The sequence below is a fragment of the Zosterops lateralis genome (genome assembly GCF_965231275.1).
Source record: "Zosterops lateralis genome assembly, chromosome: 21".
Classification (NCBI taxonomy): Eukaryota; Metazoa; Chordata; class Aves; order Passeriformes; family Zosteropidae; genus Zosterops; species Zosterops lateralis.
In genome coordinates, this window is record NC_139781.1 from 5,133,545 (window position 1) to 5,275,613 (window position 142,069).

The 142,069-nt window shown below is 44.5% G+C and overlaps 5 protein-coding genes across 13 annotated transcripts in view; 2 read left to right on the top strand and 3 right to left on the bottom strand.

Annotated features, from left to right (window-relative positions):
• Positions 1-19,228: 19,228 nt before the first annotated feature.
• LOC310917840 (leucine-rich repeat and calponin homology domain-containing protein 2-like) lies at positions 19,229-25,064 on the bottom strand. 2 transcript variants are annotated; one of them, XM_083876426.1, is made up of 5 exons: positions 24,762-25,064; positions 22,990-23,966; positions 22,325-22,421; positions 21,736-21,912; positions 19,229-20,862 (listed from the first exon to the last, which is right to left on the bottom strand). In XM_083876426.1, exons 2-5 carry the CDS (start codon positions 23,180-23,182, stop codon positions 20,823-20,825), a joined length of 507 nt encoding a protein of 168 aa, XP_083732552.1. In that variant the 5' UTR covers positions 23,183-23,966; positions 24,762-25,064; the 3' UTR covers positions 19,229-20,822. The 2 variants fall into 2 exon arrangements, with proteins under 2 accessions (XP_083732552.1, XP_083732553.1); XM_083876427.1 differs by having other exon boundaries at positions 22,705-23,966.
• A 1,577-nt stretch (positions 25,065-26,641) lies between these two features.
• On the bottom strand, positions 26,642-39,054 carry LOC310917727 (UAP56-interacting factor-like). 4 transcript variants are annotated; one of them, XM_083876226.1, is made up of 9 exons: positions 38,925-39,054; positions 36,404-36,547; positions 32,614-32,756; positions 31,192-31,316; positions 30,259-30,340; positions 29,785-29,825; positions 29,629-29,703; positions 28,580-28,691; positions 26,642-27,822 (listed from the first exon to the last, which is right to left on the bottom strand). In XM_083876226.1, the coding sequence occupies exons 1-9, from the start codon at positions 39,004-39,006 to the stop codon at positions 27,727-27,729; spliced, it is 900 nt and encodes a 299-aa protein (XP_083732352.1). In that variant the 5' UTR covers positions 39,007-39,054; the 3' UTR covers positions 26,642-27,726. The 4 variants fall into 4 exon arrangements, with proteins under 4 accessions (XP_083732352.1, XP_083732350.1, XP_083732351.1 ...); XM_083876224.1 differs by having other exon boundaries at positions 29,785-29,828; XM_083876225.1 differs by having other exon boundaries at positions 30,259-30,343.
• An 8,145-nt stretch (positions 39,055-47,199) lies between these two features.
• Positions 47,200-86,426, top strand: LOC310917820 (leucine-rich repeat and calponin homology domain-containing protein 2-like). Of its 5 annotated transcripts, none has more exons than XM_083876384.1 (21): positions 47,200-47,767; positions 59,346-59,490; positions 61,404-61,530; positions 62,349-62,454; positions 62,560-62,696; positions 62,953-63,086; positions 63,201-63,288; positions 63,582-63,693; positions 64,014-64,111; positions 64,227-64,294; positions 64,533-64,637; positions 69,771-69,839; positions 71,132-71,180; positions 72,338-72,454; positions 74,408-74,452; positions 74,848-74,898; positions 75,943-76,000; positions 76,623-76,735; positions 77,808-77,945; positions 78,241-78,318; positions 79,428-86,426. In XM_083876384.1, exons 1-21 carry the CDS (start codon positions 47,476-47,478, stop codon positions 79,545-79,547), a joined length of 2,250 nt encoding a protein of 749 aa, XP_083732510.1. In that variant the 5' UTR covers positions 47,200-47,475; the 3' UTR covers positions 79,548-86,426. The 5 variants fall into 5 exon arrangements, with proteins under 5 accessions (XP_083732510.1, XP_083732511.1, XP_083732512.1 ...); XM_083876387.1 differs by lacking the exon at positions 47,200-47,767 and adding an exon at positions 58,400-58,459; XM_083876385.1 differs by lacking the exon at positions 74,408-74,452.
• A 17,712-nt stretch (positions 86,427-104,138) lies between these two features.
• IL13RA2 (interleukin 13 receptor subunit alpha 2) lies at positions 104,139-117,355 on the top strand. The gene is made up of 9 exons (XM_083876319.1): positions 104,139-104,248; positions 107,291-107,442; positions 109,513-109,666; positions 110,365-110,485; positions 112,235-112,419; positions 113,808-113,968; positions 114,738-114,882; positions 115,504-115,606; positions 117,029-117,355. The coding sequence occupies exons 1-9, from the start codon at positions 104,170-104,172 to the stop codon at positions 117,069-117,071; spliced, it is 1,143 nt and encodes a 380-aa protein (XP_083732445.1). The 5' UTR covers positions 104,139-104,169; the 3' UTR covers positions 117,072-117,355.
• Positions 117,356-132,102: 14,747 nt separating this feature from the next.
• The window catches only part of HTR2C (5-hydroxytryptamine receptor 2C), a gene marked incomplete at both ends in the record, with an annotated part of 40,973 nt that continues 31,006 nt past the window's right edge, over positions 132,103-142,069 (bottom strand). Inside the window, one exon of the mRNA XM_083876538.1 lies at positions 132,103-132,935. Within this exon, the coding sequence (XP_083732664.1) occupies positions 132,103-132,935 (833 nt within the window). The remainder of the gene's footprint in view (positions 132,936-142,069) is intronic.

The window sequence follows — 142,069 nt, forward strand, 5'->3', positions numbered from 1 at the left end:
AGAGCCAAGGGATGCATTAAGTACAAAATATCTGAGGAATTTTCTTCCTCCTCCCTTGTCACTGCACCACCAAGGCATCCAACAAATGAAGGCCTTGCCTTTCTCAGCAATCCCTTACCTTTCCTAACCCTCCCCTCCTGCTTTCCCTTGCCTTGGGTTTCCAGCCTCCCCTGTCCCTTCTTCCCTTTTTCCTTTCGTGCACCTGCTTCCCTTGCCTGGCCTGGTCTACTCTTCCCATGCCCTGCCTCACCAACACCTCCCTTGCCTTGTTTCCCCTTCCCTTGCACACCTATCCCAGCTCCAGAGCCTTTACCCCAGCTCCAGAGCCTTTATTCCAGCCCCACAGTAATTCCAGCTCCACCCCACAAGCTTTGTTACACTGCCAGCTCTGCTGTTTCAGCTCCAGCTCTGCATTTTCCAATGTTCCAATTTTCAGGTGAAGCTACTCCAGGGTTGTCAGGGCAGGAATTAAGCAGCTGTTTCAGCCTTACCACCTTTATTTAATAGGCATTGTGTATCAAGTAAGAGAAAAAAAAAGTAATACAAATAAAGTAATGCCATAGTATAATACATTAATAGAATAACTACAACAATAAAATAACATGATAAGGTAGTACTAGTAGTAGGAAATAAAAGTATAACAAAGTAATAATAAAGTGAAAAGGTTTTGTTACCGTTATTTTTGGTATTACTTTAATCTCCGGAGCCCCGAGGGGACACATCCCACCCCCCTCACCCCGGAGCCTCCCGCCACCCCTGCGGGCCCCGCACCAGCCTCCGGCACCGCCGCCGCCAGGCGGAGCAGGCGGGCCAGGGCCGCTTCCCTCGGGGCACTCCGGGGACAGGGCCGGGCCCCACCGGCCCGGACAGCGCCCGCCCGAGGCCCCTCCGCGGGCTGAAGGGCGCCCCCGGACCAACAACCCCAACCGCCCACTGCACTGACAGCAGCGCCCGCCCGAGGCCCCTGTGCGGGCTGAGGGGCGCCCCAGGACCAACAACCCCCACCGCCCACTGCACTGACAGCAGCGCCCGCCGGGCACTGTATTTATAGCCCACGGCACAGCCAGCCCCGTCCCGCCCCGCCGGCCCAGCCAATCCCAGCCCGAGGAACAGCCCGGCCCCGCCCCCGAACCCCGCTGTCGCCGCTGTCCCCTCAGGCCCCGCTCACTCCCTGCCGCTCGCTCCTTCTCCCACAACTCGCGGCCGCGGCATGAACGGGAGTCCCCGCTGGCCCTTCCCGGGCCCGACAGCACCTGCCGGAGCTGCGGTGCTGCAGAAGCCGCAACGGCGGGAGCGGCGCCTCAAGAGAGCCCGGCTGAGGGGCGGGGCCGAGCGGGCAGGGCTGGGCGGGCACGCAGGCGGTTGAAAGGGCGGCTGTGATTGGACGGAGCGGAGAAAGGCGGGCCAGGATTGGCGGGGTCTCGGGCGGGTGGGCGGGGCTTGGGGCGTGACAGGGCCAGGCCGGGACTTTGGGCTGTGAGGGAGATGGGAGGAAAGGACGTTGGAAGTGATAAAATCTGTTCTGATCTCGGTAATAGAGCAAGTTTTGTATTGAAGTTCTGAATTTCTGCAGTGAAAAATTGTTCCCAAACCTCCTCTACCGGAACATATTACTCCCTTTTTACACGATACAACTCCCCCAAACAAATTCCAAATAAAAAGCAGAACGTATTCTACACGCGCTAATTTTGTAAATATATTGTCTGCAGTTAGTTATGATATATGATGGGTTTGTGTCATTCTTGGACTTTTTTTACACCTTTGACACGACTTATTGAAGACACTGATTTGTTTTGGGGGTTGGGTTTTTTGGGGTTTTTTTTTTCACAATGTAGAAATTATTCATTTGATAGCAGGCAACAGATTGCATTTTAAATTAGGAGCAAATAAAACATTGCAATCTTTCCTGAAAGAAGACTAAAGGAGTTGCCATGGAAATTATTCTAATTTGTCATCCACTGCAAACAACAAACATTTAATTTGTGATTTTTTTCGTTCTCTCTCTAGATCTGATTGGAATCTTGCAGAGATAGTCAGGAGCACTGCATTATGTTTTCACAGACTTCATGGATTTATTCTTTTTCTCATCATTTTAAAAAATAGAATAGCTAAATTTAGATTTGAACAGCTCTGAAGTTTGAGGTAGTTCACATCACATGCTGAACTTTTAGCTAAAATCCTTGTTTTATTAAAAGAGGAGTTTGTGCAGTGGTGGAAAAAGCAATACAGTTCCAGGAATACGGAGCTAATCTTCAGTTTTGTTGCCCTACCTTTTCATGCAACAGTAGAAATTTTAAGAAGTATATTGACATTAAAAAGTCAATCTCTGAACCTCTGTTTAAAAGATTTGCCCGTGCTTGAGAGCTCAAATTGTTGCCTGGAGCCACATTTCTTATTTGCACAACCTTCCATTATTCTGCTTACAAACAATTTACTCAAAAATAAAGTTTCATGACAACAGCCATGTTATAGAATATTTCCAATTAATTAATTGCAAATTACTTTTGTTTATTCACTATACTGTGATAGCACTGATCATTCCCACCTCTGCAACTCAGGGATTTCCAAAATACCCACTTTTTAAAGTGTACATTTCACATTCCAGTTGTGTTTTCTGGGGTAAAGTCAATTTTAGTTGACAGTTTGGGATTTATTTTTTTTAAGCAAAATCTAAATTTCCATTACTAGTTAAATAGAAAGTTAATATTGCCAGTAGAGAAGAGGAAATATTAGCAAGAAGGCATTTTGAGCATAGATTTTAATATAGATCAATTTCCTCCTCTGTTTGAGGCAATGAGAGGAATTGATTTTTAAATAAGGATATTTAAGATGGGAAGTTTTTCACCAGAAAACACAGCATGTGGCTGGAACAATAATTGCAATATTTGCCTTAAAGCCCAATTATAAAACTAATCCAAAACATCAGCATTTTATTTTGTTATTTTCATTAGAAACTTACTTCATTTTACTGAAATATATTTTTTAAAAAAAATCCATTATGACTTGTTCATTTCCACATTGAGTTTTTATATTTATTTGCATAATATTACCTATAGTAGCAACATAGATAACACTCCAGTATTATAAAATTGGACATTAAAGAAAAATATGGGCCTACAGCACTTTGATAAAGCATTAATTCAGCTTTGCTGCGGGTGGAGCTCATTAAAGTCTGTGATAGTGGCACACTAATGTTTGCAAAATGGCATTTATCAGCTGTAGGAACCTCTAGACCCTTGTTATTATAAAGAGCACTACCTATCCCAAGAAAACCTCTTTGAATTCAGTGAATTGTTTGTTTGAATAGGTATTTCTGCATCAGGTAACTCGTGTACAATGCTAGTAGTTTATTTACCTGTTCATTCTTTTCTTATGTATATGCAGTCTGAAAGCATTGAAATCCCTGGGTTATTTTCTTTAAAGTCATATTGATGGTTTAGCTTTTGAAAAACAGCAATTACATTGCACTACATTAAAAAAAAAAAGAAAAATCTACATTTTTGAAAAGACTTTTCTTTAAAATACAGTCTGCTGAAGTGTGATTTTAAAAACCTGGGCAGCTGGGATCTGCAATTTCAACAATAGCTGTAATTTTAATCGTAATTTGCAGAGTGTCTGAGGTAAAAAAACAAAGAAGTCCTACAAGTCTAAAGGACTTCAAGACAAAGAAAGCAATGCAAGTGCAACAACACCATTGCAAAAAATAAATTTGGACACAGCAGATGTCCAGGTATTGACATCAAAATCACTGCAGGTATGAAATGAAAACCAGCATTGAAAAGATTTTGGTCTCTAATCTGTCCATTCCTCCTATCTATAAAAAAAACCCAAAACAACAACAACAACAACAACAACAACAACAAAAAAAAAAAAAAAACCCAACCATCTAAAAAACAAAGCACAAAAAACCCCACGTATTTTCCTGCCTTTTTTTGTTATTCACCCTTTTTCACAAATTGGCTTTCTCAAATAATTAGCTGGGAGCTGTGACACATTAATTGGATGTACATGTGTACGTCCCCTGGCTAAGTGATGTACAAAAACAATGTAAGCAACAAAATTAGCTGGGGAGCAGAATGGTGCAAATATTCTGCAGTGTTGCAAATATTCAAAGTAAGAGTCTTTTTTCAATATATTACTCAGACTAACAATTAATTTTGTTCTTCCCATGCTAGGTGAGCTGCTTAAAAGTTCTTTAGCTGTGGGAGAGGTTTTGGGGAATAAGGAACTATGCCAGAACGAGAGTTCCACCTTTTGAATTAGTAAATGATGCTGTTTCACACCACAGTGACACAGACTCTGATGTTAAGAAGGCTGAAAATGACTCCTTTATTTTTGGGATGTGTCTCCCTTTTATACTATTTCACACAGACCAATTGGATTGGTGACACAAAGACAAACCTCTTCACTCCCATTGGTCAGAGCAGAGGGACAGCAAGGAGAAGTCCCTCCTGGGGAAAGGAATGAATAACAAAGTTACAGCTACAAAAACATTTCTCCTGTTTACAGAAAATTCCCTGGGAAAAGAATTTCAGAAAACCAAAACACCTCAGGCACAAAACCAGGGCTACAAGTAAAATCTTGGAATATTCACCCCAAAAATCAAGAGCCCACATTTCTCCAGAGCAGACTTTGAGTTGGCCTTGAATTGGTAATTGGAATAATTTAGACTGTTCTGGCCCTGGACATTCTCTTCTGTCCATGTGCTTTGTTGGATTGCTCAGTCCTCAGGCTTTGAGTATTTCAATAATTTGGTTTGCTCAGTGCTCAGTGCTGAGCCAGTGGGGCTTAACGAGGCCCTTCAAGTTATTCTGGCCCTTCAAATGAAGAGTGAAAGCAACAGACAGGGGCTGTTAAAAGTATGTTTTGCTTCTTCCCCTCTCATCTGAGCAGGACGGAAAAGTTTACCACTCGGCTTTTGATGTATTTACTGGCTTACACAAGATGCCCATTAGTGTTGATCAGAGGCACTTTTGTTCTGGTTTTGTTCGATTTCTTTTTGAAACGTTGTCCTTTACGAAGAGATAAACAGTCTGTAAATGTAAATCCATAGGGTTTTTTACAATTCTTGTATAAACAACTAAGGCTGCTCAAATCACTGAAGGCCATTAAAATTTAATGCTGTGTAAAGTTCAGTGATCAATGTATCCATTTAGTAAACATACCTTTTTGTACAAGCTTTTAGCCCTCATCTCCTATTAGCATTCAGGTGGAATCATTACTGAAGTGTTCTAAAAATATATTGTAAATGAAGCTTTTAAAGGCATCCTCTTTGCTTTTAAGTTTATACCCTCCAAATTAATAAAAGGTCTTCCATTATGTGATGTCATGTTTTGCAATGTTTGTTTATAAAATGTTTTTCTTTCCTTGTATTTTTATCTTTTGATACAGTTAAAAATAAGAATTGTTAAAGCTGCTTCTAAAATGGAAAGCTTTCTTTTGTTTGGCCACAGTATAAAGAGGACGCTTAGGAAGAACAACTCAAATCCTTTTATTGCTTACATATTCTTCAAATTTCCGTCTAATAAAGTTATTTTTTTTTGCCCAGCAGTATTTCCATTAGTTTTGTGTCTTGCTCCAGCTGGACCAATCTACTTTTATCCCCTGCTGTGATACCCATGGCCTTGTTAAGCCTTGCTACATGTACAGGCTTCAGCTTTCCTCCTAAAGAGATTATCAGGGTTTTCCAGGCTGATGGAGAGGTACCTTGAGATAGGTAGATATTTTCTTCAACAGAGAACTGTGCAATGATATTGGGGGTGGAAATAATATGTAACTGTCCATTTAAGTCTATATTAGCTCTTTTTTTTTTTTTTTTTAATTTAAATGGAAATAATATTTTTGCTCTAAGGTCAGCTTTTAAAAGGGGATTTTATGAGCAAGTCATTCCACTTTACTGGATTCTGCAGAGCTGAGGTGTGTCTTCCTTGCAGATTTGTTACTAAGAATGTAATTGTTTCAGAATTTGCTTGCCCATAGTTTTGGCACTAGTGAAACAAATGCTGTTCCAGCATCCTCCTGAGAACTTAAAATAAGTATCCATTACCTAGTGCTCCATGAGCTTCAGGAGTCCTCCTGCCATCCTGCACCCTACAGGACCGTGCACCACCCAGCAGTTGGGAATGAGCATCCTCTGTGGGGTGTGTGCTGCTGAGAACATCACTTCAGAATGATCTGTTGTGTTAGTAACACTTCCTTTAGTCTGTGCCCAGACTGCTGCAGGCACTCGTTTGTTCTTTCTTCTTCTCCATCTGATTTTTTTTGTTTTAGAGTTTCCTTCTGCTGAGATCTTGTATTCTCTCAGCTGGGTTTTGTTTAGCAGCTCAAAGTAACAGGGCCAGCAATGCCTGGAGTCACCTGAGAGCAAGATTTCTCCTTCTAAGCTTTAGAAATAAGCAGCACCCGTATTCTATCCATTCACTCTCTTACATTGTTTTCTAGATCAAAATCTCTGCGTCTAAAGGTCACTGAATTACTTGATGTGTGCATGTGCAGTTGTTTCCTCTCACCCTGCTGCTGCTGATATTCCTAAGTGGAGCACTCTTTCTTTGCTTGAATTTGAGAATAATCCACATCACAGCTTTTTCAACAAGACCAGAATTGGATTCCCTGAGATGCAGCTTCCCAGAGGCTGGGCCAGAATCCCTCATCCCATTCACCTGGTGTGGGTGTGTTCTGTCAGTGAGGAGTGTTGACCTGATCTTTTTCAGCCTTCTGATGTTTGCATTTTTGTAGTGGAGCTTCTTATGAATTTTCATGTCAACAAAAGTAATGTTTTGTAAACTGTTCTTCCTGTTTACATTCCTCTCTGGAGGAGGGACAATTGATAGACTTCTAGTTTGACCAGTGTGGTTGGAGAGGTGTCAATCTCATTTGTCCAATCCCTGGTCATTGTCCAGAATCTCTATAAATTGAGATCCAAAATAAACTGCATCTTTTTTTTTTTTGCCCTGACTACTGACTGTGTGCATGTCCTTCGTTTCATGTCCTCTAGCAACAGGAGAGTGTGTGAGGAATCTCATTCTCATCTGGCTCTGTTATTATCACCTCTCTCCCTGGGTCTTGCATCACAGACAGAACCTTGCACTTGCAGAAAAAAGCAGAATTTATCTTTTTCTAGAGTTAACTGATGTACAGGCCCACGCCTCCAAGAACCAGCTTTGTACAGAAGGCTGAGAACTTCCTTCTGAGGCATTTCATGCCTGAGGCTACTTTGTGCTTGGAAACAAGTGCCTGGAGAGCTGCTAAGCTGCACTTCTGGGGGAAGCAGCAAGGAGAGAGTGAGAACTCAAGGGAGATGTGAGATCTTGTCAAAATTCTATTTTTACATGTCATTCTCTGGTCAGAACATTGTTGCACCACCAGAGCACACCCTGTGAAGACTCCTGTGTGAGAGGTATGAACATGCTGAGACATTAACATTCAAAGTCAGCATTAGGATGGTTTTCAAAGAAAAACAATATTTTTTTCTATTATTATGCAAAATAACTCTAGCAAGTAGTAATTTGGATTTTGTTGGGTGTGCTGTTGCTCTGGAAGTAGCCAAAGGGATTTTGTGGTAGAAATGTTTTCTTCCAAGTCCTGTGTGTTGCTTTTAGGGCTGGTATGAGGACTGCCATTCATGATCTGTACGAGAACATTCATCATCAGCTCCAAATAAGTTTTGGCTGATTTTCTGGTTCATCTATCAAGAAAATATTAGGGTCATCAGTGTAGGGGGCTTAATATACTAGAAGTTTTCCAAGATGGATATAAGGGTCTCTATAAAATAAAAATGTAAGCACAAATGAATAGAGGTGCTCAGAACTTGATGAATTTTATCTGTTCTGTTACATTCAGTATCCAATTCTATAAGAACTCTCCTGAAAATTGCAATTAGACACTGGTCCATGAGCTGTTTATCCCAGGGTGGTTTTCAGTATTTTCTCTCAAAGTTTTTAATAGTATTTTATAGACTCAGGAACCTGTTAGTAGTTAGTTTGATTTGGTTTTACCTCGGTTTTAATTGAATTAATACTTTAAAAAAGTGACGTTTCTGTACACAGTTGAAACAGCAACCCATAAAGGAAATGGAAGGAAAATTCGAACAGTTTTATCCAGCTTATTATATCTGATAGTCCTTAGGATAATGTCGCTATTTTGGACACACAAAAGATGAGTCAGGCAGCAGAAAGTCAGGCAGGAAAAGCTCTGTTTTAATTTTCTGATTCCATTTTATATACACTTTGATCAGAAGGCAAAAGATTGGCTACAGAGGTTTCCACCTCATTGACCTCATTGGTGAACATCATCATCAATCATATTTTTCCTCCCAGAGGACAAATGTGTAAACAAAAGTAGATAAATTCTATATTTATACATAGTTTACATCAAGCTGAGTGAGAATCTCCACTGCAGGGATTCAAACACTCGAAAACAAGAAAATTTAGGGCAACAGGAGAGGACTGAATAAATAATAGTAGACTGAATCACTTTGTAAACTTCATTCAAGAAACTTTAAAATGATGAAATAAATCTCATTCTCTCAGAGCTGATGGTTTGTTTTTCCTTCTTGCCCTTGCAGAGGATGCAAGTCATTTGCTAAGTACAGCGGTAGAGTCATTCTGCAGATTACTTTACCCAAAACAAACAGGCTTTGTTCTTACCTTTCAAGTCTGCAATCTGGTAGGGTAGGTGTGCATGACAGATTCTTGATAAATAAATGCATAATAAAATGTGGCTAGACTTTATTTTTCCCCAATGTATTGTAATATCAAAAAGAGCTTGGCAGATACTTTACCTTTGCTGTGGCAGGCATGCACAAAATTATTCCTCATCCTTGCAAACGTAAAAGGAAAAAAAAAAAAAAAAACCAAAAACAAGAACAAAATCTCTTTGTTGCTGGCCAGGATTAAAACTGAAGCTTGCCTTTTGGTGGTGACGTGAAGAAAGGAATTAACTTTGATGATATGAATTCCATTGCCCAGCTATTCTACACATTTCATTCCCTCCAATTCTTTAACTGGTTGGAAAATCAAATGCAGGGAGGCAGGATTTGTTTGAAGCTTCCATAGCTCTCATTACTTTTTAGTGACCTTTCCCTCAAGAACTGCATCCCACTCTTTTTCTAACTTCTGCTTCTGTAATGGGGACTGTCACACACAGAAATATCCACACTGCTGTTTTCTTTAGAATTATGCATAATTAATTTTTAAAAAACTTACTTCAAGGACTGAACAGATTGTTAAAAACAGTAGAGGGTGAGATGGGAATTGCAAAGCCACTGGGTAAATTGGAGTGGAAACTATTGGGGGAGGAATTTATCCAGAAGAGAAAGGCAGGAGGGCAGGAAGGAGAAATGATGGTCAGGGAGGTGGTCAGATAATGGAGGGGGAAAATCACAGCAGAGCCTCTGCTGACACGACAGGTGCAGGAATGAGCAAATCTTTGGTGAGCAGCAGCCTTGACCAGGGTGAAGAACCAGGTGTCAATTAGCAGGGAAAGATTTTGTGATCTGTATGACTTACTGTGCTGTTAGTTCAATTCAGGTTACTTCACTTCTCTTTGTCCTTCATTTGAATTCCCCGTTTTACTCCCAGTTGCTCTTTAACCAGATGCTATTCTTTCTGATCGTGCTTTACCCCAACACTTTCACTGACTCAGCTAGAATCCCCTTGTTTGTACTGTTTTGGTTTGGTTTTTTAACTGTAAAAAAAGCCTGGTGCCATTTTCTTCATGATTTCACTTTGTAATATTCAGAGGGGGCCTTTCTTTCTTTCTACTGCAGAAATAATTTGTGTCCTTCCTGTAATAGTGAGAATAATTTGACTTTGTATAAATCAAAACAGGCCTATGATATAATAGAGGAATCCAGAAAATGCTGGTAGCAAATAGGAAAATCCAGAGTTTAAACTAGGAGTAGTTTTTTATTGTCAGTAGTGAAACCTTTAACTTTTCATAAATTAAAGACATCCTCTCTAATACAAGTGTCCTTTTCATAAGCAAATTACTGTGATGTGCAGTTAATCTATTAAATGGTTTGCTTTAGTTCAGAGACTTCATCCTTTATGGCAAATTATTTTTCTAAGAGACTAAAGCTACTTCATTAGCTTCCCAAAATATGAGGCAATTATTAATTAGATACATCTTTTTCTCCTTACCAATAAATAATCTAATGCACGTTTGGTTGCAGCAAAGTCTCAGCTATGCAGTAAAATCTTCCAGCCTTGATTTCAGAAATTAGTTTTCTGTCCAGAAAAGCATTCCCTGGAACTGCTGAGCAATTGTGACCTCTGCTGGAAGCCTTAAAGTGGCTTCTGATAGATAGGAAACCATTGGAAATCATCATTGCTGTTACTTTAGGCACTGATCTGCAGCGTGCTGAGCGCTGTACAGATGGATTAAAAGACTGCACACCTAGTCTGAGGAGTTTACAGGATAAATGGAAAAAGGAACATACAACATCAATTATATTAATTAAATCAAAGAGGCAGTGGCTCTTAAACTGCATGTGCTACCTTTGAAATAGTGTGAGATACTGATGAATATTCACCATGCTTATAGACATGGTTATAAGTATCCAAGTACTCCAAATTCTTAGTTTGAAACAATACTGTTATCATTATGTCTAAATACAACAGTGAAACAGGGCAAAAATTTTATTTAGGAAGAAATTTAGTATTGAGTTTCTGCTTGGGGGGAAAGAAAAAAAAGTGACATTCACACATTATGACAGAGGGAAGCTTTAGTGGAAATACAAAGAACTGTATGTTCATTGATCTGGGCTTGCCTTAAGCCACCATTGATGATTCCAGCCCAGAGTAAACCTCGAGGTGCTCACAACCCCAGTGCTGCAAGTGATGGCAGGCTGTGCATCAGCATGAAATGTACAATAAAACACACATTCCATTTGTATTCTTGGAAAGAGACGTTTACTTTTGACAATCTAGAGTGAAGAATGAACTGATTGTAGAGTTCTGAAAAATGCAAATGGATTTATGGCTTTTTTTAGAGTGGAGCATTTGGCATCCTGAACATATGGTTCATAAAGGCTTCAGCAACTGTTTAGTGTGGGTAAAAACAGGGCTGTGGGAATTCTAAAAAGCAATGCAGCAAGATCAGAGCTCTTGATGTCAGAAGGCCCTGAAGCCAAGGCTGTCTGGCTCTTCCCTGTGCATCCCTCCCTTCTGTGATGATCTGTACAATATGACTATCATTTTTTAAAATATCTTTATATATTGTGATTATAAATATATTAAAATATCTTTATATTGTGATTGTGTCAAAATAAGATTGTGTCCATAAGAATCCTTTAGGTGCAAGTTTCATGTAATGAAAAATTGACCTGTGTAGCCCTGGTTCTGTGCCTGAGGTGTTTTGGTTTTCTGAAATTCTTTTCCCAGGGAATTTTCTGTAAACAGGAGAAATGTTTTTGTAACTGTAACTTTGTTATTCATTCCTTTCCCCAGGAGGGACTTCTCCTTGCTGTCCCTCTGCTCTGACCAATGGGAGTGAAGGAGTTTGCCTTGTTGTCACCAATCAGACTGGTCTGTGTACAACAGTATATAAGGGAGACACATCCTAAAAACAAAGAAGTCATTTTCAACCTCCTGAAGTTCAAAGTCTGTGTCATTGTGGTGTAAAACAGTGTCTGACCTGCATGAAACTCGTTGGGAAACAGGATTAGTTTAGTACAAAGAGCAGGCCATTTACTGGATGCTCAAACCTGATTGTCACACTGGAAGGAACCAGTTTGCCATCCCAATTAAACCTTTAGGCATTCTTGAATAAATGGGAAAGCTTCCATTGCTTTTGGTCAAGGGATGAGCTTAACCTATAAGTAGCTTACAGTGTATAAATAGCTCTGGAAGAGAAGGGGAAAAGAGGCAGGGAAGAACTGAGAGATGGGATTTCTGTCCGCAGCAGGGAAAGAGCACCATGAACCCTCTGCCTGTTCCTTATCCTTCCGGGAGGGTGTTGTCATTTCTTAAAATTCCTGGAGAGGAAGAATATTCAGAGAAGACTTAAAAGATTATTTACTGAGGACAGAAACAAACTTTGAATGTTTCTCTTTTCCTCAAGAGAATAAGTCTTCAGGCAGTCCTTTTGATGAACTTAAATACAACTGAAATATAAATCAAATACCAAAATAACCACATTCTTTATTTCCTATGGATTTTAACTTCTTATACATCCCTATTTATTTCAATATGTCTGTTTAATCCTTCTTGGCTTTTGCAGGGACCTTGAAGGTGGTTTTTTGTCACAGATTAGTTATCAGGCTTCAACAATATGCTTTGAATTATTCCAGATCCTTTCAGTGCAGGTGCAGAGCATAAATCAGGTGATGAAACTGTGAATCAAGAGGAATATTAGATGGTATTCTTGTTTTTTTCTTTGCAAATTCTAGAATATTATTTTGTTTTTAAAATACTTAGATTTTCCTGGAAGAGTGCAGGGGAGAAGCAATATCCTTGAAGCCTTGGTGGAACAGCTGGAGCAGAATTCAGAGGAAAATAAGATATTTTTTCTTTGCTTTTAAACCAGGAAAAGTGTCAGTGTCTTACAGGGATGAAGACAAGGAATTTTATCCCTTTTGAGATTGCAATGAAGTACCAGCAACTAATAAAAAACAGCATGGCAAAAAGAACAATGTCATTTCAAAGCACATGTTAAGGTTCGAAATTCCATCAGCATTCTGCTAGGGAGTGAAGAGAACAGGATATTAGTCCTCATTTCCTCATTGCCAAACAGACAAGTGGAACGAGATTGGCCCAGAATGATGAGATACCTGAAATCATGTCAGGCTGCCTTTGGAGTTACTAGGGAGAAAAAAAGGTTCTAACTCAGTTTTTGGAGGAGCTCCTCTGTCCCTGAGCCTAATGTGACTTCATGGCCACCCAGAGACCATTTAACAGCTGTGCCTGAACTAGAGGGAATCTGACTCAAGCATCAGACAGAGAATATTCCTGGAGATTTCAAGGCAGGACAATACCCATATTTAATTGGGACTGTATAATAAAATAACTTTCAAAATTGCTTGAAAATTGACTAAAATGCTTGAAAATATGGGAAGTCATGTTCCTGCTAACTCCAGGGTGTAGAGTCCAAAAGAGGTCACAGGTTAGATTTGGCCACAAGCAATAAAAATAAGCTTGCAGATTAGCAACGGAAAATGTGATTATTCTCTAAAGATGCACTCTCAAACTGTGAACAGCTGTACTCATTTCAAATCTGAGAAACTGCAAAGTCTGTACAAAGTCTTTGTGAAGGCCTAAATATTCAAAGTATATATTGTGCACTATGGTAACGTTTTTGAAATGGTGGGAGTGAAATATTCCTAATTGGGAAAGCTTTTCCCAATATGAGAACAAGACAAATTATGAATGTCAGTAACACAACTGGTATTTAAATTCTAAGCAGGTGAGAATTCAAGGTGGAAGGAAATGCATTTCTCAGCTTGTGGGTGCCTGTCTTGAAGCTGAGTGTTGCAGGCAGGAAGTACAGACTTACCTAAGTAATATTTTATACATTTTATAGTGCCCCTAGTTCCCGTAGCCTCCTGATTACATTAGTATTCCAAGTCCGCTGCACTTCCTTTGAGGAGGAAGTGTAACTTTGGCAACTGCAGTTTCCCAGCTCCAAGCCTAAAAGGGAGTTCAAGTGAAAAACCTTTTCGTTTGTTGTGTTTTTGCTGCTGAAGCGCCAGCAGAGGGAGCTTAAGGAACAAATCCACTTCCCAGGGCTTGTTAATAATGCAGAGGTACATAAACAGATAAAGAAAAGTCTGCCATGGTAGCCTATTCCCTGTAGGAAATGGGAGGAAAAATAAAATCAGTAGCTCTTGAATGGAAAATTATAAAATCGGTAGGGAAAGGAAACTTTCCTAGTAAACAAAAATGCAATAAAATTAACATTTTAAAAAATAAAGTTTTAAGATCTATAAATCTCTGTCATATTTACAGAGAATAAATGGTATTGCTATGTTATTGACCTTTCATCCATACCCAAGAAATTTATTGTTTACTTTTGCTTTTTTTATCAATGCTCAGAATTTTAAAAAGCAGCATCTTGACTTTTTCCTTTACACACCATTGTCTTACAGGTGCTGTGACTTTAGGAAAAATAGTTGGGATAAATTTGCACTGCACTTTCTAACACAATAAAATAATGTCCAAGAAAACCCTGAGTCCTTTTATCTCTTTACCTTATCTCAGCAGGACAATCAAGTCAGTAGAAAGTAAGCAATAAACAAACAGGAAAATAAAGTCCATTTCTTCTTCAAGGAGCTACATCAGACACCTCAGTTGGCTTTTTCAACTTAAACAAGCTCCAGGATCACTTGACAGAGCAGTGACAGGGGAACTCTGGTTCCTGCTCAGCTCAGGAGCCCGGGGCACTCTGTTAGAATGTCAGCAGTACTTTATTTCAAGCGTATAAATTTTGCCTATGCTGGCATCTTTGAGGAACATAATTTTGGGAAACTATTTAAAGGTCTGGAGAAGACATGAAGAAGAATCACAAGTGTGTTCTCAGGTGTTTTTTTCTTTCCTTGTTTGGAAATACGTATATTTTCATGCTCAATCTTTATGGCACTACTAGTTATAGAAGGGTTGAGGTTTCAATGAAATTATATCAAAGATTTCCTAAGAATTGGTGGCCAGAAAGATTGGTTAGTATTGAATAAGAATTTTCTAAGAACAACTTTGCTGTTAGAGCCCAATATTGATTGTGTAGCTTGTGGCAGAGCGTCCACAGGGCACATTGTGAAATGATATCCTCTCACTTATTTTCTTTCACTTGTGGTGTATTAGAGACCAGCTGCTGAACCAAGTGCCAGTGATCTATAGACTTGCTGGATGTACAGTTGATTTCCAGCTACAAACACATTTATTTCACATCGCCACTTCTGAGTGCCAAGTTTGGGGGTGCTCTCCTCGAAAATGCAGGGCTCTCAAGTTATTATGCACACAGTTCTGATTTGCTTTTCATCTCCATAAATAAAACTGCTTTATGGCTTTGACGACAGGAAAGCAGACCCCTCAAGAAAAAAAATTCTGAGTTCCTTTCTTCTTGTTGTGGGTCAATACAGCACTTGGCTGCCTGCCTCTTTGCAGCCAAGCAATCAATCCCCGTCAGAAAAGACCCAGACCAATTTCACACTTGCTGTGTACTTCATAATTGGCCCAGTTCATTCCAGTGTCAAAATTATTTATTTTGCCATGATGATAATCTTTTTTCCAGTAGTCCTAAAGTGTCACCTTGTGGCTTGTACTGGTTATGGTTTTATGTCTTCAAGAGAAAACGTATCTAAGCATCAAATATAGAAAATCTCTACGTTTCTCTCCAGATATTGATAAAATTAATTTGGGGAGTCAAGATTATTTTATTTTAACATTATTGGGGTTTCCTTTTGAAACCACTGGTGATAGGTAAGAGGAAAAATCTACTAAGTAGATCATAATGTATTTGGAAGCTACTGATGGATTTTTCTGTGGTTAAATAGGAAGTTAAATGACTTTGGGATGTGTGAAAAAACAAAACATAACAAATCATTAGATCTTTTAAATGCTGACTGCTGAGTAATAAACCTAATTTTCACACTACAATGAAACAAACAGAAATGTTAATTTTGTGTGGAAAATGTATGTGTTCCCTGACTGTTTTGCTGGTGAGTAGGGCCAGAAACACAGACACCAACTTAAGGAACAGTGACATTTACTATGATGTAAAACTGCAAAGAATCACAAAAGGATAAGCTAAGCAAGGCACCTAACCGTGAGCAAAGAATTACAAAGGGATAAGCTGAGCAATGTTAATCATTGTTATGAGATAATGCCTACAGTGATTAAAAAAGATACATCACCCAATGAAGATACATCATCCAAGTCCAAGCGACATCAGCTGTTGGGAGAAGCTGTGACAGCCATGGACCGCGGCAGTTCCCAGAGCCTCCACCTTTGCAGGCCACAAGGCTCCCCCACTTTGCTGTGAGAGTGATCCAGCTTCTGGATCTGCTAAACAAACCACCTGACATCATTTCTAATTTCATTTTCCTACCAGCTTTCTTCTAAAGCCAGGCCAGGGCTCAAGGAGGATCCAAGGGAGTTGTCTTTGATCATACACCTAATTAAGCCAGAAGTGGCCTTATCCTGTTCCTAATACGGGAAGGTGAACACGTTTTGCCAATAAATAAACACATATAACAATACTTGGCTAATGAGCAGCTATTTATAAAACATTTAGTTGGAAGGTTCATCTAGAGGTCAGCTTTGGCTTGGGTTTATTGTTCAGGCCTTGGTACTTCACTGACCCAGAGCACACAGGATCTAAATCCATTTGCACAAAGGGCAGTGGAATTAATGCATAGACAAGATGATCTTTCTGAGACAAGAGTTGCTAATTAAAAAAATATTCCTGTTGTTTCGAGCTCATTTGTGTGTCATATTTTATACTCCATAACATGTCTCTAAAATAGATTTTTGAGTTATAAGCTGTGAATGAGCCAGCACAGACACCTACTTTAGTGATGACTTCCAATGCTTCTGAAGTACTGCTAAGGTAAATTAGATATCGATTTCTGACAAAATGGGAGATTTGTCTCATTGCTGAATTTTGAACCTTACATATTAAATAAGAATTTGATAGCTGATGCTAAAACTTACTGTTCTGTTTGATGTATCCAGGGTCCTAAACTGAAAGATGCCACTGCACAAATGCTCAGTCTAAAAACAAAGAAACAAAAACAACAATAGCAAACTGTTTCCCCAGTCAGCTCTGCTCTGCTGGAGCCTTGAGTGATGACTCTGAAGTGTTTCCTTTTTGCCAAATCATTTTCTTGGGGTGTCAGGTTCTTTCTGCTCCGAGCAGTGAATTAATGGCAGCTGTGACTGGCACTGTCTGTGTTCACACACACACACAGGTGGATTCCTCACTTGCTGACATTGTTCACTGAGAGCAACACATTGAATTCATTATTGCTGGAGATCTCTTATCTGCAAATTTCATGTGTTAAACCAGGCTTGCTGAGAAAGCAAGAGATATTTCAGAACCAAGAAGTTCAAGAAAACAATTGCTGACAGTTTAGCACAAAGAATTTAAAAATTAAATATGTAGGAAAAAAAAAATCTTTTTCTTCACCCTTTGGTATTTAACTTCTCTTTTAACATCAAAGTTATAAACCCTGTGTCAGAATATGTGATGAGATTCTGCTGAAAGTCACTAGCAATGGTATAACAATACTAAAATTATTTATGTCAAGCAATCTGAAGTTAAATGAGCTAGACCTTGGGTTCAAAGAGAAGATGAGGTTTTATGTAAATTAAAACAGATTTTTACTGGCCACTAATCAAGTGTTTACCTGTTTCCATTAAAACCACATTGAGTTTAATCAGTAAGCCTTCTAATGTATGAATTTCTCCCAAAATAAGGAGCATATTTGTCATGAATATTTAAATTGGATTTTAAGTCCATGAAAGTTTAATTTAAATAAAAAGTGAGGTGGTTTTGTCAGGGTTGGAAGTCAGCATCCTCAGATCCTATTCAAAAGTTGTAAACAAATTTTCAAATTAATGGTCTCCAAAGACTTCTTCTTAGCATTAGGGATTAAATGTCTTTAATTGCAAAAGGCTTAAATGTAACTACAGTTAATGGAATGCTATCTTTACATAAACATTAGGGTTTTGTTTCTGGTAACTAAAGAGAACTATTACTGAATAATTCAGAAATGGGCACAATACAGAGTATTATAAATGCAAAACATGTAGATATAACTGCACCTTATTCCAATCTCTGTGGAAAGAAGGGCCTGTGTATGTTGATTTCTATGAATTATATATTGTATGTAGACAAACAGAAGTGAAGCATTTCATGCTGTAAAGAGAAACCAGAATGCAAGGAAGCAGGGAGCTTCCTTGACAAATGATGAACAAGTAAATAATTTTATGTTCTCCAGCAATTCAGAGCACTGCCTGTCCTAATTTGTCCTGTCTTTTCACAGGAAGCGAGACAGACCATCAACAGCTCAACTTCCTGGGAGCAGTCGATGCTTTATGACCTTTGATGTTAATCCCTTAATAAAAGGAATTAACAGAACCCTGGTTCTGTTGAAGTTGATTCCACACTTATCATGGACTGGAATAAAGCCAGCCAGACACCCCTATCATTCCAAAACCAGAGCTACATTTTCTCTGACCTTCAAGGTTTATCTGAGCTAAGCCAGCAGCAATGGAGCTGTACTGGAGGTGTAATATTGCTCATGATGCTCTTTAAGCAAGGCCACCAGCCCACGTGAGGAGGGCTGTCAGCAGCCTGGTTATCACTGCTGTCACTGTCACAGGGGCTGGCAGGGCTGCTCACTCACTGAGCCAGCTCAGTGCTGCTGAAAGGTGAAGGGCTGGGTATAAATGATGCAAATGTTGGTGAATGGATGCACTGTGCTGTGATACTGCCTGTCACTCAGATTCACTGAGGGTAGGAAATGTTACTCCTTGCTGGAGGCGCTTGGTCTCAGCAGTTTGAGGGGATTCCTGTTGTGTAGAATGAATCCCAACAGACAAGATGGACTGCAAAGATGTTACCTGAGGAGAAAGGAGCAAACAGGGGCAGGGATAAATGTTGACAGGGGTCATTCACACTACATGCACGTGAGATCTGGAAAGCCATGGAACTGAAGGCAGAATGCCCTGAGGCTTTAATGTAACCAGGGTTTCACTTCTGATTCCTGATCTGCACATTTGCTACTTCCAAGTTCCTACATATACTCTCCCCTGCCTTGCCTTTCAGCAGTTTTGGTTTGATAAACAGCCTTGACATTATTTGTTAAACTGACTTCAGGTGCTTTGATCAAAACTTGGCTAAACAAGATGTAGAATATAGCCCCCTTTCTGTTAGCACTGTAAGATGTGTGATAATTGCCTTTATTCAGTGGTTATTTTACCTCACATTTTCACAGGTAATTCCTCTCCAAAAGAATTGTACCTGTGAGTCGTCATTGGCCAAAACTGAACAGATTTCCTCTACTGGCAAGAATGATGGTGTAAGAATCAGACAGGGAATGGCAATTGAGAGACAGGAATGTTTTTGTATTCCTACTCTTGAATATAGTCACAAGTCTCCAGCGTTTGACTTGGGTGTCTCCCACAAAAATAAACAATAAACATAGGTTCATTACTTTTTGCTTTAACAAGTAGTTCCCCAAAAAAATAGCATATATTTAAGAAACAGAATCTCAGGTTTTTTTCTCCATTTTTATTATTCCTTTTCAAAACAAACCAGAAACTACTGTGGAAAATAGTCCTTGTGTATCAGAGAACCCTAGCAAGTTGAAAGGCAGAGAAAAAGAACAGATTCAAAACTATTTTTAATCTTGAGAAAAGTAACAGTAGATTTCACAAAATGCTTCTTGTAAATGTTCCTTCCCCATCCCAGTGGTCGTAGTTTGTTTTTTCCTGCCTCACTGGAGTTGTGAGGCAAGTATGAGGTGTCTAATGCAGTCAGAACTTGCCATCTCGTGGCATGTTTGTGCATTACCACGGTTAAAATTCTTATTAAGGATTGTTACATTCAACAAAGCATAGATCAGCGTGTGCATGCCCTCATAAAGGTATCTAGTCTCGCCTCTCATTAGGTAGCAAAAACCCTAAAGGGGGCATGTATCCATTGGCGATTTATCAATCACAGCATCTTTAATGAGGCTCAAATGATGCATAAATGATGCCGGACCAGCCTGGTGGTCCCCCCCAATTCAGCGGCCCCGGGGGCTAAGCCAGGGTGGGGAACGGACTCACGGACACTTGGACTGATGGACAAATGGACCAACGAACACTCAGACTGATGGACAAATGGACCAGCGGACACTCGGATTAATGGACAAATGAAACAACGGACACTCAGATTAATGGACAAACGGCCCCGGCGCTCCGGCAGCACCGCGGAGGCACCAGCAGTGATGCTGCTGCCCTGCTCCCGCTGTTGCTCTTGCCCTTCCTCCTCCTCCTCCTCCTGTCCCTCTGCCAGGCTCTTTCTCCCCATCTCCGCTTCACCCTCCGCTCCCCGCCCGCCCCGGGCCATTCTGGCTGTGCCGCTGCCGGGCAGGCATCAGTGGAGCTGATGGCATCTGGAGCTGTCCCGCTGTCCCCGTGCTCCGCCTGGCTCACCGTGGGGGTCACACACGCTGCCGCCACTCCCGCGCCTCCCGAGGTCCCCGGGCCGGTCCCAGAGAGAGGAGGCCGGCCCGGGGCCATCCCTGGAGCCGAGCCCAGCGCTGACAGACGCGTCTCGCTCGCAGGGAAGGCAAAGGAGGCCCTGCAGGAGCAGCACGGGGTGAGTTCCCTGCCAGGGAGCGGTGTCTTCGGCAGCACCTGCTTGGGGACCACCGGGGAGTGGCGGGGCCAGAGGGCAGAGGAGTAAAAAACTATCTCTCTTAGCCAGCATAACAGACTACCTGTCCTAACTAATACAGCAAACCAGTTGTCCTAGCTAGCATAAAAACTACCTATCCTAACTACCATAACTAGTTCTCTTAGCTAGCCTAAAAAACTAGCTGTCCTAACTACCACAACAAACTAGTTGTCCTAACTAGCATAAAAACTACCTATCCTAACTAGCTCTCTTAGCCAGCATAAAAACCTGGCTGTTCTAACTACCATAACAGTCTTAGCTAGCAAAACAAACTAGCTGTGATAACTAGCATATCAAACTAGTTGTCCTAACTAGCATAAAAACTAGCTGTCTTAACTACCACATCAAACTAACTATCCTAACTACCATAACAAAAAGCTGTCTTTAGTGCTGTGTCTCCACTGCTCCCTCATCCGCTTTGCTGCAGTGATCAGAGGTGTCAGTCAGGCTGGAATGAGGCTCGGCTGATGATAAAAATGGATGCTGCAGAAAGAAAATAAAGAAATGAAGCATTATTTTCCAAACTCTAACTCCTTACAGGTCCCATTGCAATAGGACAAGGGGAATGGTTTTAAACTCAAGGGAGGGTCAGTAGACTCAGATAAGACAGAAGGAATTATTTTTTTTACAAGGAGAGTGGGGTGACACTGAGAGAAGTTGCCTAGAGATGTGGAAGGTCCCTCAGCCCTGCAATCATTCAAGGTGAGGTCAGGCAGGGCTCTGAGCAACCTGATCTGTTTGAAGATGGCCCTGCTCATTGTGGGGCAGCTGGTCCAGAGGACCTTGAAAGGCCCCTGCCAACCCAAACCAGGCCAGGATTCTGCTGGCTCTCCATTAGAAAAGCACCAAGGCTGCAGATTACAGGAGGGGGCATGACAAGAACCCCCCTCCCTTGCAGGGTCTGCCCTGCCCTCACCTGCAGCAGCCCCTGGGCAGAGCAGCACTGCTCCTTGCCCAGCACCAGGCTGTGCTGAGCAGTCCCACAGCAGAGCCAGCAGTGCCTGGGTTCCCACAGCTCTGGGATCCCCTTCTGCCCATCAGAGCACGAGCCTGGGGAAAAGCCAACACAGCTGCACCAGTTCCTTCACACACACCCCAGTTCTGAGCCCCAGGCTCCAGGGGCAGTGTCCTCCTGGGCACAGATGCTGCTCACAGATCACTTTTCTATGCCAACAATAAAACCCAAACCCTGAGGCAGTCACAGCTGCATCCAAACGAGCTTGCCCTGCCAGCCAGTTTCAGTGAGTCCTCTGGGAATCCCTTCCACCATGTGCACAAACATCCAGCAGCTCATCCCAGTGCAGAGCCACCCTGTGCTCACAGGCCTGTGCAAACACTTGGACATCTGCCTCTTACCATGGCCACAGTTTGCTTGAAGTAAGGAGGTTCTCCTTCCACCCGTGTTGTCCCACGATTCCAAAGGACCAGACGTTTACCTTGGGGCCATAAGGACAACTGCTCACAACTGCTGGGGCCATCCAGTGAGCAGTGCCCACCATGGAACTCCACTGATCCTGCAGAAGCCAAAACTGGCTGAGGACAAAAACAAACACTGTCAGAGTTAGCTGGAACTAAAAACCCAAGAAAAAGAACTCCCAGCTCTAAGTCTGAGAATGCACTACTGAATCCAGCTGCAAAAGTCCTTGGGGCTGTAGCCAAGGAAATGTGCAACTGGCTACTTAAAGATACCCTCGGGTTTCAGGCAGTGGTTTTTATTTATTCTCTTGAAGCTTTAGATTCTAACTCCCTCCCCTCTGGAAAGGACATCCACAAAGCAAAGCCCCTCTTGACACCCTCTGCTCTCCAGACCTCTCTGCACATTGCAGCTACTCTCAGCTGGCAGCAAGGTCTGGGCACTCCCACCAGCATCAGTTTTGGGGAACTGGCCATCACTGGGAAGCAGCCCCACATCCTGGGAACACTGTGCCTGAGCAAGGATACCTACCCCTGACAGTGCCATCCATTCCCAGAAGGATGCTGGAGCTTTTCAGATCTCTGTGGATCATATGGTTGGAGTGAAGGAAATCCAGGGCTTGCAGACACTGATACAGAACAAGAAACACGAGGGTAAAATTAACCACCAGAAGAAAAGACAGTTTACAATTTACAAAAAAGATGAAATGCAGGATGAGAAAAATGTTAGTGTTACTGTCCTAACCTGGGACTAAGATAAATTTGGCCTCAATAATGGCAGTCTCCACCAGCTGATGCATCAACATTTTTAGAGATTAAGACCAGGCTGTGTGTCCTGCTCTGAAAGATATCACTGCCCTCCAACAAAATACCTGGCCCCTGCTTGAGTAGGAGTCACTGACTTGAACTTACCCTTGGCCAACTGGCTCAACTTCAGCGTGTTTCTTGGCAGGCTCCCCCATGTTCAGTGTTCCCGAAAAGAAACAACAGGAAAAGTGCTCACTCAAAGATGGAAATCCCACCTTGCAGCAGAGCAAAAATGCAGCCGCACTCTCTGGAGCTCTGAGCCCCTTGGACTCAGGTGGGCAAGAGCAATAAAGTACTCTGTGACATTCAGCTGCAGAGGAACACTGAGTACAGCTGAGGCTCACACACTCCACACCCTGCTCTGGCAGACAAGGCAGAGAGCAGACATACTCAGCTGCATCAGGCACCTCTCTCCTCTTCCCTCTGCCTGCAGGGCTGTGCTGCTGTCAGAATGCTTAGCCCATGATGCCTCAACAGAAAGAGGTTCACTGTCCTCTTCCCAGACAGAGGGAGCTTCACTGTCCTCTTCCCAGAACGGTGGCACTTCACCATCCTCTTCCCAAACAGTGAGACAGACATTCATGATGCTCTTGCCACGCACAGAGATGTTGTCCCTCCTCTTCTCACGCCACTGGATGTTCCCTATCCTGGTCCCACACTGCTGGATGTTTGCCCTCCTCTTCCCACGCTGGGAGATCTTTGCTGTCCTCCTTCCTGCACCACAGGATGTTCCCACTCCTCATCCCACACCAGACATTCGCCATCCTCAATCCACACTGCTGGAGCTTTGCCATCATCTTCCAGAATGGCAGAAAATTCACCACCATCTTCAAGAACTGTGGGAAGTTCACTGTTGTCTCTGAGAACAGAGGGAAGTTCACTTTGTTCCTCCTCTCCAGCCTTCTTGTCTTTCTCCTCTTTAGCCTCCTCTTTGGAGACAGACCCTGATGCAGCTTCTGTGCTTTGTGGACAGATAGTAGAGTGAAGGACAAGGTGCTTTATCACATTTAAGGCCTTATTTATCCTCGGCTACACATCCAGCTGCACTAAGGAGAAATAACATTCTGGGGTGTTCAGAGTAACAGTGGGCTAAAGTAGACATTGCCACTTTTGGTTGTGAATTAGACACTCCACCAAGGCTAAAACCAGCACGCAATCTTCTCTCTGCAAAATCATTCTTGCAGCTGTTCAAAAGCTCTTCAACAGGAAAGGAGAAAACAACCAGGGATCCCTTAGCTTCTGCTGCTGCAAAGACACCGACAGGAACTTTCTGTCAGCCCACCAGGCTGGGGCTCAGCTGCAACACACTAAAGGTTCCTTTCCAATCACCAAAGGAGGAGCTTCTCGGTAGCCACGTGTGAGATGCCCTGCAACGGGAGAGGGAAAATTAACCAGATGCTGTCAGAAAAATAAACTGTCTGTGCTGGAAAATCCCATGCAACAAGGCAACCCCAAGAGAGAGCGTTCTGCTTTCACAATATCCCTACAGCAGTCCAACCATGAAAAGCGCTGCCGCAGACACGGGGACACCACACCGAGCATGGCAGCCCGCAGTGAGCTCGAACACACACACACAGCTCTGTGCCCTGTGCACACACACACAGCTCTGTGCCCCCGAACACAAACACACACACAGAGCCCCGGGCCCTTCCACACTCACACTCCCCCTGCGCTCTCGCACTCGCTCACACGGAGCCGCTCGCCCCCCACCTCCCAGGGCACCTCCGGCTCCCCGCTCCGCCCGCAGCGGGCTCGGCGTGCCCCGCTCACAGCCCGCACCGGCACAGGGACTCGGCCCCGCACTCCCGCCGCAGAACCGGCCCCCGAGCGCCCGGCGGGGCGGCCCCGACACGGCGGCCCCGCATCCTGCGCACCCCGTCCCGCTGCCCGCACCCAGAACCCCCAAACGCCGAGCCTCCCCCACTGCCCTCACACGCCGGGCTCCCCGCTCCTCACCCAGAGCCGCCGCTCCCGGGGCACCCGCCCGGCTGCACCCACGGCCCTCCCCGGCCACCGCCACCGGGGATCCCCCGCCGCATCCCCGCACCGGGGCCCCGCAGCCGCCACCGCCCGGCCCCGCCGGCTCCGCGCCCCCCGCCCTCGGCAGCGCCGGGCCCGCAGCGGCCCCGCGGCCCCGGCCCGGCCCTGCCAGGGCCCCTCACCGGCTTGCGTGGTGTCGCTCAGGTCGCAGCCGCTGCCGGGGAAGTCGCGCAGCTTCCTCCCGCTCAGGCACAGGATGCCCGAGCTGCCCGCCTCCTCCAGGGCCCGCTCCAGGCTGCGCACCGTGTGCGACTGCGGCAGAGCCGCCGCGCCCCAGTGCGGCCCGGACGAGAAGGACAGAGTCAGGTGCGCGGGGATGCCGAGCCCCGCCGCTCCGCTCCCGGCCGCCGGCCCGCTCCCGCCGCCGCTGCCGGTGCCGTTGTTGCCGCCGCCGCCCCCCTGCCCGGCCGCCATCTTGACCGGCCCCTCCACAACAACGGCCGCGGCCGCTGCGCAGGCGCCGCGGGGCCCGCAGGGGGCGCCAAGCGACGGGGCGGGGCTTCAAGGCGCCCCTCGGCCGCCACAACCAATCCGCGCCGGCGCCGGCGCCCGGGGGCGGGGCTTCCCCAGGGGGCGGGCGGCGCGGGGCCCGAGGGCTCGCGGGCCGCTAGGGGGCGCTGCCGGGGCTGAGGGGACCGGGAGCGGAACGGGACCGGAGCGGACACCGGGGAGATCCCGGGACCGGGAGCAGAAGAGGGATCGGGCAGTGGGATCGGGAGCCCGGGGCGGAGGGAACCGGAGCTCTCCTGCTCCAGGAGGACCGTCAGAGCCTCCGCGGCCTCCGCCCCGCAAACCGGCACCGCCACGGCCGGACACGGACTGAGGAACCCGCGGGCGGCAGCAGGAAAATCACCCAGGAATCGTCCGTGGCCCAACAAAGGGAAAACCAGCGAGCGGCTCGCCCTGGAAGGCCTGAAGGGACACTGACAAAAGCCCCACAGACACCAAGGCCCGCGGCTCAGATGCCAAAGGGCAATGGGGACACATAAATCACAGGCCATTGCAACATCCAGGACCCACTTACCTGAATACAATGATACAGAACTGCTGGGATACTGTGTGCATGGATAATTACCTCTCCTACCATGTCATCAGTCCTTCTTTCGTGCTGCATAGTTATCTGCCAAAAATTGCTCTGGAGTTGTGATGAGGAAATGCCAAAGAAAGCCTCACAGACCCACATTTAATGCAGTTGTCCTGTGGTTGATAAGCAGAATCTGCTTTTAAGCCCTGAACCTCCATGAACATCCTTGCATTCTTGAATTGCTTTGGGTTGACTTTTAGTTTCTTTTTGCATGCACATCATGCCTGATTTGGGGATCTAAAGGAAATTCCCTCTACACGGGGGATGGAGACACTGTCCCTCAGCCAGCAGCACCGTACTGACAGACACCTGAGCCGTTATTGATCACCACAGGACCAGACCTGAGATAGGATGTGGGTGATGTCTGGGGGAAATTCAGCACAACCAGAGCCTGCAGCAGTGAGCAGCTCCTCAAGAGTGAAGGGCTCAGTCCTGCAGCAGCCCTGTGGCATTTGGGATCTCCCTGTCCTGGCACACAGGCTGACTGCCCTCCCAGCAAAGAGCTCTGGGTGCAAAATGCAGCTCTGGGGGGACAGGGGGCCCACTGGCACCTGGAAATACTGTGGCTGTTGCTTCCTCTGCCCTTGGCTGTGCCTGCCTGTGGGGGCTGTGGGATCCAAGCTTGAAGATGAATATCTGCCAATAGGTCTGGCTGGGCCAGAGCTTCTGCTCTTGCCATGAAAAAAAAAAACAATCATTCCCTGGATTCACAACAAGAGATCATAGCAAAGATTTTACAAAATACCTACTGAAAACATCATACTGCTTTGGAGCCAGTTTTTAAAGCAGTAATCTGCCTGCAGGTGGGCACCAACAGGGACCAGTTTCTCCCAAAGCATCAGCCCATGCAGTGTCACACTGAGAAGCTGAACTTGCACCGAAGAGCTGTTGAAGGAAAGGAAATAACCAGAAGAGACATTTAACAAGTTAAGTTTTTTATTCAGTGCACTGGACTCATACATCACTGCTTTGTCAACTAACAACATTTCAAGCATTCCTATAAAACCAATGCCAAGTCCAGTCTCTTGTTGAAGATGCTCAGTGTAAAATGTAAAGCAGTCTATCAAATATTTCCTGTTATAAGTATAGCTTAGAGCCCAGTAACAGGCTGTGTCCAGTGCTGGCTTCCAGCAGTGGATGGAGAACAGAGCAGTTACTCAGGGTTGATGCAGGGCTTCATTAACAAATGTCTAAACCCAGCTCATTAACCTCTCAGCCAACGTTTATCACAGTGCTGCTGCTGGTTTGATTATGCTGCTTTGAGCATGGGTGGAGCTGCAACTACAAAAACCCTAATGCAGAACTACTCAGCACTGGAAAACATGGTCTGGGCTGGGGCAGCCTGTCTGTGCTCCGTGCTGAGGACAGTGACTCCAGCAGCACGGCACATCTCACACCATCCCTGCAGCAGCAGTCAGAACAGCACTGCAATCCACAGAGAAATGCAACCTGCTCAGGCCTGACTGTCAGGGCAAAGCAACAAGTTTTCAGGATGGAGAGGTCTTACACTGCAAACCTCTGGGCAGGGATGCCTGCAAGCACAAGTTGGGCAAATAGGTGGATGCTGGGGATTGTGGGCAGATGGAGCATCCCAGCTTCCCTCTGTCTCCCATGTGGGCAACACAGCATCCTCAAACCCTGTCCCACCCACTGGACAATGTAGGGAAGGCTCTGTGGTGCACCCTCCTACTATCAGCCATCACCCTGGTCAGCACAGGGTGCCCTGGCAGGGGGACAGGGCTGCTGCCAGCCCTACAGCTTCCCTGCAAGGCTCTCCCAGCAAATCCATCTCTGCTCACCCCCCTCCACCACCCTGCCCTGTGCTCCGGCCCAAACTCTCACCCTGCCTCATCCCTGCCCTCAATCACTCATTCACTCTGCGTGGAAGGAAGGAGACAGCACATTGCCAAATCAGCTATCTCAAAGGGAATCTAGCGACTTTTATTGAGCCCTAAGTCATGGACCTGGTCTGTGACAGGCAGCCCCATGAGGAGCACGCAGTCCTAAGGCATGGTGACCGTCCGTCCGGCGCTCCTGGCCGCTGTAAAGCGCCTCTTATTCCTCAGACCAGAGAACCTCTCATCCAGCGTCAGGCTGGTCTGCAGGGGAAAGTGAGAGCGAGTCAGTCCCTTGTCTCGTGGCAAAGCACAGCCAAACTCGTAGCGGGGAATTGATTAGAGCCCATCAGTCAGGCTGGTGTTTCACAGCTGGTTAGTCAATTAAACCACTCAGCACACAGAGACAGGGAGCTCGACAGACTGTGTGCGGCTGGAAAACCTCCAAGCAGCTCCCAGCCCCAAGACAACAGGGCGTCCTCGGCAAGAACAGGAGCAAGCAGATGGCATTTGAGCACAAGGCATCGGGGAAAACCAAACCGTCCAGACAAGAAACGCCGGCAATGAAGAAGGTGGAGTGGGATTTCTCAGCTGCCCCAGGGCTCTTGGACCATACTTCAGTGTAAAATGTGACACCAAGGAGGGCACCAAAGCAAAGAGCGAGCAAAGCCCAGAAGTGCCACGTGTCTCTGAGGAATGGGAAGCACTGACAGTGAAACAGTCCCCTCTGGCCAGGACTACTCATCAGCAGGACCTCCCTGCTCCAAGCAAGCACATGGACAGGCCAAGACAGGCCATCAGAATGGGGAAAACTGGGCTGAGTCTGTAGTTGCTGAACAGTCTTCTCAAGTGCCTTCAGTTTTGTGAGCAACCTGGCCAACACAGCTACGGGCCTTTCCTCCCAGGTTGTGTTAGATAAACCCAGCTGGCAGCCCCAGAAACCTGAGTGTGACGTTAAGAGCTCAGTGGCAGGGCTGCTGCAGGGAGCCGGGTGCCTCCTGTCCCGTCGACAATCCTCTACCTGGTTGGCCATGGCGCGGAAGTTGAATCTCAGCAGCACCCCCTTGGGCTGGGGCTTGGCCGCCCGGGCCGGGGGCCTCTGGCTTCGCAGGAATGGGCGACTGGATCCGGGCCTGGGGAGAGCACAGAGCTGCAGTCACTCTGCAGGCTAAGGCAGCTCACTTCCCATCCCCTGCAAACACCCACACACTCCACCCCTCCCGTGCCGTCTGACCCCGCAGCCAGGAGAGCAGCCGTGCAGGCAGAGCTCCTGTGGGCTCGGTATTTTCTGAGCCACAGAATTGCTGAGCTCTTCCTAAGGGAAACTTTTCAACAGTTTTCTTTTCCCCAAGACAACCTTGTGTAAACAATATTCCTTTCCCACAACAACAGGAGTTGTTTGCTATTTCTGTTACTGAGCCAATGGGAGAGGTGTCAGCCCTATGGACCAATAACATGGTTTTTTTAGTGCAGCATGTTATAAAAGGGCTGAATGAATTGTAAATAAAACCAACTGATTTCTATTGCCTCCTGACTGGAGTCAAGCACCTTTATTTCGTGTCCTATTGTGACAAGTTCCAGCAGCGGGGACTGTCACGCCCAGGCCACTGAGGGGTGCTCTCTGCACCCACAACATGCACGGTGCCCTCACCCACCCTTCTCTCTGCCCCCAGCTGGGTGTCAGGTCCCGCAGCTGCCTCTTTCCAGCCTCTGAGCTCCCCTTACACAGCGAGCACAAGGCATCCCTTTGGGGCACACTGTTTCTCCCAACACCCCAAAACCAGCACAACCAGCCTGCCACCTCTTCCCACAATGGTGCTTCCATTTCTCCTCACTCTGCATTACAAATGAGGGCGCGGTAATTACAGATTACCATGTAATTACAGGTAAATACTGGAGATTTTTATCTCCTTCTGATATGCTGGGAAAGGAACATCATTTGCTGACCATTTTGGGTTTGAACCCCATTCACTGCACTCTCATTACGGAAGTGAAGCTGTAATAATGCTAAAGGGATTTGCAATGGCTTTTGTAGGGCTCAAACCCTAACAAATCACCTCATTTACTTACGAGCTGGTCTGGCCCGCCTGGGGATTAAACACAGAAACCGTCAGAATTGCTCCAGGGATGGGTTTCACTTGCCACCTGCCGAGACAGGGAGATTTATCCAGCTTCAAGCGTGAAAGAGCACCTCGTATTTGCATTGTGCCTTTGTTCACCAATTACCTTCTCATCCTTGGTGGTTTCCCTTCTCCTCGAGAATCCATCTGCTGTAAAATATATGTAAAAACAATTACTTCAAAGAATTAACTCCCAGAAACAGATTCCTTTTCCAGGATTCTGTTTGGTGTATCTGAAGAGCTCCCTCCTTGCAAGCTGTCGAGAAATGTGCTAATTTGGTGTTTCCCACTGGCACAGTGATGTGTATGGGGCGGCTTTACCTTGCCCTGCTTGTGCTGCCCTATAAACTGCAAAGTTTATTTTTATCACCCTCCCAGGATTTGCTTCCAAGCTGCCAGAATACCAAGCTGCATTAACAATTGCCTGCAAATACTTTCCTACTAATACAAGCATCATTCAGGTCATCCACCTCTCTCCCCCAATTACTTTTGGAAGCAAAGCTACAACTGGGCAAAGGCTGGTAAAATGTAAACGGTAAAACTGCCAGCAGAGTGCAGAGGAAATGTCTCAAATACTGACCCCTCTCTGGAAAGGGGCTTTGTAGAACCACTGCTGCATCCGCTTCTGCTGGAACGCTGGTCTCCTGTTCAGCAGGAAAGGCCTGCTGGTAAAGGAGAGAGAGAAAGAGGTGAGGATGATACCAGGTCTCTCTAATGTATAATGCCAAAATACCTAACCCAAGCTGGTCTTTAAAAACAGTGTAAGAAGCAAATGAGGCTGTGTGTTACCCAGTTCAGCCCAACAGGTTTTTCTGCCAGCAAAGGATTTCAGAGGAACTTGATTTTCTGCTCAAATGAGGCAACAGTTTGTGTGTTCTCAGCTTTGCTCATTAAAAGCAAAAAAAAACATCGGAGGAAAATCATAGAAAAAAATCAGGTCAGAAGGGATCTCTCAATGTTATTCAGTCCCTGTTCTGCTCAGAGCAGAGGAAGGATTGCAAGGAGCTTCATTTTGAGCCCAGGGAACATAATGATCTTGATGAGACAGGCCCCGAGACAGTGCCCAGCACCTGGCACACTGCCCTCCCCACAGCTCCTGGGGCACAGTCTGCTCCTGCAGCCCTTCACTGGGACAGACTCCCTGTCCCAGCCCATCCCTTATGGCTGGAATCTGTATTTCCTGCCTGTAGGAAAATAAATGCTATTTTAGTAGCATTTAATACGCTTCAGAAGTGTTTCCCAAAGTGATAAAGTTTAATAAAAATACAAAAGTTACACTTTATGTGCTTCCTGAAACAAAATGATAAATTAATACTGGCCTTATTAACTATGAGGATGAGGCTTTTTTGTTTCCAGGCGCTTTCCTAACACACCCAGGGGTGTTTTTCTGGTGCTGCACAAGCACATGGCTGTAGCCACGCCCAGCTGGCACATATTGAGAGCAGAACCTCATGAGCTGCACAGGTAAAAACCACAAAAAAACAAAATAACCTGGAGTTACCATAGATTTTACCTTTTCCCTGGGGCACGGACACTGGCAGCATCTTCTCTGAACCTCTTGGGGCCTGGAGATGGCTGTGGCTGTTCCTCCTGCTTCCCACTGCTGCTTTTGGCAAAAGCATTACTCTTCTTGTTGCCCTGAAAGAGCAGTGAGACCTCAGCAGTTGTCACCTGCAGCACAGTCTTGGTAAAAAAACAGGAGTGAGGGCAAGGGACAGCACACAAAGTCCTGCTCTCTGCTGACACTGCTCTAAACAATCAGTCAGGGGCTGTGCCTTGCTCCCTGGCCATGGAACTATGACAGCCAGGGAGAATGTTTCCTTCTAATGCTGCAGAAATCAAAGAAGAATAACAAATCAGTCCATGCAGAGCAGATGTCACAGAAGCCATGCACTATGGCCCTGCTCAGGTTTCCTTTGGGTCATCAGCTCCTTCTTGTCTGGACACCTGCATTGCCTGGACCACAGCCTGATCATGGAAAACACCAGAAGTGTCTGGCAGTGTCTGTCCTGCAGCTCCAACACAAACTGCCCCCGGCTCCAGCCTGGTCAACCACCATCACTGTTGGTACCCGCTAACTGAGGGGTATTTCCATATTCTTCCCCCTTGGTTTATTCCTGCAAAGTGGAAGCTACTGTAGAATTCTGCCTCCTAGCAACTGCTTATTACTTTCTGTAAATACCAGCTACACTCAATATCTGAGTCATCCTGGTCTTTCTTTTCAGGAATAACCTCACTCCTTGCACATACATGCTCAGGGCTTTCTTATTTATAGGAAATACATTCTGTTAGGGCTTTCTTATTTATACCCCTACAACACATTCACTTAAATGTGCCATCCTGTTCAGCACTTGCATTTTTTAAAAAAAGCTAAATTAACATCTGTGACCTCCTAACTGAGTGGATTTTCCTCAGTGCAGGAAAACCCAGCTGACCCTCACACTATCTGTCACAGCACTGGGAACCAGTGGCTCTAGTGGAAAGTATGTCTCTGGTTCAGAGCCACCTGACAAGTCACCAAGTCTGTCTTCTGACTTCACAGGAACTTGGAAAATTCTCTGGGTGGACAACAAGTAATGAAGAATCTTAACACACCTCCTCTAGATGATAATACTAAGAAGAGATGCCATGGAATTAATTTTATGGAAATATTTTTAAACCTTTTAAGACCATTTTTAAAAAGATCTTTTTTTGCAAAGCCCATGGGAACTGCTCAATAAAATTATGCTAAGTCAGAAGCTTTATAAAACCAACTGGAAAATTGCTATTCCATATGCATGTATGTCTGTACTCACCTATGCATACAAATGCTGTGCACAGGCATTAAAAGACGGTGGGTTTTATGCAGATTTTTCTTTGGGTTGATCCAGGATCATAAAATCAAGCAGATTTCTACCTGACATTTGGGAAAAGCCAGACCTTCCTTATTCCCTACCTCCTGAGCCGATGCCTGGCGATTTAAGGGGCTCACTCCATCAAATGCAGCAGCTGCTCTTCTCTTGCGACCAGGCAAAGGGTTCCTGAATTGTCTCCGATTGAATTGTTGCTGTCCAAAGCCTCTTCTGAAACGGGTGGGTCCTAAAAACAAAGCCCTCGTACTTCAGCATCCTTCAAAGTTTGATTTATGACCACAAGGTTAACTTAATGTGATACAGGAGCATCTACACAAATAGTGGTGCAAGTCACAGTCATTCATATTAAATAACTGATTTTTCTGATGTCTCTCCAGCATTCTCATTGTATACAGGACTGCCATGCACATTCTTTGATGTGAAAGAATACAGGAGAGAAAAGCCTTTCACAATCCTGATTCCTCATAAAGGCAGGAACACCCACATCAGGAGACCTGTCAATCTGTTGTCAGAGCTCACACTGATATGAATTGACTATGAAATAGAAAAAGCCTTAAATACAGATATACATGTGACTTGAGAATCCTAAAGCCAACCCCACAGGAGCCTGAAATAGCTCTGAGGGCCCACATCATAGCTTTTTACTTTTATATATTTTTTTTAATTTTCTTTTAGCTAGACACACCATAACTTCCTATATTGAAGGGGCCACCTCCTCCCGCTCTTCCATGATACACACACGCCTGCTCCATGTCCTGCATTTTAGCTTTTCCTCAAGTTTGCTGATGATTTTGAAGAGTGCTGAAGTGTTGAGCGAGAGGAAAGCCCTGTCAGACTGAGGCACAGTGCTTCCAAACCTAATTACCCCACATAATAAAATTCTGTAGTCGTAATGAGACAGCGAGTTTCTGAGTCACTGTGCGAGCTGACACAGGCACAACAACAACAATCACCAATGTACAGCTGGAATGCCAAGAGGGAATTTATTTGTTACTTCATAAAGAGGTAGCAACACCTAAGCAGAGCCCCTTGAGCATTGTCACCAGCACCATCAGGCTTGGCCCAGTGCTGGAGGATCACCAGGCTGCCCTTCACAGCAGTTTATCAAGGGTTTGCCTGCAGAGTCACCCCCATGCTGTGCTCTGACCTCTGTACCCAGGCAGGGAGCTCAGGCATGCCCAGAAGGGTGTCCCCAAGTCTATCAAACACCTGCATTATCATCTATAACCAGATGTTCCACTTCTCAATGCACACAGAGGGCAAACAGCAGCACATGTGTGTTTTCCTTCACTGCTACTTCAGCCTCTGCCATCCTCAGCTGCAAGGTCACTCAAGCATTCAGCCCCTGTGCTCTGAGCCTGTTCCCCACAACAGCTGCTCTGTCAGTGAGAGGTGCCCACCTTGGGGGTGTATAAACCAAAGGCACAAATCCGTGCATGGCAGAGGGCAGGAAGAGTGCATTTAGACCCTGGATCTCACAGCAGAACCTCACTGACACAAACCACAGAGCACTGAGGTGCACACATTACATCACCGACTGCTACGTGACAGCAATTTATACTGACCTGGAGCAACTGGAAATGTTCTGAGGCAGCAGTGGCATTGCTGTGAGGGGTGACCACTGCCACAAATAACAAAGGCTCCAGCCTCAGAGTGTAACACCAGCCTGAGCTGCTTACACTGGAACACACCTCAAGATGCTTTGAGCTGCTCTGGCTCTAGAACAAAAGGGCACCAGGACAGGCCCTTGGGAAGCAGATCCCAAAGACCATGTTTGGGTGCTTCATGCCCCATGGTGCTGGTTGGGAACGTGCACAAAAACACAACACAGTTCACAAGCTCTGGGGCCAGCTGTTATTTCCTCTGCAGACAATGCCCTCTCACTGCAGAAGTGCAGGCGTGTAGATGTTCCTCTGGTGACAAACATTCAATTTTGGCAAACTGCTTCTTTTTGACCAGATGTGGATTTGCTGTAGTCAATGTCCCTTTGATATTTTTTTTCTCCTGTTTCTATTCCCCCAGTCTCTTTTTGCCCTGTTTTGTTTCTCTTCAACCCATACCATGGGCCTGTCCCTATCTCTTGCCTGTTTGCTGGGCTGGCCCACCAAGCCTTGCTGCACAGCTCTCCTACACCCTGCAGAGGAACAGAGACTGAGCTCAGCTGCCTCTCCTGGATACTCCACCAGGGCAATGCTGCAGAAGGCAGCCCTGACTAGAAAATGGTGCCCCTGTCAGTCTGTTCCTATTAGAGAGCCTGTGCTCAGCAGTGCACTCAGGCACAGCTCACCCAACACAAATAACACATGACAGAGCCATCAGCCTCCAAGGGGGACCCCATCACACCAGCTGGGGACCAAGGCCTCGCCCTGTCATCTGTGTCCTCAAGTGTGACACATGGCAGCCTTCATGTCTGCAAAAGGTCTGGCAGATATTAAATAATGTAAGAGCATTTCAATAAAACCCCACAGCACCTTGGCAGCTGGGGAAGAAGCCCCACACGCACATCCCATGTCTGTGTGTGTGCTCAGAGCCTGGTTCTGAGCACACCTGGGATGGCCAAAAGGCACCTCTACTCAGCCAGCCCAGCCTGGGCACAAGTTCCCATGTCTGACAGACTCTTCTTTCCAAGGAGATTTGAAATTCAAATTTCTCGTCATTAAAAATCATTCTTTCCCCCACTAGGGAGAAGGTTTAAGCCATATTCCAAGAGGGATTAACAGCACTTTGCTTGCTGGTTAAATCAGCATAATACCCTTCCCCCTCCTCTGTCATTACAGTGCTGGGCTCCTCAGATCATCATTTTGATAATGGTTATCACATCTCAGCCCAGAAGGGACTGCATTTCAGCAGGGACTGAAATGAACTGAGCCCCTGATGAATTATGGGCTAAATTCCCAGTCCTGCTGAGCTTCCCCAAATTGCCACTGACAATCAGCACCACACAGCATGGCAGGTCTCTGCACTTGGCAGGGCTGCATTCAGACTCACTGAAAACCTATGAAATACTAAAACTAGCAGAAATAATTCTATAAATTAACAGAAAAGTTCTCCCATCTAAGGAATAGGGAAAAATATTTTATTGGATTTGCCTCTGTAATTGCTTGAGTGCGGGAGAATATCAAAGCCTGTGGGTTTGATCAAATCAAATCAATTTGCTAAGGGCTTTTATCATCATTATGTTTTGAACTGGAACAATCCTCAGTAAGGCACTGTGAAGTGGACAACAAGAACACAAAGGTGGGAGGCAGAGCAGGACTGCTCCCAGTGATCTCACTGTCCTGATGTGTCTTTGGCATTCCAATATAAGACTGAAAAGATATTTCTGCAAAATATCACTTGAATCTAAAGAGAGTGACTTAGCAGTAATTATAAAAAATTAGTTCATAGAGATGGCATTTCATGCAGCAGGTAACTCTGGTGTGTAAGTAAAAACCAGTGGGACAAACAAAGGTGTGATCACTCGGTATTATTAAAAAAACCCACCATAAAAATAGCATGCTTGGCAAAAGTGACAATTTAGCTTTAATAACTGAGCTATCAAATACAGTTACTGAAGGGGTAATTTGGATAATTTAAGTCTGCTCTGGGAAAACGAGGATTAGGAAGAGGCATAATTAAAATACGCAAAGCCGAGGGGAATAGAGAATAGATATTAAGTCACTTTAAATTAGTAATTCATGAGAGATGGAAGGGAGAGAAATGGGTGAATTATGCCCTGAAAGGCCCCTGATATTCCATTGTTACAGGGAGAAAAGCTAATCAGGGTCTGAGCACATCAGGAATTAGATAGAAGGATTTAAGAGCTGGATTTTGCTAAAAAAAAAATGCATTTTCCAGCCTGGGAGGCCTCTGCTGTCTCAAGTGCCCATCTACCTTGCAAATTCCTTTGCTTCCAGGCTCGGAATTGGGGCCGCCCATACCCGGAGGCTGAACTCCTGTTCTTGACCTGCTGCCTTCTGCTGTCGCCCGCGGCGCTGGCATCTGTCTGCTCCTTCCTGTGGAGCTTGATGATGTCATCTGCAATGAAATGGGGAGAAATCCACAGAAACTGCACTTTCCACTGCACTTCCCACCATCTGTCTGCTCCTTCCTGTGGAGCTTTATGATGTCATCTGCAATGAAATGAGGAGAAATCCAGAGAAACTGCACTTCCCATCACTCAGTGATGCCCTCTTTGGGTGCCTGGAATTGTCCATGCTAAACACGGAGCCTGCTGTTCTGTGAGTGAGGCTGGACACACAATGAGAGATTAAGCTTAGCTTAGAAAGTATAGGATCAGTTTACTGGGCTCCTGCAGGCTGGAGATTAGAGTGCAGCAGATGATTTACAAACCTGCCACCACCCAGCACGTCCCCACCACGGGCAGGACAGAGATTTCAGACCCCCAAGGATCTGATCCTGCAGGCTTCTCACAAGCAAAAGGGAAGATGTTTCTGCAGGGGCACCAGGAGTTCAGGTGCTGGGCAGAGAAGTTTTTTGAGAAGGTCTGACTTGAGTAGGAAAGGTGGGCAAAGAGGGGAGGATGTGACAGCTCTTGAGCTACTTGGATCACACACTAAGTAGTGTCAGACGCAGAGCTCTATCAAGAAACAGCTCAGGCCCCTCCATTCTCAATCAGCTGGTCTGAAATCAACGGGATCTTCTTAATTTAAGCTGTTCTGATGAAGAGGAATGGCAAAGGGATCTCCTCATTAATTCCTATTTTCCGACATTTTCTTCTTTTAACCTCAAATCTTCCAGAAAACACTTTGTGAATAATAAAGGCACATCTGGGAAGCCGCAGGCAGAAATGTTTCAACTTGAATGTATTAGCAAGAAATGAAGTGTCCAAAACAGGCCCTTTCCCAGGCAGTGGCTGCTCCAGCTCCCTAATGTATCACTGGAGTCAAAGGACAAAAGCACCATCAGCTTTCAGCGGGTATTTACCAGGAATTATCATACCTCCAGCACTGGTCCAATGTCATCTCCTATCAAACTCCTCTGTCCAAATGAATACAAAGCCCAAAGAAAAGAAACGAGAGCAGATTAAGAACAGGCTGCTTTTGTGATTTCACTTTCAATCTGCCAGGAAAAGAATAGGCTGGGAGATGCTGGGCCGAGTTCTTGGGATGAGTTTGCTAATGGTCTTAGCTAAATGTGCCTTTGGGACACGTGTGATTTGGAGCAGAGGATGCTTTGAAGCGCTCTGAAAGCAGCCCTGCAGCTCTGCAGGGAGGTGACCACACTCATCTAAGGGTGGGCTGTCCACAGCATGAGGAAATGAGCGGGGCTGAACGCTCAGGTGCCTGATCTGTCACCTTTCAGTGTCTTTTTTCTTCGGGTGTGAGTTGTTTCCCTGCCTTTTGCGTCCATAAACAGGACGGGGTTAACAGAGCGAGGTAACGGACCACTACACAAGGCTGAGAGGTCATCTGTGGTACATCTGTGCCCTCCAGGTAGAATTAGATCTACCAGGGCAGCTTTAACTCCTGCAGTTTTGTTTTTTTCTTTTGAGACTGCTAACTCATGTAAGACACAAATGTATCTGAAAGCACAGAAAAACCACCTGATGGAAAAAGTTCTTCACCAACGGCCTCTTGTTTTCCAGTTCTGTCTTCTACCCTGAGTAAGGTGTACTCTGGATGGAATATGGAGTTGGACTACAGGAGGTCTGACCGAGAGAAGCACTAAGAGAAAGCAAAAGCAAAGGGAGCATCACACATCAGCAAAGAGAAAAAGGGTGTGCAACACTATTGGAGAAAAATCACAAGCAAGGGATCCACTGTTGCTATAGCTCCTCACAGAGACATTAAAATACGGGTGCATAAGCCAAGAGATCAGTTTGAGTTTGCAGTGGAAAATGTTCACTGTTCCCGACAAATGGCTCCTCGCTGGGAAGAAATGACACAAGGTTTCAGTTAGGAAGCTGACCCAATACCAAAATGTGCCGCTGGACTTCCAACAGCTGAGACGCCAACACGATAATCCACGGAGATCTCTCGTCCCTGCGTCAGAATGCAGTCCTGAGGGGTTCAGGGCAGGCCGCTTGTCGGTTGTTTATGCACAGCCCGCATTCCCCGCGCCAAAGGAATGGCGAGATCGGAGCGAGCCGCTATAAATAGCCGCACGGCCAGGCCATGGCTCCCCTTCCCAAGGCACAGGGGCTGCTCTGCCTGAGCCTGAGCCCCCCGGGCCGCTGCCAGCCCAGCCCAGCCCGGTACCGGTGCCGCCTCCTCGGCCGGTGCTGCCCCCGCACAGGGACCCCCGCACAGGGACCCCCGCACAGGGCACCCTCACGGCGGGGCCCGAGCCCGGCCCGGCCCGGCCCGCACTGAGCCCCCGCGGCTCCCCCGCCCACACCGAGCCCCCGCAGGGCCCGGCCCGGCCCCCCCGCCCGGCAGCGCCCCGCACCTACCCAGGGACATGTCGATCTCCTCGGCCCCCGGCTGCGGCTCCGCCGCGGGGCCCGGCGCGGGCTGCGGCCCCGCCGCCTCCATGGGCCCGGAGCGCTGTGCGCTCACTGCGCCTGCCCGGAATGTGCCGGCCCCGCACCGGCCCCCGCCCGCCCGCCCGGCCCTGCCTGTCCCTCTGCCTTGCCTGTCCCTGCGCCTGACACTGCCTGTCCCTCTGCCCGGCCCTCTGCCCGGCCCTGCCTGTCCCTGCGCTTGACACTGCCGGCCCCTGTGCCCGGCCCTGCCTGTGCCTCTGCCGAGCCCTGCCTGTCCCTATGCCCGGCCCTGCCTGTCCCTCTGCCCGGCCCTCTGCCTGGCCCTGCCTGTCCTTCTGTCTGTCCCTGCGCCCGGCCCTGCCTGTCCCTGCGCCTGACACTGCCGCCCCCTGTGCCCAGCCCTGCCTGTCCCTGCGCCTGGCCCTGCCTGTCCCTGCGCCCGGCCCTGCCTGTCCCTCTGCCCGGCCCTCTGCCTGGCCCTGCCTGTCCTTCTGTCTGTCCCTGCGCCCGGCCCTGCCTGTCCCTGCGCCTGACACTGCCGCCCCCTGTGCCCAGCCCTGCCTGTCCCTGCGCCTGACACTGCCTGTCCCTCTGCCCTGCCTGTTCCTGTGCCGGGCCCTGCCTGTCCCTCTGCCCGGCCCTGCCTGTCCCTGCGCCCGGCTCTGCCTGGCCCTGTAACGGGCCCTACTGGCCCCTGCGCCCAGCTGTGCCTGTCACTGGGCCCGGCTGTGCTTGCTTCTGTGCCCGGCTCTCCCGGGCTCACCCGGCCCCTGCGCTCGGCTCTGCCTGTCCCTGTGCCCGGCTCTGCTTGCTTCTGTCTACGGCCCTGCCTGTCTCTGTGCCCGGCTCTGGCTGTCCCTGTGCCCGGCTCTCCCGGCCCTGTGCCCAGCTCTGGCTGTCCCTGTGCCCAGCTCTGGCTGTCCCTGCGCCCAGCTCTGGCTGTCCCTGTGCCCGGTTCTGGCTGTCCCTGTGCCCGGCTCTGGCTGTCCCTGTGCCCGGCTCTGGCTGTCCCTGTGCCCGGTTCTGGCTGTCCCTGTGCCCGGCTCTGGCTGTCCCTGTGCCCGGTTCTGGCTGTCCCTGTGCCCGGTTCTGGCTGTCCCTGTGCCCGGCTCTGGCTGTCCCTGTGCCCGGTTCTGGCTGTCCCTGTGCCCGGCTCTGGCTGTCCCTGTGCCCGGCTCCCCGTGCCCGGCTCCCTGTGCCCTCCCTGCCCCGCCCGCAGCCCCCCCGGCCTGCTCAGCCCTGCCCTGGCTCTCTGCCCTCGCACCCTCCCTGCTCCTTTCCGCCAGCACCTCCCTTCTGTCTGTCTCGGCCTTAAGCACCGTCCCGCAGCCTCTGGGCTGACTCTCTTCCTCTTTTCCCCCCGAATGCTCTTCCTCCGGCGTTTCTGCCGGCAGCAGATGTATCTTCCCAACCCAGCGGTCAGTTCTGAGCCGTGCGAACCGCGGAATGACCTTGCTGCGTTCTGAAGAACAGAAAAACAAGGCAACTCTACAAACAGAGATACTTGTGGCTCATATTCGTGCATGAAGTCTGTATTTGTGAGCGCCTGGAGGAGGAAGAGCCCATTTGGGATTTTCTTGGGGCAGCATCCCGATCACTCACAGATTCCTCAGGGGATCTTTCAGTCTCTGTCATGTTGGTTATGGCACCAAAGCTGTTCTGCAGTTTGAATACAAAATGCGAGCCAAACCATCTTCCTCTACTTTTAAAGACAGGTGAAAAAATAAAAAAAGAGATAGGAGAACATTATCTTCCAAAGGGCTGCCACGCATCAAGTGAGGAGTATGCTTTTCTCTGAAGTCTCTATATGATAAATGCTGTGAAATAAACTTTCTTACCACGTAAGAGGCCACATAAATAGTGAACAATGTCTGTATGTTTTGTGTTTTCAAGACAGTTTTTGGGGTTTTTTTTCCCCCTTGCACTTCAAATGGGAGAGAAATTTCTACACACAGATCAATGAGGGCAAGAATTGCCTCCTGGTATGTGCATAGCTCTTGGAAAGATCAAGTGCTTCTGAAAGTGTTGGTTTAGGGAGTTGTTCTCTCACAAAAGAAAATAATAGAACAATGCTGAGGGAGCAACAAATAACCTTTGCTATATTTTGTAGTGACTGCAGAATGACCATGGAAGCAGATTGGTGTGAGATGAGTGTTTCTATTTGATCACATTTAGTGAAACAAACGTTTGAGACCAAAGGAGACAAAGGCAGAGTATAGAAATGGCAACTTAAAATAGTCAAAGGACATTTTTTTCATGGAACTACAACACAGCTTTTGTAGCAAATGCCACTTTGCCAGCTGAGAGGTTTAATTAGTTGCTTTCCTTCAAGTGCATAGCATTAAGGGCAGGGATAAAACCTTTCTAAGCCATATTTCTTCATCTGGGAAGTATGAGCTGATATGTGCTCTTATCTCTCAGCTGCCAGTCTGTGACCTCTTAACATCTTGGCAAGTGTCCCATTTGCTTCGTTTGTCTAAGCACTGCCATCATCTCAGTCCTGAGCAATTTCTCACATCAGCAGTGTAGGTGACACATGCTGGAGTTGCTGACAAGGCCTGAAGAGCCAGAACCTCCCCTAGAGCACAATCCCCCTGCACTGGGGAGGGCTGCAGGTGTCTGGCAGACAGACTTGACCCTGCATCCTGGAAAAGGAATGTCAGGAATGTGACTTTCACAACTTAAAAGCGAGATTAATAGACAAACAACGAAAAAAGAAACTAAGATGGGGGGGAAGTATTTATGTTATGCTTTCTTCTAGAAGTGTTTTGTGTTGACTCACTGTTCCTGTGGCAACAAACCATCAAGCTGAGCCCTCAAAGAGCACTGGGGCACCTCTGCCAAAGGCACCAGGTATTCCTTCCCCTTGTCAGGCACAGGCAGGACCAACTTGTTCCAAAAGAACAAGTGCTACTTTGGAGCACTGGGCCTTTCAATTTATCAGATGCTTTTCTTGTCATATAATGAAACCCCAAGGAATCCTAGAAGGTTTTTAGTTAAAACTAAACAAAAATAAACTCAGTGGGAGAAAGGAACACATGCCAGCAGTCAAGTACTTCTATTATCTGAAATGTGTTCTTGGTCTCTAAGTAGATGTAGTGAATCTTCTGCTTGTTAAATTGCTTGTCATGATTTATTATTGTAACAAATCTTACGCCGTGATCTCAAAATTAACACGGCTCACTTTGTCTTTTATTCCCAGGAGTGCCTCGTATCAGAGTTACTTAATACAAAATTGCAAAATATATGACTGTTCACTTTCAGTGAAATGGACCCAAAACTACATGACTCAATTGCTAAAAAATGTTTGGATTTTTTTTCTTGGAAACTTGTGGCTTTGGGAATATGTGTCAAGGAAAGGCTTGGAATCTGCATGCACATTTTTTATCAGAGGGTATGGAAGCTTTCCAGCCTCTCCCAGAATTGCTCAGAGCAAAAACAATCGTTTAATTCAACAGGCCAAAACTCTGATCACTTTTGTGAGACTGTATTTTGCCCACAAGGGGGATGTTTAGGCCTTTTAATTTATGAGAAGCCCAGGACCACCATTCTCATCTGTTCATGAGGAACACTGGTAGCAGTAAAGCTCCAAAATTGGTGAACCACCACTAGAAAGAGCTTATGTTTTATTGTTAACATGGCCTTTCAACCATATGTCACCACTTGAAAATCATCTTCTTGAGAAGATGGAAGAAAACAAAACACTTCTTCAGGCTCTTTGAAGAAAATTCTAGTTACACCAATATTCCTTTATTTTAGCCATTCCCAGAATGAACCACACTGATGATGATAGTCCGGTTTTTATGCAGAAGGTTGCTGTGTATACCTCAGCCACTGTCTGCTATAAAGTAGCTGAGGTGCACACATCACTGAGCTCTGCTCAGGGAAAACAAGATCAACCACAGATAATGACAAAATCCTTGCTTTTCTTCTTTACAAATTTAACAGATATACCCTTCATAGAGCAAAAGTGAGTTTTTAGAGGGGAGTTGTTGGCTTTTTCACCCCCTCTCTCTGTATGTGTATTAAAATTGTCATCTCAGCCTGGTACATGAAAAACCACTGCCACAACACCCATAAGCTGTACCTCTGGACTATGCAGTGTCCCACAGTTTTCCCATAAAAAAGCACATACAGGATGTCAGGGAGCTGGAAGCTTCAGTGCAATCTGTAACCAGCCAAGCAACATTCCAGTAAATGGAGATCCACAGAAACACAACCCTTGGCTGTGCTGCTTGTTGTCATGTAAGGAGTAGTTTCAGTTTATGCTGCTTTTAGGGATCTCTCAGTGTTAAAGTAAACCTTCACTAAATGGGCTGTGTTTCTAATCTCTCCAAGAAACAAGCAAGGCAAGTATGCTACTGCACAGCAAACAAGTTATTCAAAATAGAATAAAAGGGTAAATCCTGTTTGAAATCACATCAAAATGATCAGCAAAGGACAAAGGCCTCTCCAGCACAATAAGAAGGTATTTCCAGTGGATGTAGCTGGAATAGGTGGGGATTGAAATTACCTCTTTAAGGAGAGCAGCTCCCCTCCCCACTGCCTTCAGAACTGTGTTTCCTCCTGCTCAATGAAGCATTGCCAGCCGTGCAATGAATCAGATGCTCCCAATGGGAAAGGTATTGGGAATATTCTCATTAATGGATCTGCTCTCTTATTGTGGTCTGTACAAAAAGATGATAAGAACAGATATTGCTTGCCAAGGCAGCTGGACAAAATCCTGCTTGCTTCTTTTTCTACTCAAGCATCAGATGCTGGAATATTTTGAGCTATTTCTAGCTCTTTAAATTGGTGTTTCAGATATGACTGCCCTTTAGCAGAGATGGAGTGGCATTTGCCTTTTGATCTAAGAAGGAATATAGGTATAATTTTCCTGCTTTGCTTTCAAAATGGGCCAGATGGTGCCATTTTAGTATGAATCTTGAATCCAGGTATTTGGAGATTATTTTAACTGCCTGTGGGAAGCTGTGCACACCTGCAGGTCTCAAAGAGGAAAAGCAATATCCATGACACATAGAGCATGTGCTGATAAGTAAACTAAACACAAAGGATTTGAAGGGGCATCAAGGAGATGGCACCAGGATCATGGGAGTGTTGAAGGAACAGTGACTGTTACCTCAGTGTCTCACCCATGGAGGAATACTGATATCTACTTATAAAGAAGCACAGCAGGAACGGTAGGAAAGCTCTCATTTAATTGCTTAAAGCAAAAGGAAGTCTCTAAAGGATGCAAAAAAGGTCAATGTTGACATTTCAGGAGGATTTAATTTCTCTAAGCAAATGGCAATCTAGACTGGCAAAGCCTTACTCTGTGTTCACCTCAAGTATTTAACTCAGGAGCACTGAAAGCTTCAGGGGTGTCCCTGCAGCTGACAATCCCTGTTGCTTGGCCATAGGAGTCCAGAGCTCGTGTGGCCTGGCAGAGGCCTGGCAGCACCGTGGAGGTGTCCAGGGAGCATCACTGCAGACTGCCCGGGGCAGCACCTGGGCTTTGTCGCTGTGCTTTGATGTGCCGAGCACAGCCCTACCCTGGGACACAGCCTGGCCTGCAGACACACGCTGCACAGTGCCAGAGGTAACTCCACTCTTGCTGTCCCCGCTGTCACAATCAATTTCACACCAACACTAGAGATAATCCCGTCTGGCTGTCTGCAGAAGGCAGTGCCCTGGGGAGCTCTGGGTGTGTGAGCCGTGGTGCTGGGCAGGGCTGAGAGGAGGTGCAGCAGCACAGGCAGAGCAGCAGGACAGGCACACAGCTCTCCTTGGGCCAGCTGTGCCAAGGGCTACCTCACTGCAGGAGCTGTGAGTAACCACAGCTTGCATTCCGTGTTGAAAGTTAGACGCATCAAAGCCTGATCTAGATCTCATCCCTCGAGGCATTAACATGAAATTTGTTGGAGTCGTTATCTGTGAGTTTTCATCTCATCTGGAGCAGATGTGGGTAACCACAAAAACTTTCAAAGTGGAAGCTCTTAATGGAAGTGTGGGATTTTCAGAAATTTTCAAACTCCTGAAACTCGACTCTGCCTGGCATGTCTGCAATAAAATATGTTTGTCTTGTGCAGTCTCATGACAACAATCTGAGCGTTTCCCTCTCTTCCTGTACTCAGCTTCCATAATAAATGAGAAAATGCAACAATCTCTGTTTTAGAGGAGAAACTGAGGGATGGCACAGCTATGGTTTACTGCTCTTTGTGCCAGGAAGGTTGGTTTGGGCAGCCTTCTGCCACTAGACTGGTAACTGGTTTTGCTTGTGAAATGACAAAAAAAGGAGGGCATGGGGAAAAGGAACTGCTGAAAGGCTGTGAAATCCATTATAAATAAAAGTAATTAGACTTTAGCATTCCAGACATCTGTTCTGGTTCTGCAGTTACTGGAGGTGATAAATGACCCCCACAGGTAAATCTGCTCTACCACAGGAACATACAATCAGCTTTCAAGCTTTTGGGTCAGTAAGCAGCAATTTGCTCAGGACAGTTTGTAGATTGGGAATTTTTGGTGAGCTGTTAGGAAAATCCTCAGACATTGCTTCCAGCCTATTGTATGGGGAACTTCAGTTCTTTGAAGATGTGAGAGTGTGTCTGAGCAGATGAGCAAGCTTGGCTTGCTTTTTGTAGGAGCACCTGCAGGTACAGTGGGTATTTGGTTAAAGAAAAAAGGCCTCTCATATATGAGACCTTTGGTGACAAAAAAATGTTTTAACCCTTTGGCCATTTACCTATTTCATGAAAAGAGAGCTTAACCTCTTTCTCTATCTAACTTGGGCTCTAAAGAGCAAGAGGCTGAGTGATGTGGCTGAGAGGGAGCATCTCTGAGTTGGCCCTGTGCTGAGCCACATGCTTTGGAAACTCAGAGCAACTACCTCTAACATTTAGTAGAATTTATGTGCTGGAGCTGGTCCTGGCTCCTGCTCTGCTTCACTCTTGCCAGCTGCAGAGCCACCGTGCCTCCTGCTCCATGTCTGCAGGCAAAATCATCCTACACACTTGGCCCAACACCAGTCTGAGTTTATTCACCCTCCACCCTCTCTGGCTGGAACTTCAACCGAGGGCAGCAGTCAGCAGTGTTTACATAGGTTTGCCTTGTATTTTCTAGGGAACAATCAGATTTTTCATGGCAAGAGCAGAAGCTCTGGCCCAGCCAGACCTATTGGCAGATATTCATCTTCAAGCTTGAATCCCACAGCCCCCACAGGCAGGCACAGCCAAGGGCAGAGGAAGCAACAGCCACGGTATTTCCAGGTGCCAGTGGGCCCCCTGTCCCCCCAGAGCTGCATTTTGCACCCAGAGCTCTTTGCTGGGAGGGCAGTCAGCCTGTGTGCCGGGACAGGGAGATCCCAAATGCCACAGGGCTGCTGCAGGACTGAGCCCTTCACTCTTGAGGAGCTGCTCACTGCTGCAGGCTCTGGTTGTGCTGAATTTCCCCCAGACATCACCCACATCCTATCTCAGGTCTGGTCCTGTGGTGATCAATAACGGCTCAGGTGTCTGTCAGTGCGGTGCTGCTGGCTGAGGGACAGTGTCTCCATCCCCCGTGTAGAGGGAATTTCCCTTAGATCCCCAAATCAGGCATGATGTGCGTGCAAAAAGAAACTAAAAGTCAAGCCAAAGCAATTCAAGAATGCAAGGATCTTCAAGGAGATTCAGGGCTTAAAAGCAGATTCTGCTTATGAAACACAGGACAATTGCATTAAATCTGGGTCTATGAGGCTTTCTTTGGCATTTCCTCATCACAGCTCCGGAGCAATTTTTGGCAGATAACTATGCAGCACGAAACAAGGACTGATGACATGGTAGGAGAGGTAATTATCCATGCACACAGTATCCCAGCAGTTCTGTATCATTGTATTCAGGTAAGTGGGTCCTGGATGTTGCAATGGCCTGTGATTTATGTGTCCCCATTGCCCTTTGGCATCTGAGCCGCGGGCCTTGGTGTCTGTGGGGCTTTTGTCAGTGTCCCTTCAGGCCTTCCAGGGCGAGCCGCTCGCTGGTTTTCCCTTTGTTGGGCCACGGACGATTCCTGGGTGATTTTCCTGCTGCCGCCCGCGGGTTCCTCAGTCCGTGTCCGGCCGTGCCGGTGCCGGTTTGCGGGGCGGAGGCCGCGGAGGCTCTGACGGTCCTCCCGGCGCGGGAGAGCTCCGGTTCCCTCCGCCCCGGGCTCCCGATCCCACTGCCCGATCCCTCTCCTGCTCCCGGTCCCGGTCCCGGTCCCGGTCCCGGTCCTGGGATCTCCCCGGTGTCCATTCCGGTCCCGGGATGTCCCCGGTGTCCGCTCCGCTCCCGCTCCGGTGCCGGTCCCCTCAGCCCCGGCAGCGCCCCCTGGCGGCCCGCGAGCCCTCGGGCCCAGAGCCGCCCGCCCCCTGGGGAAGCCCCGCCCCCGGGCGCCGGCGCCGGCGCGGATTGGTTGTGGCGGCCGAGGGGCGCCTTGAAGCCCCGCCCCGTCGCTTGGCGCCCCCTGCGGGCCCCGCGGCGCCTGCGCAGCGACCGCGGCCGTTGTTGTGGAGGGGCCGGTCAAGATGGCGGCCGGGCAGGGGGGCGGCGGCGGCAACAACGGCACCGGCAGCGGCGGCGGGAGCGGGCCGGCGGCCGGGAGCGGAGCGGCGGGGCTCGGCATCCCCGCGCACCTGACTCTGTCCTTCTCGTCCGGGCCGCACTGGGGCGCGGCGGCTCTGCCGCAGTCGCACACGGTGCGCAGCCTGGAGCGGGCCCTGGAGGAGGCGGGCAGCTCGGGCATCCTGTGCCTGAGCGGGAGGAAGCTGCGCGACTTCCCCGGCAGCGGCTGCGACCTGAGCGACACCACGCAAGCCGGTGAGGGACCCCGGCAGGGCCGGGCCGGGGCCGCGGGGCCGCTGCGGGCCCGGCGCTGCCGAGGGCGGGGGGCGCGGAGCCGGCGGGGCCGGGCGGTGGCGGCTGCGGGGCCCCGGTGCGGGGATGCGGCGGGGGATCCCCGGTGGCGGTGGCCGGGGAGGGCCGTGGGGGCGGCCGGGCGGGTGCCCCGGGAGCGGCGGCTCCGGGTGAGGAGCGGGGAGCCCGGCGTGTGAGGGCAGTGGGGGAGGCTCGGCGTTTGGGGGCTCTGGGTGCGGGCAGTGGGCCGGGGTGCGGAGGATGCGGGGCCGCCGTGTCGGGGCCGCCCCGCCGGGCGCTCGGGGGCCGGTTCTGCGGCGGGAGTGCGGGGCCCAGTCCCTGTGCCGGTGCGGGCTGTGAGCGGGGCACGCCGAGCCCGCTGCGGGCGGAGCGGGGAGCCGGAGGTGCTCGGGCAGGTGGGGGCCGAGCGGCTCCGTGTGAGCGAGTGCGAGAGCGCAGGGGGAGTGTGAGTGTGGAAGGGCCCGGGGCTCTGTGTGTGTGTGTGTGTGTTTGTGTTCGGGGACACAGAGCTGTGTGTTCGGGGACACAGAGCTGTGTGTTCGGGGGCCCGGGGCTCTGTGTGTGTGTGCACAGGGCACAGAGCTGTGTGTGTGTGCACAGGGCACCGGGTCTCCCCGCACCGCCCGGCCGTGCCCGTCCGAGCTCACCGCCGTGCTCGGTGTCCGGGCTGGAAGCCGCTGTCCCCCCGGGTGGTGGGAGCGGAGCCGGCGCTGTCGGTGCGCCCGGCGGCTCCGGGGCTGTGCCGGGAGGAGAACGGCTGCGGTCTGTGTGCCTTCAGGGAAGAGGGGCGGTCTCAGGGAATCGGGCATTTGTCCCCGGTGTCGGTCTGTGCTTTAAGGATGGGGAATTGCAGTGGTGTGGGGGAGCGGGGTGTGCAGGGTGAGGAGAGCGATTGAGTTCTCCTCCCTCGGGGGAACGAGAGCTCCGTGTTGTGGTTGGGTTGCACCTTCAAAGGTGTCGGATCCCTTGCAGTCAAAGCTGTATCGCCTGGGGTATCGGGTACAAGGGATGTGTGAGCATCCCGCAGTGACTGGAGAGCTCGGTGTGTTCACTGTGTTGGTAGATGCTTGTGAGTGTGCGCCTGGATTTCCCCAGGCTTTTAGGTGAGATAAACATGGAGGCATTTTTCTATACGGTTCCTAGAAAACAAAGCTACATTTTCCACGGAGGTTTTCTCATATTGAGGCTCATCTCCATTTGCCTGTTTTTTTTTTTTTGTTTTTTTTTTTTTTTTGTTTTTTTTTTTGTTTTTTTTTTGCTGCTGGGGTAGTTGCTGAAAATAGATAATTTTAAATAATGTGCTAGACGAAAATATCACTGAGATGCCCAGGATCTTTTGTTCACAAGTACTAGTGGCTTTTGAAAATGTTGTTTGAGTGAATTAATGCTGTGGGGGGGTTGTTTTGGGGCTTTTCTTTCCCCATGGGTTATGAATAGCTGGCATATTGTTTGGAATGGGAGGCTGTCCGTGGTGGTACCTGGAAATAAAAAGAGGTTCCACGAAATAATGGAAGCTGGAGTTTCCCCTGTAGTAGCATAAAATGTATTTAGCAGTGTTGTCGGTCACTGCTTTGTGTAGATGTTGAATAACCAAAGCACTCAGAAAGAAGCATTGTAGGCATATAGGTAATCTATTATTAAAAAGACATTCTGTATCCTGAACTTGGAGCATCAAGGGTCTGTACTTTTTGTTTGCTTCTAATTATTGCTGTTTGCATTTGGGTAGGTTGTTTTTGTCCATTTAATTTGAGTCAGAGCTGCCTGCAGTGGTCTTGTCTCTGTGTTTTAGATGTAGGAAAGCCCAGTCATTCCCATCAGGATTGAAGTGTTATTGTGAATGGTGGTGTGAAAATGTTTCGAGGGCTGTCTCTGGCAGAAATGGCTTTATTGCTCGCTGCTCTAAAGCCCTGTACTGAAATAGTTAATCTCTGTCTATGTAAGTACCACCTCGGGAGGATCCTGATTTAATGTAGTCCTGCTTTATGAATGAATCCCGGTGAAATACAAATTTTAGACATCTTTCAAAAGATGCTCGTAAACAAAAGACCCGTAGTCTGTATTTTGACTTGATCTGTACAAATTTTTGTCAAGTGAGTGAACGGTGTTCTGCTGGTGAATCATGGACATCCCTGACAGTGTCAGCGTGGCCTGGAGCTCGATGGGGAATTAGCAGCTGCCTCAGAGGCAACCGTCATGCAATTATTGATATTTCTTACGCAGTTATCCCTCTTTCACATGCAAATATCCCCATGAACAAGGTTCTAGACTGAGGCTGAGGCACAGGAGATGGGGGCTTGGGTCACAAATGTTTGTAGAGTTTCACTTTCTGTTTTGAGTCAGCGAGTCTGAAATTCAATTCTGTGGTACTTGAAACAAATGCTTTAAAAAACAGTCTCTGGCCATTATAGATGTAAACAATTTCTTTTCCATATCACCAACCCTTAGGCAGTAGGATCTGCAGTGTTACTGTAAACCCAGAATATTCTATCTTTATATCAGTAAAGTCAGCAAGAGCTATGTTGAAGCACAGCTTCTGTTGATTTATCAAAAATAGCTTGGGATTTTATTTTGCATCTAACTTACATAATGGCTTGCCAATGCTTGATTTGCAAACACTGAGGCATACTTTTTTGTATTTTAAATTATGTGTCTAAAGCACAGTGACCCTGTCTGGCCGTTTAGCTCTTTTTGTTTGTTTTTAACTGTGAATTGTCCTTGCAGCACTTTGGCCAGAAAATCCTTATTTCTTTATTTTTCTGAATTTGTCTTCTGGCTGCCCAAACAGATCTTCTGGGGAGAAAATAATAATTCTTGAGACATCAAGAGATATCTTGAATATTCCAGTAATTTTATGTGTAATTTTGTTTCTGTCTGTATGAGCAGCATTAGGCCCCCTGGCAGTTAAGTAATTGAGTCTATCACATCAGTGTAATCACAGTCTGTTTAGCTGAAGAGTTGTGTGTTTGCTGTTTTATTTTTTTGAAAATAGTTCAGTCTGACAATATAGCACAGGAACCTGAGCCTACTTGTGCCTTTAGCAATTTGCCCCCTTTTTAATGAGTACCTTTTAAAAAATGAGTTTAGTAAATACAAAAGGTGAGTGACCAACAGCTCCAGAAAAATGCCGTAGTGCCATCAGGCTGATTTGTTTATGGCTGTGTCACAACAGCTTCAATTCTCACTTCTCAATTCTGAGGGAACTCCCAGGCAATTATAAGTAGGTGAATGATTGCCTGTAAATAGATGAATGTGGAAATTTTTCCTTTCTCACCTCTGCTTCCTCCTCATAGCCTGGAGTAACACCAGTGTATTCCAGTCTGTTCTGGGAGTGAGCCCTCCTGTCCTGGCTGGTGCCAGCCTTGGCAGGGCATCCTTACAGAGACGTTGTCACCTTTACTTGCATGTCTTTCACTTTTTTTACATCCTTTTTCTGGCCCTTCTAAGGTATATTGTCATTCAAGTGATTACAGATTAAACCCCCAAGGCTTAATATTGAGTGTGAAATGCATAAGAATGTTAATTTATAATGCAGTTCTGCCTCTGCAGTATGCACTTCTAAACCAATTATGTTTTCTTTTCTGAATAAAATTATTTCTGTTGGTGGAGTCAATGTTGATTAAATTGAGAACAGAGGTGTTACAGCCTTATCTGAAATACTGACCTACAAAAAACATTCAGTGTGTAATTTTTTGACTTTTTACCATCTTCATCCATCAAAATTCAACTTGCCATTGCATTGACTTTGTGTTTTGTAATATCCAACAACTAAGGTCTGTAATATTTCTGTGTTTGGTCACCTAAGGAACTCTTTTTGATACATGTTTCTGCTTATTACTGATGATTTGCAGAGGGGGCAAATAATTTAGACTGTGAATTGTATTGCAAAACCTTGTTTGAGAAAGAAAAATGGAGTATGTTTTGCTCCTTGAGATACTCTTTGGTGAAGTGTGTTCTCCCATTTCAGTTGTGCTGCTTGGTTGGAGCTGATTCAAAAGTACCTACTCATACTCCCAGCAAGGCTGGCATTTAGTGCTGAAATCTGTCCTTAGCAAAAAGGTAACTGAATCAGGACGGAAGGCTGGAGCTCCACAGAAAATGTGAAGTTATTTGATGCCTTGCCTTTTTCTTTCTCTCTCTCTCTTTTTTTTTTTTTTTTTTTTTTTTTTTTTTTGCGTGTGTGTGATTAAAGGGTAGTGGGAAGAGACTTCTGAGTTCTCTATCTGCTTTTCTGTGGCTGTCCAACAGACTGATATTCATCATTCTTCCAGTCTGGGATTGTTTGCCACTTGCTGGGAGAATGTGCTGACAGGTCTAGAGAAGGTCTCACACTTCAGGTGAAAATAAAAAATAAAGTCTTATTCTCTGGTACAGAACTAAAATAGTTTTATGCTTGGCAGACACAATTATCACAGATGTGTTTCCAAGTGCCAGTGTATGACTTCTGAAGAAAGGTTGTGCAGTTGAAAGGTTTGAAGGAGCCATGAGCTGCAGCTCAGTGGAGCTGAGCAACAGGAGCACACCCCCGACCACCTGGGTGTTCAGCCAAACCCTCCTGCCATTTGTCACTTCAGCACCCTTCCCATAGGTGCAGCCAGGATGTAGGGAGGGGAACTTGTTCTGTTCAAGACTGACCTAGTACTAGAAGGTTTCTGAGAGTGTTTGCTTCCAGTTGTTATGTGCACTAATGAGAGATACTATAGAATTATTTTTAAGCTGATAGAAGAGGCTGTGGCAGTCCTTAAACACTGCCATGAGGTGTGGTATGAGCAGGACAGAGTCAGAGGGAGGCACCAGCCAATAAGAGCAGATGAAGCTGCTCCAGCAGGGGCCTCTAGGTCTCAGGAGGACGTGCTGGAGTTGTTGCTAGACCCTGTTCAGTGCTGCTTTACCCAGTTTCTTCAGGTTTTTTTTCTGCTTTCATCTTAGTGCAGTTGCCTTGTTCTCCAGTCACATTTTTCTCCAGTGTTCTTTTCTTCCAGCAGTTTAGCTTACTTCAGAAATGTTTCTGTGTAGTTTATCCAGTGACAAGCCATTTTATCTGCACAGAAGATAAGTCCTGTAGTAAGCACTGATTGCTGCAGGTTGGTTGTAGCTTGTCTCATGCCTGCTTAGACTGTGAGCTTGTCAGGAGAGGGGCTTGGATGTGTGTTACTGAGCATATAGAGGCTGGTGGAAGTCTTGGGAATTTTGTGTGTATTTGACTTATTCCTTAACAAATGTAGGCTTTTCTTCATTGCCAAATGAGGATTACTTTCCCTTATATTACTTGTCTGTGAAACAGAAATTTGGAATTAAAAGATTTCAAAGCCAAGAAGGAAATGGTCAGAATTAAACTGGTAAGTGATGGTGAGTTTAGTTGGAATGGACATGCCCTGAGCTGTAATGTGCCAGCTTAAGAAGTCTTGTCAAGAAAATACATTTCACTCTTTCTGGTAGTAAAGCATTTTAACAATTATACTCTAGACTAAATACTGAAGTGCCAAAACAAAATCCTTCCAGTGGGATTTTCTGCTTTCCGGTTCAAGCTCTGAAAGATTTGTGGAGCCAAGACACTTCTAGTAGTGGAGAGGAAGATAATCCTTGACGTGAATTAATGGATTATATCCTTTTGACATGTGAATTTACATCTTCATGTGCCAGACTGAGGAGTGATCCTGGTGATGTGTTCTTTATTTTCCATTTAAATCAAGCTGTGCTAAAATACCTGAACACACTCCAGAGTTGGAGCACTGTGTTAGCTTGTGTTGGAAATGTCTGGATCTTTCTCATGGTGGTGAAGAATTCCCTGAACTCACCTGTTGAGTTCATCCTCATGTTGCAAAATGTGGAATATGTGAAATTTTCTTGAGAAAGGATGTTCTTTGATCTTTGTGTACTTTCAAGCCTACTCAGCAAGGAAGGAAATTTAATTTGTGAAACAAATAGCAACTAACAGGTAAAGCCTGTGATGTCCTGGTGTTAAAAAAATAAATTTCTGTTTTAAGAATTGCCTTGTTAAGATTTGGGGTTGACAAGCTTCAGTGATCTCAGATGTGGGGTCTGTTACCAAGGCTTGGGAAGGAGGATGTGACACTGATAGCGGGCACAGGGAGTGCAGAATTCACGGGCCACAAGGACAGTTGGCAGAACTCCCCAGATAAGGATGAAGCCTATAAAGCCAACTCAGCATCTCTGCTGAATGAGTTCTGAGGGGATAAAAGGGGGAGATCACAACAGTGACTGATGGACCTCCAACCCAAGGAACGCACTGACCCAAATGAAAAGAGACTGGGCACAGGGACTAATTAGCATGAGAAGTAAGTTCATTAGGAGATAGAAGATAGAATACTGATTATTAAGAGAACTATGTAACTTGCAGCCAATGAACACTAATTCCTTTCTTTGCTAAAATGTATAAATAGTAAGAAGTTTTGAAATTTGTTGGTGCACCCCTGAGCACCCAGGCTTGCACAGCTCTGAAATAAATGATCAGTGCCTCTCTCAAGTGTGCTCCTTGCACCTCGAGTAACAAATCTGATTTGTATGGACAACACTGGCACTGCTGTGCAGCAGATCAGCACCAGCATACCCCCCCCCCCAGTTGTTCCAACCTTTAGATCAGAGCTTCTGGTTTAGTTTTCTACTGGTCCAGATTTCAGGAAAAACCTCACATACCTGAACCAACATGAGGTGAGCAGAGGCAGCTTACATGAAAAACAGCCAATTTAGACATGTTGAGTGTAGGTGCACCCAGTGTAGGGTGGGCTGGGATAGTGGGTTCCTTAAGGCTGCTTTGATTTCAGACCAGTGTGCTGGATCTCAGTTCTTTCTCCTTGGTAGCAGAAGTGTGATATTTATTATTTAATTATCCAATTTTCTTTTTCTTTTGAAGGGAAAGCTTTAAAACATTTCTCTATTTAACAACACTAGTCATGTATTAAGATCGGAACTGTGAAACTACAAGTAGATGTGTAGAGTTTGAGGGAAATGCTAGAGGAGCATCCCATTTGACGTGAGCTTGGGAAGATTAAGAGTTCCTTTCTCCTGAGGTTCCTTCTCCAGTTTGTTGAGAAAGTGTTCAAAGCAGGAAGAGATCTGTCTGCTGTGACTAACCACAGAAATGGCACTTAGCATGAACAAACCAATTTCATTGTTTATTTAGCAAAGCTTTCTTCAGCCAGTGGTTTGTGGGCATTGACAGCTTGTGCCTCCTGGAGAGATTCCACACGCAGGTGTTTCTGTAGTGTCTGAGGCTGCTTTTTTCTTCTCCAGAATCATCAGAACAGACAAATGAGTTTTACCCATGTTCCGTGTGGTGACCTCAGATTTATGTTTAGATTGACTAAAAGAGTATCTTTGGGATTGGGTCTGAATACTTGTTTTTAAGCATCTCTTGTCTTCTGTAGGACTGATTTTACAACTGTTCTTAGACCTTCATTGGCTTAGGCTGAAGTATTGCTAGAAAAGCTGGCTAGAAAAATCTATCTGTGATGAGTTAGGAGAGCAGTTCTGGGTTTGTGGGGGTTTATCTACCTTCTTCATATTGTTTTGGAGCAAACAAAAGCCTAACACCAGTATCCTGGATCAGCAACACATTTTTATGAAAAATATGATAATATGAAGATGAGGTTCAAGCGTAAATGTCCTAGCTGAGCTTTGTATTTCAAATTCACCGTGTAGTGTATGTAGTATGTGAATATAAAAGGGATTTTACTGGTTTAAATAAAAGGCCAGTCTGTTGTATCAGCATGTTCCTGATGGTGAGCAGTACTGCATCCTTAGGGAAAAGTGCAAAACCAAGGCAAATGTGATGTTAATGCTACTCTAATACCTGCCTGGACACTGCTGTAACCTGACAGCTTGAGCTTTTTGTTCTCCCTCTTGATCATGGCTTAAATTTATATAAGATAACTTCTCGCTTCTTATAGCTTCCCTTCCAGACTGGTTTCCTAAAATTCTTTCCTTTTGCTGTTTCTATATATTGTTTTTTTAATCCCGGTCTTACAGTAACTAAAGACTTTTTCTGTGAAAAGAACCAAAGGGCAATCGACTTCTTCATATTTTCCTAGTTCCTCTTTCAAAGCTGACCTTAGTAAGGGTGTACTTCTCACTTTCATTGTTCCTGCAGAGATGGAGTATTGAAATACCTGTGATTCATGAGCAGCCATGGCCAGTGTCTTCTGTTTAGTCCTCACGTAACACTCCCACTGAGAGTTTTCCAGTCTAAGCTGGTTAAGCAAAGGATTCCTATAATCTCACTTGTAGAGGAGTTGTCAACCTAAATCATCTGTGGTTCTGCATTTAGCAGCTTTCCTTGCTTCTCCAGTCTGTTAACCCCGGCAAAGCCATTCTCAGTGCTAGCAGCCTGCTTTCATTTCAAGGGAGATTGGAGCCGTCTTGTGTCTAGAGGAGCACTCTGTTCCTGAAGTTTCTTCCTTTTTTCAGACTGTACTTTCTTGGTCACCTATTGTATTATTAGTCTTCAGAAAGTACCTAAATTTCCTAAGTTTCACATCTACATTTTTTTTTTTACCACAATAGTCAATACTATCTTATAAACTTCTTGCTTGTTATGAAAACATTTTTTTGAGAAAGTTCTTTAGTTTGGATAAAAGTAGCTTTACTTGTTTAAAAAAAGCTGCAAGTAGATTCAATATGAGAATATTGTAGAAAACTATAGATACTCAAATCTTTGTCTTCATAAAAATCTGAACCAACCCTTGGAGCTATTCTAATGCTGCTTGGCAATGATGGAATGAAAAATTGCTTGGAATAGAAGTCATGCTATCTCCCACCTCTTTATTTACCTTTTCTATTTTATTGTTGAGAGATAGTGAGTGTCATTTCCTATTTTAATAGGATTTCTGGGTTTCATAATAAAAAAGTGTAATCCTTGCCCTGCAGTGTCTTCAAAGGCATTGTTTCCAGAGAAGTGGTTTCTGCAATAAAACACAAATCAAGTGCCTTTGGTGTGTATTTTGATGTGCAGCTGTGTGGGTCCTGTACAGGGGCACACTGAGGGCCAGACTGTGCTGATGTGATTTGTGTCAGGCCAGGCTGGAAACCACAGCTGGGTTATGTTCCCTGTGGAGAATTCCACCCCTGGTCCACCTGAGCAGAGAGCTGGTGCAGCCTCTGCTTCTTGTCTGCCCTGCCTCTAGATTTTATTTCTGCAGAAGAACTAGCAAAACTGTCTTTAACCTGACACTTGCCAAGATGTGTGGTTGAGGTGTGGCTGAAGCAAACACAGCAGCAAAATTTTTGTGGTGCCCTTAAGCTTTATCCTTCAGTTTTAACATACGGTGCTGCTCCTGGGACCAGGGGCTCTAGGGTGGGGTTCTTCTCTTTTGTGGACTAGATCTTTGTACCAGCTTTCAGTCACTTTTTCCAGCTGCTGATAAAACCAAATCAGAAGGAAGCTTAAAATTGTGTTTTTCAGAATGGGGTTGTGTCAAAGACTTCAGCATGTGGTGGAGGTTGTAGAACTGGGCCAGCAATAAAACTTTTGTGATCTCTTCTACATACAGGTGTTGCACTCTGCTGAGTATTAGAACAAGAGAGCATTTGTTCAAGAAGAGTTTTGCAGAAAACTTTCATGTGAAAGCTGTCATTTTTCTGTAACGTTTTGAAAACTGATGTGGTGGAAAACAGAAAATGAACTTCAGTGGTTATGAAAACTTTCTCAAGCATGCTAATTTTTAAAATAAGCTTTTTAGGTTTTGGTTGAGATGTTCAGTTTTAATTAACTTTATTCCATTTTTCTCACAGTTCATAAGGAATGCCACTCCTTCAACCTGGGGACATATTTCTCTGCCTCTTGCAGGTAGAGTTTCCAGAATTCTGCATCAGCAGTGGATACCCTGATTTATAGGAAGACTTTGTGATACTTAAGCTTGAGAATGTTTTTTAGAAATAATGGAGTGACAGCGCACAAAATTTCACATATTCTAGACTTCTAGAAGAAGTAAAATTAAAGCTCCTGCCAAAACTAACCCCACAGGAAGATGTTGTTTTGTTGTCCCCCGGTCCATTTTGTTGGCTGGTCACCTGCAGCACACTGTGGAGGCCAATTCCTCCGCTCAGCACCAGGTGTCCTGCATTCAGCCTGTTGTGTAGCAGCCCCATGGGGTGTTCTCTGCACAGAGAGACCTTTCTGTCCTGCAGCTCACACTGGTGTCAGCAGGGATCCTTTAGGTGAGCCTTTATTCAAACTGGTGTCTTCCAGGTGAGCTCCTGCCTCTCATCCCATCCCTCCAGCTGGGTGCTGTCTGTGCACTTCCTGAAGGCACATTCTATCCTCTTTGCCAGCTTGGTGATTCTAGTGTTGGCCCTGGGAAATGCTGCTCATGGCTGGTTTGCCAGTTAACTTCAGGTTGTTGAGCTCTCTTTGAGCCTGACAGTGACTTGGGGCCAATTTTCCAACCCTTTCCTGCGCTTTTTGCAGAACTGTTCGTTCCAGTGATAATGTGATGGGAGCTAAGCAGAAACAGTTATTCCATGTGAGTTAAAAACTGAGAACTAAAGCCTGAAATAGCAAGGGATCTGTATTACTTCTCTGTTAAAAGAGTTTGTTCAGCATTTCTGAGAAACCACATCCTTCTGAAATGTCTGGGGTTGGCAACCAGAGTTCCGTTCAGAAGATTGGGCAGTTCTCAAGTAAATATCTCTTTCTTCCGAGGTAGTTTGGTGGACTTTTGATGGCACAGGTTTTGGTAGTTCAGCTGATGATTTCCAGGGTTCTTGGGTCACATTTCATTTGTATTTCCTGGTTCTTTTTAAGGTTTTATATAGTCAGAAGTGCTGTGCATTTTGGTAATGCTCTGTCCTATCTCCTGCATGCAGATTTGCATAATGCAGTCATGCACTGTCAGAATAACTCTAGCTCAAGAATTGCGTTTCCATGGTCAAAGATAACTCTTCTTTCTGCTTTTAGGCCAGGCTAAATCACACCTTGACTTTTATAGATAAATTGTTGTGGCATTGGTTTTTGCAATTTTAACCTCTTTTTAGTTAGGTCACAAATATGTAGTTGGAGAATGTTAGTTACTGTGTGAGGGTGTTTTGGGAACTCGGCTTTAGCATTGCAGATACATTGTACAGTGATATTGAATTCTAATGTAGCTGACAAACAGGAGAAACAACATTGGCTTGTACCTTGATTTATTTACTGTTGTGCCTGGAGTTGGAGGGAAAGAAACCCAAGAGTTGCACAGAACAAAGACTTGATAGAGAAGGGACAATCATAATTGATATTCAGTGTCATTGTAACTGTAACAATGTAGTAGGAAATGTATTTTTGAATTCCTGTCACTCTTCTACTTTCTCTTGTAATTGCATATTGAGCAATAATCTTTCTGTATTCTAGGCCTCTTTTGTGTATTAATTATATGCGGTAGCATCTGGTAAAACTGAATTATTTTACACTTCTTGCAACACCTTAATTTTTAGGAGCATGACAAGAATAACAGTGGATACTTTTATCTCCTCTTACTGCAGGGAAAATCTTGACTAAAAAAGGATTTTTTTTCCTGTTTACTTCTAGATCTTTCAAAGAACAGATTTACTGAAATCCCTCCTGATGTCTGGCTGTTTGCACCACTGGAAACTTTAAATTTGTATCACAACTGCATCAAATCCATTCCAGAATCTATTAAAAACCTGCAAATGCTTACCTACCTTAACATTAGGTGAGTAATGGTGGTTGGTTTTGGTCTGTGTATAACTTATCTCCTTAGAGAGTTGACATTTTGCTTCGTCAGGTCATTGTGTTTGCAGAGTTTTCTTTGTTTCTGAAGTTGTGTAGACAGACAGTGTTCTGAAACTACAGCTATAAAAATTTGCCTCTGTCAAGAGGTTAAATTACTCTGGCCAGAAAGTCCTGCTCATTTTGCACATTATTTACATCCACTGCTGTACTGCTTTTTTTAAACTTGGAAAACATATGGTTGGATTTTCTCCCCAGAACAGAGGATGGATATGAGCTCTGCAAGGAGAGGGAATCTAGAAAACTCTCCTGAACCTGTTTCCCACAACACTTCTGGTTTCTGATATTGGCTGCATCAAATCCAAAACAGTTTTGTTAGTTTAGAGCTGTTTAAATCTCCAAAACCTACTGTATCTCCAAATCTGCAAATACCAGTTCTTACAGTACTAATTCATAAGTAACATGCTCTGTCACAATTTTAAAGAGGATTAATATGATACAAACCCTCAGTATTTTCTGAAAGAAATAAGGCCTGACTTTTCTTCAGCAGCAGCCCATTTCTCTCTTCATGTTGTTTGAGGTGCTGAATATATTTCTTCACACAGAAATGCTGTGTAGTTCTAACTCTTCTTTCAGGAGTCCACTCCCCCGATGATCCTTTGCCAATCTGTGCTTTGTCCTCTCTCATTCCTGTGCTCCTGTCCAAGGGCTGATTTTGCAGTGCAGGAACTGTGGGCTGTAGCATTGAACAGGCTCAAATCCTGCTCAGGTGCTTTGTTACAGGAGAAAACCACTCTCACATTCTAATTTGGCCTTCAGATGGTGGAAGAAACTTATTGTGCATTTCATAGTAAAGCAGGCAGCTCCTAAAAAAACCCAAAACCTGCAAAAACCAGATGAAATCTGGGTAAGCAACATGAATGACTGACTGCTTCATTGCCATGTTTTTATAGTCAGTTCAAAAAAAGTTTACTTGCATGTTGGGTTTTTACTTCTCATGCATTCTACCAAAAAAAGCCTGGCATATCTGCCTGAAATGCAACATAAATAGAGACTTAATTCATACCTATATAAATAACTTATGTGTATTGTTCACTTAGAATTTAACAGGATGAATGCATTGCTTTTATAAGGGTACTGTTAGAAATTGCCTTTCATGTCATGGTGTAATGTTGCAGTTCTATAAACTGTAATAATGGAGAAAATATTTAAAAAGCTCCAAGATTTTTAGATTATGAAAACAGTGCTCTGAATACGTATCATTTAAGCACTAAAACTTCTGGTCTTTTTCTTAATGTAGTATGAACCCAAGTATCAGCACTTAAAAGTAAGTGGTTTTTTGTCAAAAATAGAGCTAGCTAGACCTAAATCAAAACCTACAGATTTTTATTTTTTTAATTTAATTGCTTTTATATCACATCTGAACAAGCTTGTATTCCAATGGCTTTTTAAAATTTACCTTATTAGAAACATTTTATGTGTTTCTGGCAGTGGAAATCTATCAGTGTGGGTCATTTTTCAATGTAGATTTAAATCCAGTAGTGGGTCACAGTGTATTTCATGTGCACAAAGCAGGTATACATGCATGCAGCTGGAAAATAATCTACACAGAAGAAACAGATTTTAATTAAGCAGGATAAAAACAAGTGGCAAGCATGGTTAATTTTAATAGATTTCTTGGTACATTTTGGTATTAGTTTCTGTCCTGTGAAATGGGGATCTAAAAAAATTCCCATACCTGAAATAGGCTGTATCTGATGAGGAATTCGTGATGGGCAGTGTAGATAAAATTGTAATAGGTGGAGGAAGTCATCTGAGATGGGAGAAAAGTTATACAATACTAATAAAAAAGATCTTATAATCCAGTTTCTCTTGTCTCTTTTTCTTGCTTTCAAGTCGAAATCTTTTGTCAACGTTGCCAAAATACCTGTTTGATCTTCCACTGAAAGTTCTGGTTGTCAGTAATAACAAGCTGGTCTCCATTCCAGAAGAAATTGGGAAGTTGAGAGATCTGATGGAGTTGGTAAGTACAACTGTGAATCTTTGGAGTAAGTACACTTACAAGCACTATATATATTATATATTCAATATAATAAGTTATTAATATTTTTTAGAAATACAGAACTACAACATTTAAATTCAATTTCTGTGTTTTATTGATATTTTTGATTTTTTTTCAAGGTTATCAAACCCAGAATGCGTGCTTGATGATGATTAAGGACATAGTAGAGAGAGTTTCATTCCAGTACCTGTGGTATACATGTTTAGAACATCAGAAGACTGGAAAGATTCTTGTAATTCTTGAATCACTCTGATCTACATAAATTCATATTAAATTACTGTCAGAAATAGCTGCAGTCTGTGCTCACTTGATGCAGCTTTGTCACCCTCTAGTGCTTGTATCCAAAAAGCTGTGGAGCCTGCTGCTGATGTTGTACATTTTTTAGTTTTCTGGGTTGGTTCAAGGTTTATTAAGGAAAAAGAATTTTTAGAAGAGGAGCAGGATGCCAGTCAATTGGCAGCAATAGCACAAGAAGTTTCTGACAGATCTGGGAACTACACCAGGAACTCCTGATTCCTAGGCTACAGTATTCATTTCAAACACAGTATTTCACCATTCATTGATTTAACTTCTTGAATTGGTTTTCTGGAATCACTAAATACTTTAAAAACCAGCAAGATCTGTTATGGTACGTCTTCTCCATGGAAAATTTAAGATAGTTGGATTTCTTTTCTTAGATCTCTTTTAATAGTGTGCTTTATAATAGTTTTAATTGCAGTATTCCACTGTGTAATTTCATTTAAGATGTTCAGTTGATTTATTAATTATATCTTTCTTAGGATATTAGCTGTAATGAACTTCAAGTTCTTCCCCAGCAAATAGGAAAATTGCAGTCACTTAGAGAATTGAACATAAGAAGAAATAATCTCCATATGTTGCCAGATGGTGAGCTACTCATCTTCTTTCCCTTGATGTAGGCAAATTAAGTAAAGTGTTAAGAAGATAACTGATTCTTTTTCTTTTTGTTTGCTTTTTTTTTCCTGAATGCAGAATTAGGAGACCTTCCCTTGGTAAAGCTGGATTTTTCTTGTAATAAAATTACAGAAATTCCCATTTGTTACAGAAAGTTACGTCACTTACAAGTGATAGTTTTGGATAACAATCCAATGCAGATACCACCAGCACAGGTTAGTATTAAATACGGATTTTTTTTTTCCTCCACACACACAAGTACAGAAATCTGCATTAGGATCTTAGAGGAAGCTGTTCTAAGTTATACCAATCAAGTTTTCTTATTTTTTTTTAAGCTGTATTTCTTGTATTTCTCCTTTTGGGGTGCTGTGGCTGTAAATGCAGTGCAGCAGGTATTTCTTGGGGTGCGTTCTCAGCAGACATGCTGTGTAATTAATGAAGGCTTCTTCTTGTTCCTGTGTTTCCCAACAGATCTGTTTGAAGGGCAAAGTCCATATATTTAAATTCCTCAGTATTCAGGCGTGCCTCAGAATAGATAAAAAACCAGATTCTTTGGACCTTCCATCGTTAGGTAAACGAATCCCCTCCCAGCCACTCACAGACAGGTGAGTCATGGAGGTTTTGAGTATAGAGAACATATTTTGGAAAGGATGTTTATGGAAACTACTTTTTCTTTCATTCTTGTGTGGGTTTTTTGTGTGTCATTTTTCCTACTGTAGCATGGAGGACTTTTATCCCAATAAGAACCATGGACCAGACTCCGGCATTGGAAGTGATAATGGGGATAAAAGGTTGTCCACTACAGAAGTGAGTATTTTTTCACTGTTGAATTTGTAATTTCTGATTTTTTAGAACTTTCTCCTTTCTATTTTATAAAATTTGAGAAATACCTCAGTAAGTTGCATTTACTATTCTTTCAGTACGTGTGCAGTTGAGTTTTAATCCTCAGACTGCCACGTCAGACACAAATCATTTATATATTTCTTTAACTTTTCTGGTTAAGGCTGAGTCTAATTAATATGATATGATGGGTATATAGGAAATCATGTATTAATACCATTTCCATGTCAGTTCTGTACTAAATGTGTGTGTTTTTGCAGCCATCTGATGATGATACAATCAGCCTTCACTCCCAGGTGTCAGAATCAACAAGGGAACAGACGTTGAGGAATGACAATCACGTAATGGGAAGTAAACTCGATCCACAGAAAGGTAATACCGGTTGTGCATTTGGAATTTTAGGTAACAGAGATACTTTGCTTAGGGAATCTAATGTAAGAAAATGGCACAAAATTACAGGATCATGTGTTGGTATTGTATTTTCATCAGTTCAGAAAACAATGTCAAAATCACAAGCAGAAAAGGCTTGAGAAAAAGGAAAAACTAAAAGATTATTTGTAGCTTAAGAAGGCGCAGTTACTATGTTTTATCTTTATGTGATGTTTTTCATAAGTACTTACTTCTCTCAGGAATAACATTTGGTTAAGAGAACTGTTTTAATATCTTTCCTGTTGTTCATTAATCCTCCCTAGACCAGGAGGCGTTTGACTACATTGATCCCAACACAGAGGAGGGAGCTCTTCCTGAGCAGGGAGATGCACAGATTGGCCCCCTGCTCTCCTATGTCAAGGTACCAGAGACTGACAAATCAAAAAATTGTTCAGTAGCCTTGATTTTTTTTTTTTTTATTATTTTCCCCCCCTTAATTCAATTCTTACTTTTTTTTCCCCCCTATTTTGTTGAAGGAACGGGGTAAACATCCTGAGAAATCCCAGAAAATAGAACAAAATGAGGACTGGGGAGATGAAAAAAGGTAAAACTTCTTGATCTTTTTTGAGTAGGCTTTACTAATAGCGGCAGGGATGATAATGGGGTTTTTTAAAGCTCCTTGCATATGGAGGAAAGAATTCTCATATTGAACAGAGTGTTCCTCTTGGACAGAGAATGAGCTTACAGGAAGCACTGCTTAGTTACTGCCATAATGAGCCATTTCTGTGTCTTGCTTCACTGAAGTCAGGCAAGTCACTAATGTTTGATTTTTTTTTTTTTAGACTCCAGAAAGAACAGCTGCTGGCTGAAGATGATGATGAACTCAAAGAAGTGACTGACTTGAGAAAAATAGCAGCTCAGTTGTTGCAGCAAGAACAAAAACACAGGTATAACAATATTAGTTAAAATAACTTTTGTTACAACTAATTTATTCTTTAACCTCTCTTACACCCAAAAGCTTTTGACACCTTATTTTGAGAACAGTTTTGTCCAGCTGCTAAAGAGTGAAGTGACAGACTCTGCCAAGGTGCCTGTCCTGTGTTTCTTGTCTGAATTCCACAACCTCCCTGCAGTTTGTTTGTGACTGGTTATTTTTATTCAGATACAAGCTAATTTAGGTGATACTTCCTTCAGTCAATATCTTCTGGACTGAAAGGGGAAATTTGTTTGAACATTATTCTGTCAAATGGCAATATCTATGTATAAAAATAAATCATTTCAACTGCCTGCCTTTCTCTGCTTCATTATGAGCATCTTGACAGAACAATTCTTGAAAAGGAGCCATGGAAAAAGTAGCAGATTAAAGGAATGTAATAGAACAGGTTAGCAACTGTGTAAAATCAACAGGAAGGAATAGCTGGAGTCACATAGGGTGGTGTAGGAACAGTTTCTGATCTGTTCCTTTACCAATAAGGCAAATGCTGTAAGGTACTTCATGAGTAAGTTCCTCTGAGAGGTGAAACTTGTATTTAATAGTAGTTCATTAACTAAAATAGTTCCTAACACTCATTCACGGTCCCACACTAATGGATGTAAGTTCATACCAACTTAAATACTATTTTCTTTCTAATTTCTGTGTAATTATGACACTCTGCCATTTTGCTTTTGAGATGGTTGAAATACGCATGAAGCCCTCAGAGAAACTAAGATCCCAATACTATGAATGACAGGGTCTTAGAAATTCACCAGCATTTTATATTAGGTAAATATAGTAACAGTAGTGTGCAGATGTGAAAGATAAAATAGATTTTGCTTAGAACTCCAAGCCCTGCATCTGAAAATTAGTTGTTGTTCACAGGGAGGGGAAAAATAAGAATGAAACCTTAATGCTAGTGTATTCTCAGTACCTAAAGTACTGCAAATAAGGCCAGGAATGCATAATTTTCTCCTATTAAGGAAGAGAGAATGAGGGTGTTTTTCTTATATTAGGTTTTTATATGGTGGCTATTTATGTTGCATGAGGCTCTTGTTTGACTATGTATTTCCTGGTTATCTAATCATCTGAAATGCCAAGCCACTCCTGTTCTGAAACACTGCAACTTGAATTTTACTTGTCATATGTTGTTGTGTCTTAGTGCAGTGGTCTTGCTGATTGTTCTGCTTTGTCTTGATTTATGCAGATGTGCAATCTTAATAGTTCTTACGTTTTACTTCTTAGTTTTAATATTTATGTTTTAAAGTTTATGTATCTTTAGTTATATGAGTTCACAATTACCCCTAATAAGAATTTAGACCTGATTTTGAATCCATGGGGTTTTTCAATCAGCAGTAAGAATATTATTTAGTATTTAGTGAGGATACTTCTATGCTTATTTGTTGAAAATGTGGTCAATCAGTGAACAGAACCCTCAGGGAAGTTAAGCATCACAAAATAATTCCTTACTAATCACGCTCCTGTTTGTTCAGTGTATGTTTTTGTAATATGATGCAGTCTCCTTTCCTTTTGCTTGCTATGCTAACGACTTCCCTGTCCTCTCCCATCAACCTATCCTGCTTCCTCCTCCCGTCTTTGGCTTTGGTGTGCATGAAATGTGACCACAGACGGAGGCCACTAAGCTATAGAACTTCATTCAGTGAAAAGCTCTTCCAGAGGACCAGGGCGGCAGGACGTGCATCAAGGTATAGAGTTCAACTGTGGACTAAAGAAAGGCTCTTGGACATTTCTTGGATGAAAACAGAGTTAAAAGGATTGGCTGAGTTTAGCCTGAGATGTTTTGTTCTCAAAAGCGGTTTGCAGTACATACTTTGTTCTTCAGGATGAAATATTAATTAAGGAAAATATTTAATTAGGCAATTCTCCAAAGAACGCTTTGAGTCCAAACCTAAAAGTTTTTTTTTTTTTTCTTCAAGTTTACAACCCCAGATATAGTACCTCAGGCAAAGTGGTGGTTTTAGTTTTTTAAGGTTTTGTTTGGTGGTTTTGTGTTGTTTGTTTGAAGCTTTGGTTTTAAAGTGATCATTTTCAAGTTAGCATTACCAGAGATAATTGTTTTGGATTTGACCCACGAGAGTATTTGTAATACACAAACATCACCAGTAACATAAAATTGGAGTATAGTGTAGACTATACTCAAACGTGTAGGTGTTGAATGAAGTGATTTCAGAGTTTGTTACCTTATAAATTAAAGCTCTGAAACTTAGTCTGGATACTCATTGTCTTTTTCAAAGAACAGTTGGGTTTAGATTTTCATTGGTTCCAATTGAGCCTGTTTGAATTTCCATCAAAATTAAGTCTGGGTTCTACCTGGCAGCAGGGATTTCCTAAAAGTGTCTAAATCCAGAAGGGCACAGCTTCAGTCACAAAGCAGAGCCAGATGTGGAGTCAGTGGACTGCTGTGGAACAAAATAAATCATCTTTGTCTCGCTGCACAGGATTTCTGGTGTCTTGTTACATTTTAGAGATTCAAGGTAGAACCTGCTTGTCTAAACTTGAGGATAGCTAACATTAAAATTACACTATCATTGTTCACTTCATTTGTATCTTAATCATTGCTATGTTTGCACAAAATCTGAAAGTGTAAGTGGCTGAGAAGAGATTCCACTCTTTAAATTCTGAAACTTGAGAAAATATTTTCCAATATCACTGGTGGTCTTGCCATTGCTTTTTTCTGTCATCTGATCAAGCCCTTTGGAGTAGATGTTGTGCTTGTAGAATATTTAAATATATGGTGTTGGATCATTTAGATTTTAAACATTGTGTGAGTTTTAGAACCCTTTCAGAGGATTAGTTTGTGTGCTACCTCTGTAACAACAGAATTGGTGTGATTTGTAGGAATCATAAGTAGGAAATTACTGCAGTTCTAGCACAGGTGTACTGTGCAAGTTGTTAGTTCACAAATCAGCCAGATCATCAGTATTTGGCCCAATAATTGACCTGTACAATAAAAGGTTTGCATTTATTGAGTAATAGTATGAATGGCAACAGTTGCTGAAATTGTTGGACCCTTAACACTACACTTGAGTGTAACTTCTGAACTTGAACTACTTCTGCTTTCATGTTACTCTGCTTTGCATTGTATTCTCAGTAATTAACATGCCTGCAGTGACTCCCCCAACCCCCTTCCAGCTGAACAAATTATTTTGCCAATTTTCTGCAATTCAGTAAATTCAGATTAATTTTCTTCACTATTTTCTTTAGTTAAAAGCTTTCAAGTTCATTATTCCACAGGAAATTGATATTTCTGTAACTGGGCTTGCAACATGTCAGATACTGAACTTACTGTTACTTCCCCATCAATATTGTTCAGTTTTTAAACAGGAACTTTCAAATATTACTGGTTTTGTTTTAGGAAGTATAAGAACATACTTTGTTTAAATAACTTTAGTTCATGATGAACTCAGTCATTAATTCAATACATGTTGCACAGAAATGGTGAAAAGTAGGTGAAAAACATACTTTGAATTATGAAATTATGAAAAACATAATTCTAACATATATATGTTAGAATTAGCTTGAATATTTTTCCTTGCATTTCATATAATAAGTGTAAAAAAGGAATAGCCTATATTATGTACAGTCATTGCATTTACACTACAGTGTCAGTTTTGGTGAAGTGTCACACCAAACTGAGTCTAATTTTTTATTTGTTTATAGTTGTTGCTTGCTACAAAGTCTCACTGGATTTCTCATTGCTCAGTTGAAGACAAAGCTAATTTAAATAGGTTTCTCCATAAAAATAGAGACTTTAAAATAGTAAGTTTATATTCTAGATTGATAGCCCATGCTCAGAATATTTTTTTTTTTTGGTTATATTTTTTTTAGGTGTAGTACAAATTAATTCTGGAATACCCCCTCAAAACTTAGTTTCTGAACACAAAATACAGGAAGCAGACTGAGTGCAGCAGACTGAGTGCAACAGACATTTACAGGCTTAACTTTTACAGGCTTTAACTTTTACAGGCATTTACAGGTTTACAGGCTTAACTTCTCATAATCCCGTTAAACTGAGGATCACACAATGAGAGGTTTATACTGTAAATGAGATTACTGAGCTCCAAGTTATCACAGTAATCAGAGAAGTTTGATTGAAAAATCATCAATCATTTAAAGTTAATGACTGTGCTGCATTACATAATACAGCATAAAAAGGGGCCTGTTTTACTTTCTTCCATTGAATGGTTGGTTGTGTTCTGATTAATACGTTCTAGTTCCTGATATAATTCTGTGTAGACACACTTCCATCACACTTCTGCACATGAAGTCAGTGTCCAAGTGTAATATTGCTACCTTCAAGAGTTCAGAATTTAAGTTCAGGGTGGTGCTTACTTGAAAACATTTAGTTTTAAGTGTTACTGACAGTTTGGTTATTTGTAACACTTAAAACATCCCTAATAGCTCATCATCCTCCTGTGCACACACATATATGTGGTACGTGTTTACTCCAGATGAAAACACCTTTCTGAATCTCTGTAAGTTTAGGCTCTTTTGGCTGTTTACCATTTAGAAAAATGGAATTTCCATTAAATTTGGCATTAAATTTTTCATTTAGTTCTTAGCCTGTGTTTCTCCATTTTCCACCTCACCTGTTTACCTACATTTCGCTTGCACTTGTGGTGTGTGTTTCTCAGTCACCTCCTCATCTGCCCCTCCTGAGTGACATTTTTGTGCTCAGTCTGTCTCTGTCCTTTCTGGTCTGCTTTAGGTTGACTGTCTTTTGTCTTCTGATTTTAATGAACAGTGGGGCCTCTTGTGTTGAGAGCAGCAAGACTTTACACAGGTGTGAGATCACTTGAATTAGTATCTATTTAGGGAGAGAAATAAGAGGAGACTGCATTTTGGTTTGAATTACCACCAAGTTTTGCTTCCTTAAAATACAGAACTTGAAATACTTCAAGAGCTGGAAGTGATACTAAATGGAAGTGGGAATGGGCTTGAATTTCCTATGTGTACACACATTTTAGTTTTATGGAAGATGCCACTTAATGTTCAAAACCTTTTCATTTACAGGAAATGTGATATAGTGAAAGTAACAAATTCTAAGAAAAATGTTTTAAATACTTTTTTTTTTTTTTTATTCTAGGCTCCTTAATCATTCTGTTTCAGTAAACACAAGGAACAGGCCAAAGCAGCCAATGGAATCTGAAAAATGGTATTGATATATTTAAATGTATCACAGCTTTCAATCTTTTACTAGTTTAATTTTTGTTTGTTGTATTACTACTGCCATTTTCTGTCATAATGCTTTTAGCTCATGATGAAATTGAAGCTACAAGAGTAATCTATTCTTGAGCTTCTTTCAGATTAAAAAAAAAAAATCTGTTCTGAGCATTTAGGAAAGTTGATGTTATCCAGAAACAAATTTGTAGATCTGATTCTGGCAGCAATTAATTTCTGTTTCAGACTTCCAATTCCAGTGTGGGAGGTTGTCCCTCCTCCCATAATGATGGTGCTGTGCAGGTGCCTTACCCTTTGTTACAGAGTGGCACTGGAGCTGTGCTAAGGCATCAAAATTCTCCTCCTTGGCAGACCTTCAGTGCTCTTGGGAGCTGCTGGGAGTTCAGCCTGCAGCACCCCTACTGTTTTTGGAGGGTGTATTACTGAGGAATCCACTGTCTGCATGAGCTGTGCTTAGGCTTTTTCTTTGGCTTTAAAAAAGCGCAGTAGTCACACACAAAACAAAGCAAAAAAACTCAAAAACGCCTCAGAAACCATCAATAATCAAAAATATCCAAAGCCTTTTCTTTAGGGAATTGGGGAATGTCCAGACCCCAGTCTGGGGGGAAAAAAGCTGTAACTGCTGGTGGGGTGGGAATGGCTCTGTGCAGTTCAGCTGCACCTCAGGGGAGCATCTTGACCCAGTGCAGCTCCTTCAGGCCCATCCTCTCCTGGCTGTGTCCCCTCTCAGTGGTAGCTGTGGTTTGCACAGCTGGCTGCACACATGTCCTGTGGTTGTGTGACTCATGCTGCAGCTCTAACTTGAAACCTTCCAGGCCTTGCTCACTTACCACAGTTTCTTCTCTCTTCTTCTCTGTCACCTGTTCAAGTGTACACTTCTGTTAGGCTTCTTTATTATAGGGAAATCCAGGAAGAATTAAATTTGCCTTTTCCTTTTTTTGTTAATGAAACAAGCAGATCTGAGACTTAAAACCAAAACAAAACAAACTAAAAAAAATCAAAATTTATCTGAATAAAGTACTGTAGTGTGCAAGACCCATTGTCAAGTTACATTAAGGGAGAGTGAAATATGATTTCAGATTTTAGTTAAGTGATCATGCTTTTAAGCCACATTGTGACATCTTATACAGATGACCAAAAAATACTGTAGTGCTGTAGAGAAGCCACTTTTTAAGGGTTCACTTTCTTTTGATATTTTCAAGTAACTTGTTTTAAAGTACATAAAAAAGTAGTATTCTTCATAATGCCTTTCATCTTACATTTTAGTATCTCAACAAATGAAGTGAATTCCCCAGTGTCCCCATACAGCTGGCAGGTAAATACTCAGATATAAATGTGGTGGCTCTATATTCGGGTGATTTTGTTGTTGTTGTCTGCTTGATTTTGTCTCTATGGCAGAAAACTTTTATGCATTCCTATGGCTGCTTATAGTTCTTGAAGATGTCTTAATTGTGGGGCAAAATATAAACCCTTTGGAGATCTTATGCCTCAATTTGACTTATGTGTAATGGAGGCCTTTTGTTTTAAAAGCATGTGGTACCAAGTTCAAGGTCTTGAAACTAATGAGGCACTAATTTTACTTTCTTGAGTTTAGTATGTCTTTCCATATAAAGGTATTTATATGAAATATTAATATATTATTTATTATATAGTATATAAAATTTATATTATTTATATTATAATATACTATAATGTTTAAGTTGGTTTTTAGATGCAACTTGTAGGTGGGTTGAAGTATGTAGGCCTTTCATTTTCCATTCCTCAAAGAGATGCTTGCATATGACAAAATTGCAGTTACACTGTAGAGAGTACCTTCTTATCTTAATCTGTTAGTTCTCTACAATTGCTTTAAATGCCCTCATATTCCTGTAAGAGGAAACAGTTAGAAATGTTGTGGTACCTAGGAAACAGTCCATTCAGATTGCCTACTTCCAGTTTTTGTAAAGTAGACAGTCATATATATTTATTATTATTTAAGAATCAATCTAGTTTAGCTGTCTTCTCAGTATGTATTGCATAATACAGTATTTTGAAAGAGAGATTTCTCTTCCAGCTTATTCTTTTAGACAGGAACAGCCAACAAATCCTCAAACTGTCTGGTTGTAGCCATCCTTTCTCTGTGTGATGAGTATTCACAGAGAGAAATTAGATGTGCTAGTGACTCACTACACTTGAAACTGGTGTATTTCTGGCAGCCTTTGGTGGTCTCTTAACCTACCTGCAAAATTAGTGTCAGTGCTGAAAAGTGTTATTTTCTGAAGAACAATTTCATAGATTCTTCTGTGAAATACATTTTAGAATTTGAAAAGAAGTAAGTGGTTTCTACCAGAATCTACATTAAGACTGTTAAACTTTCAGGTCACAAAGCTAGATTGAGGCAGGGAAACAATTAACATTTGTAGTTCATAATAATTTGTGCTAACACAAGAAGTATGTTTGCATTTTACATAAAAATATTTCTGACCATTACAGCCTCTGGAAAACCAGAAGGATTTAGTGGATGAGCAGCATTGGCCAGAAACTCAGCCAGTAATTTGGCAGAATGAAGAAAGAAGGAGAAGTAAACAAATTAGAAAAGAGTATTTCAAGGTAATGGGGGAAGTGAGGGTGGGTGACACTTTTTTTTTTTTTTTTTAATAAGAGTAGAAGAAGCTTTAAAACTAAGTAAAGGTAAATCCTCAAAGGTTGTGATGCTTTTAAATTTGCATGTAGCATAATTTTTTATTTGATTCTTTTGATTAATATATATATATATGTAGGTATTTAGGATAGTTTGAGAGTGCAGGAAAATCAAGAGGAAAAAAATTGATCAAAGATTTTGAAATAAAAGAAAGTTCTGGCAAAGCCAAAAACTAATCTTGTCATTGGTCCTCCACCATCTATTTGGAGGGATTTTTATTTAGCTATTTATGTACTTATTTTTAGTGCAAGGAAAATATACATTGTCTTTTTTTTTTTTTTTTTCCAGCATGGTTCTAGGAATGATTTGTGCCTTTTGGGTCTCATGGCATTAGTTTGTATTATAGAAGGAAAATTTTCCCTATTCTCTTGCTGCTGTAGTGTGCACCCTCAGTCAGCAGGTGCCAGTGTCTGCTTTCTGCAGAGCTGAGCAGAAGTTCTGGCAGCACTGGGTAACATTTCTTTTGGGCTCTGTAGAGAAACAGAAGAGTTCTGAGCAGTGCTAGGTTGAATTAAATTTGTCACTTATGAAATTAGTTTCTTGGGTCTTTGCCATCAAACATCTTTGTGACATGCCAGGGAACTTCAAAGAAATTAAATTCTTGGGAGAACAGAGCATGCCATACAGCCCAGATACATTGTTGTGATTACAGAAGCCTTTTTTTTTTTTCCTGAAGAGATTATGGAGTTGTATCCTCTTCTCGGGGTTTTCATCCTGAAATTAACTTTTTACTGCAGCATCAGAGGAGAAAAAGAGAGAGACTTCTAAGTAAAGCAGAATTCAGTTGTTTGCCCGGTTAAAGAGCTGAGCTACCAATACAGAAGTGATTCTTCATCACTGACCAGTTGTGAGCTCTGTGATGGAAGCAGATGCCCTAAATCACATTTCATACAGCTCTAGATGGGTGTCCTAAGGGAATCAAACAGAACAGTAACAGAATACATAACAGAATACACTGTTTCATAGCTGCATTTGCAAACCCAAGGCAAGAAGCCACTGAAAACAGAGCCCCTCTGCCATGGCAAACTGGAAATAAAAATACAAACCAGTGCTGTTGTGAGGAACCTGTGACAGTAGTTGTGTCTTCCTTAGCCTGGATTTGTGTCACATCATGGAGAGGAGTAGCCTGGCCACAAACACCCCACAAACTTAGACTTTGTAGTGGTGATATTTTTAATTTGATCTGCAATGGGCTTTTCCTACTTTTTAGTACACTTGATCTGTTGACAATGAAATAAATTTATTTTTTAAATACCACTTTTATAATTTTTTTCTTCAATTCCTGCTTAATTTCCTCTACTTTTAGCATGATCAGGGAAGTGGGACAGTGATGAAGGCAACACACAACAAATCAGACAGACCTGTGGGAACAGCATTGTCTTAAATACATAAAAGGATGTGATCAGACTTTTAAAATTTAAAGTCAACCTTAATCTTTTTTTTAATTTCATTTTTTACAATGTCAGGTCAGTTCCCTGAAGTCTAAGCAATCTTAGTCACATAAAACATTACAAAAGTAGCTTTCACAGGTTGCATCATTTTTTCTAAGAACTGATGCTTTGTGTAAGCAGTTGTTAAGATCTTTCCACTTGGCTCAGCTGTCACACGCAGAGCTCACATTATAAAAGTGTTTAGTTTTAAAATGCACTTATCTCTTCAACTGATGAAGATCTTGTCTCACCTAGAAATGTCATGTTCTTTCCTGGTTTTTTTTTTTTTTTTTTGCTCTTTTGTTTCTGTAACATGGCTTTTTTCCTCAGGAGCCTCACCAGTAATAAGAACCATCTGAGTGAAAGCAAGCCTTTTAGTTCAAATGAAAACCATGCTTTCATTTTAAAGTAATAATTGTGTGTGTTTTGCAGTATAAGTCTTCCAGAAAGAGTTCAAGTGGAAATGAAAATGATGAGGTGAGATGTAGTAATTGTGTGAAATGTTACAAAATTTATTCTCTTGTCTTTTTTGAAGAAATTAACTTTGCATTCCAAAGCCATAGCAGAAATAACTATTATACTCCTTCATTTGAAAAAAAATGATCATGATTACCTGCTGGGGAGCAGTAGGACATTTGCTTGCTTTGGAAATAGCAAAATTAATTCACCTGTCAAGCAGAGGTGATGTAAAACTGATATTTGACGTAAAGAGCAAACAGTGGTTCCTTGCCTTACATATTTTAAAATTTAGTTGCTGCCAGTTTGTAGCATACTTGACAAATGTTACATGTCTTGTGTATTTCATAATTTCATGTTTCTTGTTCAATCATCATTTTCATTTTTATAATTTCATCTCTTTGATTTCTTTTTAGCAAGACAGTGATAATACTAATGTGTCCCCACAGTCTCCTGTGTCGTCTGAGGTACAAGTTTGTGGGTTTGTTTTTCATTCAACAAACATTTCTTTGTGTTCATTGCTGTCACCAGGTTTTCATGCAGATACAAAGCTGTTTGTTTCCTTTGAAATTGCAATTAGAAGTATTTCATCATAATAAAAATTGCAAAAGAGATAGAAACTGGGGGCAGATATTACAACTTGTTTTACCTTTTACCAGGCAACTCTGACCTCCCCTAGAGTTCTTGTCTGGTTTGAGGAAAGGGGCATTGCTCTGTCTCCATGATCTTTCCTGATGAAAATACTAACGAAACAAAAATCAGATGTGCCAGATTTGATAGGCCTTCCTAAGGAAGAGTGTTTTTCAGGGCACACAGTCACTGAGAGGATTTGAAGTTTATGGTTTAGTACTTTATACATCAGCAGGAACCCAAAGGTGCTGACACTTCTCTGTGAGTTTGATCCTTCTCAGTCCCAGGTGTCACCTTTGGTGCAGCTTCATTGAGGGGTGGCTGTGCTTAGAGTCTCACTGTGAGAGCTCAAAATAACGCAAATATTGTTAGCATTTGCACCTTATGTCAGTAAGGAGCCTGAGAGAGCAGAATTAAAACATCTCCTGGAATGCACTGGAATGAAACAAGGGTATTTCATGTACATACCAAGATACTGAGTGTATTTCTCTTTTGAGATGGTGAAATGAGAAAAACTTGTCTTCATAGTTGGAAGTAGATACTTCCAAAGAAATGCTTTGATGCTAAACATTGGGAGAATATTTGCATCTGCTTACAGCTGGCTTAAACTCTGTTCACAGAATGATTTGCAGTCGTTTGAAATATTTTGCAATAGATTTTATATAATCTGCTGCTGCTTTTCTTTCTCATCATGGCAGTTTTATCTGTATGCAGTAAGATTATGTTCATTCAATTTATTTTATATTGTCCTCTTCAAAAGTCTTCTACAGTTAAGTAGAAGGACTCTCCTTAGGCAAGAATGATTGAAACAGTATCTTGATGGGAACAAAAGTTATTTCTTTTAATGAGTGAAAGAAAACTGACTTTATCTCTTTTAACAGGACTATGAAAGGACAGATAGTAACACTCATGGTCCATTTGGTCTCAAACAAAGGTCAGGTAAGCTGCTATTCTCTAACAGTGTGTTTATTTCCCAGGCTGCAAGAGGCAATGAGCATAGCAGATGTCACAGGACAGCAGCTCATTCAGTTTATTATCACTGCACAGTACTGGGAAAGGCACAGACAGCTGCTTTGGCAAACAAATAATTGGAAACTCCATAAATTACAGGGCTTTTGGGTTTTTTTGGAGGGGTTTGGTTTTTTTGAGTGGTTTTTTTTTTTTTTGAAATCCTTTATTTTGTGCATACTTAGTCACTGTCAAAGTACAGGGAAACAGTACACAGTTGTTCTTAAGGGTTTGATGGCTTAAAGGCTTTCTACTTGATTAAAAGTAAAGCACAATGCAAATACTGTCAATGCTAGATTGAGATTCTTGAAGAAGTAGAGATGGAGTTGCAAGAAGTCAGTTCAGTCTCCATATTTCCTAATTATCCATTTCCACTTAAGTAAAATGATCGCTGCATTTTATTTGAAAGGTGTTTCATTTGCAGCATCTTTTCTAGCAGGATGCTTAAATATATTTGTTCTTAAAAGTTCTGCAGTTTTTTTGCTGGTTTTATCCTCAGTTATAAATCTTTTCCATCTGAATTCTGCTGACTGACCTCCCTGATGTTTGACAGCTTTCAGCCGTGCCTCACGCCAGGACTATGGTGCAGTGGATCCTGGGTTCACCATGAGGAGGAAAATGGAACATTTAAGGGAAGAAAGGGAACAAATCAGACAACTTCGCAGTGTAGGTACCATCACTCCCTGTATGGCTGCAGTGCCTTTAGTTTGCTCTGTACCACAATTTAAACCTTCGTTTTAAAGGCCTCCAAATTGTTGCAGTTGTACAAGGACATCCCTTGTAGTGGTATTTCTTCCTAAGGAATTTCATCTAACAGGCTACACTGGTGTCTGTTGGGGTCCAACCAAAATACCAGCTGGGAATTAGTTGGGGTTGTTTTCTTTCTAAAAAAAAAGTGAAATGAATTTTTTTTCTCCTGAAGTTTTAAATTTTCCTAGGGAGACAGTAAATCTGCCAAATGCTTTTTGAGTGTAGAAAGTTGCTACAAATTTCAGAATCCTGAATGAGATCTACACTTCATATTTCCTGTAAATTGTTTTTTGTGCAGTTCTGTTTTCAAGGCATTCATCAGTTAGAGTTAACTAAATCATAGCTGCTCTGCTTTCCAGGGCAGTGCTGGTTTGTGGTGTGACTTCTATGAAGGGTGTTTTTTTTGTCCAGTTCACCTCCTGAGCAGTGATTTTTCCCTGGGGTGGGAAAAATCATTGTTTGCCTTCTCTGTTTTGGGCCCTTGGCCACCCCAGCTGAACTTTCTTCTGTACAAATAGCCTTTCCCACAGCTGTGTTCCCTTTTTCTTTTCCTCATAAAATCCTGTATGGTTTCAACTGACAGATTCTGCCCTCTAAGCACTGATGACATACTCAACATAACACTTCTGTCCTTAAGTTCTGTGCTTCCTGTTCTGAGCAGTGAGTTTGTTGTATGTACTTGAGAGCTCTGTGTTCTGGTTATTGATGGTATATAATGTCTTTTTCAATGTATGATGTTGTGTCATTTAAAAAAACCCCTCAAAATACCATAAACCACAAGAAAAACCCAACAATACAAACAAAAGGAATACAGGGTCTTCAAGGAGAAAAGGATGTTTACACTGACTGAAGTGTAAATTTATTCTGTTTACTTCACTTCAGCATTAAAATATTCCTTTTAAACATCTACACGCTTCAAAATTCCCTGGATATAAAATGAAAAACACAGCTAATGTTGAGAGTAACTCACTTACAGCCTTTTTCCTAGAATCTTGAATCCAGGTTGAAGGTGATTTTGCCAGATGACATTGGGGCAGCGTTGATGGACGGGGTGGTTCTTTGCCATTTAGCCAACCACATAAGGCCACGCTCTGTCGCCAGCATTCACGTCCCATCGCCAGCAGTGGTAAGCCTTAAATCATTTGTCTCATTTTTGGTGCATCTTACACAAAAACAGTTTAGGATTTTGGTACTAAAGCATCGTGACTCATGTTTACTGCATTAATTTGCTGCATTACTCATTTCAGTTTTTCTGGAAGAAGCATTAAACGAGGCTCAGAAGTTTAGTTTAAGAGCTGTTTGCCTCATACTGAGTCTTCATAGAGTGTGTCTTGTGTTTTAGTAACTGTAAGTGAATTTACATCACAAATACACCCTCCTTCATGAGTGTCTGATGAAGATGTAATATCCTGTCTTCACAGCCTAAACTCAGCATGGCAAAGTGCCGAAGAAATGTTGAAAACTTTCTTGATGCTTGTAAAAAACTGGGCGTTCCACAGGTACAGCAATTGCTTTGATTTATTATTAACCACAGAAAACATCAGCAAATACTGAGTTTGGGGGGTTAGGGGAGCTCTGCCATTGACCAGAGAACTTGAAGATCTGAAGAGAAATTCCATTCCAGGCTTATGGGCTGAACTTGAGGAAGCCACTTTAGGGTTTCTAGGAAGTTCTTAATAGCAAAAATAGTACTGACATCCAAAATATATTGTAATCTAAACAAAGGAATGGCCTTGAGAGGGTGATGTTTTCTTACTTGAAAGTCTTGAGTTTAGTAACTTGCTTTGGCAGGAATTCAGTCTGCCTAGGAAATATCCAGCACTTGCAGAAATCTGTAGCCTGAATGATTGGCTGTCTTTTGTAGCATGGCTGTAGTTGCAGCCCGTTACTTGTGCTTCTGTTGCCCAAGTTTATCCTCTTACCTCCTTTCATGAGGGGGGAAGAAACCTAAAAATTCAATCATTTCCTGCGTATTATGAGACAAAAAATTCCCTCGATCTTCTTTAGTGCAAGAAGGAAATTAGTTGATGGATTTAGAAGCTGGTTTACTGCTCTGCCATAGCTTCTGTCTCACATAGAGCCACAGGCCGTACAGAAGCTGGAGGTGCTGAGATTCACCTCGTGAATCACTTGTAACACCAGCTGGCAGTTGGGAAGATTGTCCAGCTTGTGCTGCATTTTGAGACTGAATGATGGCTTTCTTAGAGAATGGCTCATTATCGAGTCTCTCAGGACTTCTAAGTTACCCCAAGGGAAAGATTGGTAATAAGTCTGCAAAAGGGGAAGGGGAAAGGACGACACTGAGCCAACAGCACCCATCAGTTTTGTTTTCCTTACTCTGCTTATGAAAAGAAAGTGCTTTGCTTTATGAATTTAGCAATCTTTTGTGTATCTTCTGACACTGTCATAGTTCAACACTTTAAACAAATCATAACTAGAATAACTTCTGCCCATTTTGTTGTGGTAGAGAACAGCGTGTGATATTTAAGGCCAAAGGTGTTTTCTCTGCAACTTTTTTCCTGGGGTGTGTGGCTTCAGAGAATGTGTTTGTTCCCCACCTTGAGGACCAAGGCATGGAACTGGTTCAGTGCCCTGTGTTCTTTTGCAGGAGAGACTTTGCTTGCCTCATCACATTCTGGAGGAAAGGGGTCTGGTGAAGGTTGGCCTCACAGTTCAAGCTCTGCTGGAGTTGCCTGCGTTGAAAGTGTCTCAGCTCTCCTCCATGTGACACGACTCCTTGGCAGGCAGGCAGCTTCCCCTTGCTCTGTGGATAAGGATTGCTCTGAGGCACTTCAGCCTCCTACACAGGAACACCCAAGCCATCAAAAACTAAACCCTGTCCAGATGCTGTGGAGAGCCTTACCTTGGAGTTGTGTGTGAAAACCTTGGAGTCAGTTCACAGTTAAAAGAACATAACCATCCTTTTTCTTTTTTATTTTTTTTTTCTTTTGCAATTGGATGTACAAAGAGAACATGGCAGCATCTAGTTCTCTTTCTAGTTAAGTTAAAAGCTGCCATTTAACATCTCAGTGTTAGAGTTAAATGCTGGATTTCTTTTTTTTTTTTTACATTGAAAGTGTTGCTTGAATTATTTTGGAAAGTACAAAGCACACTCCCTCCTCTGTCACTTTAATTTTTTGAGTCAATCATTTGATTTAAAGATAAGACAAAAATGTAGCGATGCTATGATGGTAAAAATGTGAGCAACTGATCACTTGTAATCCCCTTTCACTCTCTGAAAGCTTAATATTTCTTTGTTTTTTGCACTCCTGATTGTAACTTACGCACTTCTGACATTGCCAGTATTGAGTCTGAGTGTCTGGTGATTACACGGAACAGGACACAGTGAGAAAAGGACACAGTTTATTGAGTTTTTCCAGTCTTCTAGGTTGGTGCCAAATATTTTTTTTTCAGTTGTACTGTAGATTGTTTACCTGTGAAGTGCCTGTGTAATTGATAACTCTTAATAGTCTTAAACATTTTTGAGATTTCTTTGTTTAAAATAGATAAAATGGAAATTTTTTAATATTTTAATAGTTTTTTTGTAAAATCAGTATGTGAAGATTTAAGTAATACTTCACATTTTTGATGTTGGGTGTTTTAAGTTTGTTGCACAATTTAATTGGTTATTTGTTGTCTAATAGAAAATACTGTAAATACTTTTTATTTATGATATTTAATTTGATAATACCTAATTACTTTTGGTTTTAATGTATTGTTGGACAAAAACAAAGTTGTCTACTTTGCTTTGTTTGGGACAAACAAATACACATGATGAATCAGACATGAGGACTAGTGATTCATACAGAGAAATTTAGGACATTTTGATAAAACTGCCAAAATCTCAGGTTTACGCTGTGATGTTCAGGATTTTGTGTAATTGCTCCTGATCTCACGTTACATTTTTACAACAGGTATATCCATAATTTAGCTGGGAAGTATCAGTGTTTATCTTTTTAGTGTTTGCAGGGTTTATTGTGTAATTTACATGAGCGTGGCATTAGCACACAGGTCAGTTTGTACAAATGTCACTGTGCTGAGACATTGAATCCATTGATAAATGGGGAAACGAAACATTTCCACTGTGGTGGTTTTTGGAAACTTCTGAGTTCATGTGTTTGCTTCTGCACAAATTCTTGGTGTTTTGAGAACACTTTGAAACCGTTCACAGTTGAGTTGTTCTCAAAACAAATTGCAAATAATTCCATAATTTTGGTAGTAGATCTGTTTGTATTGGTTTGTTCTTCATGAATAGGTAGCTCAATTAAAAAAATGTTTTGACTGCCACAGATGTTCTATTTCAGGCTAAGTTATTTTCAGTTGAGGGATAGGTTTGCCAAGTGTGTGACAAGATTTGATTCTGTTATTTTCAATTGATCAAGACCCCTTGTGAGATCATTCATAAAATAATGAGGGAGGAGTATTGTCTCTTCCTTCTACCATAGTCCCTATAGGCAATAGGTGACAGGAAAAATAACCTTTTTCTGATTATAAGCTTAAAAATGCCATTTATTTTTAAATCCATTGAAATAAATTAGTGTACATGTAATAGTTAAAATCCACTATTGTTCATATAGTGTTGTCTTAAAACACAGCTTATGGAGAGGCTGGTGTATAAATTAATTTGCAAAGTCCTAGATATAAATCTTAGGTTAGATAAATATGTGTTTAGGGAAACTGGATTGCTTTGACATTTGAAATCCTGTATTACAAATCTATCTCTAATTGGTTCTTGTATCTCTTCTTAATGATTATTTTAACAATTTCAGTTTATTTTCATTTAAGGCACTATCTGAAAAGTCATGCAAAAACTAATGAAAAAGTTATAATTCACTAAGCAAAATGCTTGCCTGCTACATTTAAAAAACCCAGCCCCTCAAAGAGAATAAATCCTTTTCATTTCATTGATGTTGTCAGCCCCTCCAGGAGAGCAAGTCCTTGTCTTTTATTTCACTGTTTTACTACCAGAGCCAAGTTCTAGTTCAGTGTTAGCCATGGAGGTGCTGACTATAAATTGTCACTTTTAGTTATCTGAAAACTGATCTCCACTGCTATTTCACTGCCATATTTAAAAACATTTTCTGATCTTAAGGTAACATTTTTCCTTCTTGAACTAATTTTATTAAGTTACATCACAGTGTAAACATTAAGAATTCCCTTGATGTAGTATGGCAGGTGCTGACTTCTTAGGGGTTTTTCACACTCCTAAGCTGAAAACTGGATATAAACTTATGTACTCATTTTAAACTGAAAACTACTAAAACAACTTTTTTTTCTCTTTTTTAGTACTCTGCAGTTCTTCCCCACAGACTTGCTTGTAACAGTCTTGCTTTGCCATTCCTTGGAAATTACTACTGTGGCTGCATTCTTGCTTATGGGGAAAGATAATCATCATTCTTCCAGGGCTTCCCTTTTAGCATGGCAAAGATTAAAGCCTTCAAGTATACCCCTAGGAGCAGTCTGAGAAAAGATCCACTGTGCTTGGATGAATCTTTTTCTCATCTCTAACTGCTTTTACAAATAATAATAATAATAATCTAAAGCCTTGCTAACATTGGCTGGTACCCATTGTGATTTCTTTAAGAGTAATTTCAAAAATGATGCTAAAAAGATTTGAATTTTCAGTTTTCATTTTCAAGTAGCCTATGAAAATAGTTGTGTCTTCTCTGTTCAGGAATTTCCATAGTCTTCCCCTTTCTCCCTTTCCTTTTGATTCCCAGCATTTTACTTATTTCTGTTCATTCTCAGGTCTAGTGCATTGATGTTGTTGGTTACCCTGGGCCACTTTTCTCCTTCCTCTTTAATGTTTTTAAAAAATTGTTCCAGTGACATTGGCGAGCTATTGTGATTCCAGAATCCCTGCTCCAAACATTCCCAGTGTTTGAAAAAGCCTTTTTCCATTTTGTTTAGGATGTGATGCCATTACACAGTACCTGATACAGCTGATAGGGTAGTTAAAAACAGAGGCTCAGTTCCTGTTGCACTTGTCCTATTTTCACTTACAGCATGAAGAAAAGTCAACATTAAAAGCTTTAGGAAGATGCATTAAATTTTCCTAATAAACTTTGCAATAATGTGGCCTGAACTGTAAATTCCAGAGTGAATCAGCATAGTGGCAGGGCTTCTGGCCTTGTGTATTTTTCTGTGTTTTATGTCACTGGATGCAGTATGTCACACATGACTGATCTTTCTCTTGAGCAATAATGTCCCAGATGTGGTGAGGTCTTAAAGCAGTGACAGTAAAATAATCCTTGTGAAGTGTGGTGTCTTCCCAGAGAATATCTCAGAAATGCTTTACATCTTCTCCAGCCCTGCTGATCTGGTGTGCTCACTGGGGCTCTGCTGGGGGTGCAGAAACCATCCAGACCCCTGCATCTGCATCCAAATATAACCAAAAACTATGAGCATAAAATAGGGGAGGAATAGATTTAAAACAATAAACAACTGACATGAATCATAAGTTGTTTGGTTTTGTTTGTTTGTTTGTTTGTTTGTTTGTTTTTTTTTTTTTTTTTTTTTTTTTTTGTTTTTTTTTGTTTTGTTTTTTTTTTTTTTTTTTTTTTTTTTTTTGTAATACTAGCCTTTACTGAAGTCAAGGCAAGTTTTATCCTTGACTTAGTAGATTCTCACCTTTTTGATTTGTGGAACACCTGAGCTGGAGACCATGACAAACATGGTTTAAACTTGTTTGACGCTAGCAAACTTTAGTATCAGATTCTTGACTTGAAAAAAATGACCCCTGGTAAGTCAAATGAAGTCTAAAATGTTATGTGGATTAATTTAATAAAAATTTTCTGGTAAGCCAAACAGTATTTAGATGGTAGGAAAACTTATATTGAAGTGAGGTGGGAAGGTGTGTTACCTCAATAAAATTGTAGGTGAGGACAACCATTAGGTTTTTACTGCACTAAGAATTTTATTTCAAATCCTATATCATTTAGTGGCAGTCTCCTCAGATTTTGACATAAATCTGTAGCCAAATCCAAACGAAAATGAAGACATCTATTTTCACTAAATGGAACTTTCATGTGCCCTCTTGGTACTGAAGAGAAGGACGAAGGTCTGGCACTTCTTCCTTTTGCTGATTCCTTAAATGTTTATGTGAAAAGTTGATTCCACTGATTTCAAATCAAAGCAACTTGTGGGAATTTTTAAGCATGTCTGGAGATAGATGTGGTTTGGTGTTGGCAAATCAAACATCACTTTTCCCTCACCAAGTCAGGCTAATGTCTGTTTCTGTTAGAGGATCTCTACTTGAAAAGCAAAAGCAAATAAACACATCCCAACACACACAAATTCGGAATTAAGAAAATGTCATTAAGCAATGGAAAGGCAAAGTAGAGTTGTCCAAGAAGAGAGTGCTCTGAGTTATTTCATGTTGAGTCACTTCACCAGGAAATGCCTTCAGTCTTGGTAAAGAAGGACGTGTTCTGTAGCTGAGGGATGAGGATCCTGAGCTTTCAGTAGAGCTTAGAACAAGGAATTTACCATCTTTGTGTTCCCAGAGCCTGTTTGGTGTGGCCAGCCGTGTCCCAGTGCTGCAGGAACCATGGCTGATGGTGCAGGGAGGGCTGGGCAGGGAACCTGGTGTGTGCCACTGGTGATCCCCTGCCTTTGTGCCAGTGAGGTCTGTGCAGGACAGCTGCTGACACAGACACCTCCTTGCTCTTACAGAGATGCTGCAGCCTGAGCAAAACCACCAAGTGATAACTGGAGAGTAATCAGTAATAGATATTCACCAATATTTAACTTTCACCAGCAGTGGGTGAGGTAGTGAGGCAGAGGAAGCTTTTCCATGAGGGAATGCAACCACTATTGCTGGGTCTGTTCCATATGCAGCACACTGGGTCAGGGGTAATTCATTTACAGACACAGGGAAAGGTGAACTGTCTGTTCTTAGTGAGCAGCGTTATAGTATAGGTTTGATTTGTAAAATACAAAGATAATTTCTCTTTCCCTGTGAAGAAACTTGTGCTGATCTTCATTGCTTCAATAGAGAATATATTGCATTTTAATTTAAACTTGCCACTGCACAGGAGCGGTTCTGGCTCCTGTGTTTGTTACATAATAAAATGCCCTTTGCTTTATTTGTCTTTAAGTATTTCACATAGTACAATTTTGGCAACATGATTTTAAAATTGTGGTTATATGAAGTGTTTGTTCCCTCATTGGGTTTGATCATTATTTTTTCAGCATGAGAGGCAAAGGGCAGCAAAATTGCTGCTACCTGGTCAGTTTCTAGGGAAGGAACACCAGTTACCATAAAATGAAATCTAACCAATCATTTTTAGCTTCAGATTATATATAGCTAATTGCGTTTTCAAAAAAAAAAAAAAAATCAGAGTGTTTTTTTACATTTTAGCATCCTAATCTTAAAACAAGCAAAAACCAAAAACTTTTTCCATGGCTGCTCTAGTATCTTAGGGAATTCTAAAGGAGAAGAGTGGCTTAGACTGACAGAAAAATCTAATTGTTTTGGAAAAATCTTGATTTTGGCAGTGTTAAATTTACAGTTGAACTTGATCCATTTAAAGTTTTTTCCAGCTTAAATAAGTCTATGATTGTAAGGCTTCAGTGAGACCAGAATTTCCCTCCAAAGTTTTGTAACTCAGTTTCTGCATAAATTCAGTCGTTCAGAGTAAATTCTTGGCACTAAGGAGGGTTTCCTCACTTCATTCAAAGTTCTGTGAAATAAGGCAAGCATAACTTTTTTTCCATCATAGTTTATAAAGGCAGATTGTAAAATAGAGAATATTTGGAAATACCACAAGGATACTTTTTATGCTTTGTTTCATTTTAAAACGAGCGACCCAGTGCAATACTTCCAAAATTACTCTATTTGTGTATGGTTTGGTAGTGCCATACCTGGCACAGGAACTTGCAGTAACTGCTCAGTATTAATCCATATTCTGAGGCTGTGCAGGACTCCTCAGTGCAGCTGTTGATGCAGCTGTGTTTGCTGAGGGGATATGAAACCTGAATTACTCCTGCAGCCACGGGAATTCCTGGCTGTGGCAGCAGCAAGACAAGGCTGAGATTGATTCTCACACAGGTGGAGGGAAAAAGGATGGGTTGGTGGAATACACTGGGAGTAATGCAAATATTTTTTACTATTTTGGAATGTCTAGAACAATGAAAATGTGATTGCTTTACAGTTATCATTCAGTTGGTATTCAGTTATTTTATTTTGTAACTTGTGGTTATAAAACTCAAAAGATGCAAGGTAACCAAATGGTCAACATGTAAATGTGTGCAGGATGTGGCAAAAGTAGTTCTGAGGGCACAACAGGAGAGTGATCATTAAAAAATAGATGCTTAAATTGTGTATATACTTGCAAAATTTTTGATAGTGCATTTCATGATTTTGCATTTCATGTTCTTGTAAAGTGCATCTTTCATACTTTTGAAGATTGTCTACTTGTACTATACTGTATTAAGCCTTTTTTCAGGATTTCCATTATTGCTGGAGCTTCCAACATACATGTTACTTTCTTACTGTTACTTTTTTTTTGTAAATAGTGTTTTGTATTAAATTTGCATGGATGAAACCCACATTTCCAAAACCAGTGTACATAACGCTGTGTATAAAATACAAACTGTTTCATAATTTTCATGTAGTCAAGTTATTCAATTTGATTTCATTTCAGTTTATATATTTGTAGTAAATAATGAGAATTTGTTGTATGTTCTCTTAAATGTCTGTGTTGTCATTTTGATAGATAAGTGACCTGCCTCATTATGTCAGGAGATGCATCCTCTGACAAAAAAAAAAAGCAAAGCTGACTCCTGTTCAGGGAAGTAGGTCACATCCACATCTGAAGTATTGTTGGGATTTCAGTTTTGACCAGCAGTGATGAGAATATATGAGGATCAAGATGCCCTCACTTGTAGCATTATTTATACATTTACACACTTTCCTGTGAAAATTTCCCAATGTCTTTTGCATATATATCCGGAGCAACATATATTTTTGAGTCTTGCTAATGATAACCTTAAACCAGCACAGAAATTCCTCCTGGCAGAGATTATCTGCTTCCCTTTTGTTCCCTGGGCACAGATAATCTGTGTGTTTTGCAGTCATCAATGGCTTGATCCAGCATTAAGGAAACAGAACTGCCAGGTTTTGGAGCTGTAGTCAAGTTGGGTTATTCAAATGTAGGTTAACAGAGTGTTTTATATGACCAAGTTTATTTTACTTAAATTTCTTTTAGATTGTTTAAAGATCTGGACAATTTTAGTCTTAGACCTGAATATTGAAAAGAAATACTCTCTTTTGAGAGATGTTTTCCCCTGTGAGACCTCATTCTGCACCTGCACACACCCAGCTGCTCTGTTTTCTGATGAGGCACATTTGGGGACTGTAAGGCAGAAATTGAGGAACAGCATTCCAAAGAAAGTGAACACCATTCCTTGACAAAAGCATCTCAGCAGCTGGAACTTCTTTTTTTTTGCAGTTACCAATGAGAGGTTTATAGCTGAAATATTCTATGAGTCTGTTGTTCAGTTTTCAGCTCCAAAGAAAACTCCTCTTATGAAAAGGTTCTTTGGGTGTTCAGGGGCGATGATACCACGTTCAGAAGTCTCTGTTCCAAGCTGAACTCCGTCAAGTTCAGGTCTGAGGAGGAGGAGCTGAGGGAGCTGGAGAAAAGGAGGCTCAACGGGGACATTATCACTCTACACCTGCCTAACAGGAGGGTGGAGCCAAGTGGAAATCAGTCTCTTCCCCCAGGTGACAAGTGACAGGATGAGAGGAAATGGCCTCAAGCTGTTCCAGGGGAGGTTTAGATTGAATATTGGGAAAAATCTCTTCTCTGAAAGGGTGGTCAAGCATTGGAACAGGCTGCCCAGGGCGGTGCTGGAATCACATATCTGGAAGAGGGCAAAAACTGTGGATGTGGCACTGGGAAAAGGGTTTAATTGTGAGCTCATGGTACTGGGCAAAAGGTTGAACTCAATGGTCTCATGAGTCCTTTCCAACTTAAGATTATATGATTCTAAGGTGAAAATAAACTCTGTCCCTGTTGGAACCAAGACAATGACATATCACCATTTTTATCTTCCATTAAACTGTCAGAGCTAAACTTCCTATTCCTCAGCAGTTCAAAGATGTTTGTTGCTTTCTCTCCTAATGCATTTCCAAGTATTTATCTTCTCCACAGTTAGTGGAGGCTGAAATCCTTCTGCAGCTTGAGTGAGAAATACTGATATCTTCAGTGTAAATGTTAATTTTTGTTAATAGGATTATGATATTCCAGATAGACAGGTGTACAGTCATGGGCTGATGCTGTGTTGTTCATTTCATCCACTCCCTTTTGATCTCCCAAATCTCCAGCTCTCAGAAAGAGAAGACAGCAAAGCAACAGCCAACACTGTTTCCTAGCAGAAGCTTCCAAGTGCATGAACTTCTGAAGAATACTTAACAAGACAAATCCTCCCACACTCCCTGTATTCTCCAGGCCCTAAGAAACAGAAGCAGGATCATCTCTGGAAATTCTCAGGGGTATAATTTAGAAATAGATAAATAGTACTGAAATCAGTTCCAAATAATGTTTATGTGAAAGCTCTTCTCGTCCACAAACCATTGGCTGATGTGCCTAGCTTGCACTTTTCACTGTGTACTGAAATAATCAGTGCATTCTGTTCTTTCTCCAGTAAGGACAGTGATCATTTTGTAATTTTTGGCTCAAGGAACGTAAACTTCTATTTCCCAGGAATACTAGTTTAAATGATGGCTATATTTTTTTTTCTGATGAAATGATAGGGGAGTTCCCAAAGTTATTTTCCTCCTGTATATGCAAACAGGATTACAAAGGAGAGGTAACAGATAGAACCCCCAGTAATGAACCGTGATTTATTACTCATTGTAACTGCCCTTCTGTGAGCAATGCCATCAGTTTTTGTGTATTGCCTGGATATGGCATCATTGAGCTTTGAGTATTTGGGAACTTTGAATAAAATGTCAATGCAAGTTATCAAAAAGAGCACAGAGCAGCAGTAGTCTGTGACAAAGCTGTTTCTAAGCCAGTAGCAAAAAAGTAAAAATTAGGGCGTTTCAAAGTGCTTTCATTGCAAATTCAGGAGTTGTGTTTGATTCATAAATTGAAATGACAAATTTAGAAAAAATACTTGATTTTTTCAGGATTTATGTGCCCCCAAACCGAGCTACATTCCTTTTTTTTTTTTTTTTTTTTTTCTTAATTATTTGGCTTTTCAAATATCAACAAATTGCAAGGAGTTCTGTTTTGACTAAAAGCAAACTCAGAATTGCTATAATGTGCTTAGAAGACATCAATAAAACAGATCTTATCACTTCTGTTCCCACAGGTACAGATGGGGAAGGAAACCTTGCCACCATCTGGCTTTTCTCACTTGGACTTTCACATAAACCAAGAAAGCTTTAAGCACAGAAGGGTAAATTTAGTTTCTGTAAATACAAATTTTTAAAAACTAAAATTTATTTAAAATTTAGTCTTTTTAAGAACCACAACAAATTCCTGTCTAAATTGACAGTTTAGTCAACAATGGTAAAAAAACATGAGGCATTTTTCACTTTCTGACAGATTGCATCTGCTTGACAACATTGCAACTTGAATTAGTGCTGTGTTCCCTTGTGAGTGCAGGTTGTGCTCTGCCTGCAGACAGTGAAGCCCCTTTATTTTGGCCAGAGAGCTGCTCCTGCACTCTGATCCCACATTTTTTTTTAGGGAAAGGGCTGGGGAGCCATAGATACTCCTGTCAGCTGGCACAACAGAGGGGTGGGATGTTCCTTCACAAGCAAGAGCATCCTATGCTCTGATATTTTCCAAATGAACAGCTGGATTGGCATGAAATGGATCCCAGTTTCTGGTTAATTGCTCAGGCATACTATGACTCTGAGTGACCAAAGGAGGAATCCAAAGGCATTTTTACCCTGCCCCACACCACACCCTTCAGTTGGGCTCACAGTTTTGGGTGGACACTTCTGGCACTGTGGTGCCATGGAAAGCACCCACAAGAAGTACTGCTGCAGACCAGAAATTTTTTAGACAGTGTAGGAGACAAACTGCAAGTCAAAACAAGGCATTTGAAATCAGGCTGTCAAAAGGGATGAAGGCTGGGGAGGTTATTTACTTGCCTCCCACCCAGCAGGAAGAACACAGTGGTTGTGTTCTGTTGACCAGTCCTTCTCAGAGGGGATGAATTTCTGACCTCTGATTAATGTTTTCTGTACCAGACATTCTCAGAAATAAAACCTACAAGTATAGGAACATTTTGGTTTGTGCCTGATACTCCCAGACTGGGAAATAGGAAAGCGATGAGGGACAGATGCTGAGGAGTGGAAGATGAGCCAAGGCTGTGGCTCATTAGCTTCAAGGGGAGCAATGTCCCTTTGGTTCTGGGCAGTGCCTCTCCTCTCCTCAGCACACTCACAGCCAGCACAGCATCCCCAGAGCTCACCCTGTGCCCAGGGCAGGGCAGGCTGGGCACCAGAGGCAGCAGCAGCAGCTCTCCTTTGCCACCTGCAGTCCCAGCCTGTGCAATTAAAGGCGATGCCCTGGAGCAGTGAAGCTGTAACCAATTCAACAGCTGAATGTCTGTGAAGACTTTCCCTGCTTTATCCTTTTCCTGACATGTTATGGGTTTGTTTAAATCTATTTTGGTTTGTAATGAACCATATAATTTGTTTTGGGCTGAGGCAGTGCATGGAGCAAAGGAGTTCAGGCCTTGAGGGGCTCAGTGTGCATTGGGACTTCCCAAAGAGAGCATCACAAGGTGCCTCTGTTCCCATGGCATCTTCCCAGGGGCTTTCTGCAGAGACAGGCGGTGTAGGGCTGGGAGATGCTTCAGAAGAAGGCAACTCTTCAAGTTCTAAGGCTAGCAGTTGGATTAAAAAAGTCACTGCACAGTCACCTTTTGGGGATTTAAGGAGAGCACAACTCAGTTTTAGAGCAGGGCAGATTGCTGCACCCACGGGGTTAAGGAATGTCTTTGACAAAGCAGGCAAACTACTCATTAAAATAAACATTTTTCTTTTCTCTATTTAGATAAATCTTCCCCCATCAGCTAAAATCCACCTTGAAAGTTGCAGTTAATTAATACATTGATGAAGGATTTATTGGTATATCTCTTAAAGCCTTGAAATGTTTGTTTTTCCTGATGTAAATCTTTTGACTCTCAAATCCACACAGTCATCTCTAAGATAGGAAAAGTCCCAAGAACAGACAGTGAAAGACAGAAAAAGGAACAACTAAATAACAGGATGATCTTTGGGCTTAATCCTGCACAGCCACAAGAGCCTGTACCCATGGGACCTCTGTGTTTCTCAAGCATTACATGTCAGATATTGAGTGTAAGCCAATATTTTTGTTAGCAAAAGCTGACATTAAACTGTTTCAACCCTGCCTTCAAGGTGAACCTGGAGCACTCATTGTTCCTCACCAGCAGCTGGATCTGCAGTTAAACCATCCCAGCCTGGGTTTGTTTTGTAAGTGTTGATTGACAGCAGAGATGTAAATCCTTAGATTCCTTTAGCCCAGGATGAAGTGCCGTGGTGTCCTGGTTTAGGGCAGTCTTAAAGGCACAGAACATAATATCCAACAAAAACAGAACAGATGACTGGTGATACAAGCATCATAAAGTCACCCTAGGACAAGTGGTTAGTGCAACTGCTGCTTGGTGAACTTCTCTGAAAAAGGAAAACCCAACATAGCCTCTATTGAACAGGATCCTCAGGAAGCTTACATAGGAATGGCCCTCTCAGCGCTCTGGCTTTGGAAATTTGCTGTGCTTTTGTAGAGGTGTGAACAGTGTTAACTTCAGGTCTGGTCACATTGACCCAAGTCCTTATCAGTGCTATAAATTGTCGGTAAATTCTCTGGCAAAAACATCTCACCCCAACATCCCAGGGACAGCTCTGGCCAGAACTGGTCTCTCCCAGCACCCAAGGGCAGGGACAGCTCATCCTTCCAGGCACAGCTGAGTGGGATTAGCCAGCCCACCCCCTGGAGAGGGTCTGGGTGTCACCTCACCCTCCTGCAAACCACAGCCCTGCAGCAGCTGCTGGAGCTGCATCCTGCCAGCTCTGCCTTCCAGAGCACAGAGCTGCACAGCTCCTCAGCCATCCCCCCTGCATTCCTGCTCCTCTGCTTCCCTTCCCACTGCTCCTGGGCTGTACAGGGGTTTCAGTGCCACCACAAGAGATCCCCTTTTTCCCTGCTCAGGGAAATTTCCTAATCGTATTTCCTGCTGCAGAACAAACCTTTGTAAAAGCAACCACAAACCTGGTGAGATCAAACCTCTTCCTGATTTCACTGGCCAGTCAGTGCTGGGAAGAGCAAGCAGCTGTGCCTTGGGGAGCAGTGCTGTGAGCACATCCCTCAGCACAAAGATTTATAACTGCAGAGCCAGCATCTTCCTCAGCACATGAACTCTGAGCTCTCAATGAATCAGCTGGATCCCACCACGGTCACGTCTCCCTGAAACTGCTTTCTCATCTTTTTCCCAAAACTTTCCCAAAGTTTTTCCCATCTGCTGAGTTGCTCTCTGAAAGCTGCAGTCATCTGATCAGGACCTTGGTCAAAGCATATCTCGCAGGAAATAACAGCAGAACGAGGTTTTTCTTTGATGAAGGAGCCCCATCCAATTTGAAAGGACCCAAGAACAAAATTTCTGACTGGATAAAAAGAGTTTTACTTTCTGACACTGTTTGGTTTTTTTTTTTTTTTGGGGGGGGGAGTTCCCCCCAAAATGAAGAATCCCAGCAGTCATCAGTGGACACCTGAGCCCAGCTGAGGTGCTGATGTTTGCCCAGGATTTGCAGAGCTGCAGCAGCCACCATGTCACAGGTGATGGGAGATCTGTGAGCTCTGAGTGACCCGTGAGCTCTGAGTGCAGCCAGGATTGCCAAGGCTGTCCCTTGCTGGGCACAGAGCCCCCAGATGTGACTGCAGGAGCCCCCCCTGCTGGGCTCTGCCCGTGTCACTGTCCCTGCGGTGTCCCACGGCCAGGCAGGGCTCCTCAGGTCACTCTAACCAAGGTTTTCCCCACCAAATCGCATCCTGTGGCGGGAAAGTCCCAACCTCACACGTGGCTGTGGGACTGTTTGCCACAAGCCCCACGTGCAGTGAGCTGTGCTGCCCAGGAGGGGATGCTGAGCCTCTGAGCACTCACTGCTGCCCTATTTCTGCATGTGCATCCCACACACAGAGCACTCCCAGCCTGCCTGCTCGGATGCAGCTCATCGAAGCTCACTGTCTAGAAACAGGAATATATCCAGGACTATTTTATTATTTATTTTTTTAGTTTCACTTTTTTTTTTTTTTTTTTTAAGAGCTAATAAGTATTTTGTCTAAACACATTACCTGGTTTAAAGGAATATCCCAAATTGTGAAGGTAAGTTATAATTGCTTTATATTATGATTTTATTTTGTGTGTATGTGTTTGAAACTCTCTGTAGCTGTTCAGTTGTAGTGCAGAACATGGATTTATGCATAGCAGAATTTCTGTATAAATTTGAAAGTTTTCCAGCACCTCTTTATTTTTAAGTGGCACTGGTGTTTGTGTTCTTGAAATAAGTTTGGTTGCATCTGCTCAGAGTGCAGGGTGATGTTTAAATTGCAGCTTTTCAGACAGTTGTGTGTGTATGTGTGTGTTTACACCATTGTTGCTCCAATATGTGTCTCATCCCTTTCAAGCCACGTTCTGGCTATTCTGAAATCCTTTCAGTGATCATTCCTTAAAGTATCTTCTTTTTTGGGAAGATTAAAACAGCTTTTTTGTATAATTAACAGCTTTTAGGCTTGTCCTAATCCAGCATTGCTGATAAGAGCTGTCAACAGATACCATGCAAGGGCTGTGTGTCCTGGCCAAGCATTTATTCTGGGCTAACCCTTCTCTCCTGGGGGAGGTGTCAACGATCTGCCTCTGAAAAGAAGAAATCCATTCAGCACTTTTGGACTGTCTTTTTTTTTTTTTTTTTTTTTTTTTTTTTTTTTTTGTGTGTGTGTTGGTTTTTTTTTTTGTTGTTGTTGTTGTTTTTTTGTTTTTTTTTTTTTTTTTTTTTTTTTGGTTTTTTTTTTTTTTAAGATTTTTTTTCTCAGTTTGTTCCTGTCAGTCCAAACTCTGCTTTGAACATTGCACAGAGCACCTTTCTACACCAGTCAGTGGTTGATGTGAGCAGTGAAGGCTCGGGCTGCTGTTGGCACTGCTGATCCCTGGTCTCCACTCTCCACACGGGGCTGGGAAGAGCAGCCCAGCCCTGCTGCCTCCTCAGAGCCCAGGAAAACCTCCTGCCCCCAGGGAAAATGCTGCTTTACCTGCCCAGGGCTGCAGCTCGGGGTTCAAGAACAGACTCTGAGGATGACCTGGACCTTGCCCTTTCTCCTGCATGTGCAGCTGCCCTGCTCAGGCACTGTGCCCAGCCCTCTGGAGGTTGGCAGATCCTGCTCTTGGCAGCAAAGGCAGGATTAGGTCCTGGCTGTAGGGCTCCTCCAGGGCTCCCTGGCTGAGCACTGCTGCCAGGCAGCCTCCTTGGCTGTCCTGGTGTCCCTGTGATGTCCTTCTCCTGCCCATGGCACCAGCACTGCTCCATCCCCACTGGAGATCAAGGCAGGAAGCAAAAATGAAGAGGTTGGGGATTGCCAGCTCCCCTGACAGCCCAGATCAGGGTGTTTACCTGTACAGAATATCTGGGTTTCACTTACTAGTCCCATTGCACTGTGAGTGCCCCAGGACACCTCTGCCAACCCTCTGTAAAGTGTCTGGTGCAAGGCACTGGGTGGAGCTGAAAGGAGAAGGAAAGGGAAATTTATTTTGCTTATCCCAAGGGCTTGGAGGCTTGGGGAGGACAAATCAGTTTTAAAACACAAGGCAGAGATGAAGAATCCAGGAGATTATTCTCACTTTAAGATGGCCTGAATGGAGCATTGGCTGCCTGTGCCGGAGCCATCAGAGGCAGCCAATCCCTCCTGTCTGTCAGGGCCCCTGTTTGCCCATCACTCTGCCCTGCCCAGGGACACTCTGGGGCCAGCCTGCCCTGCTGCCAGCCCTGTCCTCAGCCACTGGGACAGCACTCCATGGGAAATCTTTCTGCCTTAATAACCACTCTCCACCTGGGTTATTGTATGTCTAATCCTGGAGCAATCTGAACACGAGATTGGAAGTGCTCACCACTGGGGGTAATTACTTTTATCACAGAAGTAATTTCTTTTTGGGGCAAAAGCTGCTGGGATAAAACAGGCACAAGGGAACAAGGTAGGGCAGTGGGGATGGTGATTGTCTGCCAGCAGGACGTGCTGGAGGAGGCTGGTCTGAGACCTGGGCATTCACCACAGGAGAAGGGCTGAGCATGGAGAGCCCCAGCGAGGTGTCAGCCCCTCCCAGGATCCAGAGCTGAAGAGATTGAACTCCTGGCTGCTGTGAGTCACATCACTCTGGTGACAAACCTGCTGTCATGCCAGGCTCTTGGCACAGAGCTGACTCAGGTTTTCAGGGTGGCAGCCAGCCTGGGAGCTCGCTCTGCCCTCTCCACTGGCTGCAGCTCAGACCAGGGTCAGGATCACACCAAGATTTAAGAGTTTTGCCTTTCCAAGGAAACTCAGTCTCGAAGCTGAGCCCGAGGCCATGTGGTGGGAAGATTTTGTTCTTTCCTCAGGCAGCCTCTGGGCCAGGAGGCACCTGCCCCCTCAGCAGGCTGGTGGATTTGGTGGGAGGAGGAAAAACGAGCTGTTTTCTAACTCTTAATGAACACCTGCGTGGTCAGATCCTGGTGCCCAGGAGGATGTGGTGCCTGCAGGACAGGCAGGGAGAGATGGTGAGGGTGAGAACGATTTATCCTTGCATGTCTTCATTTACCTGCTCCAGCAGGGCTCAGTCTGTTGGATACAAGGTGTTATTTCTGCCTGCTGCTGCCTGCAGAGCAGAAAGTGATCCTGGAGCAGACTGGGCTTCCCTGCACGGGGTCAGCAGCTCCCCCTGACTCTGGGGAACACAGAGCCCAGTCTGCAGGCAGGGAGGAGCAGGAGCAACAGAGGAAACGGCACCTTTCCAGGAACAGGGCTGCACAGGAACCTTTCCTGGACCAGGGCTGTACAGGAACCTTTAACCTTTACCTGGACCAGGGCTGTACAGGAACCTTTACCTGGACCAGGGCTGCACAGGAACCTTTACCTGGACCAGGGCTGTACAGGAACCTTTACCTAGACCAGGGCTGCACAGGAACCTTTACCTAGACCCGGGCTGCACAGGAACCTTTACCTGGACCAGGGCTGTACAGGAACCTTTACCTAGACCAGGGCTGCACAGGAACCTTTACCTAGACCCGGGCTGCACAGGAACCTTTACCTGGACCAGGGCTGTACAGGAACCTTTACCTAGACCAGGGCTGCACAGGAACCTTTACCTGGACCAGGGCTGCACAGGAACCTTTACCTAGACCCGGGCTGCACAGGAACCTTTACCTGGACCAGGGCTGTACAGGAACCTTTACCTAGACCAGGGCTGCACAGGAACCTTTACCTAGACCCGGGCTGTACAGGAACCTTTACCTGGACCAGGGCTACTCAGCTCTTCCCTGTGAGCCCCACATCCCCTGGCAGAGCCTGCAGGTGCCCTGCCAGGACCAGTGCACCCAGTGCTGGTGGTGCTGGGACCAGACAACTCTGCCAAGAGCAGCCAAGGCAGAATTCTGTCTGAATAGGCACAGCAGCTCTTTGTCACCCCCATTCCTTCTGGGAGCTGTGGCAGAGCCTTTCTGTTCTGGAGATAATTTTTTACCTTCTTTTACATCTCCCTCTGGATGTCTTCATGGCCTGTAGCAGTTGTTGCTCTGCCAGCTTTGTGTCTTCAGTTCTTTCTGTAAAGCCCTGGTGCATTTAATGGCAGAATTTGGGCCCTGGCATTCCAGGCTGTGGAAAACGAGGTTCACTTTCTTGGTAAAATTTAAAAAGTTTAATAAAAAGACAGAATTAGGAGACAGAAATAAAGCAAATATTATATGACTGAGTGACTTGGGATTCAGCCAAGAGCACACCTGCTAAGGAGAAGGCTCACCCCTTAAAAGTACCAGCCTGTTGCATATTTATAAATTCACATGCATGATTCAGACATTCCTCTTGAGTGTGAATTTCTTTGTTTTCAGTTTCAACTCCCCACAACAATTTTATCTGGTAGATCCATCTGTGAGTGGCTCCATTCTGTCTGATAGCATAGGGTCAATAAATTCCTCTCCTGGAGTTTCTGGCCATCTTCATCTGGACAAGATACTGGTAACAGATGTTCAATAAATTCCTTTCCTAAAGCTTTGATCAGTAATCTTCATAAGATAATTCAGGAATGTGGGGGGATTTTCTCCATCCTTCTGGTTTAGCCAGTTCAGATGTTACAAAACCAGCTATTACTTTGATATCATGTTATAGCCTAAGAAATATATATATATTTTCATCACACTACTTATTTCTAAGTTTCATTAATACCAGAAGTAAAAAATGCAGCAAAACCTGCATAATATGCATACAGTATTTAATATTTGCAAATAGCCAATATTATAATATTTATATATATTTTATATGTATCTATACTTTATAATATACATCTATATATTTTAGATAACTTTATAATATGCATCTATAACACAGGCTGTGCTTTTATTACCCTTCCAGTATCTCCCCAGCCCTCCCTGCACACTCCCAGCCCCTGGAATCTTTTTTTTCCTGCAGGCTGATTCCCAGGCACTGCTACACCCTTTGCTCAGCTCTGCCTAATTCCTCAGCCTTGTAATTATCTTTTACAAAAGTTTTACATGCACTGTTGTTCCAGGGTAGAGTCACCGAGTTCTCTATTAACCCTGACACTCTGCCATGACAAGAACTGGATTATTCTCCTGGTCTCTGCTAAACCTAAGCCCAGCTGCATCAGAGGGAGAGTCAGAGCAAGTTCTTGTGTGGGCAAAGGGGACGTGCAGGCTGGAGAAAAGAAATTGCTCCAGGAGCAGAAGATGAGTCAGGGTGAGGACAGGAGCCAGCAGGTTGTGGATCCTTGGGTGTGCTCCCCAAGGCAGCAGACACTGCACACAGAGCCCCTTTCATCAGGGCTTGCAGGAAACTGAGGATGGAGTTGTGTAAGGGCTGCCTCACAGGCTGCCCCAGAGTCATCTGAAAGGCAGAGGAAGGGTGTGACACTTGACCTGGGGAGGGATGGGTCTTTCTGGGAACAACACTGATGACAGAATGCAAAGGTTTCAGTGGAGGCAGCTCCACAACAGCTGTCTCGTTGGCTCACACGAAATTCAAACAGCTGCTGGCCCTCCACAAGATGCCATCTAAGCCAGGATAGCAGCCATCAGCAAAGAAATATGGAAAACTGAGGTCCCTGCTCTCCACAAAAATAAATATTGACACTGGGCATTCCTAGAGAGCCTGGACTCCTTCCATCATTTCCATGAAATCTCATAACGGCCATAAGTGTTTAATTTATGAATGCAAAGAAGGGATTTTTTTTCTTGCAACACTGTCGCCTGCGCCCTGTGCTCCTTTTCCTAGCACTTGTCCTGGTGGTGCCAGCCCCTGTCCAGTGCAATCCATAACTCTGTGCTGGAGGCACAAGGTCTGCTTGGAATTACTGAGCCCTTCATCCCGGGGCCTTGCAAAGAGCTTGTTTAATGCAAGTTCTGCGAAGGAGACTGATTTCCCTGAAATATGAGCCAGTTAAGAGGCTTTTATAAATCATCCATTTTCCATGCCACTGGCAATTTCAAAATTATCCTTCTGGATCAAATGAAACATGCTGCTTTATACCAAATGGTCTGTCCAGAGCTGGAGCCTTGCAGTTTTTATTTTGGTGATTAGGAAGCTGCTTCTAAACATGGATGTTGCGAAGTTGAAAGCTTTTATTTTGAGCTACCACATCTCAATATTTTAACCTGGGTTTACAATGGATTGCTTGACAGAACCAATTTAGCCCAAATGGGATGAATACATCAAATATATTTCAACCAAAAAGGATTTGGCCCATTTTTTATATTTAGCTCCATTAGTGATCGTTGCCAACTGCTTTGCCATTTGCCATGAAGTATTTCAGCACTGATGCTGCTTTTCCTTTATTTCCTCAAACAGAAGCAGATTTTTTTACAGAAGGGCTTTTTAATTTCTGCATGCAGCTGCATATCTGTCACAGTCCAAGAGCCCAGCTCAGGAGATCCTTGATTCTCTGAAATCTCTTACTCAGGCTGGTGGCACCTTTACAAGTTTGCATTCCCTGGGCTTTAGTGTTTTTATTGATTCCCACAGAGCAGCTGGGAGGCTCTGGGAGCTGACCAGGCTCCAGGAGGAAGCTGCTGTGAGTCGTTCCTGAGCACACAGTGACTCTGGGAGTCAGTCACCCAGCTGACAAATCCTGAAAAATCTCATTCATGAGCAAACCAGACGTCAACGTCCAAACGGTATTGCAACAGGGAAGGCAGACAATGAAAGGGGGAAGAATCCCTGTGGTTTTGCTCCTTGCTGGGCTCAGGGGAGTTTTGCTGCTGATACCAGGGACCTGCAGGGAGAGGTGACACAGGGAAGGGCTGAGCCCAGCCCAGCAGTGATGCCACCAGGCTTGGCTCATTGCTCAGAGCTTTGGCAGAGTTTGCTGCTGAGCCAGAGCTGGTCTGGTTTCATTTATGTCTTTCTTCCATGAGCTTGTCATCACCTTCTCATGGATTTTTTTTTTTTTTTTTTTTTTTTTTTTTTTTTTTTTTTTTGCAACTTTAATCCCATTTACGGAACAGTTAATAAGACATAAATCACCTGCCTGTCTCTGCTCTGACCTCAGGGCTCTGAGGCTCTGGTCCAGCTCAGCAGGGATTGTCCCTGCTTGTCCCACAGCTGGCTGGGACCCTGCTCACAGCTATATCAGTCAGGCTGGCACCAGGCAAGGTGGCACATGGCCTGTGCAGAGCTGTGCCCTGGGCCACTGATGGCTCTCCCAGCCATGGGCACTGCCTCCTCTCAGCACTGCTGGAATGGGGCCTGGATCCCCCCAGTGTGCCCTCAGCTGGGCTCCTGCAGGACCAGCCTGGGAGGAACAGAGCAGGAAGAGCAGGTGCCAGCTCTGCACCTCCACAAGGAGGGGAAGGGAAAAGCACCTGGAGTCACAAAGGGAGTTATTTTGGGCAGGATGTGGCCAGAGCAGTGCCCAGCACAGACCTGCACACTCTGCTCCTTCCTGGGTGTTCCGGTGTGTGGTGGAGCCCTATTGCTGCAAACCTCAACCATGCAGTTTTTTCCAGCCTAATTTTCTGAGGAATTGACCCAGCTCCAGCATTTGGGAACTGGCATTCCTCACTCTGGCAAATGTTTCTTATTTGTTTCAAACGACATAGCCAGTGTGACCTTTTCTGCTTAAACAGCTTACACAACGGGAATAGATGAATGCTGAATTCTAATCTTGCATAATTCTGAAAGCAGGGGCATACATTTACCAGCAGTAAGGGACTTTTTTCCCCATCCTTTGCAGGAAGTAAGGAGGAAGAGCCAGCAGTGTGCAATTTCAGTGAAGGGACAAGTCACCCAAGACCAACCCCCTTAACCCCCAAAATTCCCAGGGCTTCAAGGTGACAGTGACAGCACTCATTTCTGCATGTCTGCCCACATGCAAAGAGAGAAGTGGAGAGGACACCTGGCAGCTGAAAAGGGGCCTGATCCTCCCTTTGCTGCTCCAAAACATTCCCATCAATGACATCTTGGAAATGACAACCCATTCAGGGCCTCGAACCCAACAGCAATACCCTAAGCCTTGTACAGGTGCTGGGAGGACAATTCTCTTGCTAACAAGAAGCATTCCTTCAGTCCCTGGTGCCATTTCTCATGCCCTTTGCATGCCTGAACTCTTTCTCAATATGCCTAAATTTGGCCAAGGGAAGAGTCAGCCTGAGCCACAGCCCTTTGCTTGTCAGGGCATGTGCACCACTGGTGCCTTGGGGAGGCTGACCTAGAACAGAGACTGGACAGAGCCAGAGAATAAAGTAGAGATTTATTGAAAGGCCTTTAAGGATCCACCTTGGGCAGGACAAGAGCCTGGCCAGGGCTACACCCAAGGTGGACCCAAAATGGTCACAAAATGGACAAAGGGTGACCAGGTCTCACACTTTGATAAGTTTTGGTCCATTTGCATCTTGGGGTTGAATTGTCCAATTCCAGCTGCAGGTTGTGAGGTCCCATCCTTCTTGTTCCTCCCTCCAGCCACCCTTGGTTGTGCTTTTGGGCCTGAGAGTCGTCCTTGGTGTGCAGCAGGAAAAGGATTTGTTTTGTGTCCCTGCTGTGTGCAGAGCTGAGTGACACTGACTGTGAGCTCAGAGCTGCACCCCTGGGCACCACAGAATCTGAAACACATGAAAGCTCAAACCAAAGGCATCACCACAGCTCTGCTCTTCCCAAAACATCCCCATTGTCCCTCCTGGAGGGGACTGACTGCAGTCAGCTTCCTGCAGCTCACACAAGGCTGTGACTGACTCATGTGTCACTGGCCATGACCTTGAATGACCCTCAGCAGGTCAGAGGAGCCATCAGATGCTCTTTCAGCAAAGTGTATTTAGTAACAGATCCCTCACCTGGGGTGACCCAGGTGTGCTTGAGGCACCTGCTCCCTGCAGAGTTCCCCAGGCTGGGGCAGGGGAGGGCTGGCAGGAAAGGGGGGTGAAGAAAAGGGTGACAAGGCTGTACAAAGCCCATGGCTGAAAGCCTGGCCACAGAACAGGGACAAGGAGACTGTCACCACCTCCAGCCTGCACTGATTCTGCTGCCTGGTTTCCATCCTAATGAATCACTTCATATTTCAAACATGCCTTTGACCCACTTAGCCACATAACGGCAACAATTAACACCAGCACCTCATAAATCCCAGGGATGTTCCCAGTGGTGCTGAGGAAAAGCCTCTGAGCGGGTGGCCAATGCCATTACACTGCAATGGAACATCTGATCCCTGGGGAGAGCACAGAGGAGTCTTTAAAAACCACAAGAGTTCTGTGAAACACAAAGCTCTGAGCCATGAAGCTGCCGAGGAGCCCCACACTCCAGAGATAGATGGGCTCCCACACAACTCAAGGTCCAGGAAGGAGCACTTTGATGGTTTTTAAACCTCTCTGTTGAAAGCATTTGTTTATTTTTACTTGCCTTGTGAAATCATATGAATATATTCAAATAAGTGAGCTGGAAATGGAAAGAGGCTCTCTGTGCTAGCTGCACACACAGCCCTTGGATGCTGCTGCTCTCCAGCTCTGAGTTGGAGCTGCCGCTTCTCCTCTGCAAGGAGCTCTCCTTGTCACTGCATCCTCGGACCTTCCTGAAACACAGACCCACTGCCTGCAGCCAGGTTTGTACTGACACCACTTCTATCCTGTGTTTAATAGGTTAAAGAAGTAATTCCCCAATTTCTTCTGCCTACACATTCTCACTTCATGGAGAAACAGAGAAATTACTGCTATTGCTGTAATAATAATACTTATGTAATAACTATATTTATGTGATGGATTTATTTGATGTGATAGTTACAATTATGTGATGGACTGGGGGGGTTGATATTAATTTAAATTGAAAATCTGCTGTTAAAATTGATGTGTATTTTTAGTTGCTGCTATGTGTTGCCAGCTTGAATTTCTGGTTTATTTTAAACAAATATAGATACCCTGGCCAGCATCACCTGCCTCCTCCTCTGGCTCCCCTTCTTCCAGTGATGGGGTTTTTTTGTTGGCTCCAGATTTCTAAAGATCCCTCTCACTTGAAGCTCTGTCCTCCAGCAGAGCCCCAGTTTCCCAGTGCTGCAGGGCAGCTGTGGGTGCTGAGGAGGAAGCAGCTGAGTCTGACTTGGGATTTCACCTGCTTAAGCCAGGCTTGTGTGGGCAATATAAATTGAGTTTGTTTTCTGAATAGATCTCAGTGATAGATTGCATGCTGAGGTTGCCAAGTTCTTACTCAAGTGGAGCTCAAGCAGTGTCCTCAAGGTTCCAGGAAGATAAATGTCTATATCTATATCTATACTTATTTATATAGCTAAGTCTGTATCTATATCTAATCTATATCTCTCTCATCCTCCATCTCTATCTAATCTGTACCTACCTGTATTTATATAAAAAACTCGAAACCCTGTCAGAATCCCTGTGCTTTCTGGCAGAGGGAGGCATGAGCTGAGCTGGGGTGTCTGTAGGCAGTAATTTCTACCCACCTTCAGCATGAAATCTGAAGGAGGAGTAACCCCCTCCTTGGAAACTCTGCTCCCCTCTCTCAGTCCCCATCTTCCCTCCAGCAGACTTGCACAGGAATAGAAATTTGTGCCCGTCAAATATTGCCATGACAACTAAGGAGAATTCTCACAAGCATTCCTACCAAGTCCTGAAACAGCAAAGGCAAAAGGTGGGGAGAGTTGCACAAGATGTTTGTCTGTTTATTGCATAAGGCAAGGCTCAGGCATTCTGTGTTGGATTATCCCTTTTTCTGACCCAGAGATGGGGTAATTGAGAGGTGTTTTTAGAAGTTCTATTCCATTTTCAGTTTCATGTGAAGGATGAGACAATACAGATGTTATCTTTCACGCCATCACAATCAGAAGCCAAACTATTTCCTAATGACATTATAACTGTTTTTGACCTATCAGCTTTTGCCACAAAATGCTGCTAATGCCTTAAAGCCAAATATCTAAAATTACCCCTCATGGATCCTGCTACAATACATCCTTCACAGTTCTATTTTATATAGTTCTATTTTCATAATTCTTTCATATTTCTATTTCTCTATCTGGTTTATTTGCAAGGGCATAATTTGAAACTTGTTTCCAGCTCCATTTCTCTCTCAACAATGTCTGTCCTATCCCATGGCATTTCTAAGTCAGCATTTCTTATCTCAAAGTTTGCACACAGATGCACAAGACTGTGTGAGCCTTCTGTCAAGCTTTGAGAATTCTCCACAAATCCATTTCCCACAATTCTTTTTTTTTTCTTTTTTTTTCTTTTTTTTTTTTTTTTTTTTTTTCTTTTTTTTTTTTTTATGCAAGTGTCATTATCCAAGGCACTTCCTGTGGCAGGGGACTGAATCACTTTCCACGGAAGATGTGGAGACAGAGGGCTGCTGATGGATGCACTGACACACTTCTGGAGAGTGTGCTTTGCTGGCCAGAAACGATTTCAAACGTTTGGCCATCACCAAAAGACAAGTCCTCTGGGAAATAATTAATCAGCCCTGGTAAACAAGTAAAGCCAGGCTTATTGTCAGTGCTGAGCCTGCAGAGGGAACAGCAGGGTGATGCTGAAGCCTTTGAACTCTGCTGTGTCTCCACAGCCCCTCTCAGCCCTGCTGCAGCTCTGCTCCTGTGACCAGCACCAGCCCGTGGAACCCTGAGCTCTGATGGCTCCCTGCAGGCTCCCCATGCTGCCCGTGGCTCTGCTGTGGGTGCTGGCCTCCTCCTCCTCCTCCCCCAGCACAGGTAAATCCAGTGTGCTCTTGTGTCACTGCCTCGTGTTCCCCTGGGCCTTTTGGGGAGCTTGTCCTGCAGGCAGAGCTTCTCTCCTCTGTGTGTGCACTGCTGTGTGAGAGGTTTACAGACCTCTGACCCTTGTCTAAATGTGCTCTGTGTGTTTAGTGGCTGTTTCTCTGAGTGAATTTGAAAGGGGAAGAGACTTGTCTTCAGTGCTCAGCAAATATATTTGTTAGACAGGGAGTTATCAAATATAAAGTTATCAGTGTATCATTTACTGCTCATAAATGCTCCAGACAGGCAGACTGTGCTGGGTGTAAGGAACACAAGGTTTGTTTGTGCTTGGGGAGTCATGATTCTAAGAGAACAGTTCTCTGCAAGCTGTGGCACTCCAAGCCCTCGAGCACTTCTTTGCCCTGCACCTGCTGGCTCTTCTGGCAGCTGCCCCTTGGCACCCAGAGGGATGGTGAGCAGCTCTGGCCCTCCCTGAGGGGAGCAGAGCACGGTGCAGAGGTGACAACATGCCCAGGAGGCCACTGAGACACTGCCTGTCCTGCCACCAGCCACCCCCCCTGCTGCCTGTCAAATGATTTCCAGAAAACATCAGTGTCACCTCCACCTCTCTGAGCAGCACAGGGAAGGACAGACATGCAGAGGGGACATATCTGGGACAGCTGGCAGACTGCCCTTTCTCCACTGGTGGGGAATTGCCAAGCCCACCTGCTGCTTGCAGTGTCTCAGAGGGCAGAGTTGGTGGGGGACAATGGGGACAAGCAGGGGGCTGTCACCAGGGCAGTGATGGCAGCCAGGAGGGGTGGCCGTGAGGGCTGTGGCTGTCCCACAGCCAGCTCAGCATTACCTGACTCACCACCACAAATGTCAGGGGGAGAAGCTGTTTGGGTTTTTTTTTCCCCAGGAAACATCCAGGAGCAGCTTTCCTTCAGGGCTGTGTGATGAAATGGAGCATTTCTGGTGCTGTGTTCTGTGTCAGTGAGGCTGGTCATGTACTATTGTGAAAATGAGAAACTGCAAGAGGCAGTGCTGACATTTAAAAGACAATCGAATTCCAAAATCCAAACAACATCCCAAAGAGAAGCTTTTCTATTCCCTCTGAAATCCAGTCAAAATTTATTTTGCAAGAATTGCTGTTTACAATTACATTTGTTTTGGAAGAAAATACTTGTTTTGCTCAAGCTCATGATGTAAATAAATTTCAGAGCGTTCTCCCATCCAGTCAGAAATTCCAGTTCTGACCAATCTAATCCTTTCTTGACAGCTTATCCTGACAAAGGTTAGCAGCTTTTTGCTTCCTTATTTGTACTTCTGTGAGGCTCAGAATTTCTGTACTCAGGAGGAAGCTCCCAAGTGCTCCAGAATCATCCCAAATATATCTCCTACTTCACCACCTAAATCTCCCATGGAGCTTCACGTGCTGGGAAAAGTGGGATTTTCAAACTGCTGCCAGCAGTGTGTTTTATTTGGGAAAATTTCTGTAAAAGAAACAAATCCTCCAGCAATGTACCCTGCAGACTTTCCAGGGAGCACATTAAAGATGGATTTATGTCACCATCTTCTGCTGAAAAATATCCTTATGGTCTGCTTTCACAATGGATTTATTAAAAGAATAAAAGAAAAAAAATGGTGTAAATCCTGATGATGACATGAAAAAGGTGTTAGAGAAGCCAGTGATCTGGAGGCCAAATTCAGAGGATGAATGGTGATAATTCTGGACTGACACTGCCAGGACATGGGCTCCAAATTCCTGTGAAATAAAGTGTATCATGAAACAAATATGTAGAAACCAAATGGAAAAATCTTATCTCTAGACAGTGGAGAAAAATGACCTTAGATATTGACAAAAATTGGCTTTGCTTCAGCTTATAAAACTGAACAGCCAAACAGATTTTGTCGTGTGAATGACAACTCCACATAGAGCTGGACCTTTAGGACACATCTTGGTATGGAATTCACCCATACTTCCTTATTTACTGACATGTATCAGCACCTTAAAATACCTTTATAAAAGCCAGATCAACTGTAAAAGCATGTTTTTGTATAGCTGATAGATGTCCAAAATAAGAATTATTCCAATTCTCTGCTTTTTTGCCTTTTTTTTTTCCCTGTGTGCTTCCTCCAATAATCTTTAATATTCTTGAAAGGAATATTTAAAATAAAATGGGTGATTTGTGTCTGTTATGATAAAGGAATATAAATCCCCTGACAGCTTTGATCTGTCCCCTGTGTTGGTGCCTGTGCTGAACACAATGTTTGCAGAGATAAGTGTCCTGGAGGTTGGCAAATACCAGGGGTTGAAGGTAAGCAAATACAGGATGTGAAAGGTCATCCCAGGACAGCAGTTTTGCTTAAAACACCTTGAAAAAGAGTATCAAAAAGTGGCATTCCCTGTGCCTTTTCACTGATCCTTTGTCTTGGTTAGGATGGACACCACACACAAAGTGACACAAAATCTTCAGAAGGCTCTTTATTATGGCCCCATGCTGTCTTTTATACACTTTTTACAAACCTCATGGGCAACTTTAATTGGTTCATAGCTTTCTTTTTAATTATTCTATTGGTTAGTGAAAGGTATTTCACTTTTCCATCAAATCTATCTACTCTCGGATTGTCTGTGTATTTTCTTTACTGATTCTCATGGGGCAGATCCCTTGTCATTACAGGTGCACTTATTTCTCACCCTCAGAACGATTGTTGTGTTAAAGGAACTTCTCATTCTCCAAACAGCTTCATGTGGGAACTTACAGATTACTTGTTAGCTGCACTTAGAAGAAATGACAGGCTGGATTTTTACCCTGTTTCTACAGTCCTTGAGCACCAGCAAAATCTGGTTTTTGGGGGGTGGGCAGGAGCAGAGCTTGTTTCTTGAGAAAAGGTCATTAAACAGCCAGGGCTGCAGCCAGCAGCTCTTCCCTGCACACAGCATTTCAACAAATCAGATTCAACATACCATACGTATCATACCAACAAGTGTCGTGCCTGCTTTGGGTTTGTTTTCCTCACTCTGTTTTACCCTCTGCTCTGTTTTTGATGCAGTTGCTCCCCCACGAGACCTCCAGATCACTGACCCCGGGCTCCTGGGCTCCCTGGACGTGGAGTGGAGGCCTCCACCCCACATCCAGACCTTCAACGAGTGCACAGTGAAATATAAGTTCGAGTATCGCAGCACTGGGGACAGGGACTGGAAGGTAGGGCAAATGAATTAATTAATCCATTAATTAATCCTCCCAAAGCAGGGCTATTTTTCTGCCTTTACTTCTTGCACAGGCTCATTTTGCATTTCAATGAGGAGTGGAGCCAAAGCTGTTCCAGTTTTCCATGACAAACCAGACTGTGCCAGTGGTTTGGATGGGAATGTGTTCTGAAATATCAGAGCAGACCGGGAAGGGATTCTTCATGTCACAGGGCTGCGTGTTTGCTGCCCAAAATAATTCAGTGACATTCCTCATTGTAAAAGGAAAAAGATTTACACTTTTCTAAAGCATCTTTATGGGGCTTGAACTGAAACATGTCCTTAGGGACGCAGAGTGGTGAACAAATAAAAGCTAAATTTACTTAATTATCCTAATGCTCTGAAATTCCCTCTGTACAGAAGTGTGTTCCTAATTACCATTTACTTCTCTCTTTTAGATGTGGTTGACTCTAACTCATCTCTTGGATAAAATTGTCAATCATCTCTCACTGGTGTGTGGCAGGGTAGGCACAGCACAGGGAAGGTTGTTGGGATACATTTTCTGAGTGCTCAGAAGATGAAAGCTGCTGCAGGGTTAGGAAGGAAAATGGAATGGGGAGAGGAGAAGCCCAGCAGTGGGGGCTGTTTGGTTGGCACAAACTACTGAGGAGCACACGAAAAAACATGCTGAGGAACTCCCCCAAAAACCTAAAATACAGATTGAAATCCTGAAAGAAAAAGGGATATATATTTTGCAGAGTCCTAAGGCAGGAGAGCAAGAGGATTTGTCAGGAAGAGAGAAGGAGAAATCAGTCAGTCTGGAATTGAGGAGTTCCAGCTCCTCACTGGAACAGATCACCTGCCTCATCTGCCTGAGGCAGCAAAGCCAAGGCTGCAGGGCAGTGCTCACCCACCTCAGAAATGGGGTCAGCTCCAGCCATCCCACAGGAGCCTGCAGAGGGGGAAAATCCACTTTCAGTTACAGATTACAAAGGCAAGGGCATCTTGGACCTGATGCTGGTCATGATGCACCTCAAGTTCCCAGCTGTGCAGATTCCTCCAGGATGATTTTAAATGCAATTTCAAAGAAAAAACAAAAGCAGTTTCAAAAGGCACACCAGAATTCCTGAAATCATGAGTAATAGAAGTTTCTTACATGAGGCAGATGTACAGTCTAGAGCAAAATCACCTCTGACACTTTGCCAAAATCTTGACCTCAGTTAAGGTCACAAAGAACAGTCAGGCTGAGGGAAATCCATTGAGGAAAACATCATTAAAATCTGTTAGAAATCCTTGGCTCAACACAGCTCTCACACTTGGGCAATGCTGAAGATCTGTCTCAACAACCTAAAATACAGATTGAAATCCTCTTGAAAGGGAAAGGGATTTTTTTTTTTAAAGGAAAAGGGGTTTTTTTGAAAGGAAAAAGGATTTTTTTTGCACAGTCCTAAGGCAAAATTGGAACTGACTGACTGTGCCATTGTTGTTCCCACTGCAGCACACAGACACATTTTATGCCACAGATACATTTTATGGCACGTTACCTCTGTCCTGCGTGGATTAATACAACACTTTGGCTCATCATTTCTTGTAAACCTTGTCAACTTCTTTGTCCTTGCATAAAGTGAAGGGGAGTAAGTCTGAGGAAAAAAAAAATAAAATAGAAAAACCTTCAAAGAGGGGTTTTCTATTTCAGGGAGTGGTTGTTCTTCCCACAAGAACCAGCCTTACAAGACTCATTGTTCTTTCTGTTTCTGATTATTTCACACCATAAAAAAATTGTATTTTCTGTGGATTTGTGGTGGTGTCCTCCTCAGGCTGTCCACAGTGCTCTTTGCTGCTGGGGGTCCCATTAACCAGCCTGCTCTGCCTTGTCCTGTGGGGTGAAGGGACTCACAGGCAGCAGGGCTGGGCACAGCAGGTGTAAATTACTGCTGGAGGAGCACTGGGCAAGCGGGGCAGGACAGAAATACAAAGAGACAATAAAGCACACAAATGAGGCTATTTCCAGCTAGAGCAAGGGTACCTAACTCTGCAGCCCACTTAGTGACAGAAGAGGTGCTTAAAAAGTCTGTCTTTCAACCAGGTTATTTTTACTAGGAAGCTAAAACTGAGAGTTGGATTTGACCTCAGCAGGAGCGCTGAGGTGAGGCTGCAGACGCTGCTCCAGGGACGCTGCACGGATGACGTGGAGGTGCACAGTGACTGGGTCTATGCCACATTTCAGACCTCACCACAAGGTTAGGGGCAGTTCTGTGCTTTGCATGAGCCTGTTGCATGAACCAGGGACTGGCCTGGGGCTTCCTGGATGGATGAGTTATTGCAGGGCTTGCTGATTTCAGAGCAGCTCTGCTGCCAAAGGCTGTGGTTTGTGGTTACTGGATGCTTGGGGCTTGTTTTCCTCTGCCCATGCCCAAGCTCTGCTCAGCTGCCCTGCAAGAGCTCCACTGCTGAATGAAAAGGTCAGTTAAGCATCTTTCTGCTCTAAGATGGATTGGCTTTTGTGAGAAATAGAGCACTTGGCTGTAAAACTAATAATGCTGACTGGCTGCCCTTCCCCTTCCCCTTCCCCTTCCCCTTCCCCTTCCCCTTCCCCTTCCCCTTCCCCTTCCCCTTCCCCTTCCCCTTCCCCTTCCCCCTCCCCTTCCCCTTTCCCTTCCCCTTTCCCTTTCCCCTTCCCTTCCCTTCCCTTCCCTTCCCTTCCCTTCCCTTCCCTTCCCTTCCCTTCCCTTCCCTTCCCTTCCCTTCCCTTCCCTTCCCTTCCCTTCCCTTCCCTTCCCCCTTGCCCCTTCCCCTTTTTCCCTTCCTTTTTCCCTTCCTTTTCATTTTCTGTCTTTCAACTGCAGCACATCTGGTTGTTCAAAAGCATAAAACTGTATTTTTGCTGGGTCTGACTGGTACACTGTTAAACAGGGATTATTTCCTTTCCATTTGACAGGAAATCTTGAATCAGAGGTCCAGAATTTCCACTGCATCTATCACGACTGGGAATACCTGAAGTGCACCTGGCAGCCAGGTCTCCTCACACCTCATGGTGTACATTATGGGCTGTATTATTGGTATGTAACAGCAAAATGGGAAAACACATCCAGGCAGCAATCAAGTGAACCACTCAGAGTACAAAAATGCCACAGTAAAGATGCTTTTATAGCTGGCAGTGCTATTCACCCAGAATGAGCCAAAATAATGTCCCAAGCAACACATGGCTTCTGGCAAGAAAACACCAAATCCTTTCTTACTTTCTTAAGATCAGCCCCGTGCTGATCTTTGCCAGGAAATATCTTCTCACTTCCTCCTTTCCTTTTATTCATTATTATTAATTTATTTTATTATTTTATTCAGGTGTTCTCTGCATGTTGTCCACCATAAACACTTTTGTGCTTTCTCTTTGCTGAGCACACCTGGGCAGTCCTGGCTGCACATTTCCCATGATCACAGTGCATGTATCTCACCTGGACAGGATTTAGCATGAGGCCACCAAGCTCAGGGAACTCTAGACACAGAGTGGAGCTTCCCAGCAACTTAAGAGTTTTAGTGTTCAAATATATTTCCATAGCCTCAGCACATCTCATACAAGCAAACATGTTCCCACAAGGTAATAATAATAATAATAATACATATTTCTCAGCTGTTTCTTTTAAACTGGTGCCTAAATTCAGTTCTGGAGGAAAAACATAGAATTAGTGGTTTGGGACAAAGTAAATCCTGTATTTGTGCTGCAGCTCCCAGGATATTATGGAAAGGATGACTGAGGCCAGGTTTCGTGCCACTGGGCTGTGTGGAGAAAAGCATAGCTGCATTTTAAAGAGGCTCCACGTAGTTCTTGGAACTAGTCTTCAAAGCAGAAGCACCAATTCAAAAACCATTTTGCCAACTGCAAAGATCTGCTTGAAGGAAACCATGGAAATGCGTGATTCATGCATTAAAGGAAAACAAACACTAAAAAAAACTCAACCTTGATGTAATTGCCTGCAATGAAACCAGGCGCTTGGATCTGGGTCCCAGTTTATCACAAGACTGGGTGGACACCACGGCATCCTTTGATCCCTGTGAGCAAATTTTTATAGTACTAGAACACCAAGTTTTTCCCCCAGACATAACGTGCTGTGCCTTTCGTTAGGCCTGGAGTACAAATTCAGCCCTGCCCTGAGGGCACAAAGCAGCAGGAGTCTTAAAAGGTGATCTAAAACACCAGCCAGTATTTCCAGGATACAGCCAGCAGCTCAGCTCTGGCGAGTGGCCCCCAGAGGCAGAAGGGACAGGGCTGTGGTTGCACATTGAGTAACAAACAGCAAACCCCTTCCCAGCTCCCAGCCTGAGTTTCCATGTGCCCATGGGAACTACCTGCAGTCAGCCAGAGCAGCTCAGCAGCACTCAGTACACTCATGGCAACGTCACCTGCCTAAAACCACTTCACTGTGGCTTGGGAGGGACCTTTCTGCAACTGCAGAGCCCGTGGCTCATGTGCAGGAAGGGCCCTGGGGGAGCAGGAGTGTCTCCATGAACAGAGGCCAGATCCTCCCCCAGCTCCAGTCACACAGTGGCACCTCTTGTGCTCCAGGAATGGGCTTGGGCAGAGCCTGGCACAGCCTAGAAACCAACCTGAGGAGGTGTCTGTGCATGTTAACTTGGAGTTTTTCTCTTCTCCACGCTTTTGCACAGCAGGAGTCCAGGTTTGATCCTCAGCACTGTTTTTTGGACAAAGGCTGCGATACGGCCAATACCTGAGGCTTAGGTCCAACCTTATAAAAACTGTCTTAACTGAGCAGTAATTTGCTTTGGTTCCTTTTTGCTGTTTCCCTGCACAGGTACCAGGGGCTGGAGCAGGCTCTGCAGTGTGATCACTACATCCAGGAGCAGGGCATCAATGTGGGCTGTGTGCTGCAGAACCTCAGCCAGGCAGAGTACCAGGACCTCAACATCTGTGTCAATGGCTCGGCAGCAGCCACCCTGCTGCGGCCACTCTACACCACCCTGCACCTCCACAACCTCGGTAATGACGGCAGGGAGGCAGCAGGGGACCCTCAGACAGCCCAGGCACACTTCCTGCATTGGGAGGTCTCAAATCAATGTGTGCTTTTGTCTCAATTCGATGTGTGTTATTTTTTGTGGCTGTGTGGTTGCAATGTGTGTGTTTCCCCCAGGGAAAAGGGGCTGGGGGATGTGCCAGGCAGGGCTGCAGGAGTGCAACAAAACCCACCCAGCACAGCCCTGGAGGGGCAGTGGGGGCCTCCAAGGGCTGCATTTGGCAGCTGGACAACCTGGGACATGAATGGCCTGCTGGGCATGTGGGCAGAGCAGCTATGGATGTTTTGGCTCTGGCTGCACAGTCACAGAGAGATCTTCATTCCCTCCTGCAGGAATTGAAATCACTGCTGGTGAGCACAGGAGAGATCTTTGGGCTTTGCTCTTCAAACCAAGCTAAGGGCTGAGTGTGATGGGGTCTGTCAGAGCAGAGATGGATTTCAAACCCAGGAGAGACAGGGAAAGGGAGCATGGCAGGACATGATGTGCAGACATGACACGTACTTGGTGTTTATTATGTGATCTCCCCACACTGGAGCGTTTGCCTGCACGCCAGGAGGACAAACAGCCAGACCTCCAGCCAAGCCACTGGGCTAACGAGCACAATTTCTGAATTCAGTTAGTGCTGCCACGGCCTTCGTGGGTGGCTCTGGGCACGGGACAGAAAACAGAGCCTTTTCTGGGACACAGAGGGTGTGGGGCCAGCAGAGCTGTGCAGTGTCACTGTCAGTGTCACTGCAGGGGCCAGGGCCAGCACAGCTGTGCAGTGTCACTGTCAGTGTCACTGTCACTGTCACTGCACAGGGAACGTGCCGGGCACAGCGCTCACACCCCCGCGTTCCAAACCCCGGAGCGAGGACCGGCTCCAGGCTGTGAGTCAAGAGAAAATCAATCACCGTCCCTCCATCCTCGGTGACACCCCGCTCCTCCAGCCCCGCGGCTGCGAGCCAGGAGCTCAGAGACTGCCCGAGAGAGACCAGGCCCGAGGCGGGCGGGCCGTGAGGAGCTGCCCGGGCCCAGCCCTGACCCCGTGTCTCTGTGTTCCCCCAGCCCAGCCCTCGGCCCCTCGGCTGGAGCCGTGAGGAGCTGTCCGGGCACAGGCCTGACCCCAGCCCAGCCCAGCCCTTGGCCCCGCAGCCGGAGCCGTGAGGAGCTGTCCGGGCACACTGCTGACCCCGTGTCTCTGTGTTTCCCCAGCCCAGCCCTCGGCCCGGGGCCGGAGCCGTGAGGAGCTGTCCGAGCACACTGCTGACCCCGTGTCTCTGTGTTTCCCCAGCCCAGCCCTCGGGCCCGCAGCCGGAGCCGTGAGGAGCTGTCCGGGCACAGCCCTGACCCCGTGTCTCTGTGTTTCCCCAGCCCAGCCCTCGGCCCCGGAGCAGCTGGCGCTGTCGCTGTCGGCGGCCCAGGAGCTGCTGGTGGCCTGGAGCCCCCCGGGCGGGCGGGCCCCGCCGCACTGCCTGGAGTACGAGGTGCAGGTGGCCGAGGAGGACGCGGGAGAAGCCGCGGCTGCCTGGGCGGTAAGGACAGAGCCCGCGGTGCCCCGGGGAGGGGAAGGGAACTCTGGCCGAGCCGGCAGTGAGGGCACAGGGTGTGGATGGTGTGAAGGGGCCCGGCCGGAGCGGCGCCTGCCCCGCGCGTGTTCCTCCTTAACCCCACAACCTCCTCCGGCCGCAGCTCGGCTTGGGCTGAGCTCATCCCTCCCACAGGAGGAGCCGGGCCAGCCTTCCCTCCCACCTCCCGACTGTTAGCTCAGAAAACTGACAGCCAGGGAGTTTAAAGGCTGCTGGGGTTTGTTTCCTTGAATAGGGGGGCATAACTTGGACCAATGAAACCGTAATTCTGATCTCTCAAACAGAGGGATTAGAACAGGGACGGAACACATCTTTTATGCGTGGTGCTTTTCCCTTGTGTATTATCCAGGCGCGGTTTGGAGGTAAAACCAAAAAGGATTATAATTAGTCATAGGGGATATCTCTTTTTTAATTGCCGTGTTCCACTCATGAGTCTTCTTAGGTAATTAAAAGAAAGATTCTGTAAATTAACAGGCAAAAAATGGCAACGTGCACGATGACACCTCCAGAAAGTATTTTCAGTAGATTTGTCCTCACAGTCATGTTATTTGCATTAGCTTGTATAAAACTATTGTGAAATCATACAAAACTGCCAAAATATAATCCAAAGGTTTACAGAGCCTGGACAGTGTGCAGGAACATCAGGCCACACCAGACAGATCCTGGCGGTGGCACGTCATTCCCTGATAGTTCTCCTTTCTGTTTTCTTTCTCAGATTGTGTCGACCCAAATGGAAACTGCTCTAACAATTTCCAGAGCAAATCAAAGCCACGTTTCATGTGTTCGTGTCAGGGGGAGAACAAACACTTTCTGTGCTGACCAGGGCTTTTGGAGTGAATGGACACAGGCTTGTTTCTCTGGTATGGAACTCAAAGTAACTGGTGTTTCTTTTATATCCTTTACAAATGCAGTTTGGGTTTGAGTGCTGGTGGCTGCCCTGGGGGTCTGCTGGTGTCCAGCACTGGGGTGTTGGCTTAGTTACACCTTCAGCCTGCTCCAGCACAGCCATTCCTGCAGCTGTGCAGGAATCTCCGGTGCAAAATATGAATGCTGCTGCAGCAGCACCTTTCCTGCTGCATGGGCACAGCTGGGATGGAGCAGAGATTGCTGAGCAACAGAGGGCAGGGAGGGCTTGCAGTGTCTCCACAGAGCATCCTCCTGGCTGTTCTGCACCACAGAGCAGCTCCTTTCAACCCTCCAGGCTCTCCTGGGCTGTCCCTTGTGTGCCCTGGCTCTGCTGCAAGGGGCAGAAGGCAGAGAAGAGGCAATAGCAGTGTCTGCATCTGTGTGCCAGAGACAAAATACCCTGAAGGAGGATGGACCCCACACAGGAACATATACCCATAACACATAAATAAATGAATGAATAAAAACATGTAGGGTAATGTGGACAAGAGGAGTTTGCATCTGAGCCCAAGCTTTGTAGGAGGTAATATAATCCATCCTAACTTCTTCTTATTTCCTGCCATTTATCTTTGCAGTGTCCAGAAAAGAGGACAAGCAGTTATTCATCCTCATTCCAGTCATCCTGAGTTTGTCAATTAGCCTCATAATATTTATGTTGATTGGCCAGTGCAAGAAAAGGTAAGCACCAAGGTACCCTGACCAAGCAATGTGCTTTTTTGTTGGGATCTGTGACTATTTATAACTACAGTTGTAACTGAAACATCACATTAAATGTCTAAAGTCCAAATATTAATAGATGCTCCAAGATTGGACACCAGACAATAGTTCATTTCCAGTAAACAACCTCCCTGAGTGTGTCTGTTTCTGATATGAAATGCCCCTACAGCAACCCATAAACTCACTGCAGAGACTCAAATACTGCTCATAAGAGCTCAGACTGCTCCTCTTAAATGCAGTAGTTACTTGCATGCACAGCAGCATAAATAAAGCTGTTATCATGCCCCAAACCACTCAGGAGCAGAGATTTGTCCTAGCTGGGTTAAAGCAGGGCCATTTTAATGGGCTAAATCCTCATTCTTTTGGCATCCCAGCTGTTTACATTCGTGTCAGTGCTGGCACCAGGGGAAAGCAGATGAGTGGATGAATTTGTCTGTTTTACTGATGATGATTCCTTCACATCTGAGGAGTCACTTGGAGAGAACTGATCCCCCAGCACTGATAACTACTTTCTTTTCCTGATGGCTGTGTAGCATAAACAGGCAGGAAGCTTTTCTAACAAGCCTTTTAAGGCATCACTCATGAGGGAGAACTGGCTCTAGAAAGACCCTTGTGTGGTTCCCAGAGATGAACTGACACCTGTTTGGCAGTGAAATGCAAGGAGTCCCAAACAGAATCACAGAATTCACAGAATGTGTAGGTTTGAAGAGACCTTCAAGATCATCAAGTCCAGCCCAGCTCCAACACCTCAACTAAACCCTGACCCCGACTGCCACATCCAGTCTGCTTTAAACACATCCAGGGATGGTGACTCCACCACCTCCCCAGGCAGACCATTCCAGTGTTTTGTCACCCTTTCTGTAAAAAACTCTTTCCTGATATCCAACCTGTATTTCCCTTGGTGCAGCCTGAGCCTGTGTCCTCCTTCTGTCAGTGCTGCCTGGAGAAAGAGGCCAACCCCACCTGAGCACAACCACCTTCCAGGGAGTTGTAGAGAGTGATAAGATCACCCCTGAGTTCCTTTTCTCCAGAATAAACACCCCCAGCTCCCTCAGTCGTTCCTCACAGGGTTTGTGTTCCCAGCCCCTCACCAGCCTTGTTTCCTCCTCTGGACACACTCAAGTATCTCAATGTCCTTCCTAAACTGAGGGGCCAGACCTGGACACAGCACTCAAGGTGTATTGTACACACCCCTTCATCTTTGCTTTGCATCCGCCTTCAAAACTTTGGTGTGTGAAATTCCAGCAAAGTGTACACACTCGTGAGAAGTCTGTGGAAAGCAAATACTTCCTGCATTGCCACTGGGATGTGACTGACTGGGATGCTGAAGCACATCCTCAGCTCTCTGGGTGTTGGCAATAACAGTGTGTGTGTCCCTTTCAGATCCCCAGCAGGAAAGCCATTGCATCCACCTGTGGGGTACTGACCCTGCCTGTGCCTGCTGTACTGCCTGTGTTTGGTGGGCTGCTCATGGAACACCATCCCAGGGACAGCCGAGGAGCCCTGAGCTTTCTGCAGCCCGGATGGGTCTTCCCTGCCTGCTGCCACTTGTGAGGGCACTCGTTGCAATCCCAGTCCTTAACAGGCCCAGGAAAACTGGAGGGGCTTAACCTGACTGCAGGAAAACGGGAAGAGATGTAACCTGACTCTGAAGCAAGGTGTTTCTGGTAACAGGACAAGGGAGAAAAGAGGCAGTGGAAGCTGCCATGAATAAAGATAACTCCTTGTTCTATGGGCTTGTTTGGGTTTTTTTCTTTTATAGGACTCCAGAAATCCATCAACAGGACACACACACCTCACACACAATGCAAACACCTGCAGCCAGCCTCTGTGCCCCACTTTGCTCTCAAGTCTTCCCTGTTCCCAAATCTCAGCCTGCTGAGAGCATCCAAATGCTGGACAGGAGCTACCTGAGCTATTTATTTCATCAGCTGATATGCCTTACCTGTTGGAAAGCTCAGGTGGAGAGGCCTTGGGAGAAACTTCTGGTATAAAGAGGCATGACCACGGCTCCTGCAAAGGACACAGGATTCAGAGGAGAAGTGGGGTCACTCCAGCAAATGTGACGTGGGAGTTTCTCTAGGAAGTGGATATTGCACCAGAATTCAGTGAAACATACCCAATGTTTCTCACCACAGTAGTCAGGTGATGATATTGCTGACTGATTTTTAGGAATCATTCCCTGTGATGATGATGGAAAAATAAATTTAGAAAGCATCATAGATGAGATACCCTTTTCCAAGCCCATTCTGGGTTTTTTTGCTTGAAGAATTAAGCAAACACAGGGGCTTAGTGTGGCTTCATTTCATCAGAACAACCCTGAAAATGTGTTTTCTTGAAGGAGCATTTATTCAAAGTGGGAATTTCTAATGAACAGTGGAAGCTCGGAGAGAAAATCAAGTTGTGTCAATCAGCTATGTAAAGAGCCACACTAATCCAATCAGAAACAAAACAACACAGCAAGTGCTGTCTTACACATCCAACTGCAAAATGATTCAATCACTATCAGCTGCTTCCACTGCTAAATGGGCAACAGCCCAATGTAATTCGGGGAGCAACCTAAGGAGGAAAGAACCAGAAAAAAAAAACCGGTCAATTCACAGATTGAAGCAGAAATGAAGTTTTGTGGCTGGTGTAATCCTGCTGAGACACGACCTCTGCCTCTACTGTCTCCTGGGCAGCCACCATGGGATGGCTTTCCTTTGAAAAATACCCATGAGCATGCACTGGGCATGGATTGTCAGAGCTGCCTTCAGGCCTCTGGTGCTCTGCCAGACTCTTAAAGTGTTCAAATGTCCACTAAAAACACGTGAGTGCATAGTGAATGTCCCCAGGGTGAAAAGTAGGACAGGCAGTCAAGCCCAGGCTGCTGTCCTGGGTACATCTGGTGCAATCTCACCTACTTTACCAGGGGGGAATGCTGGGCACAGGCATTTGGATTGGGACAAATACTGCAGCAGCCCCATCCTGCTGGATGGCTTTAAATTGAGTTTAAGCCTCTAATTTTACCCAAAAAGAGAGGTAAGAAGGGAAGAATAATTAAAGTGCATCTCTGGGTGCAAGCCAGAGAGAGCAAAGGAAAGGCTGTTGTACCTCCACAGCTAGAACTCACCCCAAAAAAGATCAGAGCTATTTCAGTAACCACAAAATAGAAAAGTTGGGCTGAAGCCTGCCTAGAAACCTGCCTAGTAACAGAGTGATAAATTAAGTACATCTACTTATGGTATCTGTATGCTGCAGCTTTACAGGAGCATTTAGGTGAGGAAAGCTGGGCCTGGCCCCAGTGCGGGGCTCCCTGCTCCCCAAACTCATCCCTGCACAGGGTCCTGGCTGCAGCAGCAACAAAACACCTCCCACCTGCCTCCTCAGCATCACATCTGCAGCATTTGCAAAAATTCAGCCCCAATAAATGGCCACTCTCCTTCCTAACATCCTGAACCTCGCCAGAGTTTCAGTAGAGCTTTTTTTTATCCTGTGTTTATAGAATTACACCAACGTATTTCTTTCACACAGTGGTCTCATTAGAGTGTTTTAATTCATTTGCTGTAGTCTATAATTAATATTTTTAATAAAATCCCTCCTTTGGCATGCTCCGCTCTTATTGTTCCCAGCTCATGTCTGGGTTCCATGTATTTTTACCAACTAAGCTCCACATGTTTGGTGAGACACATCTTTGTCTTTGTCTTTGCATACCCATGAGTTTAGAGTCTTCTTTCTGTTTTTGACTGATAAAGTCTTACAGCCATTTGTTAAAGAATAAACCCAACTTTTCCTACACAGTTCTTTTCTCCCCAGAGAATGTCAATACTTGTCACACATACAAAAGCACAATCCTGTGCATGCTACAGGGAAATGCAAAATCCATTTAGTCTGTCATATTCTAACTGCTTTTGGGAAGTAGCAAAACAAGGAAGATGAAAGCCAAGGTCTCTGAACTCAAAAATCGCCTTCTTCTCTCACTGAAATATATTTTCAAGCTGCCAGCAAGAGAGTAACTTGAAAATCAGTTTACATTCTGTTTTCTCATATCCATCCTCACATTTTTTAATTTTTCTGAGTGGCCTCCCAGTACAAGCATTTCCACTATAACTTGCCAATGGCTGCAAGACACAAAGCAAGGCTGGAAAACAGGAATTTCCACCTGAACGTGAGGAGGAACTTCTTTACTGTGAGGGAGACAGCCCTGGAACAGGCTGCCCAGAGAGGTTGTGGAGTCTCCTCTGGAGATATTGGAGATATTCAAAAGCTGTCTGGACACAATCCTGACTAAAGAGCTCTGGGGGTTTGGACAAGACGAGCTCCAGTGTTCCCTTCCAGACTTACCCGTTCTGTGATCTCTCAGGAACTCTTTGCTCCTTTCCTTGAAGGAGTGAAGAGGTGGATGTTGTACCCCACCGGCTGAGGCATCTCTGCTGAAATTTTCCATCTTGTGCAGGCGCGAGAAATCCCGCGGCCACTGGGTGTCAGCATCTGTGCTTGGATGCAGAGGGCACGGAAAGCAGGTGCAGCATCGCTGGGTGCCGCCAGGATTTGGGATCTAGTGCATGAAAATTAAACAGAGGGGATGATGTGTCTGTCTCCATAAGCAAGAGGAGTTTTGTCTTTTCTGTACTGCGAAGCAGAGACATGTCACAGCTTTGCTCCATCTGGTGTGACAGGGGTGATATCACCTTGTGCCCCGTGGCGTTGTGACCACGGGCCAGTGCTGCCCAGATCAGCACTGACCACATCTGTGTCCCCTGGGGCATGTGGGACCCAAAACCAGCTCCTGCCACTGCCCTGCTGCCCACTGACCAGATCTGTGTCCCCAGGGCATGTGCCACCCAAACCCAGCCCCTGCCACTGCCACACTGACTAGATCTGTGTCCCTGGGGCATGGGCCACCCAAACCCAGCCCCTGCCACTGCCATGCTGACCAGACCTGTGTCCCCTGGGGCATGTGGGACCCAAAACCAGCCCCTGCCACTGCCACACTGACCAGACCTGTGTCCCCTGGGGCATGTGGGACCCAAAACCAGCCCCTGCCACTGCCACGCTGACCAGACCTGTGTCCCCTGGGGCATGTGGGACCCAAAACCAGCCCCTGTCATCACTGCCCTGCTGCCACACTGACCAGATCTGTGTCATGGGGCATGGGCCATCCAAAACCAGCCCCTGCCACTGCCCTGCTGCCTCACTGACCAGATCTGTGTCCCCAGGGCATGTGCCAGCCAAAACCAGCCCCTGCCACTGCCATACTGACCAGATCTGTGTCCCCTGGGGCATGTGGGACCCAAAACCAGCCCCTGCCACTGCCACGCTGACCAGATCTGTGTCCCCAGGGCATGTGCCAGCCAAACCCAGCCCCTGTCACTGCCCTGCCCATGCTCATGCCACTGAGCACCCACATAAATGTCCCATCACCCCAAAGTGGAGATGTGGCTGTGCCCTGCTGTGTGTCCCTGCCCCACTCTGGCTCCAGCTCCTGCCCCCTGAGCCCCCATGGGTCTCAGCACCCATCCCTGAGCCACTGCAGCTCCAGTAGTGCCTGGATCTTGGAGGGACAGCACAGCCCTTCTGCCTGCAGCTTCTGGATGTCCAGGCTTTGGGACTGCAGCAGCTAATGATAGAATCTGAAATCTAGAGAGCTTCACAGGCCATGGCAGGTTTGTGTGGCATTTGTGCATGTAAGAGCATTGTCAACCTCTTTATTTCTGTGTAAAAGCTAAATTTTCTCAGGAGGGTCTCTGGCTTTCCCAGCTTCAAGGCAAGCAAATACAGCTGATGCATGTGCTTGACAGAACAATTTGAGGCAACATATTGTGGCTGAGCTGTCTGAACAGCTGAAATGGCTCTGCAAACTGTCTATGTCAAGATACCCTTCCCAGAGTACAGAGAGATAAAACAACCAGATGAAAAATGAGAGACACCAAAAGGCTTAGCCCAAAATCGAGTATTCATGTCCCTGCCATCCTGGGCTTCTTGCCTCCTGTGTGGATCTGCATCCAGACACAACATGGGACTGCTACACTCAGGAAATAAAATTCCATTTCAGCAAGACTCACGCCATCAGATGCATTAAAAAACCCAAAAAACAAAAACAAAAACAAAAACAAAAAAAAAAAAAGAGAAAAAAAACCCACAAAAAACCACACACACACACACACACACACACACAAAACGCAAAAAAAAACCCACAAAAAACCCACCAAAAAAAAAAAAAAAAAAAAAAAAAAAAAAAAAAAAAAAAAAACAAAACCAAAAACACCAAAAACAAAAACAAAAAGACTCACCTAAATTTAAAATATTAAACATGGCTTTGATACTTCCTTTCTTGATGGGTCTGCCCAGGAAACAATCTCAGTGTTTAAGGGAGTCTCAGTGCAGGGAGAGCTGGGTGTGGGTGTTTCCCTAAGCTGAGAGGCTGGGTGAGCACACTGGCAGTGCTGCTGGGGTCCCAGTGCAGACACTCATCTTAGACAGCCTGCACAGCACCTCTGAGTCCTCTGAGGTGCCAAATGAGGTTGCACTGCCTTGCCTTTGAGGGAAGGTGTGAAAGGTTCCTGCAGCTGCAGTGAGGGGATTTGAGCTATGGCCATCAGTGATCATCCACAAACGATGGTTTTGTTTCCTTGCCTGGGAACCTGTGAATGGAGGTGACAAAGGCACATCACACCTTTGGAGTCCTTGGATGTCCCACCTTGCCAAAGCACCAGTGACTCGCAGGAGTTATTTTCATTTTGGAAAAAAAAACCAACTTAATATCAGCGTGGGGTTTTTTTTACAAACCAGGAACACCTTCCTTTAATGTTGTCTAGATATCGTTGTGATTTAAAAACAAAGGGTGGCAGAATACTCTTCACTGGAATTCATCCAGAAATGGAGAAAGCATGCATGGCAAACAAACATGCAGAGCCTGATTTTCCTAGGGGTTAGAGCCTCCCTCCAAGGCCGCTCTTGGCCATGTCACCCACCTCAAGCACCCTCCCTGCATGGCTGTGGCCATGCACACAAGGATCAGCAAACAGATGCCAACAGTGTGCTAAACCACCCAGAGCAGCAGCTGTCCTGCAGGAGACACAAACTTCAGCAGCACACAGAGATGTGAAGCTGCTCTAAGTTTTAACAAATTGTCCTGGTTTGGAAAGACAAGTGTCTGCTAAGGAAGGCAGGAGCCTCCCTTGGAATGGAGAATGTAACCCCCTTCCTCTGAATTATTATAATTTTGAAATTAAGGGGCTCTCAGGCAAAGGATGCGGGAATAGGAATAACAGTTCTTTGCTAGGAAAATTAAAATAAAAAGGCAGTAGTACAAAAGAAAAAAAAAAATCCACTGACAGAGTCAGAACACAACCTGACACCCTGTTGGTCAGGGTGTTGGGAGCAGTCCAGATAAATCCTCCTGCAGTGTCAGATGTGGTTCTGTTGGAGCAGAGATGATCCTGTAGAAGGGTCCAGTGGTGCTGAGATGGGTCTGGTCTCCCTCTGGGAATCCAAACAGGCTGTGCTGGGGTTCTCAATGCCAGGTTTGATCCAGGTGGGAATGCTGGGCTCCTCCCCCTGGGTGGAGCATCTCCCCATGGGATGATGGAATTGTCTCAGCCCTGCAGTGAGCCTGGATGGCCCATGTACAGCAGAAATCCCCTGGAGGGAGGATGGGTCCTGGAAGAGATAAAAAACACTGTCCCAGCTGGTTTAACAGCTGGTGATAGAACACAAACCTCTGGTTACATCTTGCATTGCAACCTGAGACACAAATGCCACCAGGCACTGGTCCAACATGTAGGTGAGTGTAACATGACATGGCTACAGAAAATTTACACAGGAGAAGGAAACAGAGACAGCAGACACAGAGTCCCATCCTGTCTCTAGGTACCCAAACATCCTTTGTACCCTCACAGTCTGACTGCAGAGCCAGGGCTGCCTAGGGAGCCTGAAAGAGTCATTGTGCCACCAATGGGTCCCTATCTGATGTATGAAGCCCAGAAGAAAATGTCTTGTCTTTTATCTGATGATATTCCAGTTCTCAACTGTTGAAATGGAAACGTGTCCCAGCCTTCAGGACTCTCCAATTGATCTTGGCTGGTAGCTGCCCAGAACTTTGTGCCTGTGATGCCAATTTATTTAGAAACACTCACGCTGAGAAAACGATAACCTTGTTACCTGCCAGGTTCAGCAAAGTTCACTTTTAACAACAGAGAGCTTAAAAGGCCAACAGCACAATTTACTTAACTGAAGAAAAAGCAATGAAGTTCCTGGCTGCAGCAACAAAGAAAAGTGTTTTTAAAAAGTCAGGCAGTGCAAGCATAAAGCAGGCTCAGCCCTGAAAGCTTCTCACCAGTGTTTGCTCAACCGCACCAGCTGAAGGCAGCCCAAAAAGGATATTACCTCAATGTTGTTTCTCTCCTGAGCAGACAGAGACTATTTCCAGTAACATGGAATGTTCATGGAAATGCTGTTGTATAAAACAAAACACACGACTGCATGCAGTCAGCCTTGGCCTAGCCAAGCTGGGTGATTCTGGATGCTTCTGGGAATGCAAGTGAAATATTGCTTCAGAGAATCTGGGGCTGACTCAGGGCTAGGAACACTCAGCCTTTGCCATGCCTTGACTTCATGCTGTCCTGCGTGCAGGAGATGCACTGACTTGGCATCTCTCCTGCCTTCCTCCAAAATTGTAACATTTTTCACGGCTTTGCTAGGACTTGGAAGAACCATAGCCCAAAAATAGTGCTCTCTCTTTGGGGTGTTTGTTCCTCCCACACTTTGGTCTCTGGGGTGGGGCTGCTGTGCAGATGGCTGGCTTGGTGCCTGAGCTCAGCCAAACCAGAGGCTGAGGACAAATGGGCTGACCTGGGCCCTCCTGCTTTGCCTCTGGGATAGATTCCTGTGTGAATGCAGGAGCTGAGCCCTCAATAAGCATTTCAGTTGCTGTCACTGCTGCCTCACCAGGAAGTGCAGTCCCAGACCCAATACTCCAGTTGTTAGAAACCTGCTTCTAATCCCTACTTTATTTCCACCCTTTCTGTATATCAGTTCCTTTCTCTTCCCTAAATAGCTCCTCTCTCTCCTTACTCAGAACAAGCACTCCCTGGTACCCTGATGGAGAGCTTTTTTCACACATCTTTGGCAGCTAGGAGGAAGAAGCCAAGGTTTCTGCTCTCTTCTCATATGAGGCCCTGCCTGCTGTTGTGTCCCCACACCATGCTGCCACCATGGCTATTCTATTCTCTAAAACAAAAGTGTCAACTACTCACAGACCAACAGGTTCATTTACCCTCAAGGGGTAAAGGTCTGGCAAAGAAAATCCACAAGCCTTGATCATGGTCTGCTGCATCACTGTGCTGCAGAGTCAGTAATTCCTCCCTGCACTTTGCTAAATGCCATCACAGGACAGCCTGGTGCAGGACCTGGGCAGTTTTCTCCTCAGTACACCTAGAGAAAGTACAAGAGAGAACAAGTGCTCACTTCTGGGTTGTCCCACCAGTGCTCCAGCCTTGTGGGGAGGAGGAATAATCTTGACAAGAGGATCATGAAGAAGAAGGATCCTGGGGAGAGAGAATCACTGCTGTGAAGTCAGTCTGGATCTGTAGTTCTGTTGTTGGAACCTGCAGTCACAGTCTGGCTGGGTAAAAGCCTGCAGTCAGTCTGCACACCAATCCCTGCAGTCACAGTCTGCACACCAATCCCTGCAGTCAGTCTGCACACCAATCCCTGCAGCCACAGTCTAGGCAGGTAAAAGCCTGCAGTCAGAATCTGCACTAATCCCTGCAGTCACGTCTATCCAGGTAAAAGCTGCAGTCACAGCCTGCACACCAATCCCTGCAGTCACAGTCACACACCAATCCCTGCAGTCAGAGGCTGCACACCAATCCCTGCAGTCACAGTCACACACCAATCCCTGCAGTCACAGCCTGCACACCAATCCCTGCAGTCACAGTCTGCACACCAATCCCTGCAGTCACAGTCTGCACACCAATCCCTGCAGTCAGAGTCCAGCAGGAAATAACCAGCAGTCAGAGGCTGCAAGGGAAACCCACAGCAGGAGCTGCTGCAGCCAGAGTCAGTGAATAGCTGGAGTCAGGGTGGCTGAGCTGTGAAGAGGAATAAACCAGGACCCTTTTCATGCTGTGATAAAACAAGAAGTCTGTGTCTTAGCTCATTTCTACCCTCTGACAAGAGGGATACTGAAACAGGGGAGTACTTAGCAGAGGGGGCCAGACCTTGCCATGGCTTCATGGGTGAGTCACTGAGACCTGTGGATCTTCTCTGGAGACACTGTGGGACATGAACTGCTGGTGCCTGTAGGGAAGGAGCCCCCAACAGAGCTGAGATCTCTGCTGGGATATTGCACTTACCTGTTGCTTTGAGCAGTGTCATGATCTATGGGAAGTGCAGGCTCCACAGGAGAAGCACTGAAATCTTCCTCCCCAAATGTCACAGAAGATCTGTTCTAGCTGTCAGCCAGGGAAAAGGACCCTGATTAAAATCTTCAGTGTCTTTGATGAGCATCCATCACTGGCACCCACCTGTCCTTCTGCAGGAGGAGACACCAACATCAGCAGCACACACAAATGTAAACCTGCTCCAAATTTTAACAACTGTAACCAGGCAGTGGTCTAACAGACACTAGTTTACAGGGGTTTTTTTTAGTGTGTGAAATGAATCACAAATTAATCAGCAATTTAAATCACTCAAAATGCCACAATTAAATCCTATTAAGAATATGCATTGGATAATCTGGCTGTATTTTAATTAAACATTGATTTATCTAATTTATACAATTCAACTACAGGAAAATTCAGAACAGTGGATTTAACATGCCCTGTGTGGTGTTGCATGATTCATTTTTCAAGTCACTTAAGTGTTGGTACCCACTGGAGTCACAAGCAGCTACCATTGTCCCAGGAAACTTCTGAGGAAATTGCATTTATCTGCTAGGAGATCCTTTAGGTTTTGGGGAAGCAGAACATAAGACAACATTAATGAGAGATGTAACATGGGAGAAGGATTGCTCCAGAGTCTCGATTTTCCACAATAATTTGTCACCCATTGGCTGTTGTGAGCAGTCTGTGTAATTCTCTTGTTGTCACCACCCCAGAGCCACCAGAATTATTTGGCCTTTGTCACCACTAGCCACTTACCCACTCACCAGACCCCTCCACAGCCCCTTGGAGCTGTGGCCCAGGAGGACAGGCTCCTTTTCTGTGGTTGGGAAGTGTGGAGTGAATCCCACTGGGTGCTGGGACACCCTGTGCTGGGTCCTGAGACAAAGCATCGTCTTGGAGGGACCATGTGGGAGATCTGCCCAGAGCAGAAACCCTGCTGCTGCCTCCCTCCACATGTGCCCACACACCCTCCTGCTGTCAGCAAAACCTGGGACTTAGGACAGTCCTAAGCAAATTTTTTTTCAGTGTGTAGCTCATCCACTTGACTGTTCATTAAAGGTGTTCTAGTGTGGGTCTTTAATTAGCAGATGTGCTTCATTGCTTGTGTGTCTTGTATGGATCTAAAATCCCTCACCTGAAGCCTCTCCATCTCCATGTTGTTATGGGGTTGCAGCATCCCTGCACAGCTGAGAGGGGATGGCACAACTCATGGATGTGTCGTGACAGCTTCAGAGCACAGGTTTCAGTGTGTGTAAAAGCAAACAAGGAGAAGACCTGAGAGTTACACAAAAACGAGGGAGAGACAAAACAGATAATAACAACTTCATGGCTAAAAAGGAAAAAAAACAAAGGCTTTTTTTTTTTTTTTTTTTGGATACATGAACCTGCACAAACTACAATACCACTGGAACAGCCCCCATCTGACTATCAGCAGGTATATTTGATCTCCCCATCACAGGTTTCCTCCCCAGCTTTTCAGATCCTCCCATTTTTTTTGAGGGCAGAATGAAGTGTAGTGACATCTGTGGCTCTCTGGGATGTGTGTGCAGATGTGTGCACACATCTGTCCATCTCTGTCCTTCTGCTTCACCTGCACAAGGCTTGGTGCTCTGGTGTTTGCCTTTTCCTAGGAAAAAGCCTCTGACGCCTTTCCCTGCAATGGAGACAAAGCCAAGTGCAGTTCTTGGCATGGAGCTATCCTAATGATACTGTGACACAGGGAGGAAAGCCATCCAAGAGACATCTGCTCCTTTACCACATGACAGGCTCTGCTTTTGGAATGCACAATTTGTCTGCCACAGTACCAGACACCCTTCAGGAGCTCAGAGTTAAGTGGTGTTTCTGAAGGGCTGATTGCAATTTGCTTTTCTTCCTTTAAAGATGTTTCTTCTTTGGAATTTATGTCTCTCCAGGGCCCTCAGGGCTCCAACACTTTGGATGCTGACTGGGAAGAGCAGCAGGCACCCTCCACACCAGTGATGCAACTCTCCACAGGGCTCTCCAGGAGAAAGGCTCTAGGGATTGACATGAGTGTCTCTGCAGAGAAAACAGCAAGAGCCACACTGTTCACAGTGCCTGCTCACACATCACCTAACATTTACATCTTTAAATTATCACTCAGAGGAAAACTATTGCAGACTCTCAGTTGTTCAGACAATAAAGAGCTGAGGTGGGATGCCTCGAGACTCCTCAGCGTTGGCTCTGAACCATGTCACCTCCCAAATGCCACTTCCTCTGGGTGGCTGTTTCTCTTCAGCAAGCACAGGATGGCAGGAGCTGACCTTCCCCTCAAAGCACGGCCTGTGAGGCACACATGGGTCCCCAAAGCCACCAGGGCTGATCCCATGGATGCTACACCCCAGACCTGGCTGTGTGGGACAGCATGAGCCAGCTCAGGTCTGGAAACCAGGCTGCCCTGCCGCAGGGGTCTGTGCCTCAACACCATGGCCAGCCTTGCTTCTCACCTCGGGCAGGGGACACTGCAAGCCCCCACGGCTGAGGAAGATGCCAGTTGTGACCTGGGCTGCCCCCAGGAGCAGATTCTCCTGTTCCAGTCAAAGGAGGGGGGTCTGTTTGCTGGGGCAGAGGCTCTGCGTGTGTGCTGTCCCATGGGCAGCCAGCTCCATCTGGTTTGGGAAGCAAAGCAGCCAGCACGTCTCAGCCTCCAACCATTTCCAAGGAATTATCTTCACTTCTTCAGTCCAAATCAAAGCAAAACACTACCACAGACGCTGTTTGTAAGACAAAACCATACCTGAGCTGGGATTTGAGGACTCACACAAAGTTTCCAGCCTCAGGCAGGGCTTCTGGAGGAACCACCACAGTTAATGGTTACATCTCAGGAGGAGCAAAGGAGCTGTGGGGACAACCTGACTTTGGTTAAGTTTCAGACAACAACATCAGTCTTCAAATTCACATAGTTTAAAAGAAGTAAATTTTAACAGTTGTTCCTGGAGGGAGCAATTTGAAGAGGGAGAATAGTCGATCACTGCTTTCACATTTAACAAGTTTTGGGGTTGGGAGTGTTGGGACATGTGCTGACACTAATTCCTGTGATTAAGAAGCTGTGGGCCATACTTCAAGTATAGGTCCTCATCCTCATTTTTTGTTGGCTTGGTTTTTTGGTCAGGACATATTTTAACTAGGGACAGATGAAAGAAAGAGAGGGCGTGTTCACTTATTTATTTTCTGATAGACCATGGAGATTAAAAAAAAAATAATGAAGAATGAGTAAACCAACAAAACTTTCTTTAATAAATTAATAGCAGCATCACAAAACCCTGATGTGAATGACCCAAAGAAAGTTGGGTACGTGACAGTATTTAACCATTCAGAGAAATGTTCTCCCCTGCTGGCTGGGAGGAACGCAGGCGCTGTAAGGCAGGCAGTCCCCTTGGCTCTTCATCCAAACAAGAGATGGACATCAGAACGGGTCCAGCTGAGGTTGGCATATTTACAGTTCTGGCGCTGAAATTTTTTTTTATTAATTTTTTTTTTAAAAACACTTATAAAAATTCTGAAAATTCTCTGTTTCAGTTCTCATTATTTACATCCAAATATAGCAGGTTCCCTTTTTGCCCAGACAGCAGAACCGGCGAGGGTGAGACATGAAGGCTCCTATGCAAAGACAATGCCTGTGTGAACAACTACACTGAGCTGGAGGAAAATCCTGTGGAAAATGAGCTATTCACACAACTTACACATGCGCTAGAAGCTACTGTAATTCAACTTATTGCTAAATGCTTTCAAAGTCTGTGGTTGGTTCTTAAAGATATATATATATATGTGTGTGTGTATATATATAACTACAAATTCACATGTGTGTGTATATATATACACACACACATATATGTTTGAAAGAGATGTGCTATAAATTCACCCGGGGGGGGGCGCGGAATTTAAAATGCATTGTGATTTTTCTGATTTTTCTGTACTGTTTGAGATGATAAAATCTGACTCAGGGTAAAGGGCAGTTGCTGAAGGTGCAAGTTTGTGTCTCTGGCCAGTGGTTTTCCTGCTGACTACCTGATCTTTATGGAGAGGCAAGTGGGTTCCCAAGCATTCAAGCCCAGGCTGGCACATGGAGCAGCTCTGCTGCCTTCTGCAAGCAGTGAGCTGCACTGGGATACCTCATCTGCCTGCAGGGAAGTACTATAGATTTATCCCAAGAGGAGGGGGGTGAGGGAAAAAAGATCATCAACTTCAGTGCATCAGTCTGGGATCAACCCAGCAGCAGATACAACCCAAATGTTGTGTTTTGGTAGTGGCCTCAGCAAGGTTGTAGCTGCACACAGCAGTGCAACAGCACAACACCTCCTCAAGCACTGGCAGAATTTTCCAGTTCTTCTACAAGCTAATTTTAATGGAATGAAGACAGCAAGCTGAGAGTACAAGCAACTCATGTAAATAAAATGCGATTTATCCATGCCTAGTGAAAGCTTCTCTGTTCTGACAATTATCTTAGCCAGAGGCTGTCAGTGATGCTAAATGCATCCATGTTAGATGGGCACTGCAGCATCTGTGTAGTTGTTAATGAAGATATAAAAACCTTATGGGTGATATCTGGCATTAGACAATACTCCACATAAGGAGATCTGCATGAGAGGCATCACCCCAGGGGCACAGTGCCAGGAAGACACAGTGCCTTGGAGGGTTTGTGTACACAGGAATGCAGGGGAAAATTAATTCAAATTATACATGGTGTGTATTAAAAGCAGATTACTTAAAATGCATTCAATCCCAAAGTGAATGCTTTCATTAAAGATGTAAGTGGTGTTAATATGATATACTCTAATTTACTTTGGGACTAAAATGGAATCAATCAAATTTAAAAGTTACTCCAGATTAATACTCCATGCAAACTAGCTGCATGTCTGTTTGCCTGCTGTCCCTGGTCACCATTTGCTTTAGAACCATGTCACCAGCAAATGATTCCAATCACATTCTGGGACAGGAGCAGGACCCTCACTTATCCTCTCTCTAACCCTCCCCAGGGAGGCACATCCTGCTCCCCACAGCTTCACCCTGGCCAGCACCACACACAGAGAACCTTCTGCTCTGCTCCCAAAGCAGTGCTCCATCACCAGCACCGTGCTGGAAAACAAAAGCAAATGCTAAACCAGCTAAAGAACAACTAGATGTGAGAAGAGCAGAGATTCAGGCTCTGCCATAGCCAGAGTGCTTTTCCTCAGGTGGGTCAAAGCCCCTGATCCTCCAGTAGCCTGTGAAGGCACTGCTGGCCACACTGAGCACAGCCTACTCCATCCCAGGGCTGATGGTTGTCTGCAAGACCAAAGGAGGGGTTTTAATTAATACTGGGTCTTCCATTTATTGAATGTTTGAGATAGATAATTGGAGATCGTTCTGTTTCTCCAAGTCTGAAAGTGGCCCCGGCCAGGACTGCAAAACCAACATTCCCTGCCTTTCCCAGGGGAGTTAGAGCCTCCTGAGGAATGGGAAGAAAACAGTGGGGTTGGAGAGGAAACCAGAATCTAACAAAGGTCCCTTGAAGTGCAAGAATGACCCAGAATGGCAGAAGCCACTACACATGACAGGACATGTCTGGCCAGGTGCCTGCACGGCCACTACGCTGCTGTGATGTCTCTCTGCCAGGTTTCTGTAAAGTCTTTACACGGCACAAATAGGGGTGAGGATTTAAAGTATATATTTACTGTCAACTTGAAAAAGAAAGTTATACTGACCAAGTCTAATAGCATGTATTTGATATATAACTATTAACGTGCCATTCTGGACTCCAGCAAATTCCACCTGAGATAAATATTCAGCATTTTTGCTCATGCACTGGAAGAAGAATTCAAACATTTTGTCCATGACATATGCAAAGTAACTAATAGTTCTGATCTAGTATTAACAGTAAATATAGAACCTTAAACTTCACTGCAGTATATTAATATATATTATTTTAAGTACTGGACTGGAAAGACAACTCTTTTTTTCTCTTTTTTTTTAAAAAAGAAAGCTTTGTTCAGAATGCAATATTTACATTGTCCTTTGACCGACACTTACATTTTTACACCATATATTTTAGCTACAGACACACCGTAGCAAAAGTCCATGAGAGTCACTTTTTTACACACAGCTCACCCGTTCACTTACAACATTACAGCTGTTTATGGAGAGCTCTGAAGTCCCTGGCTGCATCTCCAGGCCCTCCTCAGCTTCGTCCAGTTCCATGCTGTTGAACTCATTGCCATTTCGATAGCTGGTTAAAGTCAGGTCTTTCCCATACAAAGCTGTCGAGGCCACGTTCAGACACTGGTTCTGCCTCAGGGCTGATTTTTTGCCAGGCCTGTACTGGCAGCGGATGTAGTTGGAGAAAGCCCTGCGGTAGGTTTTGTTGAAGAGGGTGTACACCAGGGGGTTCACCCCTGAGCACACGTACCCCACCCAAACAAACACATCCAGGAGCTCACTCAGCAGGTCCTTGTCACAGGCCTCCTTGCAAAGCACAGACATGACGTTGGTGATGAAGAAGGGGCACCACATGATGAGGAACAAAAAGAAGACAATGCCCAGGACCTTGGAGGCCCTTCTCTCGTTGTTGATGGACTGCATGGTCCCCTTACGGAAAAGCACTGCCTCCTTGTTGACAGGGGAGTTCAAGTGGGATGCCCCCTCGTGATTGTGGAGCATGGAAATGTTCTCTGTGTTGTTTTCCTTCTTGAGGCAGTTCACGCTGCTCCTCCTCTGCTTGGGCACCTCCCCACACATGAACACCGTGGCCTGTCTCTGCAGCACCTGGACAGTCAGGCAGTACGTGATCACCATGATGATGAGGGGGATGAAGAAAGCCATGAAGGAGCCAATGAGGACGAAGTTCTCGTCGTTAAGGACGCAGGTCCCATTGACAAACACCCGTGAGTCATCCTGCAAACCAATGACTGGAATAGGCATGGATATCCCTGGAAAAATGAAACCACAAAAGGAGAATGTTACCTGGACAGATGGGGCTCAAGGGGCAGCAGAGAGGATGAAAGTCCTGCATGCATTCAGCTCACTGCCTAGAGCTGTTTGAAAGAGAAGTTACTGCTTCCAGGTGAAAAGGAAAACATTCAACAACACTCCTGAGTCAATGCAGCCTAACTCCTCTTTTTCTAGCATTAATTGGAATTCGTGGGTGTAGGAACGGCAGTCACCACTCTGCTGTGTCCCAGCTGACCCCTCCAGACCTGCCAGTTTGGGGTGAGGTTTGAAATTACTGACATAAAGGTAGAAAGGAGCAAATTTCAAAGAGGAAAGTTTTGGAAATATGAAAGCATTACAGCTATGAAGATTCAAAAGCAAGATTCTTACAGTAATTAAAATATTCCTGGCAGAAAAATAGCCACTTTTGCCATGGCATCACAGACACACAGGAGCAAAGTTCTGGATCTCAGGGCCAGACAGTTTCAGTGCAAACAGTAAATGGTCTCCCTCAAATATTTTTCACACCTACTGAGATCCAAACTTCCTCCCTTGATCTGTGAGGCGCAGTCCCACATCAGGACAGTCACAAAACCTTCCAGAAGCAATGACATATTTTGGAATACCACAACCTGTTTGTACAGGAAAACACGTGGTGGGCTGGATCTAGTTAGAGAATCATGGATTCATCTGGTCCTGTCTCGTGTCTTTGGCAAGTACCACAAGTTTAGGGCCATGGTACAAAATGGGTACAAAATGGGGCAGCTGTAAGCATTATAACTTAGAAAATTCTGAAGCAATAATTTGCATCCACATCTTGTCAAAATAACCTTTGAGAGATTTATCTTCTTGACAAATCTTACAAATCCCTGATCTCATTTCTAACTCCACAAATACTCAGTGGCAGTCACTTTCTCAACCTGCTTTTCAGTTGAACAAAGTGTTTCTTGCTCCTTTAAATTTGCTGTCTGATAATTTCCTTTGACTCCCATCAGTTCATGAGAAGCAGTGAATAATCACTATCTGGTCACCTTTTCCACCTTCTTAGTGATTTTATAGACCTGTTATCATCTCTCCTGTCTGGCACCTCTTTTGGAGCTGAAGAATTCCATTCTATTCCCTCGCTCCCTCCTCATGCCAAACTCATTTTATGCCTTTGATTATCTTCCTTTATTTCTTTTCAAGTACCTTTCTGCTCTTCTAAAGAAACAAAACAAAACAAAACAAAACAAAAACAAAAACAAAAACAAAAAAAAAAAAAAAAAAAAAAAAAAAAAAAAAAAAAAAAAAAAAAAAACCAACAACAACAACAACAACAAAAAAAAAACCAGACATCTGAGCAGAGATGCAACAGAGGGAATTCCGTTCTCACCTCTGGACACCTGCCTGTCATGGAGCACCACTCCTCAGACACATCTGTGGCTGGCCATGCCCTCCTTGAGCTCCTCCACCCAAAAAATAACCAGCACTGAGGCCACAGTTGTGCCTGACTTGCTTTTTTGGAGTTGCTGTGAATGCCATAAACAAGTCATAAAACTAATTCTGTGAGACTCTGAATTTCTAAACAGGAAGAATTACATGCTAAAGGCATTAACCAGGGCATTTTTCCCACTCCAGCTAAGAGTTTTTCAGGATTCTGGGGAATTCCTCTGCAGTTTGTCATTACCAGAAAATTGCCATTTGGCAGAAATCAAGTGACAGAATTTCTTCTGAAAATTAACAATTATAAACGCCTTCCGTGACTGTAGCATGTGTTTTTTTTAGCTCAAGTACCAGTTCCAGGATTTGCTCTTCTTTCCCTCTACAGGCCAATGCTCATCAGTTCACCTCTGGCAAGGCAGCTGCCTCCTGTCTGATGTGTTACCTGTTACCTTGCTTGTGCCAATTCCCTGCCACTGCAATAACCTTCACCCCATAAATCCATCACTAAAGACATCATCCTAATGCTTTGGCTCCACCAAACCACAGGCATTTGGGAAATGGTGGAAGTTACACTGAGCACTCTTTACATAAAGAAGAAACCTGAATTAAGTCAATGGCATTACACTGTGGTTATATTTGCATGTATAATTTTATGCTTTAGTGCCCTCTCTAACACCTACCCTTTGAAATAAAACTCCAAAATTAAAGTTCATTCGTGAAGTAGTCATCATTTAAGTTGGTGTTATTGCTTTAGCCATGGGAAATGAGATGAGGTTTCAGGATATCTTCACACATAAACTGACATTTATGTGACACACATGAAGTACATTTGGGAAGAATAACCTGGTTCTGGGATATGATGGATATACAAATCAAGAGCACTGATGGCAGCCTGAAACTCTGCACGAGCATGAGACAGCTCAGCATTAATGACAGGGAATGAGGGGGGAGATGCTGTAATGGAAACCTGTCCCTCATCTCTCACATAGCAAAGTGAGATTTCAAACTGAGAATGCACAGAAGAAAGAGAGCACTAAGTTTTTATTTGCACTTTCTTCCAGCCTGGGAAAATCACATCATTAACAGCAGTAGGAAGAAAGATGCCCCCAGCTAATCTGGCAACACTCTTTGATTCAGCTGTCAGCTGGATTCAGCCCTGCTCACTATCCTCATCTCAAATGCCTCCTTTCACCTCACACCACTCCTCTGAAACTTGTTCTTTAATATATGATTTATCACCAATCCACTGCACAATCGAGTCTGAAAGGGAACCAATTGTGCACATACCTTGGGCAACAGGGACTGACTCAGAGTGAGGAGTGTGAAAGATCTCAGACACCTCAGAGGGGCTTCCTTCATGGGGGATTACTGCAAAATCACTGCTGCCACCCCAAATGCACCAATACCTGCCTGCAGACACAGCTCACAGCCTGGCCCTTGCTTCAGCAGGGGTGCCAGAATCACCCCTGAGCATTCCCAAGGCTCCTGGATGTGGATGGATATGGACGAATGTGGATGGACGTGGATGGACATGGATGGATGTGGATGGACGTGGAGGAATGTGGACGGACATGGATGGACGTGGATGGACGTGGAGGAATGTGGATGGATGTGGATGGACATGGATGAATGTGGATGGATGTGGATGAATGTGGATGGATGTGGATGTACATGGATGGACGTGGATGGACATGGATGGACATGGAGGAATGTGGATGGACATGGATGAATGTGGATGGACATGGATGGATATGGATGGACATGGATGGATGTGGGTGAATGTGGATGAATGTGGATGAACGTGGATGAATACGGATGGACATGGATGAATGTGGATGGACGTGGATGGACCTGGATCTCTGCCTGACTTGGGTTCTGCTGTTTGAACAAGCACAGAGAAGACACTGAGCTCCACTTGACTCAAGCAATGCACAGCACTGACAATGCAGTTTTAACTGTCCATAATTTAAGAACTGAGGTCAGCTGGGCAGAGGATACCAAAGTCCCCACAGCAGAGCAAGGAGGGTGAGTGTCAGAGCAGGCAGGAGGCTCTGAAGCTCACTGCTGTCCACAGTCTTTTGTCAGGGCAGCTCTCTGAGCCCCAGTGCAGAGCATGTCCTGAGCCTCTCCCTGACACACTCTTCATAAACAAACATCAGGCTGACCTGGAGAGCTGAAGTCTCCATCCTCAGAGGCATTTCACAGCTGTGTCAAATAACCCTTTCTAACCAAGGTGGCAGCAAATTCCCCAAAAGAGGCAGTGCAGCTCCAAAAACCTGCGAGGCTCAAGTGTTGCATACCACAGTGCTCTTCAGAGCAAACTTGGTTCTAAGTCTGAGCAGTGCATGGCACATCTGGTTTTGCCCCAAAAAGAGACAACCAGCCACAACCAGTCAGTGAGCCATGAACCAGGTCCCTGCTAGACTCAGCACTGGGAGCTCTGCATGCCTTCTGCCAGGGAGCAGCTTGAGCAGGACATCCCTTTACACCACAGCAGAAAAGGTGAATGTGATTTTTTTTTTCCTCCTCTACCCTCCTTTAGCTTCTGTTTGACAGAGCAGCAGGAAGCCACAGAGAGAGGGATCCTCTGGATTACAAATCCAATTCCAAGTGTTGTCCTAACTGCTCCCTGTCAGCTTTAAAGATGTCCTTAAGCCAGTAGAAATGTTCACCAAATGAGGCTGAGATGGTGCTGTGGACACAGGGTAACAGATGCTCTTCACAGATTTTAAATTAATAAAACAAAACCCAAATGGCTACAAATACAGATTTATAAAATATTTACTTGAGAAAAAGTTGGCTAAAAAGTCCAAATTGACATTCACAGATACTTAGACTTAAATGAAAAACAATATATTTTTTGTGTTTAATACTTTGTTTTCTTCAGTGAAAGCCCAGGAGACTGACAGAGATTACAGAGATTACTGAATATCTGTGCCTTTGATGGTTATTTCCACTAAAAAAGGGAGCAATTTCCACTCTTCTACAAGAACACATTTTCTCCGAGGACAACTACCAAACTAAAGAAAACAGAAGCATATGGGTTTACTCTCCTTTTCCACGTGTGGAATTGTCAGGGCTGAATACAAAAGGGGTGACATTTTTCTGCAGCTACAGGAGCTTGGGAAGGCCAGGGAGCACCTCTCCTGGTGTCAGCACTGGATTCAGGGTCTGCTGTGTCCATGGGAAGAGCTCTGCTCCTGCAGGTGGCTTTGGACCTCACTGCCACTCTCCTGACATTTACAGACAAGTGAAAAGAAAAAAAGCAAAGAGAAATCTGCGTGCCAAACAAGTCTGTGGTGCCACAAGTGCACCACTGTAAAAACAGGAACGCTGCTGAACATTACACATTCAAATCCATAGCTTTAACCTCAGATTTAAACAAACATAAATAACAAGAAAAAATAAACCTCATATTTAAACCAAAACAAATCTGTTTGGTTTCTTAACTGAAATGTCTCCCAAAGTTTCCTGCACGTTTCTCTAATTCAGACAGTGAGAAGCAAAACCCCAACAGCAGCCTCCTGCCTTGCAGTGTGCAAGAAAAGGCACTGGGTTCAGAAACAAAAGCTCTTCAGAGGAAAATTGAAGAATGTTGGCCTCTGAAGTGCTCAAAATCTCTAAAATTCCATCTTGTCCCCATATTTCAGCTGACTAACTGCAGAGCCTTTCATGTACTAATATTGCAACCATTCCCCTTCGGGGCTGGATTAAGTCTGGTTTTATCTGACCATTCCAATAAAACAACTGTGCCAGCCTTGTATTGGTTTAAAACCAAAGATAAAAGGGGGATGAACTTTGAAGGATCTCCCTGCCTGCAGCAAGTACAAACTGCAAACAGATGAAAGCCATTAGTGACTGTGCCTTGACGAGCTGCTGACCTTTACCCAAACCTTGGGAGAGCACTGAGCAACCTGAGCCCAGATGGAAAACCAGCAAACAACAGAAGACAGAAGAAAGAAATTATTTCCTCACCTGCCCTTCTATTTTGCTAAATTGCTTCTGTTGCTTTGCCCAGTGTTTCCAAATGTGCAGTTGACCATAGCTGGTGCCAGGGCTGGGCTTCCCCAGGCAACCCAACAGTGATGGCTGGGCTGATGCTCAGGGGCAGAACCTCAGACACAAACATCTCCCTTGCCCACGGGAACGGGGCTGGTGGGATGGTCTGAATTAGGTCAATGTCAGTCTCATTTCTGTCAGAATTTTTCACACACTGTCACCATCTGCTGCTGTCCCAGGCAAAATCTTTCACTGACATCTAATGGCAAGGTCAAACCAACCCCAGCACCCTGAAATCACCTGAAATCCCAGGGTGGTTTCCTTGCTACAGATTCAGCTTGTTACCGGCCAATATGTTCTTCCTCACCTTGGTAACTCTTGGTACTGTGCTAGGGAGGTCAACGACCCTCCTGGGAACCATGGAACAAACACTCAATCAAAAAAATGTCTTTAGATAAAATAACTTTGTAGACAACTCAAACAAGTGAGGAACAAGCAGATGATGCCTCAATGTTTTGCTCTAGGTCATAAAGCAAGTATTTCTGCCTCACCCACGACCAGAAGGCAGGTCTGAAAAAGTTTTATGAGCAGAAGGCAGCTCCACTGCTCCACCAGAGGAAACTTATAACCCAGCCTGCAATGCTGATGCCACCTCTGCACTGTGGTGAGGCAAACAGAAGTGATCAGACCACCACCACCACTGCTGCAGGCCAATCAACCACAACCCCCATGCTCACAAGAGAATTTTGGTCAAACATACACTGCCAGACATTCAGGGTCAAATGTAAAAAGGCAAAAAAACCCGAAAAACCAACCAACCAAAAAAAAAAAACAAAAAACCAACAAACCATTAATACAGTGTATTTAAAATCTCCCAAACCTGGAGAGGTATTGAGCTCCCTTAGGCTTTATTAGCATGCAACCATTTTTCTCAGCAATATATGTTGTTACTGTCCTTCTGCCTAGGCAGTTCTAATAGTCAGGAGTCTGTTTGCTTTTCCAGGAGATGGAGGGTCTTGTCTAACCTTTGCTTCACCAGTAGCAGCTGCTTTAGCACTGCTTCCTTGTGTGCAAGGGATGAGCCACTCAGCCAGCTTGCCTAATGGGAAAGGTTGGAGCAAAATCCCAGGAACACATTTTGACCTTCCATGTGCTGCCTCCTTCATTAGCAGTGTTTTTGCCCTTCTTTTTTTTTTTTTCCATGAAACATGTCCAAAGGTTTGTGTGCTAACCTGAAGCCTGCAAAGAAATCCCTGGGGTTTTGGTTTTATCCCAAATGTCAGAGGAGCAGCTACAGCACAGCACAGAGCTGAGGGTGCCAGGAGCAAACACATCTCAGAGCACATGGAAATGCCTCGCTGAGCAAGCCCCTGGTCCCAGAGACACTGGTGGGCAGAAATGCAAACCAGACTATGGGTTTGACCCACATTTCTGAGGGCCAGCCTGCCAGAAAGGTGGTTAATATTAATTAGCAAGATGGCATGATTGAAGGTGCCTTGAAAAATCAAAACACTTTTAATAAAAAAGGAAAATAATACAAAAAACGAAAACAAAGCTGAGCACGGCACTGAGACAAGTCTCTTGCTTGCTACAACACCTCAAAAAGCCTGGAGTTTCTTTGTTCTCTCTCTTTAGTACTTAACAGCCCAGGTGGGCTATTTGGGCCTTGGCCCAATGAGAGTAACAACAGTCTTGGAGTTCCATTCCCCAAGCCCAATCCACATTTCTGGGCTGGCTCCGAGCCAATTACAATGAGAATCCCACAGAACCTTCCAGCTAAACTTCCTAACATGTCTAAAGGTAAACTGAGACTCTTTCCCTGTTGGGAAGCACCTGCTGGAGGTGTGGGGATTGCATCACCAGACCCTAAATGTGCTCTGAAACTGTGACCTGGGGGAGGCTGTGAGAGCTGCTCCAGCCCCTCCTGGTCTCCATGCACAACTGTTCTGGGTTGCAGTGTAGGATGTACACAAAGTATTTATTCTATCACCATCTTCATGAACTGTTGAAACCAGGTGGGCGACTGTTTTCCCAAGCCCCCTGCCTCTTCTGCTAATGGCCTTTGGGGTGTCTTCTGCTAATGGCCCATTAACGCCTGGCCCATGAGTCACAGGGAACTCCCTCCAGGGGTTATCTCTGTTTAATGGGCCATCAAGGACCCACTTCACAATTCCTCATGCTATTGTGAGATGCTCCGCCCAGGGGGAGGAGCCAAGCATTCTCACCTGGATATAAGCTGATATGTGGGACAGTGCAAGGGGCACTTACCCACTGGATTCCCAGAGGAGCAGAGCTCCCAGACCTTTCTGTGGGATCACTGCTTCAGGAAGAGCCCCTCACCTGGACTGCTCCCACCACCCTGCTCAGGTTGTATTCTGACTCTGTCAGTGATCCTTTGTGTTATTGCATTTATTTTATTTTATTTTTACCTTTTTACCTTTCTTCTTATTAAATTATATCTCTGACTTGGAGGCTTTCATTCGTTTTGCTTTCAAACCACAACAACAACCCACCCTGAGCACATCCCCCTGCCCTAGGAGACCACAATTCCTTCTGTCTCAGTTCCCCAGACTGAGGATTATCTCCAGTGAGGGAGGGAAGGCTCAGCTGGTGCCTGGAGGCTCTTGAAGGACATCATTAGAGCAGTCTAAGCACGAGGCTGCTCAGCCCCTGTGAGAGACAAACACTCAGGGCAGAAACAAAAAGCTGTTGGATGTGAGTTCACTTAGTCTGAGATGAGTGATTACTGATCCACATTTATGCTTTTCATACTCTTTCATGTTTTTATAAATACATCTCCTCAATGAAACAATGGGGGATTTAAATTTCATTTTTAAACCTGAGCAGTTTATTGCATACACAAACCTCAAGTACCTACCTGAAATCAAAATGATAATATCATTGGTGAGACAGAGAAAGAATAAAAAATATTTCAAACATGCACACAGACACACAGACACACACACAAGTTGTGGCATCTGCCTATGGCACTGACACACAGAACAAAATTTAAAGGATGGCTTTATCTTGGTCACTTATGACCTAAATTGAATTTACACTGCTTCTGAGGATGTAAAAGTGTGAGCTGGAAAATTGGTAGCATGTGTAAATTCAGCACTCTACAGCAAATGACCAAACCTTGAACACCCTGGGAAGCAGAGGAAAATCCCTTCCAGGCATGTATTTGGGTCACCAGGAGCTTCAGAATAAAAATGGTCCAGTTATTTCCATATCAGAAGCAATATGTGTGTACCTCCACATCAATGAAGTGCTTTCATTGAGGTTTTCAAAGGGATATTTTGTTTATTTTAATATTAGCCAGTTAACACTCTCTGCTGTGTGACCCAGGGTTTGACTGTTCCTTACCCTGGTGCTGAGCCTGGGGGCTGAGGCTGCACCAGGCTCTGAGAGGGTCAAGTCCCCAAGGTGAAAACTTAGTAACTACACCAAGTCTGGAATCTTGAAACAATGCCAAGATTCTGCCAGCAGGCTCGAATTGATTTTCATTTTCAATTGTGAGGATATTTCTGTAGCCTCTGTTTTTATTTCCAGCCTCAGCACAGTTTTATCTGTCACAAAACTAGTTTTCACAAGGCCAGCCCTTCACAGCAGCCACTTGTTCTCTAACTGAAGACAAAATTCTTGCTCAAGTTATGTTTGCTAAAGCACAGGACAACTCTCTGTGATGTGCTTTAATCTGGAACAAGGAGGA

Bases quoted from the DNA above. Each gene is read 5' to 3' on its own strand.
- LOC310917840 (XM_083876426.1), bottom strand. From the start codon at position 23,182: ATGAATGTCTGTCTCACTGTTTGGGAAGAGGATGGTGAAGTGCCACCG. The intron at 22,422-22,989 runs GTATGTCTGCTC...GTTCTGTATCAG, and splicing joins GAGGTGCCTGATGCAGCTGA to TGTCTGCAAGCCCTGGATTT. The intron at 20,863-21,735 runs GTAAGAGGCAGA...TTCTTTCTGCAG, and splicing joins TCAAGCAAACTGTGGCCATG to CATCCATTTTTATCATCAGC.
- LOC310917727 (XM_083876223.1), bottom strand. From the start codon at position 39,006: ATGGAGGCGGCGGGGCCGCAGCCCGCGCCGGGCCCCGCGGCGGAGCCG. The intron at 30,344-31,191 runs GTAAAATCTATG...CTCCTTTACCAG, and splicing joins GTCCGTGCCCCAGGGAAAAG to CAGGCCTTTCCTGCTGAACA. The intron at 29,704-29,784 runs GTAATTGGTGAA...CTGTCTCGGCAG, and splicing joins AAACCACCAAGGATGAGAAG to GTGGCAAGTGAAACCCATCC.
- LOC310917820 (XM_083876384.1), top strand. From the start codon at position 47,476: ATGGCGGCCGGGCAGGGGGGCGGCGGCGGCAACAACGGCACCGGCAGC. The intron at 71,181-72,337 runs GTAAATACTCAG...TGACCATTACAG, and splicing joins TGTCCCCATACAGCTGGCAG to CCTCTGGAAAACCAGAAGGA. The intron at 74,453-74,847 runs GTGAGATGTAGT...ATTTCTTTTTAG, and splicing joins GTGGAAATGAAAATGATGAG to CAAGACAGTGATAATACTAA.
- IL13RA2 (XM_083876319.1), top strand. From the start codon at position 104,170: ATGGCTCCCTGCAGGCTCCCCATGCTGCCCGTGGCTCTGCTGTGGGTG. The intron at 109,667-110,364 runs GTTAGGGGCAGT...TCCATTTGACAG, and splicing joins ATTTCAGACCTCACCACAAG to GAAATCTTGAATCAGAGGTC. The intron at 113,969-114,737 runs GTAAGGACAGAG...TTTCTTTCTCAG, and splicing joins AAGCCGCGGCTGCCTGGGCG to ATTGTGTCGACCCAAATGGA.